Raw genomic sequence first — 144,179 nt, 5'->3', positions numbered from 1 at the left:
GCTACCCAAAACGACAGGCTGTGAGCAGATGTCCGTCAACCCTCCCAGTCCAGTTAATTAAGCAGCATCACAAACAGCAACGAAACACACACACACACACACACACACACACACACACACACGCATGCATGAGCATACTGTACATGCCCACAGCCGGACAGTCCAACGGCTGTTTGTCCTTACTGCAGAGCTAAAGAGAAGAAGCATGGATATCCACATACACATTGTGTTTTTGTTTTTTGCATAAAACATTTTGTCACACAAAAGCTGCAAACAGAGATGTGTCGAAGTCACTGATAATGGTTAAAGCAGGTCTGAGCCATCAGCTGTGCCATGTATACTGCTTTAATGCGTCGGCAGGCACAGTTCAGGGCTTAAAATGTTGATGAGATAGTTGAAGGTTTTATTTGGAAGTTTTTTGACGTTAAATACCAGGAGTGCTAGTGTCTCCTGGGGGAAAGTCCTGGTTTAGTTTGATGTATGACAATGACTGGTGCTTCATTTACTATATGACTTTTTCATGTCATCATGCAACACATTCTAGTGAAAGTAGTTGATGGAAACACTGATGGATACATGTGCAAGTCCTGCATGGCCGTGCATGCTCATGCTCTGTTTGGTTACAAAATTTTAGCAATTTTAGAATTTCATGTAAATGGATGGACAATTTCTTCAAAATACTTTCCTCATAAACTCTCCAGTATATTTACTCAGTTTATGAGAAACTAATGCAGCTGAACAGAAAGTATTTTAGAGAGGTGCTGATTCAACTGTACTTTGAAGGAAGTATTTTGTGGTGCTGTTGAACTATATTACATTACACAGAGGGGTGTTTCTGTTATTTAGTCTGCCCTCATTGATATAAATAAGGTGGACAATATAATAGAAACACAGTTATAATAGCAGACGTCTTGTCCTGTTATCTGCCTACATTTTTTGCTTGCTTATGTCCTTGTAGATTCCTGCCTGCATGTGTTAAACCCTACCATATTATTTGACCAAGTAAACATTGCTTTAACAATATTATGTTTTAAGCGCACACTGCGTTATTGAGCCGTTTCAAGTCTGCAGTGGCATCTGCACTACCAAAAAGGTTTGAATTAACATTAAAATAATCTACCGGCCTGATGTGTTCTTCTCATTAGACACGTTACTCAGACTCGATGTGTGTGCGGGTTGTTGGAGTGTTAGCCTCTGTGGTGGACTGTGGTATCATGTCAGAGCTGTTGAAGGGCCTCAGTGTTTCTCCGCCCCATTGTCATCCCAGCAGGCAGTGGGGTGAAGTGAGGGATTGTGTGATCCAATGAAGCGTGCTGTTATCAGAGACTTCAGCCCTGGTCATGAAGCTGACATCATCCCATTGCCTCAGTTCAGAGCTGCATGATGCACAGCAGGTCACTGGGGACAGGAGGGAGAACCCCGAAATCACTGCAGAGCCTGCGTCGTTAATGATCAGTCTTCTTCTCCTTCTGTGTTTAGGCCTGACTTGCCCAAATGTAATTTCTAAATTACAAATAAAAGAACCTAAACCACTGTTTCATATCAAATTAATAATTTTTGACACTGGAGACTTGATATGAGTCAAACGAACATCACAAAAATTAGAAAAAAAGCATTAAAGTCCAGTCAAGTTTTGACTACAATCCTGGAACAATAGTATATTAAAACAGCAGCAGACCAGCCCTGCATTGACAAACAGCTTGGATATTTATTAATAGCTCTGTGTACTGAAAGCTCGCAGCTGCTGGGGAAAACAAGAAGAAGAAAACAGTCTTAAAACGGCTGTGAAAAAAAAGCGTTGTTTTAATGGCAAACATTCAGAGATTTAAAACACTTGAATCTCACAAATATTTTTATTTAGAAAAAGACATATTTGGTTGAGGGTGTACGTCTTTTTCCTCCCAACATTGATCTTTTTTCATTACATAAAACAACCAAACAGCAAATTATCTCCTGAGCAATGTAGTGCAATAATGTAAAAAGAGGTAGACTAAAGAAATATAGTTTTTAAGAAAAAAAAGATAAGGAAAAATACAGTTTGCAATTATTTACACAATAAAATAGAATGCTTAAACACACAATTATCAATAATAAGGTAATTCTTCTAGCAAATTATTTGGGTGCACAGTTGTGCATGAAGTGCAAACATGATATAAAACACTGCTTGGATAGATTTGGGGGTACACATAATTAGTGAGTGATGTGGGGGTCCCTCCCGAAGACATTTTAGTGACACTTTATTTTCTGCATCATTTAAGGGTGGAAATGTCATTGTATGTCCTGCTTCAATCATGCAGAGCTGCTTCGTCTTCTTTTTATCTCATGACGGATTGAAACAGCAGCTTTTCGACCCAGCAGTGTGACTAAAGTTGTGTGGATTTGAGGAGTGTCTGATAGTCTGGCAGGTTTTTGAGAGTTACATTATTATCATTTTGCAGACACTACTCTCCTGAAAGAAAACTACAGGTGTCTGCCAACGGCAGCGATCTGTGGGGGTTCACATGAAGAAGACTTTGCATCTTCCACATTTCACTCTGAGACCGAAGCTCCCTGTGGTACCTCAAATCTCACTGTATGACACAGAGGAGTAAAACGGTATCACAGCTGCACCGACTTATCTGCTCTGCTCTGCTGGAGAGAAGAAAACAACTCAGAAAAGACAGAAAAAAGTTTTACTGGTGTGATAATGAAGCTGGTTCCTGAAGTAGACCTCTTGTGCCCTCTACTGGTGAAAAGCCACAACTTTTGCTTGTTCTGGTATTGAAAAAAAATCCCCCCAAATGAAAAAGAACTGGATAATAGAGACAGTGTTCAATCTGTAGAACTAATTAATTGATTTATTCCAATTAATTGATAAATTAACCTGTCACCGCTCAGAGGGTTAGCAGGGTAAGGGGGAAAATTGTCTATAGCTTGCAGTTAAACAAAAATGGATCATAACGATTCCATAATCAAAAAAAAGAAAAGAAAGAAATCTCTCTCAAATCAACAACTGCTTTTATAAACTTCAATTTGAGACAATCTTAACTTTGCTATTAAATTTTTTCAATAAATGACCTGCACGAACTCATTTTTTAAGCAGAAATGATCCCTTAAGAGACTTTAATTTTTTAATCAACACAACCCGAGTTGTGTTTAAGGATAGGTAAATATCATTATTCTGCTTTTTCCCCCAAAAGATCTTTGAATAAGTTTAATGTCACCAAGCATTCCCAGAACATCAGAGTGAACAGATCAAGTTTCTAAATCTGTAAAAACTTGCCTTTAGCAGCTTCAACATTAATGCATCAATAATTGTAATCCAGTAATATATTATACATTATTCTGAAACGGGACACTCAGCATTATGTTATTATACTTTCTTTTTGTTACTTTAAGTATAATTTGATGTTTTTACTTTTGAATGCAAGACTTTACTTGTAACATTTCTAAATTGTCAGTTTTACTAAGTACAATAACTGACTCTGGTACAGTAATTAGAGACTACTTTTTATGCCTTTTTTTGCCGTCTTAGCTGTTGTTATCCAGCCTTTTGTTTGCTCCACAAACATATGCCCTTTCACATTTGTTCTGTTCTGGCTGCTCCCAAACTCAACGACTTATGTGAACTTAGTTTTAACTTTACCTGATCTCTGTGTGTTCTCATTTTGTTTCACTGAGCCTTTCATAAAGTGGGACATTCTTACCTGGGATTATACACGGGCCCACTTTATTTCCTAGAGCAGTAGGTAACTAACCGACTGCAAAATGATTTCCTTTACTGCCAGGTGGCTGAATCTGAATCTGGGACATGAACCTCTTGTTACATAAAGTACGTCACCTTTAATCTCTCTTTCAGAAGTTACAATCAAATAATGCATTAAAAACTTTAGTTTTTGTTTTTTTAAGCGAAAGCAGGAATGTATTGAACTGGTTACTGTTTGTCATTTATTCGCCTACACTCCCGGATGATGCCTCGCTGCATCAGAGATGATGGAGAGAGCTTTTGTTGACATTAATGAATAATTCAGCAACACAAAAAGAATGCATTGAGGCACGATGACACATCAGCCGAAAAAGAAGCAGGAGGAAATAGTTACAGAGACAAAAGCAGCAACATGTACATCAACAGTATATGATTTATTCTACATCATCCATATTCATTACGGACCTAGATAGTCCTCTATATGTCTGAGAGAAGTTTCTTGTTGGTTTGCTTTATTTTTGACTGGTTTTGAGTGACAATATGTTTTTTTTAATTATAATTCTTTGATTGTTTAAATAGTTTCAGTACATTGAATTGATATATAATATAAAGTTATACAAGAAATGCAACAAGTTTATTTTCAACGTCATGAACTAATATTGTTAGTCAGTGTGTGCAGTAAGTGTTCATGTGTGCAAGAAATTACAACTGCTTAAGGGGAATCTATTAGATTTTCATCCATCATTGCAGTGTGGGTAGTACTTGCTGAATTTGAGTCTGTTGGAACTATGTTTGGCTTCCATGTTGAATGCACCTGGAAAGCACAAATGAGCGTGAGGACCCAGGTTCTTCTGCAGACCTGCACTACAACGACACAAAGCCAGCTGAAAATAGTAAGTTTCACTTAATTAATTAATCATTTAAAACAATTACAGGTTACAGTTTTAGAGAATTATTATATGAGTACATGAAGGTCATTCCCATTCTCAATTATGCCCCATTAGTTGTTTCAGCAATTTTTGGGTTGATACCAATTTTTACACATATTTGGTGCAAAATTTGACATTATTTTGAACTCTAGGATTGTTAAAAATGGCCAAAATAGCACAATAAGACACAAAGACCTTGAGGAACACCAAAGAAAGACTGCTGCTCTGATTTAGTGTCAAAATCGTAACAAAACAAGTAAAAAAGAAAATCAAAAGTGATAATAAAACAATGTTTTTTTATGGGATAAAACTTGTGGTAATGACTTTGAATTAAGTTGGCTAAGAAGGTGTAACACAATTTTTTTTTTACTTTATGCTCTTTAAACAATTAAACAGGACGATGGATACGTCGATAAGTCGAACTGCCAAAAGGACAATATGAGGGTTAAATGCATAATTTGTTAGACTGTGATTGTGATTCATCTTCAGCTCGACAGTTTTAAAGGTGTAATTTTCTCAGATATCCAGTAGAGGTCTCCCCCGTCAATATAGTAGAATGCTGACTGACCTCCATAGTGAAATATCATGAACAATCTTTATTAAAAACGTATTCTTATAATAAACTGTTTACTTTATAGTTGCGAAGTGAAACAGCAGCATCCAGGAGGTCAGAAAACAAATAAATGTAGTGTTCTGGATATTTTTCTGAATGTGTCTTCTCTCTTTATGTAACTTTGCACAGATGAACTACATTAACGACATCATCCTGTTAAACATCATACTGTAAACGACAAAACCTTTAGTGGGATGTTTATAAGTTATTATGTAAGAAAAAAGTGGTATTTTTGGTATTTATTAGTCTGTGAGAATATGTCAGAATGTGGAGAATCGGCTCACAGGGTGAAAAGGTCATTTCTCATTTCACTGTGAGTTCAACTGTGATCGTGGGACAGTTTGGTGAAACAGAGTTTTAAAGAGCACAGTTTATGTTGTTTGGACAGAAAAACATCATCTCTCCAAGTCAGCTTTCAAACTAATTAAATAAGAAATGAATAATTAAATAAAAAATGTACTAAAATGTAGGCCTATTACTATTAAAGAAACCAAATTAAATGTTCTTTATGTTCTTTATGTGTATTTTCAGCAGAAAAGTCTTAAAAAGTAAATAGAAATAAATTACATGTGCAGGTGAGGTAGAGACCCACTAGTGGCTTATCTTAAATAAATAAAAATAAAATAAAAGTACCTAAAATAGAAAAAAAATACATATATATTTTTGATTAAATTAAAAATGTAATAATATGTGATCATTCAGATTTAAAAAAAAAATCAAAATTTTTAGATATAAAATCATTTAGGTTGGACAGATATCTCTTAAAACCATCACAAGTTATAAATTGTCCTGCAATGTAAAAAGTCCTTATTTTGAGACACTTAAGTCAATTTAAAAAAAATTAAAAAAAATCAAACATTTAAGATCATGACTTGATCAGGCAAAATTAAGAATTATGAGATTTATTGGCTCAAAAAGTTTGTTTGCTTAAATATTGACATTTTATATCACATGTTTTACTCATATTTTGAGTTATTATCTCACATAAATCAACTTTATCAAGTATTTTTTTAAATAACATTTCATCTATTTTTCAAGTTTCGCAGGAAACACAAAAAACTTCACCAAAAGTGTTACATAAAGGATCCATCAAAAGGATGTAACAAAGGATGGCTATTGGCATAGTAATAACACTGTGTGTAAGTTATGTAACTAAAGAGAAATAAATGACTTAGGCAATGTTTTGAACATGCCTTTGTGACTTAAGCAAGATATGGTAACACTTTATTTTGAAGGTGTCTACATAAGAGTCACACAAGCCTGTCAGAAACATGACATGACAAGTATCATGAGCATTAATGTTCATGTTCATGACACGCTCATGTCACTCTTATGTAGACACCTTAGAGTAAAGTGTTACCAATATTAGTGTCAACAATAAAACACTGATAAACTAAACTGATAACTAAACAAGCTCCCTCTAGCTCTTCTTTGCTGGGTTCTTATCCGATGCCTATGAATGTGGCAAAATCAAAGAAGTGATGATCTTAAAGGAGTAAAATCACATGATCTGATCAACTGAGGATGTAGGCGATTTTATTTTTTATTATTGTTGGCCGGCGTTATGAGGAGATGCAAAAAAACAAAAAAAGAATTTTGACAAAAAATGACTTAGGCGATTATTTTAACAGTGTGACGATATCGTGTGTGTGTGTGTGTGTGTGTGTGTGTGAAAGCAGCCTTGCAGAGGATGTCCTTGTAACACTCCTTTAATTTTTTTCTCTCCCTCTCGAACATCCTTTCAGAGAGTGTTGAAGGGAAGCAGAGAGAGCAGCTCCCCTGAGAGAGACTAAGGAGCGACAGAAAACCGACATTCAGGACATTTATTAAAACAATAACTTCACCTTTAACGTGGGGCTGTGGAGGATTGTGGGAGTGGATGCACGTGATTAAAATCCGGTGTCGGTAAAGAGGAGGAGACAGAGATGGGGAGCGTGTCTGTCAGGTAAGTTTTCTGCATTTAAAATTCACTCACGGTGTTTTTAGTGGGAAATAAACGATATTTCTGACTTTAGAGACTTTTTGCGAAGTATTTTCGGTTCTCACTTTGTGTTTTTTTGTTTACAATGGCGACGACCGCTGCGCCTCATTACAGAGGTCAGTTTATACACACATTAGCAGATAGATTATGGGTTTTATTGACTGTGCATGAAGGAAATATGATGCTATTGTTGGTGTTGAAGCAGGCAGGTGGAGGGTTGGCAGCCTGCAGAGGATCACCTGTGGAGCCGGAAAGCGAGACAAATATGAGACCTAATTGGCTGTAATGTTAAAGGAAATGCCACGTAAGGAGAGACTTTATTTAAAAATAGTACCTAGTCGGCTAATAGGTCATGTGGAGTTCGCTTAAAAATGGACATGAAAAAGACCAAAAAACATAAACCCTTTAAGATCTTTATACATTTTATTCAGGTTTTAATTACAAACACTACTTAATATATTATATTTAAGGGAATTTTCTCTTTTTTTCCTTTTTTCTTTTAAAGAAAATGGTGATATTCACTTTAATATGCTGATATTCACTTATATTTTGTGTTATTTTGGGGGGCTTGTACTGTACTGTCTGCACTGGTTGCCTGGCAACATCATTAGACTCCTGCTTGTTTCTTTTATTTTGAAGGAATAGCCTAGCACGTAATAGAATAGCAAGTAACCCATCCTTAATACCACAAATTATCGTTTTTTACATTTCTATTTGCTTATGAGAGGGATTAAATGTAGTGTGTTTATCAGTGAGCTTTAAAGCTGGTTGTGTGTGTGTGTGTGTGTGTGTGTGTGTGTGTGTGTGTGTGTGTGTGTGTGTGTGTTCGTGTGTGTTTTAACTTTTGACAAACTCGTGCTTATCTCTATGAACAGATATCAGCATATGGATAAATTGAGTTACAATGGCACCATATTTTGGTTTCTGAAGTGTTCTGGTTTGCGTTTTTAGTCCAAGTAGTACCAAAAATGCTGAAAGATGGCACTTTTGGCAGAAATTGTACACACTTCCTGTCTCCTAAGTGGGTGTGGTTGCGTTTCCTGCCACTCATGTTTAAGTATTTTGAACGTCAACAATAATTCGTTTATTTTTTCTTTTGCAAACATTAGATATTTACACAGCCCCATATATGGTTTTAACACAGTTTGGCTAATGCTAGCTGTTCTCAGAAGCTCTTTGGTAATGATCGTTACACTATCTATTGCATCATATCATTGGGGTAGTCAACAACACCTTTGCAGTAATATCTGGTCTGCACTCTATAGGAGGCGCACTGTCACAGAACTCCTTGGCTGCATTGCAAAAATGTTATGCTAACATGCTATTTAGTACGCTAAAATCTTTTTTAAAAGATTTTTTTAGTGTGTCCAAAGACATAGTATGAACCCAATAGTACACAAGTTGCGAAGCAGTGAAATTTTACATTATATACACTTACACACTGGGACAGGCATGAAACTTATTACAATACAATAACATTCATAAAAGAATGCTAGCTGGTAACATCATTTTTGTCCTCCTTAGGTGTGTGGTATTGCTTTTAGTTTTATTTTCTCAAAGCTTCATCTGTATGTGCCTGATGTCTTATTTTGATACTTCTGTACTTCGGTTTTTGTACGGATTTAACAACAAAATATATCGATAGTCAGTCAAGTTAACTTTATATGTGTTAGTAGACCTACTGAAACTTTTGTCCTTTCACTAAGTGGGGTAGCGTGGTAGAGAAACATTATATCTCCAACAAGATGTCTCCTGCCTGTGTCTCAGCCACCCATTACCAGATTTCTCATCGGAGTGAGTAAATGTGTCTGGACAAAATCTGGGTCAGACGGAAAAAGTACTGCCTGAGCAGCAGGGTGGCTGAATGAAAGTAGAGATCCATGATTACATGCAGCAGTACGTCATTGCATTCAAAATTTAATTCTATCTGAAATCAGAGTTAGATGGAAACAGACACAAAGTAGCCCGAAGACGTCTAAATAAGTTATTGTCCAAGAAAGCAGAATCTTATGAGGCTATTTAAAAGCTATTACCTCCAAATTAAAGAAGGAGTACGGGGCTTCTTTGGAGGTATATAAATTAAAACGACTTGATCTGTCTTCTGCGCAGACAGCATGTCTGTGTAGTGCTGTAAAGATGCTGCTCCAGGCTGCGGTTTGCTGCAGCAGCATCTTTACAGGCTCCACGCCAGGTTCAGAGGGCTTTGTAAATACCACGAGTAATCACAAGAATGTCGACAACTTCAATGTTTGGTGTCAGCCCTTCAGTGTCCTGCTTTAAAACGACACATCTCCTCATTTTTCAGTTCATTTTCAGTATTTGGCACTTGTTAGCTTTAAGCGTTCAACATGTGTCATCCACCTGTAGGAGGAAATTAAGCTTCCTTTGGTTCCTCTGAATCATTCTGTCACCAGGATATCATACCGCAGATGATATGCACACCACTGAGCTCAATTTCCTCACTTGTTAGCTGACAGTTTAAATATGACATATTCAGTTTAGTGCAGCTGCTGTTTGATTAGGCATTGGCTTGAAAAATTTGAAGCACTCTCATCATCACTGTGTTAACTTTGTCACAGAGGTCTTTGACATTCCCCGTCTGGATTCCTTCAAGGTTTTTTTGCATGGCTTTTTTCATCCATTTCATCAAATGGTAGCATGCAGTCTGAACCTGATTTAATTTACTTTAAGTGTGGACACATTGTGTGTTAAAATAAACACATGGTGGAAATTGCTCACAGCTGATTATACAGTCGGGGAGGAAAACGTGGCAGCTTGTAAAACCAGAAAATTGCATGATTACTGTAATTCCTTGAAAGTATTTTTTCTCTCCTGCTGTTTAATTTCTTTACAGTAATTGTGCAATTTATACTGTAAGTTTTCCGATTCGTCAGCAGCTTTCTAAAGACTGAGATTTATTGACTTGTATTATTTTCTTTTAAAGCAAAATGTCACAGTGGGATTAATATGGCTTGATTGGCTTTTTAAAGTTTCAATAGTAACAGAGAAAATTGAGAAAACATTTTAGAAAATGTATGCAGAAACATCTGAATAAGGTGAAAAACAATATTTCACATATTTCATTTAGTTAAATATAAATGAAAGGTGGCTTTCAATCAAGAAAAATTGCAAAAAAAAGCAGCAAAAATGTATTAATATTTAAAATAATGCAGATAATCGTGATATATCTTAATTTAAGCCACATTTTAAAAATAACTTATTTATATTTTTATTTATCTTTTAGTCGGTTGAATATCTGAAAATGATGAAAAAAGATCATCACAACTGCCAAGAGGATATTTTTAAATTTGTTTTTTTCTGACTAATGGTACAAAACTCAAAGATAGTCAATTAACAATAATATAAATCATAGAAAAATATCTATTTTTGAGAAACTGTTTTTTTAAATTAATAAATGATTGTATAAAATAATAATTGATTATCCAAAGTATATTAATTAAATGTCTCTGGGCACCATCTAAGCAAAATGAAAAAAAAAATCAAAAATCAATGCGGAAAACATAAAAGTAACTTCATGGCTTTCCCCAGGTCGTATAGTTGCAGTTGGTCCCTACTGGACTTCTTTGGCAAGTTTTTTTTCTTTCAGCTTTTTGTGTGTTGTGTATATATATTATTTGCTCTAGCTTCTCCAACTTCTTGTTCACAGAAATAAAGATGGTAACAAATTATGTGAAATTGCATAAATATGTGCAAGTCTTCCAGGAACGTGGGGGAACGTGGGGAAAACATTGTTAAAGTCTTTGTTGGTTAATTAATTGTTTCAGCTCTTGACATTACATTAACTAATTATCTAAAAGTAAATCAGAATGAAATTGAAATAGTCATGCTGTGATAACAACAGCATCTCAGATGATTAAAAAGCAATTTTTCATGACTTGAGCATGCTGTGGCTTCACATGGATGAATCATCTAAAGCTAGAGCTCCAGGTGTAGTGTTGCCCTGTGACTGAACCTTGACCCCAGGTAACCCCTCCCACCTGTCAACTGCTGAATCGCTCACAGCCACATGAGTCCTCCCTCTCTCCTCCCCTCTCCCTGCTCTCCTGTGCATGTCTTGACATGCCGAGAAACACAGAGGGAGGGAGGAGACAAAAAAAAAACCCAAACAGGAAAAACCGGAGAGCATGAGACGGATAGATGGAGAGAGGGAGGTGTGAGGCATGAACGCAGGGTTGTAAAGAGCTCAGGGCGTGAGAAAGGAAAAGGGAATTTCATGCTACAGCTGCTGCTGTTTGGGATCGATGCCTAAAATTGTCAGAGAAGGACAGAAACTGTGGCTGTAATTGGAAGACGGAGAGCGGCTCAGTTAGGGGAGGGGTGAGATACTGTGTCATTATATCTGTGAAAACACGCTGTCAGATCCTCTCTTGACTCATTTTCTTTCCCCTTTTTCCATGATCTCCAGAGGAGGCACGATGAAGGGTGGTAACCACAGATCTTCTTCTTCGCTTTGGTGTTCCAAACCACGCAACAAGAAGATCCTGAGAAATCTGAAGACAGAAAATGAGGAGGTGAACCAGTAGCTGACATAACCTTTTTCTGACTCCTGTTCCTGTCAGCCTTACACCTGCAGGGGAAGGACAGCCGCTGATAATAATCACCTGATGCAACACTTTCAGGAACTGTCAGTGTGAGGAAGCTCTGTCACAAAGCAGAGGTGTCCCCAGCTGCAGCTCTAAACTAAAAGTCTCAAGGATTACATGAAGAGCATGGGACGTGGGGTTCAGAGCAGTGAGTTGTCGCCTGGAAGTAAAAGTCCCAGGAACAAATGAGTAGCAGTGGATTCGGTTGCAGCTCCAGCTTGCTCCAGGGCCGGCGTTTCTACTGCCGGGAATGGGCCCTGGACAAGCTGCGGCGCTGCCTGGACACCCGCTCTGTGCCGGGCCAGCCGCCAGGGCTGCTGGTGATGGGAGGCCCCGGCGCCGGGAAGACCGCCCTGTGCACGGAGGTAGTGTGGCCCACATCGAAGGCAGGGCTGGCGGTGGAGCTGGCACCGCGCTGCCTGGCCTCCCACTTCTGCCAGAGGGAGGACCAGAGGAGCACGGTGCTGTGGAGGTTCGTCCTGGGCCTGGTGGAGCAGCTGAGGGCCTCGCCTCTTCTCTCTCCCGGGTACGAAGAGATCATCAGCAGCCCGTCTGTGTCCCCCGCTCTGGAGCCTCTCACCTGTCAAAAAGACCCTGATGACACCTTCAAGAGGTTTGAAACACATCTTTTCAAAACTTTACTTCAGTTTTTCTTTTTTCTTTTTTTTTTATTGAAGCAGATTTTAGGGAAATTACAAGGTTGCCAAATGAGAGAGAGAGAGGTAAAAAAAAAAAAAGGTGACAACAACAAAAACCCATCCAGGCGCTCAGCATGTATGTGCATGTTCAAGAGAGCTTGGCTCATTCCGAGCAGCAGAATTTATGTGCGGTATCACTTTCTGTAAATGGCGGTTTTATTGTTGGTGAAAGCAGGAGCAGCTGAACTTGGTTACATCTGACACGTGTCAAAGTGGAAACAAGTGGTTCACTGATTTAAAAAAAACAGACTGTGGAAACCTGGGACACAAATTCCTTTTTGTTTTGTAAACGGTCAGTTTTATCATTCGGTTGTGGCGTCCAAAAACATTCAGTGTTTGTCGTTATTTTAGCCATGAGAAAGTAATCTGGTCTGTTGTTTCATGAGGGAGCCATTCTTGGTTTTGCAACATAAAATCTTGATTATCTTAATGAGATACAACATGGATCATATGAATTTGATTTGCTTATTGCTGATGTTTCAACCAGGGCTGTTGGATCCAATCAGAATCACAATAAGGATCCATGGTCACCACAGTTGGGTACTATCAGGGTTCAATGTTAATGTTTGGGGAGTTTTTTGGGTCTGAAATCTGCTTGCCAAAAGTTAATGTTTACTTCCACCTATGCGATTTTTAATTTTTTTTTTTAGCGGTTATCAAATAACAACAAATACTAAAGTTATTTATAATTTAATCTTTAAGTAAGTGAATGAATGGAAGTGAGATGGAAGACTGTTCTCCAGTTCAGGGAAAAACGATGTTTCATTATTTTTTACCACTTTCTCGATCAGACAAGAGATTGCTAGATTTACTAGCCAGAAGTGGCATTTCACTTAACCCCGGCAATCAGGCAATCCTTATTGTTGAGCCCTTAATATGAGTTTATACCATGAGACTAAATACTGTCCTAGATTTGCCTTACCAAGGGTATCCCTACTATTATAAAGCCTAGGTGCAGCACCCAAGTGTATTTGGGAAGCCAAATGAATGTAAAATCAATGTGGAGAGCATCAACACTAACTAAATTACTTTTCTAAGATCCCATTTTTTTTTTAGTTTTCGTCCTTTGCAAGTTTTTTAGGTGTTTATTATCTGCTCCAGCTTTCCAAGTTTTTTTGTCCACAGATATGGTAGTAATAATAATGGTCCAAAATGATGTAAAATTGCACATGCATTTTTCATTGAAAGACGTAAACATTCCCTGGTTAGACATAGAGAAAAACACTGCTTCTTCTACCAGGGTATTGATATTATCTGTATAATCTGCATTAGACCAGTGTGGGCAATATTGCAAATCAATAAGCAACAGTGCTTTTACGATAATAGCAGTATGACTCATATGATTTGAGAATCAAAGCGATGTCATACATTGGTTTTTCTGTTTTTTAAGTATTTGATCCATTAACGAAACACACACAAAAAGACACATTTCTGTGAGGTTAGTTTATCCAAAAAAAGTTTGTCAATCATTATTGTAGAATGTTGCAGAGGATTTTGTATCACCTATCATTACACATACTATAATCCAAATATGTGTGCAAAATCATTTCAAGTGATACTCCATACAGGGAAGCATGTGGCACTCTTTGCTTGTTATACATGTGAATGACAACAAAAAAAACAGGTTTTGTCACTTTTGTCACAGTCTATCTGGCATTGCTAAATCAGACAAGATAGTTTAAACTTAAAATTCTGATTCCACTGTGAGTTGATTAATAATGATTCTGGATTATCAGCTCCTGCTGCAGCGTCACACAGCAACACTGTAATAAAACATAAAAAGCTTCCCACTCAGCCGAGAGAAATGAGAGAGTGAAAGTTGAACGCGATGGCAATTCTTGTTCATGTTGTGGGAAAGGGATCCATGAAAGCTTTTGAGGCTCCACCTTCTCTTGTATAAACAGAGGTGGTTTTCTGCAGGTGTTTACACTGTCAACAGACACAACAGTTAGCAGCAGAGCCTGTTAATGTTAGAACCATGTGGCCATCGCCAAAGCAAAGAGGCCATGACAGTCACAGGAAAAAGACGGCAGCAGCTATTCTCCCTCGTCTTATATTTATTTCTGCTCTCATAATGTGGCCCATTCAGTGCACACACAATGGGCCTCCAGTGTGAATGAATGCTACAGTGTTATTTACGACACAACTTCCTTTCAGAGAGGGGGAAAAAAGAACAAAGAGGTGAAAAATGCCTCCGATACCCCAGTGACCGTCTCAGCACCAGTCAGCGAGGAAGAGGAGGGTGACCTCGCCGATTGGTGCTGTTTGCTTTGCGACGTGTCCGAGCCCTTTTACACTCCTGCTGTGTTTGGTGTGAAGTGCCCAGGCTGGATTCCTCACTGCCCTCACACTGGCTTGCAGCCAGACGCTGTTTGTGTTTGGAGCTCTTGTGAGAGAAAGTGGCTTCGGGCAAAAACATCGCCATGTGAGAACAGCCGTTGACAAACTGTTGAAACACGGGCTGAAATTGGCAGTGAAAGGCCAACACATGGGACGTATGCTTCAAACAAGCTGTAGTCTGCGGGTTATAAACTGTTGGCTGAACTTTAATGTACTGCTGCTCCGTCTGTCTGAAACGTCTGTGAATCAAAGCTGCAGAATCAACTGGATGTGTTGTTGTTTGATAGTTGATAGTGTTTGTTTCACACTTGTCGTTAGGTTCACTTGGTCTAGAAATTATCCATTGTTGCTTCTGAGGTCTGGTGTGTTTGAGGACAGAGGTTTCTCAAAGTGATACTTTTTGTGTCAAAACAGTAGGAATATTGTGGTCTAAAGTGCTCCATTACAAGTGAAAGTATATCAGCGAATTGTAGTAAAAGACACATTATGCAGAATGTCTCCTTTTACAGTGTAAAATGATGATGGAATATTATAATTTGTCTTTATTACATTATGAGAGCAAATCGATTAATAAGTTTGATTAATTCCTTTCATAAAAAGTCATAATTCTCTCATTATAGCTTCTTAAAGGTGAATATTTTCTAGTTGCTTTGCTCCTCTATGACTTGTAACTAATATTTTTATTTATAGACAAAACAAGACATTTGAGGACGACATATTGGGCTTTGAGAAACACTGATTACCATTTAAAAATACATTTAACAAAATTAATAATAGGGTAATAATTGTGTTTGTATAGCACATTAAAAGGGTCTCAATGGCACTTTGCATAATAAAAACAATATCAAAAAACAGTGTAAACCATTTTCTGGCATTTTAGACCAAACAACAAATCAATTAAGTTGAAAAATAATCAACAGCAATTGACAGTGAAGATAATAGTTTGTTGCAGCCCGACTGGGTAGATTAGTGGCATAGTGCTTATCATATCATGCAAGCATAAGCACTCAGTGGTGTCAAAGAAATGTAGCAGAGTAAAATGTATTTTTAAATATACCCCTGAAATTTAGTAGAAGTATAAAGTAACAAAGAATAGAAAGACATTCTGCAGACATTAATTGTAACAAGTGGTTATTTGAGTTACTGTTGCCTTTCTATCATTTCCATCTGGCCATTCTGCTCTGTCCTCAGCCATCAACAAGGCATTTTCTCCCAGAGAACTGCTGCTCACTGGATATTTTCTCTTTTTCGACCATTCTCTGTAAAACCAAGAGATGGTTGCAGTTTGTGAAATACTCAGAGCAACAACCATGCCACGTTGAAAGTCACTTAAATCACCTTTCTTCCCAATTCTGCTCGCTTTGAAGTCCACCAAAGTGGCCGGTGAGTGTATGTATGTCATATGAACTGACACTCATTAATGCAACTGCTTTATTTCAGTAGGAATTATCAGTATTGGTGTCACAAGCTGACTTTATATCACATAAATAAGATAAAAATTTAGAAACAGGGAAAAATGTGTGAGCTGTGATGTCATTAGCAGTATGGTTGCTGTGTGGTTGCTACAATTCGCTCACTTTTAAATGAGAAACTGTCAAAATACAGGCAGGAGGACACAAACTCAACAAACTGCTTCCTGCTGGCATGCATGCATGCATAAATGTTACCATGGTTACCAAATCCTCCGTCATATTTATATACATAAATACACACATATATCCACATTTATATTAATTACACGGCAGCGTCTAGCTGCTAAATTATTCCGGGATTGACCCACTTTGCTTTTAAACCACAAACTTTGATTTTTGTGGTATTTTATTTACTCTGCAGCTCATTGTTTCTGCTGCCTTTTGTAACCCAGAGCCCTTTTTGAAAAATAGATTTTTGGGGTGTTTTTTGTTTGTTTGTTTAAATGAAGCACTCCTGGTCATGCAAAGTTTAAATGAAATGTACTTGGGTGAAATGCACTTAGTTAAACCAGAAGTTTATCTGACAGATGGAGAGCTTTTCTCCGGCAGCTGAAGGCTTAATCAACTTCTTTAGTAAAGGCTTAAATGTAAAATGTGTTCATGTTAGCAGTGTAGTGTTGCTGTTAAAGGAGTTTTAAGACCAAACAGGTCACTACAGACTGAAAATAAAGCCAGTTTTCTAACTGATTTTTAGCTCAGTCGTAAGGCATTATACGCTACATTTCATTACAAGTAAACTTCACATGTTTTATATTCAAATCACATGCATGCAGCAAGAGGTAATCAGAAGAAAGTGAATAAATGTCCATCACAGGTACCTAGATCCTAAGGAGACGTCTTCAGTTGCTTATTTTATGAGACCAACAGTATATTAATAAAATATTAAATATATAACAATATAAAGCAGTGAAACCTAAGCAAATGTTTACCATCTTTGGTTTATTTGCTGAACTGGAGATTAACAATTATCGGGCACTGTGAGAGCACAAATTGTTGTGCTTTTCAAAAATGAAGAATTATTCTTTGAGTAAACAAAGCACATTTTGTATATTAAATAAGTAATCCAGGGGGATGCTAGTTTAGGATCTTTGCTCCTGAACTCAGTTCAGTAGTAAGACATTATACGGTACATTTCATTACAAGTTAACTTAACATGTTTTATCTTCAAATCACATGCATGCAGCAAGAGGTAATCAATAAAAAAAGATCCGAACGTGAATTGTCCATCAATTTTTTTAACATCCATGTTTGTTTCAATAAATGTCATATTTATTTATTTTTCTCAATAGAGCCTGAGAGTCTATCTTAATTATTGTTTCCAGTTGTGTGGTTTTGTCTCACTATTATTTTTTTCCATTGATTAAGAATATTCCAGTTCTAATGTCTAAATATTCATTAGAAATAAAAGTTATCTTCTTTTTTATTCTTTATGCTAATGCTATTAAAGTAATCATAGTGACAATATAAAGCAGAGAAAAGGAGACAATCCTAAAATGTGTATGACATTTTGATTTATTTGCTGAATTGTAAAGTAAAAATTATTGCACTTTAAAAAAAAAGGGTCTTTGAGAAATGCGTTTCTCATGTATTGTAGAGTGAATTAAACACATTTTGTATTTTAATAAGTGAAATGTAACAGATAAGAACAATAGCCACAATAACAAGGAAGGAAGAATAAAAACATCATTAAAGAACCCCACAGACATAAAATATAGACACATTAGTGTGTAGTACAATAACTAAGCCTGAAAAAAATAGTTTTCAATTTGCTCTTCAGCGTGGCCATCAGGCAGTTTGTTCCAGAGAACAAAATCTAATCAGGAAATGTAATTATGGCGCTTAATTATAGTAAAGGGCCGAGCACTTTTTAAATTTTAATTAGAAGAAGAAGATATGATTGTAGTCTGTGAGCAGGTCAAAAAGTCAGAGCAGTGATGTACAGCCGTAATATGTTTGCCTTCAAGGAAATCTGGTTTTGATTATGACACGCTGACCTCCACAAGCTGAATTGAAGCTTGGGGTCAAAAGTCACCCACGGACCTGCATCCAGGACTGTGAGGGCTGAATGCAGCGGAAACACCTTAAGCAACAATAAAAGGATCATTACACTTCCTCCTCCGCAGACCTGAACGTGTGCCCGGTGAGGGAGCAGCACTTTAATCAGATGACTAAAGCAAACATTACTGTGATAAGCTTGTTGGAACCCAGGGCAGGGTTTAAATCTGCTTTTAATGACAGGATATGCTCTGTGATAAAAGTCAAGACTGCCGCGTAAAGAAATGTCTGAACGTAATGATGATTCACACACATTAAGGCTTGTCTGTAAATAAATAATGACAAAGAGACGATTGACCTAAACTTCTCTCACAAAATTCTTGGTGTGGCCAAATTACTGTTCACCCCATAGTCAGGGGTGGAGTGTAATTTAAGGCAAGTAACAGGATGTAAAGTACAAAATAAGAGTAACTATATTCTATTTTAAAATAAATGTAATAAACAATTTTTATACAAAATGTATATAATAAAAAGCCAAATTAATACTGGTGGAAGAAGTAATCAGATTTTTTATTCAGTAAAAGTAGCAATAAGATAGTGTAGAGTAAAGTGCACTTTCAAAATAAAAGCCCCACATTAAAAAAAAGTAATGATTGAGATAATAGTATGAGCTTCAAAATATACTTAAAGTATAAAAAGTAAAAGTGCTCATGAATAATACATTTCAGAATAATTCATATTTTTTTACTTTATTATACATTTTGATAGATTATTGATTCATGAATGTGTCCATCACTTTAATATTGCAGCTGGTTGGGGCAATTTGAAAAACCTTGTATACCTTATCTGCTGAGTAATTTGTGAATTTCCTGCTAGGATCAATAAAGTCTTCACTTATAATTCAACATCATAATTATATATATATTTTATATTTACAACCAATGTTGTAAAAGTAAGTAAAAACTGCAATATTCTCCTATTAAATGTGTTAAAATAGATGTAGGAAGCAGTAAAGTACAATGTAGTAGAATAGTAGTAGTAAATGTTTTTGGTTTCTCTCCAACTCAGAAAATCCACCAAAAAAAAAAAAATACTGCTATAAATTTAACAATTGAAGACGCCTCCTCAGGATCTAGGTACTTGTGATGGACATGTATTCACTTTTATACCATTTGTTATTGATTGAATGAGTAATTGATGGTGAAAATAAGCTTTAGCTGCAGCCTTGAAGAGGTTGTTGAAAAAATTCAGGTGATTACCGCCAGAAATAAATAACAGAGGTCACCACTGCTTTTCTTCCCCTTTAACCTCACGGGGAAACGCGATTCCACACAGCAAATGCCATATATTAGTCTCGTTACTGTTGAGGCGGATTTCTTATCTTCTAACTTATTTATGACGGGTTGAGATGTCAGGTTGTGGGCGACTGAACCTCCTCTGCTGAATAGCTAAACCCTGAATTAATTCACATATTGCAACCAATAAATGATGCTGGTTTATATGTCCATTATATGAAGACAAATGTATTGATTTATAGTTTCAGAATCAGAGAATCCTCACTAATCGAATGCACAGTTTCATGACCGCAGCTCAAACAGAGCAGATTTGTTGGACGCACTTTTTGCCAAAATGTAATTATTATGGATGACTAATTTCTGTGATGTTGAAAATTTCACACCCCACTCCCTACGCATATGTTAATCCTGATACTGATACTTTGTTCTTGACATGAACATGTTCAGTTAACGACCTCGCTTTTAGTCACTAATTCAACTTCACAAGCTTCTCTCTGATAAATTGCCAAGTAAACTGAAATTTTCATGCATCTCTGCCGCAACGACCCCGTTTACAGGTTGAATGATCTCTTCCTGGTGTTTGATAAACACTTCTGGAGCTGCTTCCTTCCTGATTACAGAATATTTTGCTTTTTACAAGACTGGAAACATTGCTCACTTTGCAATTATCAGGCACCAGAAACACACCCACAGACTGTTGGCCATTTGAGGCTGAAAACATACATTTGGTGACTAAAGGTGACCGGACTTTCTGGTCACTGGTAAATATAGACATTAACACTAATGACAGCACACACAAACACACACACCCTGTGTTTGTTGCAGGATAATTGACCTGACTTTAGCCTCTGTGTGACCCACTCATTCCAGACTGCTACCACAAGTTAATCACTGTTAGTCAGCTTTAAAACAAGACCCCTGTCTTTATGTACAGCTCTGTGCAAATCTCCGCTTAGAATTAAATCAGACCTAGTTAAAATATATCCAGGTTATTATTTCTGAAATGTTTACAATGGAGATTCAGTATGCTGCTATATATACAGTGTTGTACAGCTGTTTTGTTTAAAGACAACTTCTTTATAGACACAGCAATTCAGGGATAGATCAGTAAGTCCATGTCTGACCAGGTGAACCTGCTAGCGACTCTGTGAGGCTGTATGACAGTGATTAGATAAACATGCTCACAGCTAGAATACTAACCTGCTGATGTAAAACAAGTTTAACGTAAACCTTATTCACTGTTGTTCAGCATGTTAGGATGCTAATATTTGCTAATTAGATAGTAATTTTGGCGACCTCATGGTGGCGCTAGAGGAAAAGTGAGGGGATCACCAAAAGTCTTTAGGATTCATCCTCTGAGGAACATGAATGTTAATATAAAATTTCATGGCAATCCATCTAATAATTGCTGAGATTTCTGGAGGAAAGTGGTGGACTGACTGGAAGTCTGGTATTGCCATCCCTAGAGCCATGCTGCAAGCATGGCCAAAGATGCAACACTTTAAAAAAATGTATTTGGTCTGTCTGTAGAAACAGGAAAAACTTTGCACATCTCTTTCACAGACCAGTGCGTAGGAGAGTGTGAGTGGATCCAAAATACAAAGAAGACCTTCATGATGATGAAGGTCTAGCGCCTGAAACAGTACAATAAAAATGATGTGCCTTGCAAGTTAGACAGTGTGCCGGAGTCTACTTTGTATATTTGATCTGTCTATTAAAAGTTTAGTGCAGTCCTTGACTAAAGAAATTCTTAGTCGATGAACACTGAGAAGAGTTTTCCAAATAAAACCGTGTTAAATCATGTGTTTACCAGAGATAAGCTCATTAGTTTCTTTGAAATAAGTAATTCAGCATGAAAAAAGACTGATGGACAACATAAATCTTTGTCTACTTAGACCAAAACAACCAGTTAATCGACTGAGAGGAGGCAGCACTAAAAATAGTCAAGCAGCATCATGTCTGACGCTGCTGGAAGATGATCCAGTAATGCAGTAAAAAGTGCCATCCAGCCCTCTGTCAGCACAGTGTAATCACAGGTCTGCCACTGCCTGGCTTTGTTAGGACAGGGTGAACATGGGTTCCTATAATAACTAGTATTACTATACAGTTACTGTACCATAACATAACACTATCATAGGTGTCAGAAAATGGAGTTGTTTTTTGGTCCTTGGCTCAGACATGATTTTGGTGCAGCCACTGTAATCATCTTCAAGCAACAACTTTGTTCTCAGGAGGCTTCACTTCCCACATACAACTTGCAGTTTCATTATGAAGGTTTCATGCTTCAGTTGCTCTAGTACATCACAATAACTGAAGGATTTTATTTCTCCTTTGATAAACTATTTGCCTCAGGTCTCAAGTCTAGATTTTGGAATAAAAGCATAGAGGTCCAAAAAACTTTTGATCTCTGTGCTCCCAGGGACCCAGGAAATTTGTTTTTGTGTTTGGTTATAATATTGTTGCCTCCTCCATGAGGTTATGTTTTGCGCTTTGGTTTGTTTGTTTGTCTACAAGATTACAAAAAAACTACTGGCTTGATTTTCATGAAACTTGGTAGAAAGGTGAAGCATTAGAATCTACAGTCCAAATGAAAAGGTAGAAATACAAAATATTATTCTCTATTTTAAACATTGTGAGATAGAACATGGCCTCGGCAGGGTCTGCGCTCCTCAAGTGCCCTTCTGATTTTCAACCTTTTAAGGTTTGTTAACCACTTTGGGCTGCATCTCTGCTTGAAGGAATTTTGCTGAAATGATTATAATTGCTTTTATGGTCAAGACTAAAAGGTTTCACAGAAGTGTAGGCGAGAAGAAATTAAATCCGAGCTCAGGCATGTTAGCAAAATTGTGTCCTAAGTATGACGAAATTAATATAACAGAATATAAAAGAAGAGGTGCACAATACAGGTGTGCGTGTGCATGTGTGTGTGTGTTCAGGGCACAGCAAGACATTTTTAAGGAGTTCCATTAACCTGAGTCAATATCAGATCACAGCAGGGTGTGGGTGCTGACGGCGTTATTTTAAGGACAGACACTCTGATTCAGGGTTTTTGCCAAGTTTTGCAATCTTTTACTGTTTTATATCCCATTCCTGACATACCGTGTTTTTTGCTCTGCAATGTTTTGAACTGACTGTGTGTCTATAAGCCTGAGAGGTATGCTCTGAATGTTTTTGATATGAATGAAAAGACAGACAAAGGTAAAACAAAATTAAATTGCCTTAAGTCATGGAAAAAAATAGCTGTCTGCATAGTGATGGAGTGGTGTCACTGAGTTTAAAAGGTTTGAACTGCACTCAATAAAAGAAAATCTAATCTCTTCCTTTGTGTGTTCCTCAGAGCAGTGTTGGGACCCCTGTTAGACCGTCCACCTCCTGCCCAGACTCTGCTGCTGCTGGTGGACTCCCTGGACGTCGGGTACGGTACAGGCGAAGGAGGTGGGAAGAGCGGCTCCATTGCTGAGCTGCTGGCCGCTAATCAACACCTGCTGCCCGGCTGGCTGCTGCTCGTCTGCTCCGTCCGCCGCCACAACAAGGCAGTGTGCAAGATGTTCTCAGGTATGAAGAGAGAATAACTTTAAGATGTTATTATGTTGTAAATATGAGCCTGTGAGGTCAGACAGGAACGTGATTTCCCTCAGGTGAGCCTGTGGTGGATATTGTGCAGCCATGGGGAGTGAAATTACTCTTTGAGTGACTGAACGAGCCACATTTAATGACTATTGATTGACCTACAATAAACAAATAGCAATTTTCAAAATTACTACCCAGTCACACAGTGGGTGTGAAATTAGCGTTTGAGAAAACTACTTATAGTTTTCTTTTTTTCTTCTTCTTCTTTCTTAGTTAGTTAGACATCTTACAAGTAATTCAGCAGCCAGTTGTCCATCATCTCCCATTATCATCAGGTATTAACATCCACATTAACAATGCATCCAATGACTGCGTTACTGCAAATAAAAATACAAGTTATTCAATAAGGTAATAAGGTTTTTGTTTAAAAGCAGAATCTAGATTAAGAGTTCTGGTTATGTGCTCCAGTTTCATTTTATTAATACATTTTAAATGAAGGATGCAGGTGTTGCTTTGTAGCAGAGGAATCTGATGACCATACAGAATGTATCTCCTCTTTTCAGATAAAAAAAAAAGTCACAGTTCACTCACTCAGGTCTTCTCAATTATACACACTTGTAAAAATACCACATTTCAAGAGATTAAGGAATACTACAGTGAATTTTTGGTATTTTATACACTGTTCCAAATTTTATTTTTCTTCTTGCTTAAATTTTTAATACTTTTATATTTCTTGTTAATATTTCTTGTTTCTATTAATTATTTTATTGATGCTCTTTCTATTTTTGCTGTACATTTTGCTACACTGGAAATTTACCCATTGTGTGAATAATAGAAAAAAAACACTAGAACGTGTGTTGATTCAATAAAGAGAAGAGCAAGAAAATACCACTAGGTTGTCAATACCTTTACCAGAGAGATGGAGAAATGGATGGAAAGGTAGAAGAAAGACAAGAACTGACCTTATGATGATAATCAGTTTAAGACACATAGAGAGGAGAACCTAAATAACTTATTGTTGGGCTGATGGAGTCCAGACTAAGAGGCAAAACTATATCAAGGTTTAAAAAACTTCACTTTCATTATGTATTTCAGGTTTTCGCCGGCTCTGTCTGGATGATCTCCGCAAGCCCCCTCCAGTCCATGACGTGCAGCAGTACATCCTGTGTCGACTGGACGGAGACGCGACACTTCGCCGTCAGCTCACCCCTGACACGGCTGACATGCTGAACCTGCTACACATTAAGAGCAGCGGCTGCTTTCTGTTCCTCGAGCGTGTGCTGGATGGTGTGGCTGCTGCACTGGTAGGGCTCCGGGAGATCCGGGACATCCCCGGAACCTTAAATGGCCTCTACCTGTGGTTGTGCCAGAGACTGTTCCCCCGGGGACTGTTTGTCTATGTCAGGCCTCTCATCAATGTCCTCTTGGCTGCTCCGAAGCCCCTCACGCCCCAGCAGCTGTTCACTGCTGCCTGGACACATGACAACTTACTCAGCCTGCAGGACTTCCAGAACAAGCTCCAAACCCTTGCACCTCTCCTGATCGACGGCCCTGGAGGTACCAAACTACTTTTTCATGCCAGCTTTGCTGAGTGGCTGACCGATGTTAAGTATTGCACACAGAAGTATCTCTGTAGCAGAACAGAGGGGCACAGCATGCTCGCCATGGCTCTGACTCTGCAGGGATCCCACCTGGACATTGAGGACACTTGCCAGTTAGCAACACATTTAGTTTCCTCAAGTCAACATAAAGATAACCCCTCGTTATTGGCACTGTGGATGCTGTGGACAGGTGTGCCCGCTTTTCCTCCTAGAGACAGTAGTGCCCTTGCCACATCCACACCCCAGCCTCCTGTTCTAGTCAGCCAGCAAGTCCTTCAGCTGTTATTGAGGACTGGGCTTGTTTCTGCAGCCTGTTTTGCAGACCAGAGTGTTGGAGTGCATTGTACAGGCGAGGAGGGACCTAGTTTACGAAAGTCCTTTGAAAGGGAGGTGTCCATAAAGAAGTTGCTCAGCAGTGGGGTTTCTGTAAACCAGCCTGGCTCTATAGATGGACAGACCTTGCTTGCCAGTGCGGCCCATGATGGGTCTACAAATGTAGTCAAACTTCTCCTGACACACGGATCTGATCCACTGGTCAAAGATCAACAGGGTCAAACACCACTGACTCTGGCTTCCAGGCAGGGTCATGTCAAAGTGTTGTCCATGCTCCTGGAATGGGCCAAGTACCAGGAGCCGGAAACTGCAGTGCAGCTGATGGAGCACGTTGACAACGAAGGCTGGACGGCGCTCCGCTCTGCAGCCTGGGGAGGACACAGTGAGGCTGTCCGGCTTCTGCTGGATGCAGGCGCAGATGTGGATGGATGTGATGCTGAGGGCCGGACTGCTTTAAGAGCTGCTGCGTGGGGAGGGCACGAGGAAATTGTCCTGACCCTGTTGGACTACGGGGCACGAGTTGACAAAGCTGACAGCAAGGGCCGCACGCCACTTATTGCGGCCGCCTATATGGGACATCATGAAATTGTGGAGGTATTGCTGGACCACAATGCAGAAGTGAACTTGGCTGATGGAGATGGGCGCTCTGCTCTGTCAGTCGCTGCCCTCTGTGTCCCCACAGCAGCAGGGGTTAAAGGTTATGGTGAAGTAGCGAGTCTGTTACTGGAGCGTGGAGCTGATCCAGGACACAGAGACCACGATGGAATGACGCCTTTGCTTCTTGCAGCCTATGAGGGCCATGACGATGTAGTTGAGCTTCTGTTGGAAGCTGGTGCTGACGTAGATGAGACTGCTGGTCCTAATGGTAACGTCCCTGCTGCAGCAGCTGTCACTCCTCTGCTGGCAGCTGCAGCAATGGGCCACATGAAGACGGTGTCGCGACTGCTTTTCTGGGGAGCAGCTGTGGACGCCATTGATTGCGAAGGCAGGACGGCCCTCTGCCTAGCCGCAGCAAGAGGCAGCGTGGAGGTTGTCCGTGCCCTGCTGGACCGAGGCCTGGACGAGAACCACAAAGACGACCTCGGTTGGACTCCGCTGCACGCTGCTGCCTGTGAAGGCCATCGCAGTGTGTGTGCTGCTCTGACTGAGCGAGGCAGCATGGCGCGTGTCGGAGAGATGGACATTGAAGGTCGCACGCCTCTTATATTGGCAGCGCAGGAAGGTCACTGGAGCACGGTCAGGCTGTTGTTGGACAGACGTTCTCCCATTGATCACAGAGCATACGATGGACACTCTGCCCTGACTGCCGCCCTCCTGGAGGGCCATGCTGAGGTTGCAGAGCTACTCATGAGGCGAGGGGCTGATACCGATGTCCGGGACGCAGAGGGAAGGCCTCTGCTCTACCTCTTGGTGCTAGAGAATCGACTTGAAAAGGTTACTCTCCTCATAGAGAAAGGCGGGGTGCCCCTGGAGTCCCGAGACTCTGAGGGCCGAACAGCGCTTCATGTGGCTTCCTGGCAGGGTTGTGTGGAGATGGTAGACCTTCTGTTACGGCACGGGGCAAATCCCAATGCACAGGATGCAGAAGGAAGACCGCCAATGCATTCAGTGGCTTGGACAGGACATGCTGAAGTAGGACGGCATCTTCTTGAAACCAGTGGTATCAGTATAGACCTCGCTTGTCACCAGAGGGCGACGGCTTTGAGCATCGCCGCCCAGGTGGGACACGCAAATATTGTTGCAATGCTTCTGGAAAGAGGTGCGAATCCCAATCACATTGATAAATACGGCCGCAGTCCCATCAAAGTGGCTGGAAAACATGGGCACTTTAACATCGTCCGGCTCTTGGAGAGCTACGGAGCCAAGCCATATGTAGGCCTGCTGCCTAAATCTAGTACCGTCTCCCCTGCCAAACCCAACAAGATCCTCTCTTCAGGCATCTTGGAGAGTAACGGAGGTGAAGTCACTTCTGCTACCTCCTCCTCTTCTGTATCTTCTCCTGGCTCCACTGCAGAACGATTCCACTCCATGCAGAGCTCCCAAACCTCATCCACCTGCCACTCGCTGGCCACAGTGCAGACCGTCCCAGCTGACAGCCTCAGCTTCATTCAGCAGATCCAACAGCACTCACTGCCCCGAAGTCGTAGTCGTCCCTCCACTCTCCCCCCACCGGGGGGCCCAGGCATGGGCAGCCTCCATGGAAGCAGCCAGAGGCACCCTAAAGGCAGCCCACCTCCCACTGTTTGCACGGTTGCTGCAATGGTGCACAACTGCGAACTGCCTCAGAAAGGCTTGTCGTCCGGACTCGAATATCGCGACAAAATGAACAAACAGAACTCAAACTTAATAAAAGCAGACAGGACTACTTACACGGGTGGCAAATGGCACTCAGTCATGGCTTCCCTCGGGATAATGCCTGGGCAGGACAGCCCTTCAATAGGTGCTAAAAACAGAGAAAGTCCTCCTCTGGGCTACCCGTATAGGCTGCAAAGTCCACTTCAAGGGGACACCTGGGATTCCCAACCCCAGAAAAACTTTTCATCACCTGCTTGCTACACGTTTAGCCCCGTCCCGCCTTGTAGTGCCTTGCCGGAGGATGTTATGACAACCACAGACCCGCAGCTTAATCTGAAACAGGCCATCAAACTGCAGTTTGAGGGTCCCACCAGTGCAGCCTTATACAAGAGAGAAACACCCCTGTGACTGGTGCGCCAGTGTGTGACTAAAGTTAGTGATCGCTCAACTTTATTCACAAGCGCTTGAATTTGTTAAAATTTGTGTAAATTTAAAGTAATTTATGAAGCAAACTGCCAAATCCTTTCCAGCATCTCCAGTTTATTCAGTTTGGTACTTTGATAATTGACATATCATTTGATAATGGAAATATTCTTTTGTTGCAGCCCCAGTTTGGTATCAAAACCTTTTTTGTCCGCTGGTGTACATTTAAGACATTCGCAGACATTTAAATTCTAAAGACATCTTTGTTTTAGGTTGAGTCAGACATTTGTGCAGTTCAAAGAGAAGGCAGTTTTCACTGTGTACATTGACTTTCTGGGTTTATAAGAGAGAGGAAGTGATCTCTCTCTCCACCTCCCTTCAGAAAACCGGAGAAAGAACAAACTGAATGACATCAAAGCTTACATTCCTGCCTTTCCGCCGGCTGTTGTGTGTGTGTTTCGAGCAGGGCTCTCACAGACAAGATCATGCTTTTTCATTTGAAGTGTAAAGCATAACGTTCATGTTCAATGTGGACCTTACTTGTTTGAAATGATTTTCTGCTGGTAAAGATCCTGTTTTAAGCAGTGAACAACCTTGTTTAAGAGCTTTAAGTTTGTGGCCTTGATCTTTATTAAAGCCTTTGATATTTACTATAAACCGGCCTACACCCTCCATAGATCCTTCGCTGATGACCAAAAAACAGTTTGCAGAAAAAGGCAAGCTTACCAAAGCCTGACCCAGCGTGGGGTTTATGATACAAACTATAAAAGACAGCCAAAAGTACTGAACCAACTTGGCTCGCTCGCAGTGTGTGTCTGTGAGCAAGCAGGAAGGAAAGTGAAAATTGGACCATAAAAACTGAGGGTGGATGTGGGAGGATTGTTAATTCTCAAACTTGTGTGTGGCCTAAAGAAATTTCTAGTTCTTTTTCCTTTTTTGCATTGGATTCATATTTAATTACATTCATTCATTAAAGTGACGTAAAACCGTCTACCTCTTCCCTTTCTGCTTGATTTGTGTATCATATTGTATTTCATGCACTGTACTATTTTATGTCACTGAAAGCGTCTGATTTAGTAGCTGTAGCGTCTGTAGTAGTAGATGTAGTAAAAGTCTGGCAGTGGGTTGATGCCGCCACCTGGGACTGTAAAACTAAGCGCTGTTTTGAAACTGGAGCACGGAAGACTCAGCAGAGAGATCCAATTGTGATTTAACCTCCATTTTTTTGCAATATGTGAAATCCTTTTTCAGAACTGCCTTTTCAATGTGCGCTCTCATTAGAAAGGCACCGGCATGATATTTACTCTGATGAAGGTCCGGGGCTTTGATACATTTCTAAGATTTGAATTGAAATGATTGAAACTGCTAGGTCGACCTTCATGTCTTTGAGGCACTTGTGCACAACATAAAAGCGATTTCTGACTATTTGAACAAAAGATTTGGCAAAGGATTTGGTACAATTGTTTCCTACATCTGTGACCTGTTGCTAACTTTTTGGGTTCAGAACAGTAGACTGCAAGTTACAACCTGATTTTCCCAAAACAATAGTCGTAGTAGCCTTCTACGGAGAAAAGCTCATTTATGTGTGGGGGGGATTTAAGTCCTACTACACCCTTAAATATTGTAGTTATTGCTCATTTTATGACATTGATGAGAATCAGGTTGTAGCTTACAGTCTACCTAACTGTTCAGATGGAAAACAATGTTACTGACATGGGAACAACCAATCTGTGAATATCTTTCCAGCGTTACCAAACACAAAAAGTTGACTTTATTCTCGTCATTTCAACTTTTTGCTCAATAAAATAATCCTCCTCTCATATTTTTTTCTCCTCTCTGGACCCAATCATCATTTTTATAACTGTGTCCAGTCATGATTACTTGATGGTCATTGGTCTCCTTCACTAATGAAGGAAACCAATGATCAACCACTTCACTAAAATAGCTCGGAGGAGCATCAAGTGAACCTTCAATTGGCAAGCAGATAAAGACAAAAGCACAACACAGTGTTACAATTTCAGAAAATGGAAGAAGAACAAGGGAATAAACACAGTAAACAGTCAGGAAGAAGAAGATTTAGGCTGCTTTGCAAGAGAAGACATCTGCTGTGAAGTGGATGAGAATCTGGCACTGACTAGAATATTAACCTTTGAGAGATTAAGTACTGAGCAGGTACATTATTGTCTTTTGTTGTTTGTAATAATTGTTTTGAGTGCACTTACTGTTTTGCAAAAGGATGATCCCAGAAATGTGCCAAAGCAACTGAGAAAAACTAAAACTTTGCACCTAAGCATTGTGTCATGACTGCAATGTCATCGCCTAAAAAACAAAAAAATATAGCTTTTTTTCACCAATTTAATTTTAAGGAATACTTGAGCCCAAAAATTATGATTTATATATGAATTATTTAATATTTTGTTAACAGTAATTATTGAAGAAAACCCCATTTATGTCAATTTATCAAGACTTTTATTCATTTTTTAAAATCTTTGTTTTGACCGTGGAGGAATGACAGATAGTTTTCTTCAAGAATTCATGCAGGTAAGATGCAGTACTTGATATACAAATGATAATTTTTGCGGTGAAGTCATGACCAGATATTTTTTGTGAAGGTTAAATCTTATTTTTCACTTCCAACTTTGAGACTTCCTTTGTGCTTCAGTATAGAGAGCCCACGCCGCCCCTCTGCAAAGCCTCTAGCTGTGTTCTTTACTACTTATAATTCACTGCATTTAGTCAGAGGGATTATTTCACCAGCATGTGTCCTTATTCAAAGTTCAATGTGTATATTTGTTATTTTAACTGAGTTGTTTTTTGTTGATATTCAGTCTGCAAACATTTCGTTATTGTTTTTCTGCTAAGGAGTTATTTATTTATTTCCAGTACAGTATTAGATACCAGTTTAGCTTTGAATATGGATAGAAACACCCACGGAAACATTCAGGAAGACTAAAGAAACAACTGAGAAAGCTACATGAGATAACAAAAGATAACCCAGATATGTGGTAGGATATTTACCAAATATGCCAGGGTTTTTCCCCACTTAATCTGACTCATTTTCAGTTGATTTGTTTACATGCAAATGCAGGTAGTTTAGGTATTGTATTGCAAATATTGTTAGACAAATCAGCACAAAATGAGCATTTACATAGAGTTGGAGGGAGAATGTTTCTCTTTGATACACTGATTTCTCAACCATGTCAGTGAAGACTGAAAGCTAATTTTCACCTTTTTATTCTACTGTGAAGAGAAAAAAAATCTGGAAAATGTCACCTTGCTATAGAAGGAAGGCCAACGAGATGGAGAGAAAAAACACTCTGTAATCACTAATTAGTGAAGAAACAGTACAGTCAGCATCCTGCAGAGTGTAGCGTACTGTACTTTTTTAATTCCCATCAACACTGTCTCCAAGGTGACTGGCGAAGAAACTACACTGTGTACATGCTTTGTTTGTATGCGTAGGCCAGTCACAAGCCATGCTGACAGCTTTAATGAGGACGAGCTGAGAAGCCACCCTGCCCCTCTTTAATCTCTGTCAGAAACATCACAGTACATATATGGTAATAAAAGCTTGGAAATGTGTAACATTTAACCTGATTTACAGGTTTCTGAAGGTAAACATCCAGTGCTCACAGCTGGACAGACTCAGAAATACACCAGCGTGACCTGATAATACAGCAAAATTGCTTTTTCCATGACACTATGACAATCTGAACCTATGAACCTTTCATCCTATATAAACGCATGTCAGTATGCAAATAATCTGGTAATTCTGCGTTGGTGTTATATGTGTAGGAGCCCAGTCATTTCCATAATTCTTCCTCCACAGCTCCAGTGTTAAATTAACATCAATGAATAAATTTAGCACCAGGTTATGATGTTCTTATATAAATACATTTAACTGTGCTTGCTCCTAACGGACACACAGACTGAAGTGTTAAGTATACTTGTTTAGTGTATTTACTTTGGTTTGAAGACATCTCACGCAAAGCTCCTATGTGAACACCTTTACACATAATAGACACGGATGATGGGAAATATATAAATATATAAAAAGCCTTCAATGCACTGTTTGCATTAATAGATATCAACTAATAGATATCAACATGAAACCTCTACAGGTGCTTACTTACAGTAAAATTATGTTTTTATGTCAGAAGTTTTTGCTGAAATTGTATTTTTAAATATGCAAATGATGCATTATGTTTGCAAATTTGCATTCATTTACAGAAAGGAAGTCTGAATATTGAATAAAGCAAGGTTCATGTTTTATTTTGTTGACATATTACAGCCAAAGAATGAAAAAAGGGCCACAGACATGGCTCGTTTCTGGCTCAGAATATGGGAAAAATAAATTTTTTCGATAACAGTCCTTTATTGTAAAACTTCAACCATTCGAAAGAGCAATAAAGGTGAATAGGGTAAAAAAAAAAGGAATATATTATTAAAAAATTTCCATAAAACCTCACCCCAGTTGATTGCCTGCATTAAGATAATTTTTTTTTGCATTACTAGTTTTCTAAAATGTTATAATTACATATGTAAATTCATGACCCAAATAGACATAGTGTAGTAAAATAAACAATAAAATGTGTATTTTGGATGTTTTCTGTCCATAAGTCTGAAAGAGCATGTTATGAACGCAAAATAGCTCAAAATTCACCAGTGCATAAAAACCCTTTTTGTTGTTTTTGCCTGTAGCATTAAAATCCATAATTTAGACAGTTTCTTAGTGCGCAAGCATACAAAATATCTACTGTAAATAAAATACAAGAGCTGCCTGCAGAATTGGGCAAGTGAGATAAATAATAGAGGGCCAGTGAACCTGGAGAAAGGGTTATCTGCCTGAGGAACAGGAAAGCTGAATGACAGGATGACCAGCTGGCTCGGAAACAAGAAGTCTGTCTGCCTGGAGAACAATGGTGGAACAGGATAGTTCCTGGGATAGGAAGCAGCTGATAGGAAACAGGTGAACCTGATGACCCGGGGACAGGAAAGTTCACTTTCTGACACTCTTTAGTAACACCTGGTGGCAGTGGCAGTAAAATGCAACAGAGTGTATTCTATCTTGTGTTTCCTCCCCAATAAATGTAAGTTTAAAAGGTTTTGACCTGCACCCTACATCCTGCACTGACGCCTCCACCTGCACAACCTAACTCAGGTGAGGGTTTTTTTCTTCTAAAGACAGCATGGAAAAGTTGTGCATTTAATTTATATAAATTGGCACACCAACTTAGATAACGGTTGGATGTTTGCATACTGTTTATGAGAGCTTTTTGCAGAGATTACATCAACAACAAACATTAGCATGCTATGTTATGTGGCTCATGTTTGCTACTTCACATTGTTATGGGTTGCTTATCCTCAAAAAGTTATGCCAACTAAGTGTTTTGGGGGCGTGAGGTATACAGCAAGTTCAGCAAATACACAGAGCCACAGTTCGTGGAGCCGTTTAGTGTTTAGTTGCCAGGAAATACCCAGCACCCAGGGATGGCGCAGTATTCCCCCTATACCATATACAGTCTATGCCCTATACCCAGGCTAGTATTCCTCTGAAAATAGAGAACCGGGTGAATTGTTTGTCTTCAGAGTTTGAAACTACAAGGTGACTTTTGGGGTTAACCGCTTATATGTTAGGTTTAATATTTCCACTTGCACCCTTTAAAAATGGACTTAGCTCCAGGATCATACTAAGGTTCAGTAATTAGCCCAGTGGCAACCCAGTCTCTACAGTTTTATTTAACTCAGTGTACATTTTTGAATTTTGAGCTCTGTGAAATATATTCTTTTTGTATAAGTAATTTGTCGACTACTTGTGTAAACTAAACACAACTTTAGCTACAGTCAACCACAGAGTGTTTAATAAGGAGTTTTTATTACATTTTATATTGGATTGTGTCAACCATTTCTAGAAATGATAACCGAGAAAAAAAGAATAAATAAGAAATAAAACAACTAAATACATATAAATACTGTGTGTTCTGTCTCAATTGCTGACTATTTAAATAAATAATTAATACAAATAAATAAATAGCTAATGCCATTTCTAAATCACCCCAGGCATTGCTTTATTTATTTTGTAAAAAAAAGTTTTCATATCTGAGCATTTTGGTTAAAAATACACTGATACTGATGAATACAGATATGCCTTTTATAGGTCATTATAGGGCAATAATATATCGATTTATCTATAAGGCTCTCCTTTTTATTTTTTCAATCAATATATTTAAAAATAGATTGGCGAATTATTGCACTCTGTTGTATAAATATGTTTCCCAACTTTTTTTGGATTCAGGGTTTTAGATATGTATGGGAATATTGAAGCATCTTTCAGGAATCTAAAGGTGTGTGGAGCAACAAAAAAAGCTTTAAATTTACCAAATGATTATTATATAATGTTGTTTTGCAGCTCTAATAGCAATTATAAAAACTAGTTTAACTGCTTTGTTGAGACGACGAAGAGACGACATACCTTGTTACCATAAAATCCCCTGTATGCATGATGAAAAAGAACTGAAATTGTTTGAAGTGTAGAGAGGTTGAAATTAACCTCTCAGATGTGCAGGAAATTGACTTAAAATGCAAACAAAGGCCTATGTTACTGTTCACTTGGCAACAGATGTGAGTGGGTGTTAGACCCAAGAGATTCCTCCTTCAGTTCTTTCTGTGTGGAAGTTCATTTTGTGGTTATTAATTTTTCATCTGCATTCAAATTCTAATTGTGGTTGGTGTGCTGCAGAATTTAACTCGTGATTTCCCAATAGTGCAAGACATAACTGACAAGTGATTGTTAATGGCAAACTTTGCTAATGTGATTAAATAATTTGTAGATGCAAGATGTCAGTACTGCAGTGTCTACATTCACAAAAAGTTCAGTATTTAATGTTAATACCAAGATTTATTTATTTATTTTTTTTCATATGAAGCAAAACAGTCCACAGGAGAAAATTTCACACAATCCCAAGCAACATTTCTTTTTTTTTTACTGTCATCACAACAGAATATTTTCCAGGGGATGAATATATGATGAATCTATAATATAATCTCTCTTCCTTTTATAGTCATAAAACAAAAATGATAAACCCAGTTGTTAGGGAAGCACTCTGATCTGTCACTGTAGTAAAAGTTGCAATAACACAATAGAAATAAAATTCCCCCAAAAGTCCATTATATGTAAAGGGCTTGTATTAAAAATTTTGCTTTAGAAAAAGTAAAAAGTACCAACAGTAAAAAAGAACCAAAGTTTAAAAAAAATGGTCTCTGTCACAGTGTTAAAATATTGATGCACGAAACATCTAAGCAGTATTTGAGCTATGTCTGAATTTCCACGACACTGCCAGGGGATTTAAACTGCAGAGACATCTCATATTCTTGTTGTCTGGAGGGGGGGGATAAAAAAACACATCTTAAGTTTTGTTACACTTTTAGATCTGTTGAAGGATTACTTGCTTCTCCAGAGGACTACAAAACTGACAAAAAGCATTTCTGCAACTGATTAAATAATGTCAGAAGTACATTATTCAAGTACAGTTTTTAACTGTCTCATACTAAATGAAAACCTTTAATCTAAAAAGAAATGAGTAACCATAGCTGTCAAATAAATGTAGAGGAGTAAATGGTACAAAATGTCCTCTGAGTTGTAGTGGAGTGAAAACAAAGTATCCCAAAAATAAAATAGCCTTTTAAATACCTATTCCTGCAAATATACCATACTTGTGTGATGTACTTAATAACTTTACAGCATCCCAAATAAGCAATGGTCTGCTGATCTGCTATAAATGGACACATTTCACAGAAAATAATCTGGATGACAGTCTGATTTCTCGGCTGATGATTCACCCACCCTGCACTTTCTGCCATCAATGTATCCACATGTTAAATACAGAATCCATCAGAGAGTGGAGGATATACATGACAGACACTGCTGGTGAAAGAAGGGAGTGGGAGGACTGAATAAAAAGCCGCCAAGCTCATGTAGTTGTCAGTAAAGATCAGTGACAGCATGGAAAATTGTAGAATTTGCTGGAATTATTGAAGAAAATCACAACAAGATTGAAATATTGAAATACCTCTTGTTTGAACACATCAAAATAAAAATGCCACACTGGAAAAGTATATAGTAAGTTCATATTTGTCTTGGATCATTTAATTTATTAAATCCATGCCTGGTTTATACTTTTCAGAGTTGATTTGTCTATAATAATCTCTGCAGACTTGTGATGGGGACATGCAGAAAATTACGGACAGCACACATGGATATATGCAGACAATTAAATTCTAATTTATTATCTAAATTGCGAAAGCAATCAGCAGTTCTATTTGACCCTCAAAAGGAGACTGTTGAGAGTAAACGTATGCTACACTGAGCACTGTGTTTGCTCAGTGAAGCAGAGAATATGTTTGTCTTTATAGCATATTCATAACTTCAGCTTTTGCCTTCATGTTAAATGGAGAGCCTTTGGCTTACAAATCCAGGTGGGCATCTGACTCTGCTGTTAAGATACAGCGAGACCAAACACCAATACATCATTTGTCAGTCTGAGTGCAGCCGGGTTTCAAAAGTGAAATTTAAAGTTTCAGCACAGGAGCTGCAACTGATTGGAGTTGCAGTTCTGCAGCAGAATTACCCGAATTAGATTTATTAAGAATGAAAACACACAAGACTTTTAGCTTGATTGATTGCCTCTAGGATTGGGTACTGTTCACATATGAAACGATATTGGTACCTGGAATTCGGTATCTTTCAGTACCTTTCTTTGGTACTTTTCTCTCTTTATAATAACAAAATAAATGTAGTAGATAAGTTCCCCCATAGTTTTTGTTTCCAATTATTCCGTACCGAATACGATGTATTTCGGTTGGTACCCTTAAAAGTCCAGTTCTGTACCCAAACCTGGTTGGTTCAGCTAACTCTTTCTAGTCCTCGATCGCTTTATACTGGTATATTTTAATGCAATGGTGCATGCTGTCAGACACAGCTAACTGACCCTCAGGTAGCAGGGTCAGTCCACGTGGACTACTCAAGCCCTGGGTCACTATTGGCCACCCCACTCTGTGTGCTGGGTATAACAGGACTCTGTGCTGCTCCCCCCAGTCCGCCACCAGCACAGTACCATCTGTATCTATGGAGATGCCCCAGGGGCAGGCCAGGATGGGTCCCATACCGGCACAAACACCCAGAACTCTCACTGTGTTCCAGCCTGGCTCGAGCACTTTGATGCAAGGCACACGACCTGTCTCATTGCCCCTTTCAGACACAGCTATCATGCCTGAGCTCAAGCAGGCTGCCACTAAGTAGGGCCTGTGGAATCCGGTCACTACTGTGCGCTCAAGACGGGAGCCTGTCTTTGGGTCAAGCTTTAGGGCAATGAGGGTACCTTTGCGGATATCAGCTACCAAGAACTCATCCAGCCTGGTCACAGTCACACCCCTGGGAGCCTCAAGTTCATCTTTTGCAGAGCCCAGCCCTGATCCTCCAAAGGTCTGGAGCAGGCGACCATGCCGGCTGAACACCAGCAGGGCTCGCTCTGCTGCACAGCTTAGTGCAATCAAACCTTTAGCGTTCACAGCGATGTCAAAGTAGTTCCGACATCGTCTGGCAGAGCTATCGGAAGTTGGGGAGGTCACTTGCTGGAGGACATTGCCTCGAGGGTCAGTCACCTGTTTCAAAGTGAGATTCAGTTTTAAGTTTGCGAAAGTACATTATGATATGTTGCAAAAAGATATTCAAAACAACACATACCTGAACACGGGCATTTCCGCAGTCCACTATATAGAGTTGGCCCTGCGGTGTGGCATGGATACCACTTGGCAGGGTAAGATCAGACCGCCCCGAACCTTGCTTCCCAAACTGCCTGATCAGATCGACTCCTCTAGGGCTAAATGCTATCATGGATACATCTCCCTCCTCTTCCAACTCCACCAGGGCTGGTTCTCCCCTCTCTCTTTTGCCTCTCTTTAGCTCCTGAGGCGAACCATCTATGACGGACATAGATAAAGACCGAGCCACAAGGGGTTGTTTTGAGCCAGCCACTGGGACTTTTTTCTGTGGCTGTTGCAGAATATTGTGACCTCTATATGTAGGGTATGATAATGTCTGTCTCATGTCAGAGTCTCTAGCCCCCCTACTGAGAGGTGGCGAGGTTGTGCTTGACATGGATTTTAAGTTGCTACACTTCACGCCCCATATCCCTACCTCCTCATTCCTCCCACCGCTGATCATTGGGCGAGTCTTGTGTGTCAAGTCCACTGCAGATTTTGACAGACGGCAATTGTAGTTCAAAGAGCCTCTGTTCATGCTGTAGTCATGAGGGGGGCTAACGATGAAAGTGTAGCTGGAGTCGAGGCTGTCTGTAGGGGATGGTGCTCGACCAGAGTCACCATGGGTCCCTAGAGAGTGTTCATCAGATGACTGGCTGAGGCAAGAATGGGGTCGACCCCTGGAGGTGAGGTCTAGGCAACTTTGGCTGGTCAGAGGCTCTCTTGGAGTCATCCTGGGAGATGTTAGAGAACTGACGCCATACCTTGAAAGTCTACTATTGGAATCTTGACTCACTTTTCCTTTATCTCCACCCTGGCTGTCTAAACTCAAGCAGTGACTCAGCTTTGCATGCTCACGTCTTCTTTCAGGTGACGGGGACAAGTTTCTACCAGAGGCCAAACTAATCGCATTCCTCTGATTCTTGGGAGAGTAGTGATTACCATTACTGCTCATCTTGTAAACCTGTTCTTTGCCTTCAGTATCCATGTTTTTAAGGACAGTAGGGACAGCCAGAAATATGTCCTCCCCTTGTTGCTGAAAGGAGGCTGACTCCATTTCATCATCATGGGAGGACTCCCAGTCAGGCTGCTCACACTTTGGAAGCCAACGACTTATCTTTGTTGAGGAGATGTTTTGGTCCTCCTCTGATTCCAGATCACTCCGGGTAGAGAGGCTGATCTTTCTGACAACTCTGCCGGTTGGTGAGGTCCATCCCTGTCCCAGGGGGCTTTTCTCTCCTCCAGCACCTTGATGGTTTGTGTCTTCACACTGCATCTCATGTAAATGGAGAGCACACATTTGCCCCTGTGGCCCACAACCTCCAACATGCAGGCATAGGCTTTGTTCTTGCACACGAATATCTCCGAAGGTGACCGCATTGGGTTGGGGGCTGGGTTTGAAGTTCACTTTCTTTAGGGAAACTGAGACTTCCCAGGGTTGTAGGAACTCAGTGATGTCCTTCAGCAGCTGGTTTGGCCCTTTCTCCTCCATACCCGACTGCTGACCAGCCTCTTGAATCCACTGCTGAAGTTGAGTCAGTTTACAGAGTCTTTGCTCCAACAGGGACTGGCTGACCCGGGCTGCCGCCATATTCTCCCTCTTGACCTGCTCCAGATGCTGCTGAGTATCCCGATGGTCCTGCTCCACCCTCTCTAGCAGGCGTCGCTCCTCTCTACGTGCTCCCAGAATGGCCCGTTCTAAACCCCGCTTTACAGATTCAGTCTCGGTTGCATGTCGCTCTTGTAGGCAGCGCAGCTCTGCCTCTGCCTGGGCAAGGTCACACCGGGCCTGTGCTGCCCAGCAAGGAGGGGACTGAGGCAGGAGAGCAGGGGGAGGACCGTCTGAGTGACGATCAGGACTGGGGCTGAGAGTTAGAATAGGGGAGGAGGAATTGCTACCCAGAGGTGTTCCCACAAACATGATGGATGGATGGATGGATGAATCTGATGAATTCAATTGGAGTTCTACAGAAAGACACAAGAAGGGGAAAGGGAAGATAAACAAAAAAAATCAACAAAAATCATGAACATAACGGATGCCTAATGAACCATAGCATGGAAGCATGGGAGATGCATTCCTCTAAAACTTTGTTTTGGCTGTAAGTGTAGTAAATGTGTAGTAAATTTATTTAAGTTGTTTCAGACCAATGCAGTATGAATCTTCCATACATTATGTCACTATATCTGAGCCTTTATGCACTATTTTCAAAATATTAAAATGTATAATGATCAGTTATCTGTGTCGGCCATGAGCAGCAGGAAATTATCGTGTTGGCTGAAAAAAAGCCATGTAAATAAATCATGAGGATGTTAGTTTTAGCAATGTGGCAGTATATTGAGCCTGTACCTGTGCTAACAATTGTGGAAGTTACCTCCTAAATTAAAATTTTGTACAACAATAAAAATGACTAAAATAAGACTTGATGTTCTTGGTAGTGCAATGTGTGATAGACACATAATCAAAGAATGCAGACTGAATCTGACACACTACTTCGGCCTGTCAAAGGTGACTGAGCAACCACTTATTAACTCTGTGCACCAGATAGATGTTTTATTAGAGCCATTTCCATGCTGCCGAGTGAACAGATGCTTTTGGAAAGGTGATACTGCTGTCACGGAAGGCCGTAAGAGAGAAAAATCTGCAGGCAGAGAGAACTAGCATGGAGGAAGAAGAAAGTTTTACACAGAGAAATCTATTAGCATTTCAATTCGAGTCAGACAGCCAAAAGCATCCAGAGTAAGGGCGAGAGTGGGAGGTAAAGAGACAGCCCAAGTGTCAATACAACAATACTGCTCAGCTCCCCAGTTCTGCAAACAGACCCTGCTTTGATATTTTATTCATGAGAAGAACAAAGTGATGTAGAGAGACAGCAGTGAAAGATGTCTGTCCTCCGTGTGATGTATTGTGGTAATACTGGAACCCCAGGAAGCCATCCACAAAATTGCATTGTTATCAGGAATACATTAGGAAGTTTATGGCCCCAGACTGTTTTTCATGTAAAGGAATGGGTAAGGTTGCTAATCCTGTGCATGAATACTATGAGGCTTTTTTGCTCATCATCATCCTTCGACTGTTGTCGAGATCCTAGATGCCACGTCTTTCCATCGGGTCCTGTCGGCCATTGCTTCTCCCAGTTCCTGGAATGTAAGTCCTGTGTCCCTGGAGATTGTTTCAGGATGTGTATGAGGCGCCGCCATAGCAGGATGTCGGATATTACTTGGTCCTTGGCACGATAGCAGTGACCAGCAGAGATCGCTCTTCGACGTGCTACAGTTGTTGTTATAGGCGGCAGTTCACCATAGATCTGCTCTTTGGTTGGATGAGTTTTCCAGGAGATGTTTCTGACACACATGAGGAGTCTTGTATATGTGCCATCAAGCCGGTCTTGTAGTTCCTTCTTCATAGTCCAGGTCTCAGCACCATATAGCAGGATGCTTTCAACACAGGCCCTGAAAGAGGCCGGTCAGATATTTCTCGCTGTGCAACAAGATCTTCTTCCAACCATGAGGCCGTGGTCTCTGATGTTGATTGCCGCTGAGCATAGTCGAACAAGAAAGGTGCAAGCCTGTCACCTTGGAGAATTCCTGCTGTAGTTGAGAATTCTTTTGTTGGGCCATCGTGGCTCTTAAAGAAGCTGGTGGGGTTTTCATACATATGGCTATCGCTTTAACGATCCGCTCAGGGATTCCATAATTATGGAGGATGTGCATCATGGCTGCTCTGTTCACACTGTCAAAAGCCTTTGAGAAGTCTACAAATATGATGGTGCCTCTCCTCTTTGAGACCTTGAGTTCCTCAATAATTCACCTTATTGCTATGATCTGTGGGAGGGTGGATCTTTTTCTCCGGAACCCATTTTGGTACCCTTTTTTGCTACTTCTGGATAATCTTGAAAATAATTTCCAAAATAGGGAAAAAACAATCTACTTCAATAAATGTTATAAGACGACTTCATCAGTAATAAATGCAGCTTTGAAATTAACAAAAGTATGACTCAAATTGCAAAACATCTATTTGAGTATGCAGTGGCAACTTTTGATACAAATTTTTTCAATTATCACACACACTTCCTTACAAAAGTATTGATTTCCCTCTGCTGAGGGCTTATGTTTAAGCTCAATAAGTGATTTCAACATACAGTTTCAACAACAGTACTGAAAACTAAATAACAAACTAAAGATATAATACAGTCACTGCTAATGCTGATTGTGGAGTCAGTGAAGTGTAAAGAGTGTAAAGTTAGTATGCAGCAGTGCTTACTATTTTTGAGTTATAACCAGCTCAAAGTGACATTCAGGAGCCTAGCGGGAGGAGGATGCTAGAGAAGAAAAGGAAGGAAGATGCCATTATTTTCTTTATATTTTAAAATGCCATAAATTATGGATTTAAAGAAAACATGCAATCGAGCTGTAACACTGTGTCCTGAAAATGATGTGAGCAACCAGCAGCAACACAATCGGCTTGATTGCATTGTTTCCTGCTTCCCCCTTCTCAGGGGTTCTGTATGCTTGCCCCTTCATGAAATAATAATTCAAAATTCATATTTTCCCTCTTAATCCAACCTTAACCCCAATCTAAATGTTAAGGCACCATAATGTTTTCTTTGGTTTTATGTTTTGCACTTCTATTGACCCCACATTTTATAAATCTAATAAATGTTTATATGTGTGTGATGGTTAATATTTAATGATTACATTTGAATTAGTGTGGCATTTGTATCAGGGTTATGAATAGTTTAAGGAGCTGACTGTAAAGTCTACTTGATGGTGTAAGTTACTCAACATATTATTAATTAGTAATTCTTCTATTCTTCATCCTCTATTCCTCTTCTGAGCTGCTGACAGAAGCCCTGATGCAACAGAGGTAAAATTCTGCAGATCCATTATCTAAGTTTGATCTAAACTGTTGGAAAAAAAAGGTTTTGCCAAGAAAATCTTTCTAAATGTCTTCAAAAAAATAAAAATTTTAAGGATAATTTTGTATTTTTTTCCTCTGAAAATGGATGAAAAAAATGTATGGCAGCTGTTTTTTGTTTTTATCAGGATCATTTTTAGTGATGTCTGTGTCGTAATACTCATTTAGACCACAAGGGGCTCTGCTATGTTGTAAATAGGACTTGGTGTTCTCGTTTTCTCCCAGGTGAGTTTTAATTTCTCCATGCCATTTAAACACAAGGTAAATATATTGGGTTTTAACAAATTATGTAGCATTACTTTTATGTTTTCAATTTGGCTAGAAATGTATTTTAATCCGCACTGAAGGCTGTTAGAGTTGCTATACAATCACTAAACTAAAACACACCCCAAAAATGTAAAAAGAAAGAAAAAAAATGTTCACCTGTTCAGCTCACAAAACTAAAATAATGATCCTGGCAAAGCTTTTTTGCTTAAAACCTTTTTCCACTTGTTCTTAGAGGTGCTTCTGGGAAAAGATAGTTGATTGTTGAGTCTCATTCCCAGGTCCTCAAATACAGATGGTACACCAGCCCAAAGTTTCTGTATTTAAAGACCAGGGAGTCTCTAGAATCGCATACTGTAACTTTAGTTCAACACAAGAAATAAAACCGTTTAGCTCAGAATAAGAAATTGGATCACCAGAATTTTCACTTTTCTCAGGGATGTTGTAGTTCTGATACAGAGAACATTTTTGTCGTTTTTACTTGCAGATGATTGGTTCATTTTCATTGTGATTTGGCTTCCTGTATTTATAGAATGGATAGTGAAGTTATTTATGTCGGAGGCATGTGACAGGTGTGTCTCAGGCACTGTGCCAGTCCCATCCCCGTGTCACGGAGCAGGTTTCCACTCATGTTACCGACCTGCATTATAGATGAGGAGGTCCGGTTGCTCATCTTGTGAGTGCTCTCTGATAACTGAGGCACGCTTGGAAATCAATGAGCAAACTTAAGACAGTCTGTCTCATGAAAATAAGACTGAACTTCAGAAATGCTCAAAAGATACTGTAATATTTGTTTAAAAATAAAAAAAGCATCTTTTATGTTTGCATTTAAAAAAAAAAAGAGATGAAATCAAGGCTTACTAAATCAAATTTTCCTTTATATTACAGACCATTTAAATGGTTTTGTGGAATGATAAAAACACAAATCTATCACTGTGTCTTACCTGCACTCAGGTGCCAGCGCTGCTACGACCCCATGCTCTGCTCTCCTTCACCACGTCTCCCCACTTCCCTCACTTTATCCGTCAGCCTGTGGCCCTCCCTCTGCGCTCTTGTTGGCTGTTGCTTGGAGACTGCCAAGCCGACTCCAGTTTCCTCTGTATGCAAACTCAGTGTGCATCCACAAGTGATATTTTTCTTGCTCTTGAAGCTTTGGACTTTATGGGTTTCTTGGAATCCTGTTGTGTTTAAGAAGATTCAGAGTGTGGAGCAAACTTATAAATAACACAAACACCTCAGCTTTTGTGTCAAAGTGCTGCATGATGAAATTGTGTGGAAGTGTTCCTGTCACGGTTGATTGTAGGGCTTTACTTGGCCATCTGCAAACATCGATTTCTAGGGTCGCTTGGCATGGTATTTTAGTGTTTGGCACACATTTAGTTCAGGGTTTTAGTCGGTTCTCTCTGAATGAACTTTAAAACTTTAATATGATCTCAGCTGTGATGTTCTGGTGACTAGTATGGAGGACAGAAGACAGAATATAAAAAACAAAGGATATGAATAAAAGTAAATACATTTGAGAAAAAAATAATTAAAAATAAATGCAAAAATAAATTAATTCAATCATTAATAAAAATAGGAAAGTAATAAAAAAAATAAATAGGGATAATTAAAAAATAAAATTGGATAAAAAGCGAATTAAAACAGAAATACCAATTCATGACACATTTTTAATTTTCAATTAATTGAATGCCATTTCATTTATCTAGTCATTTATTTATCATTTTGGCAGCTTCCGTCTTCTGTAGAATGTCTTTCATGCTTCATCCATAAGATGTGAGCAAATAAAAAAGTATATATAAAAACAGTATAATTAAATTGTAATAAGTATAATTAAATTATTTAAAAAAAAAATAACTCATCACTTAACTAATACCAAAATGGTTGCTGATTAATTTTTTGTTAATTAGCTGCTTAATTATTATTATTAACAGTTCAAGGTGTCTTGCTGCGGATGTTTCTTTTATAATTATTTACAATAATTTTATTTTTAGTCTTAATTGTAATATTCCTGTATACATTGGGCCTCATTCACCAATATCTTCTTAAGAATCTTCTTAGATTCTTTCTTAAGTCCTTCTTAAGAAGATTTCTAAGAAGACCCTACGTCAGATTCATCAACGTGTTCTTAAGCCGCTGAATTGTTCGCAGCCGTGTCGTAAATTGAGCGGGTGTGCCAGGTGAGTCTAATTAACATAGGATTAGCATAGGTAACCGCCCATTAATGCCCATAAAAGGGCCCATAAAAAGGACTGCAGGGCTGTGTGTAGATGCCTCAAAGAGGAAACGGCAACAGAATGCCTAAAGCAAAGCGTAAATCCATTGGAAAATTAAATTTAGCAGCCTTAGTGCAGGTTGCAACAACACAAACAATTTATTTTCTGGAATAACACATGTAGTATTTATGTAGTATTGGACTGAGGGGATGCAAGCTTGGCTTGATTTTATTTTTAAAAAAATTTTTTATCACAGATGAAGTCCCGCAGAGCCAACTTGCAACAGAACCAGAACAGACAGAGCCCTCCTGCAGCAGCAATATATATGCCATTGTTTTGTAGGCCATGGATGGAGAAATGCCACCAATAAATAGGGTGGTATCACTAATGGACGGCATGATTTCCAATTTACTTGATTCATGTTAAAGCGTTGGCACATTTAATTTAATTAAAATGAAAAAAAAAATGAAATGAATAAATAAATACATAAATATGACGGAAATTTCACTGTAATGTATTTTATTGAACTTAACAAAAGAAGGCAACACAACCATGCCAACATGTCAGCACTGAAATGTGCTTAAGAGTACTCCTGAGTGTTCTTAGGATTTGTTCTTACCCAAGAAAAATCCTGGATAAGAAAAAAATTCATGAATGCCACAATCTTTGTAAAATCGTCGTAAGGACTTAAGAACAAATTTGTTCTTAAGAACGGTTCGTGAATGAGGCCCATTGTTCTTACATTATAAAGGCTGCAGCTAATGATTATTATTATTAATTCATGTAGTAATTATCATATTTTTTATCAAATTGCTTGTTTTTTCAGACCGACAGTACAATTAAAACATATTAAATATATAATATCATAAAACAAGGAAACGCAGAAAATTATGAAGCTGGAATTTCTTTTTAAAGTTGCCTTTTAAACTACTGATGATAATATAGCTGCAGATTATTTCTAATTGACTACTCCACTTTAACAGATTAAGCTGTAAGCATTATCCGGATTTCTCATGACATTTGTATCAGTGCAGGTATGTCTTTGACTCCTCAACATCCAACATGTCTCGTCATTTCTGTGCATAACTTCCTCTCAGCAGTTGAGGATAAACCCACTTTGGTTGACGGTTGCCTGGACACTGCTGCGCTCATCACTCTTCTGTTTTTCTCTCCGTCTCTTCACCAGTAACCAGAGATGAGAACGAGAGTGACGTGAGTTCTTAATTTACCCCACGCATTACCGGTGCAAAAACGTCATCAATTAGTGGTTATTATTATACACTGTATTTATCTTCTACACAGCTGTAGTTGAAGATTTGCTGCTTACATGGCAGACAAACATCAGAAACCTGGTTATTGTGTTATATAGCACAGACAGTGTCTTTATTTCTACTAGAGCAGACCAGTTCCTCATACCTGGGCTACTGACATTCTGAATCCATGATGTGTAAATGTTTAAACATGATACTACAAAAACCTGAAATTGAGATACTCAGCATGTTTACTTGCAGGTCCCACCCCCACCCTCAAGCGTATTAATAATAAATGAACATTGCTTTGAGTTTGTGCAGTGAGCATGTGAACATATAAGTTTGAAGTGTTTTCAATGCTTTAAACACAGTGGATCCAAACAGATACTTATATTAGACACATTAATGTATGTTTCTTTGACATTTATTTTCTAGTTTCTTCATATTAAATACTGGCAGATCTCCACCCATAAAACTGCTGTATAGGTTGTATGTGCAAGCAGGTTCTGTACACACAACACCCCTCCTCCGCTCCCTGCACTGGCTACCTGTGGCTGCTCGGATACGCTTCAAGACTCTAGCTCTGGCGTACTCTGCTGCTAATGGTTCAGGTCCTACTTACAGTACATCCAGGACCTTGTCAAACTCGACACCCCTGCCCGTCCTCTCCGCTCTGCATCAGCCAAACAGCTGGCGACTCCCACCCTCCGTGGGTCAACTCGCCTCAAAACCTCTTCCAGACTTTTCTCTATCTTGGCTCCCAAATGGTGGAACGAGCTCCCCACCGACATCAGGACCTCAGACAGCCTGTACATCTTCCGCCGCAGGCTGAAGACCTATCTCTTCCAACAATACCTCGGTTAAGCCATGGTCACCTAACACATATATATATTTAAAAAAAAAAAAAAAAAAAAAAAAAAAATTGCTCTTCTTCTTCTTCTTCTTCTTTTCTATTCTTTTCTTCTTTAGCATATAGCACTCCTGTAGCAATGACAGTTAGCTCTTAAAGTTATGTACTTACTTGATTCCTGTGGTCTATGTCTAGTACCATCAGGTTGAATGCACTTATTGTAAGTCGCTTCGGACAAAAGCGTCTGCTAAATGACATGTAATGTAATGTAATGTTCTTGCGATCCATAGTTATTTTTATTGTTTTTGTTAAGTCACAAACTCTAGTGGGTGTAGTAATTATGACAGGATCAATGGAAGAAGTCAGGTGACGTAGTATACAAGGGAATAAAGTCTGTGTATGGAGCAGGTTGGGGTGGTTGAATGGGTCAAATAAACAGGATCTTCCTCCAGGAGATCGTTTGTGTCCTGTGACACAACTTAAACTGCGACCATTTTACAACGTTGAAAAGAAATGTCACATTTAATTTGGTTATGAGGATTATTATTATGTTGATACTGGAACTCACTCTTAGGCCTCGCAAAGTCATTCAAATTAAACAAATCAAGAAGGGAAATCCCTCTTTGGTTGAGCTTCTGTCCACAGTAAAGCTCTACCACACACTGTATAAACGAAGTGGATGTAGTCACCAGTGGTGGAAAAGTAATCAAATCCTTTACTTAAGTAAAAGCACTAATACAAAACTGTGAAATTACTCCACTACAAGTAAAAGTCCTGCATTGAAAACTTTACTTTAGTAAAAGTACCAAAGTATCAGCATCAAAATGTACTTCAATTATCAGCAGTAAAATTACTCATCATGCAGAAACATATACTGCAAATATATTATTGGATTTAATTTACTTATGTAAGCATTTTACTGTTGTCAACTTAGGAGTTATTTTAACTACTTATACTGTTTTGTGGTCTAATTCATAAAAATCTTAATTTTAAAGTACAGTGTTACATATATGGAAAATACTCAAAGTACCCCAAAATGTAACTTCGGTACAGTGCTTGAGTAAATGTGCTTTGTTACGTTACAGTTGTCATTCATTGGTTTATGGACTACTGCTCTGAAGCTTTAGCATTTTGGCCCTCCAGATGTTGTTTTCTTGGAGCAAGAAGTGGCTATATTCAGACATAAAGTTGGATCTGACTGAGAACCAGAGGACACTAACCACGCTATACTGGCAGCCTGACTGCACCTGGCTCCTAGCAACGTCGTACAACGTTGCTGCTAATTAGGTTAGATCCCATAATTGAATCAACAAGTTCACAGCTTTTTAAAAGTACAGAGTGCCATGGATACACATTGCTACGTCTCTATCCCGATTGACAGGATGGTATTAACGGTATAAAGCATACCCTGCTTTAGCATCTATTTACTCTAAATGAGGCCATAATTTACATACAACAGTTTGTATTGAAGACGGGCTGAAACTAGTCTTTGAGGCCATAAACTCGTTAGATACTTTGGCAAGAAATGAGAGTTAGTCTTTTTATGTACAATCTGAGTTCTTTTTGAGTCCAGTGGAGTCGTCCCCTGCTGGCCATTAGAAAGAATGCAGGTTTAAGGCTCTTCTTTTTTGTCCAGTTTCTATGAAGCTATACATAATCTGTGATAAGAGTTTACAAAGTGGATATTACTTATTGCACAAAATGTTTTTGAACCACTGTTTTATCATTGTTAGACATGTTTAAATGGATTTAAGTTCATACAATCACAAGACCACAAAGAAAGGACACCAGGACAAATGCGATATTGCTAGGCAAAGAATTTATAAATTAATAAAAACATTCCCTTTGTAGTGTTCTTCTGACAGCTTTTTCCCACTGTATTTTGTCCTTTTTTTCTAATGATTTCAAAATATAGAAAAATATTTCTGACAACATTCATCATTACATTATTTTTAGCATTATTTTCATTCTGTTCTGTTGGTTATTTCACATACCTCTGCATTTTTGACCCATTGCTTTTTACAGTATTTACACATTTAAATCAGTCATCATCATCACCATCTTTCAGCCTTAAACTGGGGACACCAGAGCATTTTTTGCATAGATCACAGGGGAGAAATCCTTCAGGGGGAAAAGTCGAAGCTTTTCAAAGAAAAGTGAGAAGATACTGTACATCCCGTGATAAGCAATATGTCAACACAAGAAAAATCAATTTCAAACATGTACGTTTTAAGAAATCAGCTGTGAAAACAGAGTCTAAGTGGCAACCGAGTCCTTTCAGATGAACTGTATATATTTTCACTTAAATAGTCAAAACCTTTTCTGTTAGAATCACTTGCAGGAATAAACTGTCATCGTTTTTGCATTTGTAACTGAAACATGTTGCAAAATTAAAGTGAAAACCTTGTTGGGGAGCAATGGAACAGCCAATCAGTACCCACCCTGAAACAAAAGAGTCCAATTCAAATAAAAGTTAGTTGAAAACTTTGGCTTGCTTTGCACGCTGTGTTTGCATTTACTCATGATTGTAAAAACCACAACATTCTCTGAATTTAATCACAACGAAACAACTGAATTTGAAGGATCTGAATAAAAAAATCTATTTTAAACTCATTGACAGATCAAATGTAGTGTTCAAATACATCTAAAACACAGTTAGCAGAAAAAAAAACAATCTTACATGACAACATTTTCTGGAGCTTAGCTTTGGGTTCAGCACTCCCCACCATCTTTGTCAGTTCACACAATCAAAATTTGATCAAGCAAATAAAAGAAGTTGGAGTCTTGAGTAGAGCTGAGATTTAACACAAACATAAGACTTTTACTGTTTAAATATTTTCAAAAGAGGTAATTCATTTAGGTTTCTCTTGTTACCTGATTACAGTAATATGAGTTTATGGTGGCCATTTAAAGAACTGCAGTTAGACATTACTGCATATTCAAAAACTCAAATCCCTTTCCCAAATGTAAATTTAAATCCGTATTTGTGTTTCTGTGATTTTAACAGGCTGTCCCCCTGTCAATGATCCCCCTTGAAGCCTGAACAGTTGGAGGGCTCACTTTTCTACCAGCAGAGGAAGCTTTTTGCTGCCATTCATTCTTGGAGTGTAAAAAAAACAAAACAACTTCCATAAAGCGAGGTAATCCATCCCAGTAACCACACAGCCTCAGTGATATTTGTCAAACCCCCTGTTTTATTTCACTATGAGTGCTGCACTAAATTAAGCTCTGCTTACAGTCTGTCATCTGACAACTCCAGTCCAACTCCCTGGTAGGAAATAACGCCTAGTAAAAAAACAAAAAAACACCCCAATGGTAAACTTTGCCGCATCTAAGTCCGTCTTTGTATTCATCAAAATCAAATATAAGTACATATTGGAAAAAAGAATACAAACAATAAGCAGTGAAAATGACTGCAGGAAGTGTGGTGAGGTTTATATGGACTACAATCTGAAATAAAATAAAATGGAAGATTCAGTCACATAAGACCAATGCCAAAAATTTAAGTTTTGCACCTTAGATATAGTGAGCAGCTCCCTTTTTTTGTTTCAAAACACACCAGCCATGTCCAATAAGCTTCACCTGGTAAATATCTCCTTTTTAGGAATAAATCAACTTTATTACAGCTTTGGTCTTTTTTTTTTTTTTTTTTTTTTTTTTAACGGGTTAGGGCATTGGTTCTTCTGACAATGTTGTTGCACCAATAATTTTTACAATTGTATCATAATGCTTTAAACATTTTCCCTGTATTTAACTTTTACAGTAAGTGTATTGTGTTAGGCATTGGAACATTTTTATGGGGTTATTAGAAAGCACTTTTAACACTAAAAAAGTGCTACAAGATTACAAATTTCAATTTGTATGCAGGGAAACTGCCTGCTTAAAGAGTTACAGTGGGAGTTTTAGTATTGTCAGAAAGAGATTGTCTTTGGTGTCCACAGAAATATGACAGAAGTACAGATAGCTGACTGAAACTATTTTAAATGTGACCAAGGAAGTAATAGTAGCGAGATCAGAACAGTTTGTAAAAAATGTAGTTATAAAACACAATCTTGAGTGTAAAAGGAGGAACCTGTCAAGGAACGTGACTCTCCGGCCTTTCTCTCTGTGGGAGGGAAACATTAATCCTGGCTAGGTGAACAGATGGGTGGACGGATGGCAGTGGGTAAAATACAAAGTGATTTCTCTACCAATTTAATTAACCGTGAGCAAACATTCAGCGTGAAATGTGTTCTTTGCCATCGCTGATCTCAGGCACCGGGATGACGCACTAACCACTAAAACCTACTGCTGTGAAGCTAATTTAAGCTCTGCACTATCGCACAAACCAAAGAAAACTTACTCTACACTACTTAATTTTTATTTCCTTATAACCTGGCCTTAATTGGCATGCAGAAACTCTTAACGGTATTAAAACTGTGGGGTGTTTTTTACGAAATGTGTCTAGAAATTCCATAGAAAAGTGAGTTACAGCAGTAATGAAGTACTAACATTTACAAACATGACAACCATGGATATGGCTTTGACAAAAGTGATGTCTGTTTTTTTTATTTTTTAAGATTAAGACTTTGCAGGATGGCAGGCACTTTTAGCAGCTTCTCTACTGCTAAAAGTTGAGAGTGGCTAGTATGTGCAGAAAACCAAATTAATTCATAAAAAGCTCATTCATAGTTAGATGAACTTCACAAAGCAGTCATACAGATAATGCTTATTTTACAGGCCCTTTACTTCATAAAAACATTCTGAACCAAGTTTACAAATTATCAAGAGTTTTACATTATTAAGAAAATTATTAAGAAATTCCAGACCTGTAAAATAAGAATTACCATCTTCTTACAAAAAACTACTGGCACACAACAATTTAAAGCCTTAAAGGTTACTGGAGGTTGAGGAAAAGAGAAAAATATTGAAAGAGAATTTCGTCTTGGCAAATGCTTTTAACACTGTGTGGCTGCGACTTCATTCAGACACAAGAAAATAAATTAAATGCCAATCACAACACTGGCACAGACTCTGGCACATCCTCACATGCACATTTATACTTGGTACCTCACAATGAAATGAAGAGTAGCAGTTACACTAAAAAAAGGGTGTTAGTGTTAAAAAATAGCAGCATGTTAAGTTTCAAGATGTATGTTCAGTTTGGCCTGTCTCATCCAAAAGACAATATTTTGAGGCTAACAAACAAAAACGGATAAATTGCAACTGAGATTGCTTCTTACAAGCTTCATTTTAGCTCACAAACAAAGAAATGTTTAAAGAAAAGTCAGTTAATGCCTCATGAGGACCTTTTTTTTTTAAATGTCAGTAAATGGAAATCATGCCAACGCACCCTAGAAAAAAAATCCTTCCCTTCTCGGCTTTTTCTGGCAGACTGTTAGGTCTTTTAAAAAGACTAAATGACACATAAAAGGTATGAATTGTAAAGCAGTGCTGCCTCATCAATCCCACAGCCTCTTTTATGGCAACAGGTGAATGGCTTACTGCCTGAAGAGTTGGCGTCACCTTTTAGAAAGGAGTCATTTGTTAAAATAAATCTCACACACAACGACAGACACACCTGCTCCCACACAATTGCTGCTGATATGTCTAGAAAATGGTGCAAATGCAAAAGACAAACATTTTAAACAAAATGTTTAAAAAATGGTTTTCATTACCCAAAGGTTTCCAGTACAGTTGTGTTGGCCGTGCTGATTCACAGGAGAGAAAGTGGCACTCTTCCCTCCCGTGTGTTCCAGTTCTCATCTCGTTCATAGATGGCTAGTCTTTGCAGCTTTTAAAAAAACAAAATGGACAATTGAGATGCTCTGAGGAACACTTACTGTTGCTCTGTGAGCTCTCTCTATCGGCCAGTCCTTGATATAGGAAGAAAGAAAAGATGTCGTACAGAGATGGCAAAAGCCGATTTGATGACTTTGTCGTTGATTGACGAGCCTACACTTCCAATGTTTTCCTGCCCAACTATTTTTGGTGTTTGTTATAACTGTGTTGAGGACAAAACCTGCTTCTCCTCTGTGCTGCCTGAAAGCACCCTTTCACCTTAAAACATAAAGAGACTAGCACCAATATGTGCACCTATTTCTTTTATCTGTGGCTTTACTGTGTCACATTATACCATGGTATGGTATGTGTATGTACAAGCTCCTATTCTCAAGAATTTACTGAGATTTTCTGTGTATAGAATGTAAATATAATACATGATATGCACAATATTGTAAGTTTACAGATAAGGAAAATTCTTCCAGTCATATAGGTATCTTTTAACGATTTTGGTACAAAAATGCCTCTGTTTTCATCCTGCTTTTTGTCTGTATCGTTGCAGACAACCCACTTCAGTGGCAGAAAAGTCTTCTGGTGACGGGAGAATCCTATATAACTCTTTTTATAGCCTAATCAAAAAGAAATGGAGGCTTAGAGCTAGATTTGAGGAGTTCACTGTCTATTCCTCTGCCTCCTGGCTGTGAGGAAAAGGCAGAGAGACAGCATGCTCCTGAGCCAGGGCAGCCAGCTCCTTGAGGAACTCACAGAAGATAACGGCGCAGTAGACGGCGTTCTTCACCCGTAGTGCCTCGGCTTGCTTCTCCAGGCCGGATCCCCCTCCGCCTCCACCGCCTCTGAACAGAGCGCTGTGCAGGGATTGGCCACCGTCCCGCACGTGTGCGAGGGCCAGCTGGGCGGCGTGTCGAGCACGGGTCGGGCTGTTGGTGTGGCGAAGGATCAGGTCTCCGAGAGATGGCTTACGACTTTTCACTGGAACAAGAAAACAGTGGGTTTACTACGGATTTATGATGAGAGAAACTTGAGATCAAATTAGTTTGCACATTTTGCACATCCCCGTCCCAATGCCCACAGACCCCACCCACACAGTACTTATTAGATCAAAGAAGCACTCTGCTACAGAAGCAACTTTTGTTTTGGATTTCAGTGCAGCATGTTTACTCAGGTGCTGTTGCTGCAAACCTATAAGTGCATGTAGCTTGCTTGGCCTGCCATGTCTTCAGCAAAAATGAGGAGACTCTTTTCTCTGGAGGAGGCTAGGACTGCTGTCCTGCAGTCCTCTGAAGATGCGGAGGGGATGATCAGCAGGACTGACACAGGCAGTGAGGAGACAATTTGAACAAGATGAATCTTCCAGCTCCAGCTCAAGGGAAGACATGGAGGAGGAGGAGGCCGTTGCTGATGTGGGCTCCCACCCCTGAAGAGACTGTAGTTGTGTGTCATTCATGAATGTTTCATTCACTTTGAACTAATTTTTAATATAACTGGGGAGTAATGAGAAGTCTCAGTGAGTAATTTGGTCATTTTCACGCAGTACGTTCCCACGTCCCCTGACAGCAGCATCAGCTCAGTCAGGACAGGAAACAAAAATGATTAGTTTGCGACTCAACTATGCGTCTTCAAGTTTGAATCTCATTCATTTGTCACGTGACAGCTACCTAGTCACTGTAGAGGATCTAAATGATTTGTTCACAATACATAACAATGCTGCGCCGACAAGCATCCCAGTGGTCCTAGTACTGTACAATACCTGGTTTTCACATGGTTTGAATTGGTTGTGACATTTGTGTATTATACTTTGTCAACTGAAGCAACAGTGTTGCCTTCAGTGATTGAGAACCACGCTCTTTTCTTACATTGGTCTCAAGAGGGCTACCGCGCTGCACTAGTTAAAATGAACAAAATGACTTGAAAAAAGATTAGTTCAGTATACCGTCCGAGAGTCAGTGATCTGAGCCCAGCGCATCAACAGAGAGAAGGGATGGCTGCCATCCAGGGTTTGAAGGATTTGTGGAGCACCCGCCTCCCCCTCCTTTTCAATCCCAATCCCTAGATGCCTCAATGATGGCCTGAAGAGACAGCACACCATGTACACCAGCAGCAGCCACACTGATGACACAAGTCCAAGGCCAAGAAACAGAGAAAAAGACCCCACACTGGGTCCTGACCACTGGTCCTGACCACTGGGTTCAGACCTTTCGCTGTTGTGTGCAAAATGTGCATTGCTTGCACCTCTTCAAGGGCCCGCTACTGGCAAGAGGCAAAATGCCAAATGCAGCAAGTATTCATGCAAAGTACATATGAAAATGATCTGCAGCTCTAGCTCCACTTAACCCTGTCACTGACACAGACGCAAATTGTTTCATATTTTGTGTTTTTATCATTTAAAACATGTGGGTTAACATTCCTAAAAAGGGCATTAAAGGGTTAAAAAAATTTAAGAAATACATGTCAATTTTATAGTTATGATCAGGACTAATGTTAGTCAAAATATTTAATGCTCTGAAAGTGAAAAAAATATATACAATATTTTATAGCACTTTTTAAGAAGTGAACATTTTTTGCACCAAGAATAATACATTAACATTTTCTGAAGGGGTGCACAAGGGTTAAAGAAAATATTTCAACTTTAATTATATAGAAATAACTTACGCAAGTTTTTTTGTGTGGAGGTAAAGACAGCAGCTTAGCAATCTCACATTTATAGGATAGGGAAGTCATGAAAAGGCAGTCTGTACATACCAGAAAAATGCAAAACACACACACATACACACTGTTTTATATGCAGCCTTCCTGTTTCCATGCTCACCTAGGGAATCAGAGCGCCTCAGGGTAGGAACTCCCGCAGGACAGTCAGCCCAGTCCACTTTGCCTCGGGCCACCAGGTACTGCTGGGCTTTCTTCAGCATGGCCGGGAAGTCTTCGTGAGAGGCTGCAAACGCCTCGATACGGTTCTTCACAGAACCGAGAACCTGAGGTGAGGTGAGGGAAAAAAAGTTTTGATTAATTTTCATAAGAACCTGCATTGTTTTACTTGATTACACTATTTGGTCAGGAAATTTTACTCAAGACTCATCACAGTACCCAAACTAGAGTGATTTTTTTTTTACTGTCCAATGCAGTATTAGTCATCCATTGACAGTATCTTCGGATATGGACAGAAATGGAGTATGGAAATTAAACTATGCAAATGCATTGTGGGCCTGATGCTTTTGGAACAGAGCATAGCACAGACGTGAGGTGGGCTGGAAGTGGACAAATATGCCTACAAGCAGGACACTAAAATCTGTCATCACTTCAAGTAAAAATACAGAAACTTTTCTCCAGTTTGTGACAAGAACAAGGTTTGGAAATGTACTGTAGTTAAGTTCAATAGAGAGCATGGAGAGTGTCCTCAAACTATTATATCACAATATACCTGGATCAGTGACTTGACGCTGGGCTGGAAGACCATGTTGGTGTTGAGCAGGAAGGAGCGTAGGAGCGGCTGAGGATAGCAGGCCAGCTGGGCCACGATGCCCGTGAGCAGGATGTTGACGTACAGCGAGTTCTGGAGCATGTTCTCCAGCTTGGCAAACAGAACCACCATGAACGGACCTGCAGAGGAGAAGACTGATGGATTAATAAAAGGAAAGATGGAACAACTTTACCAGAGGCATAAAAATAAAAACAATTAAGTCATCAATCTTTAACACTGCTGTAAATAGGTCAAAATAACACATGCAGTAACAGGTAAACATTAACTCGAGTCTCACCTGTGTACGGCTGAGAGGCAGGCTGATTGAGTGGTCTAGCAGGACTGCAGAGGCCGATCACAGGGCCGTCTCCCTTTGTGTCACCCGTCGGCTTCACCTCGAGGGCCGAGGACGGCTGTTGCTCCTCCTCCTGCCGCTCAGAGGACAGGGACTCTCTGGCAGTTTCCTCCTGCTGACAAGCTGCTCGGCTGCGCTCCTTCACCCGGTCCTCCAGCTCCCTCAGCTCCTGCGTGAAGGCCTCTATGCTGATGCCCTGACCGTTGGAGTCTCCGGGGAGCTGTGGCTCTCCTGGCGCCTGCTCTAGCAGCTCCTTGATAAGACTCTCTACAGATTGTTGCGTCTGGTTGGCTTCTGGAAGATCTGAGGATGCACTGTGTGTGTTTGAGGTGTCACTGGTCAGCAGTTTGGTGTCAGATGTCGGCTGGGTGACGGGGCTCTGAGAGGCAATCTGGTTAGTGCAAAGTGATTCTGCATCACTCATTTCACTGTTGCTAAAAATGGACTGTGGGAGAGCGGTGCAGCTTTGGGAGGGGCAGGTGACAAGAGATCCATTTTGATTTGCATTTTCATCCAAATACTGCTGCTGCTCCCCTAAGTCTCTCTTCACCTTCTTTACCTCCAGTCCTCTGTCGCGATTGTCTGAGCACCCGTCCCCCTGCCCCGTGGTTCCGTTATACATGGCCTGGTAGCTAACAGCGATGGCAGAGGTGGGATTATGAGGCGCTGGGGACGACGTGGGGTGGGAAGTTGACAAAGGGGTGGCTGAAGACAAAGAGGAAGAAGAGGGGACCAGTTGAGGTACAGGCTTTGGCAGGAGCTCCTCTCTCTGCAGGCTGCGTTTCTTCGACCGCGGTGTAAGGCTGATGCAGTTGTTTTTGCCGATCGTAACGTCCCACTCGCCACTGTCCCGCTCTGAGCTGCTCCACTCGGATCGTGCTGCAGCTACAATGGCCGCCCTCTGCTGGCCTGGAGGGGTGTTACTGCTTCCTCCCTGCTGCAAAGAAAAGTGCTCAGGGAACATAGCCATGGAGGGGTTGGAGGTAGGGGGAGGCGGGGGTGGAGGTGCCGAGTTCGGGGAGGGGTTTTCTCCATCATAGGGCGCCGACCAGTTTCGGCAGGCCCAGGAGCAAATCTCGATGCCCCGCCGGGCGTCTTTGAGGTACTCCAGGTAACCCGAATCCCAGTCCAGACACTCTGTGTTAGTCTGCTGCTGGTGCATCGGGCTGTCAGGGGACAGAGGGTGGGAACTGGAAGGACCCGACTGCAGCGGCTCCATGCTGGTGGGGGTAGAGGGACCCCCTCCTCCTGATCCACCCCCACTGCTCGATTGGCGGATGAAAAAGGCTAAGCGGGATGGAGTGCTGGGTCTGGGAGGAGCTGGAGACTCTGTGGTGGGACTGTTCAATACTGCAGGAGGACACAAAACAGATGCAAACAGTTAAGAGTCTAACCACTGACAAATTCACATCATATAAAGATTTATGTCTTGATTTGACATAATTATGTGTAGAAATTTGGTCCTGCACTTAAATTAATATTAATAAACTTGAATTACTTAATTTGCCATCCTTTTCACACAGGTGTGTGTTGCTCACCTTTGCCCCAGAATGCACTGTCCTCGTCCCGCTCAGCAGAGGATGATGCATTCATCCGGCAGCACTCGGGGATCAGCGACAGGAACTTATTTGCAGACTTTCCGTACAGGTCAGTCTCCCTGATAGCACGACGCTGACTCAGCATTACATGTGTACAGGGCAGTAGATACCTGGCAGCACAACACAAACATATGCACAAACCATTTGTCAATTTAGGCATTTTCGACCCCACATTTTCTTTGGAAATGTTTGCATTGATATCTTGCTGTGAAAGCTGGTTAACATGATTTTTCTGTTTTACAGAAGGAACTTGAATTGTATAATCTTATTCTTGTTGGGGAATTTAAGTCATATTGTCTGTTTCTATTTTGTAACAATGTTCATGCTCGCTTCTTAGCCCCGCCCAGATTTTAATGTCAATGAGACTATAACCTGGTTAAAATATAATATATATAAAGATTCTCAATCATCCTGGTGATAAAATATCTAGAAGTCTAAAGTCAAATGCAACCACATGTGCAGTTTTGTTTAATTTTTTACATTCTGAAAGAAGGACAAACATCTCAGTGACAGTGTGTTGCTTTGCCAATATGCAAATGTATTTCTCAGTAAAATAAGTGTTCGTTAAAGGGCCAGGTAGTACAAATAAAAATAGATGCTGAAGGGACAGAAATACTAAAATGAGAGACAGAGAGACTTTGTGACACATAAATTTATCTTCAGTAATCTGAACAGTGTGGAGAAAAAAGATGTACAACCATATGTTTTGCACATTAAATAAAACATTATAACACTTTGCTTCCAAAGTGTTGTGATATGTGCAGACTTACCTGAGAACGAGCTGCAGCATGACGTCTTCACAGTTCAGTGACAGAAGAGTCCTAAAGAGGCTCAATGATACCATGCAGAGCTGCAACACACAGTTGAGTAGTTAGAACATGGTTATTATCTGTAGAGATAATGTATATTAATGCCAATTTGCATATGATATGGTCAAAAATATGTTAATTTGGGGGTCTTCATTTTGTATTTTTTATATTTTCCAGGTAATTTCAACAATTTTCTGAGACGTACATTCAGTCAAATAAAAATGTTATCATGGGAGTGAACAGAACTACAAAATAAAACTGAAGCAGTCAAAATCAAAAGTTTTTCTTCTTCCCATTGATGCCCTCTAAAACAAAAACAAAGTTTAAGATTATTTTCACGTTCTGCTGTGGAATTTTTTTTACCAAATACAAACAATGTGGAATAAAACAGCCGATAGACGTGGCAGGCTTTATGACACATACTCTTTATGTTTGTTCTGAAAAACAGATACTTCAGTATTCTGCCGAATTCACTTTCAATCAATTCTTGTTCTCAGCCCACGCAGCACCCACACAACTGAGTTCATATAAGGGCCTCAAGGCTCTATCACACACACACACACACATATATATATTTATACCCTTGAATTGCTGCTTATGCGTGTGAGCAGTGTTTCCAGGATTGTGTCGTTGTCGTGGCGATGCAGCAGGATGAAGCGCAGGAAGGTTTTAAGGAGGGATGTCTCCGACACACTGCGCAGGAAAAGGTCCAGGTAGGCGGTGCTGGCAATCATCTCGTCCACCGACGACTACAAACACACACACACACACAAATTTGTATCAAAGAGGGCAACACGACTAATAAGATGAAGGCTTAGATTTAAAACCAGCAATGAGACAATTTAAAAAAAAATTATAAAGTCATAGTTTGCTTTGACTCACGCTCTGACTCATCTGCTAAAGAAAGGCCAGCAAAAAGTTCACACAGCTGTCCTGCTAATTCACTTAAAATACATGATAAATAAAGCCATAAAAAGGGTCAATTTTCATCTGTGTGGTCCACCATACATAAGATTTTACTTACAAGTAACCATGATCCTCCTTCCATCTCCCTCCCCTTTCCTACCTTGTGCAGTGCAGGGCCCATGACAGGTACAAGGAAGCCGTTATGGAGGTAGTCCAGGAGCTGGGAGCGGACCAAGGGATGAGCGACCTGCACCACAGCGTTGCAGAACTCCAGAGAGTTCATGAACAACACAAGCGATGACACAACCATCCAGTCCTCCCGCCGCAGGGCATGCCAGTCGTCTCCTCGCACCTCAATCTTTCTGGGCAGGGAGGAGTAGAGAGCACTGAGGCCCGTAGCCAACACCTGATAGAGAGACAGAGAGGCTAGAGGTAAGACAGCTGTGGGTCAGAAGGTGACTGAGGTGTCGGAGAGCCCTCAGGTAAAAATATGTGTGTTGTGGGTTGTTTCTACAGATTTTCACAAAAGATACTTGATTTTTAACAATGGAAACAAAAACAAAAAAAATTAAATTGAAAAAAATCAGGTCAATGTAATATATTCATACTATGCAGCAATTGTCACTTGCTGTTTGTAAACACAAAATTCAAACTTAGCCCCTCCTTGGCTCAACAAAGGTGAAAGCAAATCCCATATTTCCTTCTTTTAGAACAAGCCTTGTCTGAGCTTTTACCTCACTGTATTAGTGTTTTTTGCACTGTTTATGCTATTTTTATACTTCCTACCCAAAGGGTGATGCCTATAAATCTCCTGAACACAGCAAAATGAAAATACGAGTAAATATAAGCAGAAGACAGAATCTCTGCAGATACAGACACCACCACAGAATTTGACCAGACAATCACTGAAATAATTTTTCGAGCTAAATATTTTGGGGTTTTTTCAAGATGTCACAGTGGGCTTTCAGTAATTGAGAGTGATAATTTCTTACCATTTTGTGACATTTTATACACTAAATGATAAATAAATTAATCAAGAAAATAATAAGCAGGTTAATGTAATAGTATGTTGTAGCCCTATAATAAGTCCTGCCTGAAAACAGACAATACCACTGCCTTACTCTCTCTGTTTTAATCACAGAGAGGCATATTTATAATGTACATAGCACATGGCAGTGTTCTCTTGGCTGAAACACATTTTGTTTTCATAACACCACTGATGAACCTATGGATATCTACAACAGCTCTTTTACCTGCAGCAGGAGTTTAATAAGCGGAATCACCACCAAGTATGTACAAATGCCCTTATGTAACTTAATGTTATGACAACAGCAGGTGACATTTGCTTGCTGGAACAGCGGAAATGTATATTGGGGAAACTTAAACCTGTGAATTCAACTAAGGAAATGCAAATAATTCATTGATCAAAACTCATCAAAAAAGAGCTTGTACCGAGATTGAAGGAGGGGAAAAGAGGAGTGTGTTTGTGATAAAATAAGGGGGGTGTTTGCTATTTGTAGCAGGGTCTATGACAACTGTAACCAAGTGGCAGAAAATAATGCGACTCAGGCAGAGAGGAGCATGCGGTCCTTGATGCCACCTCCACTGGTCCTTGTATCCTGTAAGTAGGTCAGACTGCTGGAACGAGGACGAGCAGAAAATAGCTGAGCCAGCTCTTTAACACCAGAGTGAACAGGCAGAGGAAAAGATAACAGTACTGACCACAGCATTTAAATCTGGTGAACAGACATAATCATCACGCTACACCATTCACTCTCCCAGTGCAGTTTTGGAGCTAAAATGGTGAGCAATGGTGATGGTGTAAAATTATGCACAAACAAACCGTAACCTCACACAGAGCCACTATCAAAATTATTTCCAGACAGTAAGTACAGTCTTATTTAGTAGAAATATATTTGAGTGCAATCAGCATAAAATGGCTCTTTAGTAACACCTAGTGGCAGCTGGAAGAAACTACAACAACACAAAGCAACCAGGCTTCTTTCTGATCATTTACAGACTAAATGAATACCACAACAGATAAGTGGTTTCAGTGTTTTCTCTAAAAATAAAATTTCATTAATTAAAATCAAGATCACTAATTAATGAAAGACATTTTTTGTTTTGTATCTGTATCGTTAATTTTGGTTAACTATCATTGGTGGTTGGTTTGGTTTGGTTTGATGTGTATAAAGCAGTATTAAGGAGACGTGTGATACAAAGGATTTTCAATTTATCCGTTTGTTTTAAACATTGAAGACATGTGATGTTGGATGAGCTGGTTATTTTTTAAGACGTCTACAGGAAGCCCTCTAACTTGTGGCAGAGCTGATAGGATGTAGATTAGGATGAATGTCCATCAGAGTGCAAAGTCACATCCTTCCGCTTCCATTATCACACACCATCACTGATGCATTACAATTACACAGCACACGCACCCACACACACACATAGCCCTTAAAGGAGTGTTGACACTAAGCCAGTATTCTACATTATAAGCTGTCCCCAACTATCACATCACTAAAGAGTCATATTCATATTCATGTGTATAAATGTCTGATGGCCCTTTTCTGCAAGAGCTAAGCTATAAATAATAGAGTTGAGTTTGACATAATATTTTTACATTGATTTACATTTTAAAATGTTTCCCTTAGTGGGATGTTTTACTTCGTAAACGGAAAACTTGATAATTAATAAACTGTCAAACCCAAATAATTGGATATCTGCCCTACTTTGTGATCTATTAACAATTCAACAAGTTAATTAATGAATGAATGTTTGATTAAAGACACTCTACCATGCTGGCTTTGAAGAGCTTTTGATTATGCTTGATTTTCCCCCTGTAGCTTCAGCTTTCCAAAGCATGCCAAATTATCCAAACCACATTAAAAAAATCAAGCAGCAATAATATATCATTTAACTTTACTTTAATACATTTAGAAACTGGTCCTGATGGATTAGCTGTGTAACCTGCCTATTAATAATTTGCCATTACCTTTGTTGTTAAACACTTTGTGTACTTGTAAATAAGGATGTTGGCAAATTTGTGCAATATTATCTTGTCTTTCTTTACCATATTTCTAATGTTTCTCCTTTTCCTAATAGATTAAAACATAGACTGGAGAATATCCTGAACAAGCCTCTCTGCAGTGTGTTTGCACCTCTATCACATTTCCTTATTGTCTTTAAGGAATATATTTATCTGTACACATAAAATGAAAAACAGAAAACTTGTAATACAAAGTATACAACTTAGTTCTTGGAAATAATTATGGTCCAGTGCAGTCTTTGTAGGGTAATATTATTCACAATTTGTAAACAGTCGTCCACACAAAAACAGTTCATTGCTCAAGATCTCTTAGAGGAAAAGTGACAAACTGCCCCCAAAGACCACGAACATTAAAAAATATGTAAGAAACCTCAGGAAAGGAAGAGAAGCTGCATCAACGGAGATAGAGTAGATAAAAAAGATGCACCTTCTGTAACCACATCCTCTACTAAAGCCTGAGGTAGCGTGACACGTTCCATAACAACATATTTTACATGAGCACCCTCACTCACCGGGCAGAAGTAAGAGTTTTCAGCAATGTAACGTGCCACGGCCTCGTGGTTGGCTGAGGTCGCCATGACGAGTAGCAGTGCATCTCTGGCCTGCTGTCCGATGGCTCCGTCCCGGTGGATAAACGGCACGAGGAGGGAGAAGATGAGCAGGTTGGTGGAGCCCTGCTGAGCCGGTGCTGCTCGGAACAACATCTCTAGAACAACCGGCTGCCGGGCCATGGACACACAGATCTGATGGGGATTTACAGATATTTACAATCAAAAACAGAACTGTACTCAAGTCCAAAACACAGGAGAGAGTATAGTTACATTTTTCAATACTTTCTCCTGCCGGATTTCTAAAAGTTAGATCAAAGACTTTTTTTTAAATGCTGGTCTTAAATAAAACAAAGGCCATATATATTATATATACTATGAAAAAAAACATTTTTATATATATAAAAAAAACATCAGTGACATCATGCAATCAAACTGGCATTTAAAGGGTTAAAATCCTCAAACTCTTTCAATGTTTTATAGTTTTGAGCAGGGCGGAAGTTTTTATTGCGTTTTTTTAGTTGGACACCTAATAATTTATAGTTATTTGGCTGTCACATCTGATGATTCCAAGTTGCTGTGTCTATTTCAGTCTGTGTGAGATGGATTTGTCAGTGAGATAAAACCGTAGTGTGTGGTGTTTAATCATTCCAATAGTTTTTTTTCTGATCCAGTGACTACTTTCATCCTCATAAAAATTACTTTAAAAACAGATAGATTTTTTGGTCTGGGACAGCGACAGTCATCTTTACGCAACACTAACTAAAAAGGAAAGTCTGTTAAACAGTGCAGTGAATAAGAATTATTCTATTATTCAGTTCATGAGATTTTAGTGCAGAGCCCATATAAAATTCACAACTAATCCACCATTTCATCCAAATTTTACATTTTCTTTCCTTTTAACATTTATATGCATACAAATTGCAGTTGAATTAGCAAGGTAAACTTAGCTAGAAGGCCAACAATGAACAACTTTTTATGAAGATACTAGGGTGTGACTAGATCTTGTGACACGAGATCTCGCAAGATTAAAATTGACGATATTTAATCCCTCTGGGGGATTTTATTTTTTTATTTATCTTATTTTAACATTTATACATTTTAGTTTTAGTTTCAATTTGTGGAAGTTTATTAAAAGTGCATGCTTACATTATGCATGTAAAGAGTTATAATAAAACATTTCAAAATGCATGTGCAACTCTGTTAAATAAAAGTCTGTTGGTCCAGTCATATATTTTGTCATTTTGTCAAAATCTCATCTCGTCTCGTTCTTGTGAACCCAATATCATGTCTCGTCTAGAAGACACCTCTGTGCACATTAGAGAAGTTCATATATAGACTGTAGGTGAATGTACCTGGTTGAGCAGGAGTACCAGGCTGTTTTCAAGGGCTGGAGGACAACCGAGTTCTGGATCAGCGCAGGCTCCCAGCAGCCTCAGCAGGGGGTGGAGGACGGCTGTGTGCTGCAGCAGAGGCTGCTGGGACTGACCGATGAGCATCTCAAACAGCTTAAGCAGCGCCCCCTGGCTGTCGGGGTCCAGGCCGCGGCGGAGGTGCCACTGAACCAGGTGCTCTAGAATATTCTCAGTGACCACCAGCTCCAGTATGGGGCCCATAGGTGCCACACCGACGCTTCCCTCTGGGCTCTCAGCAGGCCGCTCCTCTGCAAGCAGACACAACATCTGGTCGGTGTGATTCCTCACTGCGGTCAGATCATCGCTGGAGGAAGAGGGTTCCTGCTGCTCCAACACCCAAGATACCTAAAAAAAAAAGGTACAGTGTTTTAGTGTAATGTGTAACTTTGCTGTCCTTGTACGAGGAGTTAACAAATAACAAAAGTCTGATCTCAAACATATTTCAATGCAGTTCTGAACAAGTTGGAAATTCAGACTGCACACGGCAGCTGGGTCGAACTGGTTAAGTTCTTTAATCTGGACATTTTGACATCACAGGAGGAAAAGTGGAGATGTAAATAAAGACAGTAATGATCACTGAATTCCAACTAGCTGCTTTAGTTTTACAGCATCATCTGTGGCTGTGTCCAAACCACTATATTTACTATCTGCAATTCTATTGAAGTCTCAAGTGTCTGAGTGTGACATCTATACTCTGTGTAGTGGCCTTGCAAATCCAAAGAGTGGAAGGAAAAGAGATCAATGTGCATGGTATGTAAAACTTTCAGCTAACAGCCCCATAATGCAATGTGGAGCATTCATAATTATATATATATATATATATATATATATATATATATATATATATATATATATAGCAACACTAAAGATGTCAGTGATGACGAAAATGATTCATAAGTGTCCGAAATCTCACTGCTCACTGAAGAGTACACTAATAACTGTTTGGGAGGTATTTTGTAAACAGCAAATGTCATTGCATACTGGGACTCTTTATTAGAATGTAGACCTAATGAATGTCATCAGTAACGACTGTGCTTTGCCTTTTGTCACGGGTGAAAGATAGGACTGTATAGACTGAAGTCGTAAAAAATCTTTTGCCCCCTTTGATGTGTTCAAAAATATGCTGGCTGCATTTTCTACTATCAAAAATATAACAAGAAATGTATTTTATTTATGGAGGCTTACTTTCAATTTCTACAAAACACTTTTTTTCCTACGGATAAAACTTTGCAAAATTTTGTGACCATAGTTTAAAAGAACAAACTGAGAAATGAGAGGTTTTGCAACATTTATCATGAGGTCTACCAGTCAGCGTGACTATAGCAATGATGATTTGCAGAGCTGCAAGCAGCTCAGACGGATAAGAAATGTACTTCTTTGTGCTTAAGCAGTGTCAAGTTTGTGGTTGGTTAATGTGTGAGCTGGAGGCTAGAACCAATGTGGTGTATGTTACACAACACATATGTATTTGTAAAACACACCACTACCACTAAACCACTTGTTAAATTTGTTATTTTCTCATACCCACTTACATCTTAATGAATCCTCAACATACATCTATCTACCAGTCTCTTACAAACTATGAAAAAAATGGAGAATTGACATTTCAAAACAGGGTGCACCAGTTTCCCTCCACCCCTGACATGCATGTTAGGTACAGTACTAGGAATCATGTAGCAGTATGTCTGATGTTCCAATTCAGTTGCAACATATCCAGACTACTTTCTGCTTCTTCTATAATGAATTTGTACTTAAAAGCTTCCATGCAAAATGTAAGGCATGAAAAGAGTACACTTGCAAAGCTCACACGCACGCACACATGCATGCACGCATACTCTCCATGAGCCTCCCATAACAAGCCAATAAGTATTGCTCAGATGTCTAATATTGCCTCTGAGAAAATTCAACAGTCAGGCAGTGGCAAGGCTCTGTAACCTATAAAACGTTCAGTCAGTGATTGGATAGATGCCAGTCACACAGTTTAAGTGGACTGACCACTCTCATCAGCACTGACAGAGCCAAGTCAATGTGTGAACATCCACACTTAGTGTCTAGATACATAATCATTCACTAAGACAAAGAATGAGCCTTAAAACTCTCACTGGTCTCACTTTTATTTGAAAAAAAAAAAAAAACGGCAAAAGTGAACATAAACATTAACAGCTTCGACTCAACAGCTTCAATGAAAATGTTGTTTTTTGGGTTCTATCTTAACCCGTCCCTGTTAACCCGTAAATATTAACTCTAAATTCTGAATTTTATACATTCTTTTTTAAAACTGACATGTTACACATTTGCTAAGCTCAGTGCGGATTTTCTGCCATTTTATGTTTGACCTAATTGTTAACTGAATATCTTTCGAGAGAGCAGCCATTTACTCGGAGCTTGGGGACATTTTTCAATGTTTTCTTATATTAAATAGATGAACGATTAGACAAAACGAGAAAATAATTGAAAATCCCTGCTTAAACTTGTTTAGGTTGGCAACTAACAAAGTTTAGTGGGCCACCTCTGACAAATGTCAGTGAGTGAACATGAGCCCACTTATATTTTGTTTACATTTTGGCACCATTAATCATTAATCACCAAATATCACTGGATTATTTAAAAGAAAACTTGATGATTCATGCAAGTTCAGGAGGAGCACCTCTTTTCTATGATTCTAGGTGGATTTTTAGACATTTCTTTGTCAAGACATCATGATATCCACGGAAAATGTAAGTCACGCTGAATCTTAAATGTGTGTATCTTGTCTTCAGATGTGACTGACTTATGACTCAGAGAGGGAGGAGTGAGAAGTGGACAACTCAGACAAGGGAGGTAGCCTTTCAGAATGAAAAAATCTCTGGGTGAAACGGTTATTCTGCTTCGTTATAACCTGTGTCTTAATTTTGTTCTTTTGGTCATTACTTCCAACACTAAGGAAAAAAATCACTCAATTCACTCGAGGGAAACCACTAAACTACTTAAGCAGTTTTAAATATGTAGTTTGGATAAGATGGTAACTGCTGACTGATGTTTTAAAACTCTTCTGATGGACCTGTGGTACTTGTAAAAAGATGAAAGGTTGAGACCAGAAAGCACAATATGTTATGATCCAAGCAGAATATGTAATTTCATCAGAATTTAAGAAAATAGGTGTGTCTCCAGTTCACCTGTCTCCAGTGGTTCTCAAAAACCATGAGGCAGGTCTCTGGGTCAGCAGTGCAGGGGCTGGAGGGGACGGCGCTCCTGCCGGACCGACTCCCAGGGCCCCGCGGGTTCAACCTGCTCAGCCAGCTCATACTGGACCCAGTGAGAGGCAGGTCAAAGGTTACAAGAACTCAAAGACAAGAGAAGGAGTACCAGTAAAAAGGAGAAAGAAAAGGGCAGAATATAAAAGCAACAGAAGCCAAAAAGAAATTAAGGGAAGAAAAGGAAAAGATGTGGAAAGGAGGAGGAGGAGGGAGATGGGGAGAAGAGGGGGAGAAGGGGAGGGGAAAGCGTATCCGAAGAGAGATAAAGAGGGGAAGGAGGTCTGCTGCAAACGCGCTGTCACTTCCAGTCAGTGCACATCTAGTAAGAGCGTTCTGCTGCTTTAGAATCTGTGTGACCCTGTCCGCCCTGTAGACACTGTCATCCAGTCTGAAGCCAACACCACTCCATAGCCAGTCAGGACGGCCACTCTGTTGGGGAAACAAACACAAAACATATCAGCATTTAAAGTGTACACAACAACAATAATACAAACCTTCTTAAAACTTGCAAAATATAAATATGTATTGTGCCTTTTCCAAGTATTTATTACTTTAATACTTATCTGTATTGTCATTAATGTGGCTCTGAAAATGTAAAGTAACAGCCAGCCTTTATATTTATGGTAGCTGCGGTGCATTTTGAGCTTACAGTTGGTAACAGGGTTAGGGAATGGTAAGGCTAAAACTGATCAGAATCTGGATTAGTCTGAGCTAGTTCAGTGTGTCAGCCTGAAATTATAAGATACATGTCTGCAAACTATACACTGTGAAAACATTTTCTCAAAACTTTACAGGGAACATTTTGTAGGTAAAATATCCAGATATCCGTTTTGTCTAATCCAGTGAATTTAACATCAAGTATATGTCTATAAAACCAAGATACTTAATCCCATAGATGCAAAGAAAATTTGAATCTAGTCTTTCCAAAAAGCAGTCCTGCTCATACAGTTGCATCAAAGCATAAAATGGTTTCATACAGCCAGACATATGGAAGTGACAGCAAGTGCAAAATGCATACAAAACACCAATCATATCATTTGTGGTAAGGAACGTCTGTTTTTCCTAAACAAACACACAAGTCAGCCTCTACAGTATGTTGTTACCAGGGAAACCATTCAGTCCGTCTGTGAAAGAGCTACATCCAGTCCACCTTCGACTCAACATGGAAATAACTGTCAGTCCTGTATTATTGACGGCAAATGTCAAGCATCCTCCTTGCGTCAAAGTTAACCACAGATAATAATTAAAGATTTAAAAAATCCAAAATGAATGCAAGATTTCCTTAAACGATTTTTGCCAAACAACCATAGTAACTTCAATATTTGGATAGAAAAATATTTCCGCCCACTCAAAATTGCAGCTCCTGCTTCAAACAACCTTTCTTCAACAAACTGGCCAAAAAATAAGGGAGGTTAGACAAAGCATTTCTGCACAATTTAAAGGTTCCACTGCCCCAACAAATGCTGATAACAAGTAAAAGCACAAAATGGGCTTCGCAGAGCAGATCTTCATCCTTTTTTTTTTTTTAGAATATTAATTCACATGGCCAGAGCTACTTTCTATGCAAAGTGTGTTCTCTTTAATTCCGTTAACATCTGGTTGATCAGCTTTGCATGTTATTGCAAGGGAGCAAAGATAAAAGAGCCACATTGAACTGATGAAAGGTTTCAGTTTGGGCCACAAGACTCAATTTTATCAGTAACACATTTGCAGTCATACTGATGACAAGGCATCACAAATCTCTTATTTCAGTGCTCTCACAATTCATTAATAGAAAGGAGTGTCTCTTGTTAACATGGATTTAAGCGTTACTGTCGACTTTCTGCATTAACCAAATTACTTAATCATGGAAATATGCTGTCAAATCGAGTATCAAATACTCTAATACTGTAATGGTTTATGATTCATAGTTTTTCCATGATATGGCTAAATACATTCCTCCCGCTATCACATCCTAATAGCTCCAAAAATATCTGCCGGAAGTAGTGTATTTGGTGATTTATTGTGAGGATTATTTGAAAAAGGACTGAACAGATGGATCAACAGTGGAGAAGTGGATTATGCTGCAGGAGTGGTTTTAATGTTTGATGCCTTTTTATAGTATTGTGACCCAACATCTGCGACCCACCTTTAAGGCCAACAAATACTCCTTTGGTTAGTACAGATAGATTTCTGCAGGAGAAACCTGATATTACTGTAATACATTGCATCATTTGAGTGAAAGATCATTCATAAGATTTCTGATTCAATATGTTAATTCAATATCAGAGTTCAATATCACACTGCTATTAATAAAGTATAGATAAATACCATTCAAACAGATTTTCTTTTTCCATTTATGGCCACATGCTCAACAGTATACGAGTATGAAGTCATATGACTTGAACTTAGGCTGGACACGAGTAACAGACTTGATGACGAATGAATCAATAACGCTGCATACTTTCTTTATTGAATTCCTCAGCAGCTAGTATTGAGTATTGACGCAGCACTGAAAAAGGCAGGTAAAATGTAACGTCCAATTTAATAATTCAGTTCTAGTTCGCAGCAGGTGAGTCAAAGTATATGATACTCAGGATCTAATGTTTTCTGTAAATTGCATTTAATGAATCCATTACCAAGATGCAAAAGCAGAAAGAAACTCAACTAAGAAAGAATCAAAGCAGAGACATCTACAGCAAAATTACTATTAATGCTATTTTACGATGATAACCGTAAATGCAATTACCTTAATAGCACGTCAGCCAGACTGCCTCAGCATTAAAGACGAAACTTTCTGACCCACATAAGGAAATTCAAAATGTTTTTTATTTCCATGTCACACACACACAGAGTGACATAAAAAACACTCATAAAATGAGTTCAAAGTACACCTACAGATTCCACTAAGGGGAGGTTGCTTTCATAAAGACAAGAGAGGCAAAGGTTAGTGATTAAACACACTTATACCACAGCTCGCTTCGACTGTTCTAAACACACCTCAGTGGCTGACGGCCAAGACTCTCTCACAAGTTCAGACAGACAATGTAAAGTAGAAGTTTTTGTGACTTCCCACAGTGGAAAAAACTGACAGCCACGCCTGCTTTCTGCAGGAATTGTCCAGGTGTGCACAGGTGTGAAAACAGGCAGAGCTCCAAGGTCTCTGTCCCTCACAATTTTACTTCTGCCCCGTCTTTTTTTACTGTCTGTATCAACTCATATCTGTTGCAGCTGCCACTGTGCATGCTCACTGCGTCTGCCAATGCAAACACAGATGTGATTAGTGAAGTTGCACTTAATGTGCACTTCTAAGTCTGTAAGCTGATCTAAAAACACACCAGAAAATGTGGCTGTGCCTGTGTGCTCCTTGTAAATGCAATAATTTCCTGCCGCCAACTTACTGATCTCTTGTACCAACAAATACCTCAGCTCTGCAACCCTAACCCCTCACTATGATGAAAACCAGCTTCTCAACCTACCTTCAAAAACTCTCTTGCTTTTTGATATGGTACACAGCATAATCCAAACGTATTCTGAGAGACAAGTTTTCAGCCTTAAAAGTGAACTGATCAGGCACTACACTATAAAACAGACAGCTACACTACACTCTAAACACTTTTAAAAATATATATTGTCATTCTCTATTTGGGTGGGTATTTTCAATGAGGTACGTCAGTGAATGTTCACAAGTACAAGAAATGACTTTACTTGCATCAGTTTGCCATTTTTATCTTATAACTCAGCAGCTGTATAACAACTCTATCTGTAGAAAAATGCAGTAACTGACAATTCCTTTCATTATCAATTAATATGAGAAGAAACCCAACAAAAGGTAATTTTGGAGAAGCTAAAAACAGTGTTTTGTCAAATGTGTTGCCGATTCATTTTCGGTCTATCAAAAGTTGGGGGAAAGGACTTTGGATTGTGCTCGTCAAAACAAAACAGCAAAATTATGATTTGAAAATGGGGGAAACATGTGATCAAAGACTAAATTTAGAAAAACGTCTGACCATCAGCATTTGTTGCCTCAAGTACTTGAAAGTTTTCAATACTACAGACACATTTCAGTCAATACTCAGAGTATTGATATTCAATACGTCTACACTTGAGTGAATCCATACGTCTAACATTACCATAATCTGTCAAAGTGTTGAGCACTTGATTAGAGTGAAACTTCAGCAGTTTGTCTTTTGTCAAAAAACAGATCTACTCAATTTTAGTAGAGTTTAGACTGCAGATTATTGAAGGATGAAGTGCTTTTGCCACTGTTGAGGGTACAGATGACTGCCAAAGCCAAGTTTAAAGAAAAACAGTACCCACTAAATTGATTATGCATTCACAGATTGTATCATACCAAGTCAGCCATCAATCACTGCAGTGCTCTGGGTCATGTGTCCCCTCCAGTCTGACAGCCTGTTCTTAGCACTCAACCATCAAACAGGACGACCTTGCTTTTCAAACTGGTTGAGTAACGCTATCTTAAGAGCATTTGGGCTTTATACCTGATCCCGTAGTCATCATCCTGCGCCAGATCTCATATTAGCCAACCCAAGCGGCTTACGTTCGGCTCCGCCGGAAAAACAACAACCAATGCATTTCAATACCGAGATGATAGCAGGGCTAGTTGCAAAAATAATTAGCTTGCTTGAAATGTCAACCACTTACGCTTTTAATTCATCAAGCGTTTGTGCGCTGAAAGAGAAGGGAATAAAATAGTTGCTCACCTTTTGATATTTGTAGGAGTCTCAACTGTTGTTGTGAGGTCCTGATTTCAACGGTAACCTGCTAGCTGATTGCTAGTGAGTTAGCGCTGGTCGGCTGCTAACGGCTAGCCGCTAATGAATTCCACAATGTCAGAGCAGTAAACGGCTGAACAGCGAGCAGATAACCTGGAGACAACTGGCGAGCTAGACCATGTTGAGCCGGGCAAGCTAACAAAATAACCACTCCTTCATTCGGGCTGCTGCGCATCCTGTTAGAGACAGATAAACATCCCATTTGATGATTTCTCAAACACTCTTCCCTTTCCCGCAGCCATCTTACTTTAACTCCTCCCACACGACTTCTCTGACTCACACCCACAGCGACGCTGCTCCTCGCTGCTCCTGATTGCTCCTCTTTGCTCCTCTTTGCTCCCCTCTCCTCCTCTTTGCTCTTCGCTGCTCCTCATTGCCCCTCTTTGCTCCCCTCTCCCCCTCTCTGCTCCTCTCTGCTCTTTTTTGCTTTATGAAGAGTTTAAAGTGCCAAAATGAAGGTGCAAACGCTATGACCCACTTCGACGAACATTGATAGATGCACATGGTCACACTGTTAAAATAATCGCCTAAGTCAATTGTTGTCAAAATTGTTTGTTTTTTGCTTAAATCATCTCATGAGGACATGATGAGGCAAATGAGATGCAGGCCAGCTATGGTAAAATCGCCTACACCCTCAGTTGATCAGATCATGTGATTTTACCCCTTTAAGATCATCACTTCTTTGATTTTGTCACATTCATAGGCATCAGATAAGAACCCAGCAAAGAAGAGCTAGAGGGAGATTGTTTAGATATCAGTTTAGTTTATCAGTGTTTTATTGTTGACACTAATTTGGTAACACTTTACTCTAAGGTGTCTACATAAGAGTGACATGAGCGTGTCATAAACATGACATGGGATGTGTCATGAACATTAATGACACTTTGAATTAACATTAATGCTCATGATACTTGTCATGTCATGTTTCTGACGTTTCTGACCGGCTTGTGTGACTCTTATGTAGACCTCTTCAAAATAAAGTGTTATATATATACATATATTGCTTAAGTCACAAAGGCATGTTCAAAACAATTGCCTAAGTCATTTATTTATCTTAAGTTACATATTTCATACATAGTGTTATTACTATGTCAATAGCCATCCTTTGTTATTGTTTGTTGTCTCTCACAGAGATGTGCAAAGCAAGACCACTTTGGTTTTCTAGGCGAAGGAAGAATTCCCAGAGGACACATTATATCTGTTGTGGCTTTCTCCCATGGAGACCTGCATCACCAGGCAGTGCTCAGCCACACCTGTTTTGTTGTTAGGTGAACCACTTACAACCCTGATGCAAGTCAGCAAGGGCTGTTGTGCAAGGACGTGCAACACTCATGCAGGAGGGAAAAAGACCAAGAGCAAAGGCCATGCTCAGAAAAGTATTTAATCTTGTGTTCATCTAAGGCTTCATTTTGGACAATGGATAAAACAGAGGATGTTAGTATTAGAAGTAACCATTGGCAGAGACTGCTCAGGTGGCAACGGGGGCAGAAGGTGTCTGTGGAAGGAGAAGATGGAATCAAGGATGAAGCGAAACATAAACCTAAACTGGATCTGAAGCTGAAACTTAAGTAAGTAATTAATTAATCCTAATTATGTGAGAATATTTATTCAGACTTCAACACTGTGTTGGTGAAGAACTAAAACATTTTTTTGTGATTGCATATTCTTGTTTTTGCATCTTATTTTGTTCAGGGATTTTATAAAGCACCTACCAAATCACAGTTTAAAATGACATTAAGATGTTCAAATATAACTATGTTATAAAAAAGTATTTAAGACATCATGCTTTGACAGATTTTGACAGCATTTTTTAAATTTAGATGTAACAACCATAAACCAAAATCTATCTGATAATCCTCCAAATGTCTCATCATCCGACATCATGGTGACTGATCATTCATATTTCCCTCTCCCTTCTCTTCATCATCATTTCCCTCTCAGCTGGAAAGAGTGGGTGTTAGATCCGGCAGATCAGTTTTATTACGTCTGGCTACAGGTCATGATCCTTCCCATCGTCTACAACTGGGTGATCATCATTTTGAGGTAAAAACATGGATCATGATGAATATAAATACTATCCCTGCATCTTAGCATACAACCTGTAATCATTTGACATCCAATGTCTTATTGGTAATGTTTTCTCAGGACATGCTTTGATACAATTGCACTGAGCTACCTCCCTGTGTGGCTTACACTGGACTATGTGGCAGACCTCATGTATGTAGCTGACATGATCATCACTGTTCACACAGGTAAATATTTTTTATTGTTGAAACTCTGAAATTAACATTTATTTGTAACACGTATATACACATCATATAAAATTTAAAGGAACACGCAGATAAAAAGTAATGAAGAACTTACTCTACAGAAAATATTTAAGTAATGTACTTACAGCTTTCTGGCAAGAAAGTCTGATAGTCTACTAGAATTGATGATTTTCATAACCTCATGTCACCTTTTCTAGGATACTTTTTCTGTCCTACATGAATTTAAAATTATTATTCTTTGAGTCTAAAATGTGGGCAGAAGATATTTCGAAGTTAACACATGGTATGAACTTGCGGGCATGGCAAATGGGAGAAACACTACTGTACATATTCACCGGTCTGCACAAAGCAGAAGGAAACCATGAGGCTAGTAACCTGTTTTGGTGTATGTGCCAGACAAGCAGCCAGTTCTTATAATGCATCCATGTTAAAAGTCCTGTACATGTTAGACCCATTGACCCACCTCAACCAGCTAACAATAAACATAAATATAGGTGATAATAATCTGTTTGTACCAAGAACTTAAGGTTATGTTGTTTGGGGGAGGACAGTCTTGAATAGTTAGTTTGACTAGATTATTGCACTGCTGTATGAAGTGTATTCTGGCCTTTAACAAACCTTGTTCTTCCCTCTCCAGGTCACTTGGAGCAGGGTATCCTGATCAGGGACCTAGCTCAGCTGAAGAAGCGCTACCTGCACTCTAAACAATTTTTACGTGACTTAGTTTCCTTGCTGCCCACCGACCTTCTCTACTTTGTCATTGGCATCCAAACGCCGCTGGTGCGGGTCAACCGCCTTCTGCGAATACCCCGACTCAGCGAGGCCCTGGACCGCATGGAGACGAGAACCTCCTACCCCAACACCTTCCGCATCTCCAAGCTCATGATCTACATCTTTGTGTTGATCCACTGGAACGCCTGTCTCTACTTTTCACTGTCCAACTACATTGGCTTTGGAACCGATCATTGGGTTTACCCCAACATCTCCCTCCCAGAGTACGCCTCCATGCGTCGACAGTACTTTCACTCCTTCTGGTTCTCCGCACAGATTTTCACCACTGTAGGAGACACCCCGCTGCCAAGAAGAGAAGAGCAGTACTTGTTTATGATTACAGACCTGCTCATTGCTGTGCTGGTCTTTGCATCGATTGTTGGCAATGTTGGCAATGTCATCACAAGCCTAAGAGATCGTGATAATGTCTTTTTCCCTAACCACGAGCTGGTAAGTTGATCGACCCTTGTTTCAGGAAGGAGTTTTCCTCCTGACAGTTTTTGTAATATATGTTGTTCAGGTAATATGTTAATGTAATATATTAATGTTTCAGGTGAAGGCTTACCTGCGCAGCCATCATATTAGCAAGGAGCTTCGTCAGCGAATCGACAACTGGTACCAGCATCTTCACATCAACAAGAAGATCATGAGAGAGAATGAAATCCTGCAGCAGCTGCCCTTACACTTGAGGACAGAGATTGCTGTCAGCGTTCACCTTCCCACACTCTCCAAAGTCACCATCTTCCAGAGCTGTGAGAAAAGTCTGCTGGAGGAGCTGGTGCTTAAACTAACACCTCAGGTCAGGAGGGAAAAGGGATGGCTGTTAAAGGGTCCAGGTGGCTTAAGTCAAGTCAAGTGAAGTCAATTTTATTTATATAGCCCAAAATCACAAATCACAGATTTGCCTCAAAGGGCTTTACAGACTGTACATGGTACGACACCCTCTGTCCTTAGACCCTCACAGCGGCCAGGGAAAAACTCCTCAAAAAAAAAACCCTTTTAGCAGGGGAAAAAGAAGAAACCTCAGGGAGAGCGACAGAGGAGGGATCCATCTCCCAGGACGGACAGACATGCAATAGATGTCGTTGTACAGGGCAAATCAACAGAGTAGAATAGAGTAGATAGAGGTTGAAGGGGGAGAGGGAGGGAGGATAGAGAGACGGTTGAGAGACAGAGAGGAGCAGGAGTTCTGGGAGGGGCACAGCAGCAGGTGATGAAGCGCCACCATTGGCCAGTAGTGATGGTGAGTGGACCAGGAGAGGAACATTCCCATCTGGGGCCGAACCAGATCCATGGCAGTGAGACCAGCAGGAGTGATGCCGAGCAGGACAACAGCTCGACACCCTGTGAAAGAGAGAGCAAAGAAAAGTGCGAGTGCCCTGGGAATACATACGTTAATACACAGGACAAGATGTTACTATCCGTTGTGCCATAATCCAAGGGAGTGGAATCACCCTTGTACACACCACTGCAAGCACCAAGCGGCCCTCCCCAACGACTAAGGCTGTGTCGAGCCTCACTGGCGCCATTAATGTGCGCTCAGTGTCGTTGGTTCCACATGGCATTCTTAGCTAAAACATTAGAACCAAGCGGCCCTCCCCAACGACTAAGGCATGTCGAGCCTCACTGGCACCGTTAATACACACTCAGTGCCGTTGGTTCTGCATGGTTTCACACGGCATTCTTAGCTAAAACATGACAAGTTAGCAAAAACATCAGAAGCCCAGCCCTAACTATAGGCTTTGTCAAAGAGGAAAGTTTTAAGTTTACTCTTAAATATAGCGAGGGTGTCTGCCTCCCGTACTGAGACTGGGAGGTGATTCCACAGGATAGAAGCTTGATAACTGAAGGCTCTGGCTCCCAATCTACTTTTAAGGACTTTCAGAACCACAAGTAACCTAGAATTTTGCGAGCATAGTGCTCAAGAAGGGTAATATGGCATTATGAGGTCTTTAAGATATGACGGTGCCTGACCATTTAGAGCTTTGTAAGTAAGAAGAAGGATTTTAAACTCAATTCTGGATTTTACAGGGAGCCAGTGCTAGAACAGGAGAAATATGATCTCTTTTCTTGGTTCTTGTCAGTACACAAGCCGCAGCATTCTGGACTAACTGAAGAGTTTTAAGGGACTTATTGGAGCAGCCTGACAGTAAGGAATTACAGTTATCTAACCTTGAAGTAACAAAAGCATGAACTCATTTTTCTGCATCCTTTTGGGACAGGAGTTAAGGCAGACATTGGGGTTGTTGTATGCATTCAGATCAAAAATAGCACTGCATTCAAGAAATACAAGGGGCTGCAGTGGCGAGGGTATACAGCCATGTACTTAGTAATGTGCTGCCCACTCCTCCTAGCATGATGTGTGTTCACTGGTGTGTAAAGGATGGGTTAAATGAAGAGGTTGAAAACGTCCCCATTGTGGGACCAATAATGGAATATCTTAATCTTAATGATATGAGGATACATTGAAACTTCAAATCAATTAAACTCGGTTTCTTTGCCTAGGTTAATATCCAATAAATCTGAAATGCTTTCAGAAAATAATTCTTTATGGGTAAAAAACGTTTCTCATGCCTATTGTCTCGCAGGTGTTCAGTCCAGGAGAGTACGTCTGCAGAAAAGGAGATGTAGGCCATGAAATGTACATAATCAAAGAGGGGAAACTTGCAGTTGTGGCAGATGACGGGGTCACACAGTTTGCTGTGCTGACTGAATCAAATTTCTTTGGGGAAATTAGTATCCTCAATATTAAAGGTATGTCAAGTACTTTACACATGTTTATAAAGAATGTATTACAATATTTCATTTAAATTTTACTTACAAGCACCTGTCAATACTGAAGCCACTTTTTCAAAACATACAGTCTGCATTACAAACATGCATTTTTGCCAAACAGTCACCTGGGGGCATTACATAAATGTGGGTGTTTATTTCACTGCACTTAATATATTTGCATCTGTAGATTTCTAAATTCATGAAAAGGTACCAACAGATAATATAAACTTTCAGAAAATGTTTAATACAGAAGATTGTTGTTTTTTCATATAAATAATTTACATGTTAATAATCATGGTGATATCTTTTATTTATTTATTACATTATTCACTTGGAGAGTTTCAGTGTATTGTTTTCAGCAAACATGAATGTTTCATTTTCTCCTTAAAGGAATTACAATCTGTTTCTTCAGGTAACAAGTCAGGCAATCGCCGAACTGCCAACATCCGAAGCATTGGCTACTCCGACCTGTTCAGCTTGTCCAAAGAAGACCTGACAGATGTGCTGTCAGAGTTCCCTGCCGCCAAACGTCACCTGGAGGAGAAAGGCAGACAGATCCTCACTAAGATGGGCATGTTGGAGGAAAGTGGGGAGGCAGAGGAGGGGGAGGCAGAGAAAGTCGAAACCAAGATACAGAGGCTGGAGAGCAACTTGGAAGTCCTGCAAACGAAGCTAGCTCGTCTAATGGTGGAATTAGAGTCGAGCAACCGCAAGATGCAGGCCAGGGTGGAGCAGCTGGAGTGTGAGGTGGCAGCACTGGAGACTCAGCTGCCAGATGATGGGGAGGAAGGAGAAATAGGTGAGGGAAGAGGTGAAGGGGTGGGAGGAGAGGTTGGATGGGAGAGAGAAGAGGCAGAGGGAGAGGAAGAGGAGGGCTCAGATGGAAAGGTAAAAAAACAAGGACAGGGAGAAGATGGTAATGATGTGACCAAAGAGGGAGATGGAGAGAGCACTAAAAGTACAAAGGAAGACATTGAAAGGATGATGGGGGGAGATAAATCTGGGCAGAAAGACCCAGACGACCGAGAAAAGAAAAAAGAAGATGATGGGGAGAAAAACAAAGACAAGACAGGAGATGACCGGCCTGGTAAAGGAGATGGAGCTGAGATTGAACCTGAAGATGAGAAAAGTGGAGAGAGAGGATCTAAAGAAGAAAATGAAAAGACTGATGAAGGCTCAGAAAATATAGAAAATGAGCAGAAAGAGGAGGAACAGAAAAAAATGAATGAAAAGGCAAAATAAATGAAAAAGAAAACTATTTAAAAAAATATAAAAGTATGTATTTTGTCTGTAGATGTTTGTCTGTTTTATATTAATAAAAAAATTAAAACCTCAACATCTCGACACTTTCTGCAGTACAACGTTGTACCCCTAGATGGCAGCATTGTATCTGTCACTAGATAAATGTGTATCATGCAAAATAGTTGAACTGTTCATCTCAAATAGTATTACGATTTTTCATTTAAATGTTTGATTTGTTTTTAATTATTTATTTCTTTATTCTTAATTCAATCAAATCAAATTGTTTTTGGAATTATTTGAATGAACAAATCGTATGATTGTTTTTTGCATGTATATTAATTTGGGACACTTTTTACATTTCAAATTTTCTGCTGTTTCAATGATGTTAAAAAAAAGCGTTTTAGTTATTCTAAGATAAGATTTGGGAGGTTTATGATTATTGTTAATGTTTTTATGTCATGTTATTGTTATATTACATTAATTTAATTGTCTGGTTTAATTTGCCTCGTTGCACTCAGAAAAACAGAAAAACACACCTGTAATAGATTTCATAAGAAAGCGCAGGTCGGCCCTTTAATGACGCACAGTTTACGCACTTCCCGGAAGTGCAGAGGGGACACAGGCCCCATCGATTCAACACAACTGCATACATAAGCATTTACTAATAATAAAGCTCGGTTTGTATATAATTTTAATGGAGTACCACCGCTAACACATATGGAGTGTCAAGAGGAAAAGCCGATCATCTATACTATGGAAAACAAGCCGATTGTGACATGTGAGTGTTTATTAAAAGGAGACGTTCAGTCATTTTTCTGGTCTTGACAGTTAGCCTGCTAGCTATAGTCATTAGCTCGTTTTAGCTAAGCTAGCAGGTATAATAACCAGCTTGTAGACGTGTGTGTGTGTGGCGACGTGTGGCTTAGTTTGTACTTGTCACTGCTATAATAGCTTCACACTTTCACACTGCACTGCTGTCTTTGCTGAAATGTTCGCATAGGGGACGGTAGCTCTCTCAGCTAGCTGGTAGCTACATTGATTAACAGGCCCAGCTAACGATATAACGTCACGGCTGGTTGCTGCAGGTTTTTCGGAAGGATATCACCTTGTTCCCTAACGGACAGCCACAGTTACCCCCCGCTAGTCATTCAGACTGTAGTCGACACACGATGTTGGCCATTCATAAATCCCTCTGGAATCTTATGGGTGCTTCTCGGAGGGGTTATTTTGGGAGCCGGCTCTGGTGGTGGGTGCCAGCTTCATTGCACACCGCAGAGCTGCTCCATTTTTGGTACACAGTGGTTGAAAGGTGCCCCAGGACAGGAGGCACTGGGAAGGTGGAAGGAAAGCACAGGTTAACTACTGAGGTTTCTATGTGCATCTACAATCTAAATTACAGGTTGCCCTAATTTGAATCCAGGGAGCACGTTGGTTTCCTGAGGGGTTATCAGGTGTCCTAAGTCATGTGTACGAGTCTGAAATCAGCCTGGTTACATTTGATGCGTTAGTATTAATGATTAGATTCAGACATAGACAACGTAGTCAAATGAACTGCATGTAAACCATGCACATTGCATAACAAACTTTGGTAATTTAGCACATCCATATTCCACACAGAGCCTGTGATTTTAAGAGTTTATGAAAAAAGAAAGCCATATCATTGAACAAATATTTATTTTTAAAATGATTAGGGTTGAAGTCTTAAATAACCTACATATAGTAAGGTTTGCCAGGTTTTTCAAACTGTGGTGAATTTGTAAGATTTCAGTGTAATTATTAAAATGATTCATACAAAAATAATAACATGGGAGACTCAATCTAGGGCTGAGGTAGAAAAGGGCACCTGCTAGTCGGAATATGTAAATAATGTATTGGCATGTTGTTAATCATTAATTTAAATTACCTGCGGACTATACTGTGTGTCTCACACAGAGGGCGGTTTTATCAAAGAAAAAGTATCATGTGCAAAAACATTAATTTACAGTTTTAGGAATAAAAGGCTTGCATGTTAGTTATGATTATGCAAGCCTGTGATCCTTCTGCTTTTACTGGTGTGCCCTGTAAGCTGAACAGTGTTGTACTTTCACTATTATTTGACACCGTTTGCAAAAATGGACTCACATGTTCACAGGGATTATACTGGTGTTTGCTTCACTGGGTTGTATATGATAATGGTTTTTGATAGCCTTTGTGAACATTCAAAGTTCAGTTTTATCCACACTATACTGAAGGTTTAATACCCAGGAAAGATTTATACAACACACATAGATGCATGACGCACTGGTTAATTCTGAAATTACATTAAGAAAAGGTCACCAAATTGTTTGTGTTTGCTGGCAGCCATGAACTGTAAAAGTGACATATTTTCTTCCTGTGTTAATTGGACATGCAGATTATTCTCATCAACAGTTGCGTCATATGCCACGCAGCAAAAAGCCACATCAGTGCTATCTTGTATTAGTCCAGGTGTAAGGCAGTGGGCAGCAAGGCTAATTGATTTACAATGTAGTCAAACTGTCAGCACAGGGAAATTGTTTTGGCCCAAATCCAGCACGCTCGCTTCAAATAGAACTCACTGAGGTGTAAGTGCTAAAGTTCCTCTTGCAGGATGCTTCAAGGTGTTTACATTAACACTGGATGGATGGATAGTGTAGGACTAATAGTCTTTCTTAGGGGGTATTTTTAAAAAGGGCTTTTTACGTGGTTCATTGGCTGTGGCCCAGTTCCAGTGTAGCTTGAACAATTACCTCAGGCCCAATGAGTCACTCTGTATCAAAAGATGCACAGCTACCATGAATGAATGACAGTTTGAGCTTCTCTGCAGTGTGACACTGGTGGTGACATTGAAGTCTCTTTATAATAGGGCTGGACTGGGGATTCTCCCTGTGGTGAAGGCCTGGCCCACAGGCCTGGTGTTTATTTTGAACTGCACAGCTTAGGAGCCAAATGTTAGACAAGACTGTGACTTATTCACACAAACTCTCCAGCTGATGCAGTGCAATGTAAAACCCCTCAAATTGAAGTTTAACATCAGCACCTTTAAAATGCAATTAACTTGACTTGCAGCGCCACAACAAATCTTTTGCACTACTCAATGTCCGCTCTCCATGTTGAGAAGTATAAGATGATGTGAGGTGTGGAAGTTTGTAGTGTGCAATTTATGTTCTTGCAAGGCTTCATTATATGATAGGCTAAAAGTCTTTGCTCTTCTATGACATAGTGATGAAACAACGTCTAAGGATAGAGCGTGTTGTAAGCTGTGCAGATTGTCAAGCCCTCTTGGATAAACTATGACAACTCAATTGTTTTAAACATTTGTGAAGAAAACTATGTTTGTCAGGTCAGCCACAAAGTTTCAACGTAAAGCTCCCTGAAGCACAATATAAGTTTCAAGTATACAGCAGCAAATGTGCACAGACATATGAATCAAATGCAATACAGAGATGATGTCCAAAGCTTTTAACAGCAGAAAAGACAGTTTAAGTAGTGAATAAATAATCAGTTATACAGAAAAATCTCAGAGAAATATTATATCCGTGTCTTGTAAGAGTGTTATGTCTTTTCACTTGATTGAAATGGTTCCTTTAAATGTGTCCAGCTTTCAGTGCTTCCAAACTGAAAGTTGGGGATAGTTTAACTTTTGGTGATGAATTGCGGCCATGAAATAAGATAATAAATAAGAGTCCTGTGACTCCTGTGATGGGTTCACCTATTTTTAAAGGATTTCTTCCTGGCTTGAACACATGAACACACCAGGCTGCAGAAAATTAGGATTTTTGTGTTGCTGCACTTCATTGTTGCTTTGGCATTCATTTTACAAAATTGCCTACAAGTCAGTTCCCAGTTAACAAAGTTTGAGAGAAAATCCTGAACTAGACCTCCATCAGTGGTAGAAGAAGTTTACTGTAGAGCCATGGGGTTGTTAAACTGGAGAGAGTAGATGAAGACAGACAGAGAGCACGACATGATGTTGACCTCTTCACGGTCTGATGGACTCTGGGCTTGGGAAGAGAGAGCAGCCAGTCAGACTGTCCTGGCAAAACCTCAACATTCCTTACTACATTCTTAGAAAGGAAAATCAGATTTCAACCTCATATTGTTTGCTGGATGTGTTTCCTGGTTTGTGCTGTATGAATGCATATCGACTACCCTGCCATCAGTTGTTTGTGGAGTAATCATTTACATCAGTTTGTTCTTGAGAAGGCTGCACAACAGATACACTACCTGAAACAGTTCCCCCCTGTAATGCCTCACAATCCCGTCATTTCTTCCAGGCTCACTGTTCTTGTGTTGGGTGTGAAAAAAGGAGGAGAGCAAAACAAGACTTCTGACGTCTGTTCTGCATGTTGCTCCTCAATGTTTAATTATTCCAGTCAGTTTAATATTCTCTTTAGTGTTTGTGCCATTTTCATGTTGTACCTCAGTTTTTAAGTATATTATTTGTATTTATGTCAGTATAAGAAGTTAAAAGAATATTTATATACAGCTGTCTGAAAAATCAGCGCATTAACCAAATTTATGTAGCACTTTAAAAAAAGAAAATCATAATGAAAAACTAGCTGTTTTATTAAAGGGAAATAAACCCTGATTAAAATGCATGCAGTAATCACCAACTTGTGCCAACAAGAGTCCTACAAAAGCGTCTTATTATTAGTGCATTTATATGTAAACAGAGCATGTAGGACACGGAAATGGGAATACATTGATTGAATAAAAAAATAAATAAAATGATGGCTTAATTTAGGATTTGAATATTAACTGGTAAATAAATAAAACATGCATATATTATTTTATCAAAATCTTTTATTCTGAGATTTCTTGGGGCATTTTTCTCCTTTATCCCCAATAATTGCATATGCAGAATTTACATTATTATTATTATTACTATTATTATTATTATTATTATTATTGCAAATGAGCTTTTCAATTATATATCAACTTAATTTTGCTCCAAAAAAATCCTCCCTGTTTTATGATGTCATAAGACTGGGTAGATTTCAGGGTTTTTTTGCCATTTGATTTATTATTTCTTATAACTTATTTTTAAATGCTTTGTTCCTTGTCTTTAATCTCAGGTGCTGGAGACCAGGGCTTGTTTACGTCTCTCTATACTTCATTGGCCCAACAACTTCCCAGGGAGCCAATGGAGTGGAGGAGGTGAGTACAAAAATCATAGTTATTCATATACATACTGAGCTTTTGGTTTTTATTGCCACTGTCTCTGAGAGGATGTAGCTGATTGGATCATCTTATATATTTGTCCACTCCATGTATGCTTTTAATATAGGTAGTGTAACATTTAACATCAGTACACCAAGCATTGTTATTTTCATACACAGCAATAATGACCAGAAATCATCACACACATGAAACACTCACAGTAAAAGACATGATATGAAGCAGTGAGTGCAGGATGTACATAAATATAATAATCTTAGAATAGTGGTGGCTGTGAGCAGGAAATCATGACGTCCTCACAGGGTTTGCAGAGCAGAGGCTCACTGGCTTTATTATTGTTTTTACTTTCTGACAGAGATGTTTAACAAGGGGATGAGAGTGCTGGTGTTTTTGTATGACTCATGAATAATGTGCAGGGGTTTAATGCAGGTCAGGCAGTCCAGACTACAATAATACACTCCTGTGATGTAACAGTGCTTTCTACTATGGCTGAGTGGAAGCGGAGGAGTAGAAATTGTCTCACCTTGACTTTTATGAGCTGAAATGAGTAAAGTGTTTGGGCTTTTTAATATCATGTCTGTGTTGATATGCCACTTGAGGTTATTGCTTGTTAGTGCAGTAAGAAACTTGAATGGGGCATTGAAGGATATCAGAGATGAGTATCAGAGTTTTGGTAAGTGAGATCAGGTTGTTGTTGTTGTTGTTCGTGGTGGAGGTGGTGGTGGTATTTGAAGAGATTAACAGCAGTGATTGAACACAGCTTCAGGGGTTCTAGGGAAGGATGAAAAATATGCCCCAAGAAATCTCAGAATACAACATCAGACATCAAACATCTCTATCATAATATTATACATGCAGGGACTTATGATCATAGTTTTCTGGACACACCAAAGTAAATATAGGCATTGTTCTCTCTTCAGGTGAGGTTTTATTGAGCACAGTATTTGAAAAAAAAACAACCCCAAAAAAACTGAAAAATAAACTGATTTTCTTTTAAACACTTAACCCTCTGAACCCCATAAAGCGCAGAGGTTTGTTTCACCTATTATCCCTATAAAATTGGCAGTTTCAAAATTAAACATGGCCAGAAACTGTAAAAGAGAAATTATTGTCCCATGATCGATATTTCTTCTAAAAAAAAAAAAAAAAAAAAAAAATTTTACATGAACCAGATCCAGTCAAAAACATTAAATACTGTGATTGTCAGTGCAGTTAGAAAGCCATAAATGACTCGGCTGAGACAGTCACATGACAAGAAATGTAATGAAACTTCAAATGAACTGCAGGCTATTTACACGGGTTAGAAAAGAAAAAGCGAGAGGTTGTACGTAGAGGGACATGCATTTTTTTTTTAAACTTGTGGGCGCTTGGAAAAAAGATGCAAATATAAAGTCCCTTTTTTCTGATTTCTTTTAAAATTATTTCGTTTTCTTTTTGTATGATTAATGGCATTATAACTGTGTTATATTGCACAAAAATAAATGATTGGGGCCTCCCTACGCGTGTTTGAGTTTTTTCCATAGAAGTGGAGGATATATTGCATTTGGAAATGAGGCCACAGTGAGTAAAATGCCTTGAAACTGCCTGGCGTTCAAATGGTTAAACACTTCTAAACTAAGCTTCTGAGAAAGTTAAGTGACATATACAGAGGTCAGCGTTCAGGTTTGACCGTGTTAATGGGCCTCAATGTAAAAAATAGTGTTGAGGAACAAAACCCTATTGGCCCTATTTTCACAGCACACAAACACAATATTCATTGTAAACAGCATGTAATTGATCCTGTAAAACTCTGCTTTCCTTCCTTTACAGGACTTACGGCCGTGCACCAAAAATGATCCACCTTGAAGCTAATTTTGTCCAGTTTAAAGAGGAGCTCCTCCCCAAGGAGGGCAACAAGGCTCTCCTCACCTTCCCTTTCCTCCACATCTATTGGACCGACTGCTGTGTGAGTAGCTTCAGACACGCACGCACACACTGTACAACAACCTGAATCATTCAATCTCTCTGTGATTTAACACAACAATACTGGGAAACATTCATTATTTCATTGTGCATTATCAGACTACACTGAGATAGAAAGGAGGCTTGTTTTAGACACTTCCTTCTCCAGTAGGACTGTTCTAATAAATTCTGTTCAATTCTACTGTATCCTGTTGGCAGATTTCGTGCAAAGCCTCAATGCTTTAACGTAATAAATCTCTGTGAAGTCTTTTGTGTTTCAATTTAGTCGAACACTCAGTGTAGATGATGTTATTGTGATAGTTTTCTGTTGTTGTGCGCACAAATAATAGCTTGATTTGTGGTCGTAACAGCTTCCTGTCAGCTAAGGCTAATAAAAAATATGCTTCAGCAGTGAGAGGATTAAATTACTGTTTTATGGCAGTTATTATTGAGCTGTCTGACACCATAAATATAAAGACACATCAGTGAGGGCTTTTATTGTGAGATCAGTTACCTTCATGTTCAAACTGATTATTTATAGAGTGCCGTGTCTGCAACACAAACGGCTTTACAACATTGTTATCTAAATTGTTTTGTATAGGAGCTCACCAATTCTTGATAAATGTTTATGCCATGTGTTCTGGAGGATAGGAGTCTGCAAGTCTAACCTCTAAGAATAGATGGTGGGCATCTTATCTGGGAAAAAGTAGGTCACAGACGGCTCTGTATGCAAGATATGCAAACTCATAGTGTGAGATATATAAGATATGCAAGTTCACTCAGTTAAGATCAGTTTGGATGACTCCATGTTTTTGAAGGTCAACAGGTTTTGAAAAGAGTTTCCCTTTCCACACCCTGAAAATCAAAAGGTTTGTGGAGTGATTAAGATCAGCTTTGCATGGATGGAAGAAGAATATGTCGTCAAATGTATCTGCACATGACTTTACTTGATACACTTTAAGAGTCTGCAGTCAATAGCCTAAACTGAACTTGACATGTTGTTTCCAAGACTTCTTAGGGAAAGCAGTCAGGAGAAAAACAAGAAGGGAAGCAGGTCTTGCTGCCTCTGCTGCTGACTGAGCAGCTGGTTAGTTTAAGGAAGTGCTGTCATCAGCGCGTGACTCATGACATTTCCTAAGGACTATGCCTCCACTGTGGGAGGACTGAGTCTGCGTATGTGTATGCAGTGTTGACACAGTAACACTATCACCTGTGCAGTGTTACAATTTAGTACAATAGACCTTCAGTGAAGGCTGTCTTTGAGAAATTTACACTGTTAAATATTTGAGACTGTGTCAGCGGTAATCACCACTTTCCTGACAAACAGTTACCTCAGTTTTTCCATATTTTTATATTCAGTATGCACCAGTTTACAAAGCCAAAACACACAAAAAAGGAAAAGTATTTTAGTGCAGATAAGTGAGCAATCTAATCTGTCTGATCTGTGCACAAACGCATTATTTTTAAAATCCCAAACCCCAAAACACAAACACATACTCCCTGTGCCTATAGGTAGTCAATCACAGTTAAACACTACACATGCCCACACACACCGCACCATAGACGCAGGCTGAATGTGGCAGAAAATTAGGACTGCAGCTTCCCCCTTATTTTGCTACAAAAATCAGCAATTTGTATGCACAAAGGCTGACTGTATTGCAGATGGTGAGACAGGTGGGCTGTGCGGTAAACAAACTGAGCTGTGATGTGGGCAGGCTATAACGCCACGCTGCACCAACTAGTCACATCTGTATTTTTATGTAAATAAAGTAAAATACAGAAAATGAGTTGACTGCTAAAATAAAGAAGAAATTCCCATGCAACTTCTGCACAAACATGTTTAACTTGTGAATGCAAAGTGAAGCAACCAAGGAAGGAAGCAGTAAAAACATTCAGCTGACAGAGGCAGCCAGGTCAGTCAGATGTGTGGGTCTTTTTTATGGGTGTGAACAGCCTTCAACAAAGTTAGGTTACACAAAAATCAATCAAGTGGAACAGTTGCACAAGGTATTCAAAGGAAAAATACCCAAGTTGTTGATGGCTACTATGTAATTTCTATTAACAAGTAATTGCACGTGCAGCATCATTCGGCTGGTCACAAGGTTCACAACTCGGAAATGATCCGACAAACTGTAACTAGTTCACTTCCAAGATCTTGTGACACACCAGGGCTCCAGTTCCTCTCTCTGCCACTGGACACTGTTACATAATAACTGAATTATCATATTATATCCCACGTCTACTCAGTTCCAGCCAATTTAAAGCAAACCGGTTGGAACTGAGTAGAGCTGCAGCTTCACTGTCTAAATCCCAGTCACATCCCAGTTTTTCTTTGTAAATATGTTTTTATCGAATTTTAGACGCATAATGAACAAAACAACTTAAACAATATTGACACAAAAAATGAAATAAAGTAAATTAAAAAAATATTCATTTCCTGGTTATAGATTTCCTGCAGGCTACCAAAAGTATTCTCAATATATATTCATCATTCTTCCTCCATTTTAGATCTTTCAGTTCAATCAGGTACATCAACTACAACATCTACTAAAAGTATTACCCTGTTTTTCATGTGAAAACATATTTTTTTATGGAGTTCATGTGAGGCAGTTCGAGTGAGAGGATAATGTCTGTCAACTTCCTGCTGTAAAGAATGTTTTTTTTTATATGACTTATATTATTTTACTTCACGTGCAGGACACAGAGGTTTATAAGACCACGGTGAAGGAGGACATGATGCGCTGGCAGAATAGCTTGCGGACTCATGGCTCAGCGGACTGGGTCATCATCGTGGTGGAGACCAATGATACGAAGAAGAAGAACAAGACCAACATCCTGCCTCGGTCATCCATCGTGGACAAAATTCGCAGTGACTTTTGCAACAAGCAGAATGACCGGTGAGGACACTCCTCAGCAGGAGACGTTGAGAATGAGTCTTTTAATATGTTCTCACAGCAGGAAACATAATCAATACACGCTGAGTATGAGGAACCATGTTGATTCAACCTTCCCTGAGTATTTAAAGGTTATTTCCCTTTGACGCAGGTGTGTCGTGCTGTCAGATCCTCTGAAGGACTCATCCCGTTCTCAGGAATCCTGGAATTCCTTGCTGCTCAAGCTGCGAACTCTCCTCCTCATGTCCTTCACCAAGAATCTGGGACGCTTCGAAGATGACATGCGTACGCTCCGAGAGAAACGCACACAGCCTGGATGGAGCTTCTGTGAATACTTTATGGTCCAGGTAAACAAAAAAAGAACAACAGGCACCACAAATAGAGAAGTATGTCATGACTGAAACTGACTGGACTAAAAGGATTACGGTGCCTGTCTCATGTGTGTGTGCTGTGTGTTTGCAGGAGGAGCTGGCCTTTGTTTTTGAGATGCTGCAGCAGTTTGAAGATGCCTTGGTCCAGTATGATGAACTAGATGCTCTTTTTACCCAGTATGTCCTTAACTTTGGAGCTGGGGGTAAGTCATTCGTGTGAATGCATTTTTTGTTTCCAAGATTAAAGATTTTAGTTTTGGTTTTGGGCTGACTACTCTGTTTCTCTCCACAGATACAGCGAACTGGCTCGGCTCGTTCTGTGCCCCAGTGCGCAGCTGGAATGGCTTGCTGCTTCGGCGGCCCATCGACATGGAGAAGAGGGATGGGATCCAGCGCGGGGAGGCCAGCCTGTTGGATCTGAGGAGCTACCTTTTCTCCCGCCAGTGCACCTTACTCATCTTCCTCCTGAGGCCCTGGGAGGTCACACAAAGAGCCCTGGAGCTGCTGCACAACTGTGTCCAGGAGCTACGCCTGCTGGAGGTTAACACTGACATTTTGTAATGTATTTAATCCTAAATCTACCTGTAATTTTTTGCATGTTGAATACCAAACTGTGAGCTCTTCAAACTATACTTAGTTTAGTTAATTGGAGAAAAAAGCTCAATAAAAATGGGTAATTTTTGGATTGAAATATAGACTCTACAGCCTAAATCTTCCTAAACAATCATGCATTGAAATTCGTCTGAACTGAATGTGCCACTCGTCATAATGCTGCTTGTTGTTTCTGTTGTTGTGTAGGTGTCTGTGCTGGAGGGGGCACTTGACTGCTGGGTGTTTCTCAGCTGCTTGGAGGTTCTGCACAGAATCGAGGGCTGTTGTGATCAGGCCCAGTTAGCTGCAAACTGCTCCCATACAGTCGGGCTGTGGGCGTACGCGACTGACAAGGTAACAAACGTTACTGAATCCTGTAGCTTTGACTTTAAACACTTTTGTAACCTCAAGTGGACAAGGACTCTGTTCATCATATAGCAGGTTTACAGTTAAAAAGAGGACTTTATTTGCCTATTCTGTTACTGATTGGTTTAAATAGGGAGCAGTCTATATCTGTTAATAAAATTATAAATTCTTGTTCCTGTTGGCCATTTTCAGCTGAAGTCTTTGGGGGAACTCTGTGGCCTGGTGTCAGAGAAGGGACCCACATCTGAGGACCTGAACAGGACTGTGGATCTGCTGGCCGGACTGGGGGATGAGAGGCCCGAAACCGGTGAGTTTTCCCAACTGAAATTAAACTTTGGTAGGTGATAATGAGGAGCTAATTTCACTTTTGCAGGCATTTCTGACCCTCTAACTAATGACAGATTGTGATTGAGGGCCCTGACACACAAGTTAACAGTCAGGCATCTTTAAGCTGTGTCGTCGTCTGTCGTTTTTGCAATGTGATTGGCCCATCAGCAGCAGATTTTTTTACTGGCTATCCAGCCTGATTGATCTGTAATTTCACCCATTTAGTCCACTTTCTCCTTATTTTTCTGTTCGCTTTTTCTGTTTTTCGTTCTCAAGCAGACAACCAGTGACTGAAATTAACAGCATAAGAAAACTGTCCAGCACTATTTCCAACTTACTTACATTTACTTTATAATCTTAATTTGTACTTTGTAGGGTTTTTATTACGAATAAAAGTTTCATTATTGTTCTGTAGCTGCTCTGTTTTGTTTTTCCTGCAGTGTTTTTTGGATTACAATTACATACAGCTGCAGTGTGTCTGTGCCCTCAGCTGTAGTCTGCTGTGTGAAGTGCAAGTGCAGCTTTTAAGCCAGGCCTCTGTTGGTCTATCTTGGCACATGTGCTTTTATGTCAGCTTGGCCTTCAGGGTTGGAATTTCCTTTTCACTGACAGAAAGGTGTAATAAAGACTCAGATTTGAAAGGCAGCGAGATAAACTCTCTGTGCCTTGTTTTGATCTTCCTTTGTCTTCCTCCACAGTCAGCAGTTTGCAGAGCCCTTACAAAAAGCTGAAAGAAGCCTTGTCGTCCGTGGAGGCTTTTGAAAGGCACTATCTTGTAAGTTAATGTCTTGCCACAGCTTGGTGTCATATTTCAGTAGTTGACAAAGCAGGAAGTTAACACACATTCTCTGAATTCCTGTCCCAAAACTTAAATAAATTTTTTTTTCTGATGTAATCGACTGGAAACCCCAGTGGAAACATTTGATTAAATTTTTCCTCTCTCCTTCTCTCCTCTAACACCTTGTTGGCCACATCTTGCATCAGGAACTCTCTCATGCTGCTATGGAGATGTACAGGGCCATCGGCCGTCTGAGGTCTGCCCGACTGGTGGGGAAAAGCCTCGCTGAATTCTACATGTAAGAAAACCTGCTAGTTCGCTTTGGATACACGTGGGTTTAAAAAAACATCCACACGCTTGTTTTAAGTTATTCTGGCTGATCAGGCCTCCTCTCCAGAACTGTCAGTCAGTTGCTGCTTGTAAACACCCACACACTCCTGAGCAGAGCTTTACTTAGAAAGAGTAAATGAAAACACTAATGTGGTCTGATGGCTGTGATGGGGTTTTAAAATACATGTGAAGCATTTCAAACACATCATGCAGTGACGGTTCTTTTTGCTGTGTTTTGATTAAGTGTAGATTAAAAGAATAATCACTCCATTAACCCAAATGTGATTTACAGTAAATGGTCAAGAAAAAAATCAGCCAACTCGGGCTGCAAGAGGTAGTGAACGGGCCCTCGCACCCAACGCGTGTCGGGGAGCTGGCCAGTTGAGCTCAGGAAAAAATGTAGGGGGCGCTTCAGAGCCAATTTGCCACGCCCATTCCTGAAACCCATATCAGATCACAATTTCCGCCAAGCCCGACAACTGTGCCAAATTTAATTTGTTTTTGAGTAGCCCAAGCACCTCATTTTTTCCTCCAAAGTGATAAAATAAGAAAAAGAATCCTTGTGGATACAATAGGTCCCTCACTGACTGAGTCAGTGCTCGGGCCCTAATAACTGGTCAATAATTCATCATTCTGCATTCATGTTCAACATATTCCAGTCAGTAACTCTGAAAATTGGCTAGAGCCGACTGCTATAAAGGCAACGATGTGCTGGATTTTTAACACGAGACAAAATGAGAGCATCATTGTCAAACATAATAGGGTCCAATAATTGCTTTATCTCAATCATATTGTTTAAAATAATTGTAATTATTCACCCATCCCTAATGCCTTTACAAAGATAAAAAAAAAATAGTTTGCTCTTTAAATTAGAGTTTATTTCACTTCTGAGTGGCATTATAAAGACGGTGGATGCGCACACATTCTGTCAGTAATCTATGTGTTATTATTTATTATAGCTATGAGAAAGAAGGTGATGTATTTCTGTGTTTGTGTGTATTTATTAGGAGGAAAGGTGATCCTGAGCGGGCAGAAACCTTCTTACAGGAAGCTCTGAAGTCGTATGTATCAGAGGGATGGAGCCTCCCTGTCACTCACACCAGGAAACAGATTGCCGAGTGTCAGAAACTGCTGGGCAGAACTGAAGAGTATCCTTTAAAACACCAACACCAGGAATAGCCATAACACTTAATTAAAGGCCATCTTTTTAGTCACAAGTAGGCTGGCACATTTGTGACCTTGTCTGTTCGGGTATTTGAAGGTTAAAGAGTTCTTGTGTTGACCTGATGGACGTGGTGCCCTGGCACCTCTACACTGTAGTGTGTTTGCCTCCTTTACAACCCGCTGCAGCTACTTGCAAACCAGTGCCTTGTTGGCTGGTGACGTGAATCTGACCACGGAGGAGAGAAAGCACTTTTGTCAAGAAATTCTCAGCTTTGCCGGCAAGTCTGAAGACCAGTGTGAGTGATCATGTTCATTATTAAAGCGAAAAAAACAACTAAACTTACCACTTAAACTACCACATCTATTTTTACTTGAGTTGATTCCTGAGATTTCCCACTAGGCTTTTAGACAACCTCAATAGAAAAGGGTCTATTTTGCTTTCATTCAACAATAAACACGTCATATGAAGCAAACCTAACCAAATAATATTTCTATATTGGGGTAATTTCTGTCTGTTTAACCACATTTCTAAACTAATGTGTGAGGTAAGTTAAACTGCAGGTTGCTATAGCAACAATACCTACATATCCTTCGTGTTATGTTACCAGTTAAATCTGTTTTCTTGAAAAGGAAATAAAAAATGTCAGATTTTGAAAATACAGCCCTCAGTTTGTGTCTTTCGCTCCAGCCATGTCCAGTTTTCTTATATCAGCACACTTGATCATGCATTATCACTTAAATACTCATTCCTCAGCTGCAAACATCCAACGTAATCTTCTTGAGGTCGTAAACTGCAAAAAACTGTACTGCATTAACACCAAATGTAATTTTCTTTCTCCCCAGCTCCCAAAGTGACCCTCAGCATGGCTGTTTTTTCTCAGCTCACACGGCTACACTTCCGTCCAGCCACAGCCTCAGTGCACTCTGGAGCCGTCCTGCAAGTGGAGCTCACGCTGCGATGTTTGATGCCAGTGTCAGTGCACATACAGCAACTGGCTGCTAGCATTCACTTTGACCTGGAGCGTGGAGGGACGAACGGAAGGTCTAAGGGAGCTCAGAGACAAACAAACCCAGGGACAGTAGAGTTTAATCAGGGTAGCTCGTCGGCGGGTCCCCCCTCCTCCTCGGCTGCTGGTCCCCCTTTAGAGCTAGAGGAGATTCAGGACAGGAGTCCGTCGGACAATTCTCTCAACTCTACAGGAGTGGTGTGTAAAAACACTCATCTGATCATGCGCCGTCATGACAGCAACTCACCGCCGGACACGCCCAACTGCGTCAGCCCTCCTGCTGTTACCGTGAAGGAAGGAGCACAGATGCTTAAAGTTCAGGATGTAACGCTACAGCCTGGGAATAACAGCATCGTATTCACAGCACCAGTAAGAGACACTTTGCTTCTGCCACAAATGAAAAAAAAAACGACCTTTTGAAATGGTGAACTAGTCCGTTTGTTTTTTGATGAGTGTTTTGCCCTTTCTCTCAACCTTTGCCGTTCTGTTCAATAAAACTTCCCTCTTATTTTCTTACTTTCAATCTTTTTGCTCTATCGCTCTTGTCTTTTCTCTGATTCTCTCCGTAGAGTGGACAGCCAGGCACTTACACACTGCGTCAGCTGTACGCCACGGTGGGTCAGGTGCAGTTTGTGCTGCCTCATATCTACCCATCAGTCCAGTATGAAGTTTATTCTCAGGAGCCCCAACTCACTGTGGAGCCTCTCTCAGGTCTGAATGATTTTTTTTACGATTTAAGCACTTTGACATGAATGCTTAATATCTGAACTTGTGGTAATAGTTGCAGTTTTGTTTGCTTGTATATCATAAAGTTAATTTCATGAAAGCTTTGTTTTTACTCAAGTACATGGATTTCTCTTGACAATTAGACAATTTAGAAATGTGCTCCAATATATAACCAGCAACTCATTACATCATATAATTTCACTGTTTCTGTACAAGCCTGTTGCTTGTGTTATGCATTTACATAATTATGCAGGGCTGAATCACCGGTCATATAAATGTTTGTCACTTTCAAAAGCTATGAGATTAAAATGATGTGACGTGTTTACTAATTAGTGCATACAATCAGTCGATTTATATTTCACAGTTGATTTAAAATGAAAAATAAATGTTAGGCCTTTTATTTTAATAACAAGTCATACTGGGCATTACATCACATTACATTTACATCTAGTCATTTAGCAGACGCTTTTGTCCAAAGAGACTTACAGGAAAAAAAGGGAAACAATCAAGGTATAGTGCAATAAGAGCCATTAGTGCAGCAATAAGTGCTAGTGGCGATTCTTTAAGGAGTAGAGTTGTCGTGTGGTGCTAGGAGAGAAGGTGCTGTCTGAAGAGCTGGGTCTGCCTATAATGTGCTCAAAATTACTGTATGTGTAGCCCCCAGCCACAGCCTGCAGGGTGATGGCTGCACTCTTATAAGAACGTAGCAACCAGGTGTAAGGTCGTAAGTATGCATCCAGGGAGGAAGCTATGAAAATCGTTCTTAAAGCTCCTAAAAAATGCAAATTTAGCAAGGCGAAACGCCAAACCGAATCTGTTGTTGGCTTCTACCTGCTGACAAGCACTTCATTTTTGTTTAGTCTGGGAAAAGGAGCCAACTTTGAATGCTGTTTTCCAAACCGCAACAGAAAAAATCCTACTTGTGTCTTTTCATAAATCACATGAAGGTTTCACCTAAGCCTGCATCAGACATGTGTTTCTACTGCTCTGATTACCACCACATCACACTGATGATTGTCTATAAACCACAGTGCAGCATATGTATGTGTGTGGGCGTTCGGTCTCACTGTAGTTGTGTTTGTGCTTTCAGAGCCTCTGTTGGCTGGTCTGCCTCAGATGGTGAAGTTCACTCTGTTGACGGGTCACTACGCTGTGAAGAAAGGAGACGCTCTGCAGCTCAGCAACACAGACACCATGCCCATCCTGCCCTCCCCCAGCTGCACCGCCCGCATCAGTAACCCCACAGAAGGTCAGTCCACTTGAAAGGCATTATTTGAATCTACAACTTGCATTTAAATAGAGATAATTCAAATATTTCAATAGCTTTTTTTTTTTAAATCCGTTGTGGTACTTTTCTTTCCTGACAATCTTTCTGCTGTCATTCTGTCTGAAATGTTTGTTGTGCACATGACCACATATAAAATCCATGTTTAAAATCTTCATGGCCAATAAATCCAATTCCTCCAGCCTAAATCTACCTTTTTTTAAATTGTTTTTTCTCTTAATAACCTACATGAAGCCATGTTCCTTATACACGTAATGCTTATAAAAACTGGTTTACTGTAGAAAGCTGACAGCAACCAGGTATTTGTGTGCCTATAAAAATGCTTTAAGGCTCTTGTGTCCCCTCTCTGTGTTCAGAGTTGGTCGGTGAAAACACTCTGTCCATCCAGTCGTCTGAGAAGGTGACCAGCATCAGCTTGCCGGCCACCCCTCCCTACCACACTCTGGAGTTCCAGCTCGAGGTTCTGTGCATCATCCCGTCTGGCTCGGACCGGCCCGCCAACGAGAGGCTGACCAATGGGGAAGTCCGCCACCGACCACGCAGCTACAGTCATCCTGACACGCCCATGACCGCCATCGATCAGAGGGTGAGGCACCGAAACAAATCTGTACTTTTAGAGTTTAAGATTACTTTTGTGGGTGAAATGGAGATGGAAGGAACATTTATGTTGCTGCAGCTCATGAGGCATAAGTAAATCATGATTTAAAGGCCTGGGTAGTATCCATATGGTCATCTAGAGTGGTTACAATTAGCTGATATATTTATAAATCAATCAAAAGAAATTAATCTGCAACTATATTGATATTTGATTAATCTTTTGTCATTTCTCAAGCAAATATAGAGCAAATATATTTATTTTGAGGTTCTCAAACGTCAAAATTTGCTGCTTTTCTTGGTCTTGCATTGTAGTAAACTGAATATTTTGGGTTTGGGAATGTTATTCGGACAAAACATGATGTTTTATAGATTTTTCAGTTTTCTAATGTTTCATAGACCAAATGATTAATCTCTTCATTCAGAAAATCATCTGCAGACTAATCTTGATGAAAATGTTCACATGTTGCTTGTTGTAATTAGGGTATTTAGCTGTTTTGTCACAAGATACTTAAAGAGATTTGATAGTAAAGTTTTGTTGCTGTCTGATAACAGATGTCTATCGACTGTCCGTGGTCCATCTACTCCACGCTGCTTGCTCTCACCTTCTACATCCCCTTCAAGACCAAACATTCACTGCTTTCTGCTGGTAACAGGTGAGCCTCTATGTGCCATTTTTGTATCGTTAAACCAACAATGTTTATCCATAGAAATCCTTAGGAAATGAGCTCTTTCACAGACAATCCTAAAAATGCAAGAACCTTTGTTTTACTTGTTCAGTATTGATGTAGCATTTTTCATTCTTCTCACCCTAACATGTTTGGCCTGTGACCTTTGACCTGACCCCCACAGGAAGTACATCCAGGTGTGTGTACAGAATATGTCGGATGCGAACTTCACGCTGGCAGAAGTGAAGCTGACGGAGAAGCAGCATGCATCGCTGGAGCTGCAGTCTCTCAACACTAAAACTCAACAGGTGAGCAGGAAAAAAATGTCAGTTACTACAGGATAGAGTCCAGTACACTTTTTTAATTATGGGGAAATATTAGAAAATTAGACACATGCATCATCATATATACATTATAAGACACACTTTTCCCTTTAGTTTCAGGCTTTCATCAAGAGGGAGCTGAGCCTGATAATGCAGCTTTTTATTTACCAGTTGATTTCAGTTGCAGGCGTCATTCAGGATCATGAGACATGACAATTTCTAAAATAATAATTGTGCTAACAAGCAGCCAAAATTAGTTTCTTTAGCACCGTTGATAGGTATGTACAAGTATAATGTGTTTTTGAACACTAAAGCATGTAAACATATTCTACTAGAAACCCAAAATACAAGTTTGAAAATTGGCATAATATGTCCCCTTTTAAAAAACAGCAAAACGACATCTGTTAATTCATATTTATGTCTGGTGTGTGTTTTTTGTGTAGCTTTTGTGCAGTAAGCACAGTGTGTTCTGCTTGTGGGAGGTGAGGTGGAAGGACGACCTGCCCTCCTGTCTCCAGTGTGTTTTCTCTGCCAACTTCTGTCCAGTCAACCAAGACGTCTCTGCCTTCAAACCGTTCCACTACCAGTTCCAGCTGGAGAGAGTCACTGTAAGTCCACTTAAATATTTATTTTGTTCCTAAGAGTTTGATAAGTGAAGCACAATATCTACATGTAATCGAAACATCTGGACAAGCAAATCAAACATTTCTGACAAGGCACCACCGTCTGTTATGCTCCTGGTTTAAATAGGTAGCTAATGTTGTATGAACATATGTACTGTACACGTTGTGCAGTGAGCTCTAGATTAAATAAAGGCTCTCCTACCACAATAAGAGACTTCCCCACCATAAATTCCTGCTGTCTGTTGTTGTCAGACTGTCTACAGTGTGAGAGCTGAGATCTTGCCTCCTGCTGGTGAGCAACACTGTCGCTCCGGGTTGCTCTGTGGGCTCGAGGTGTGTATAACACGACTGACTGAACCTGCAGAGGGAGAGATAGCAGAGGACAGCAAGACTGACACGGACGGCCTCAAGACCACCAAACTCATGTATGAAGGTAAGTCAGGAGGACGGATAAGTAAAAGCATAGGAATGGTGGTTATTGTAGCATTTAAAGGTAATTATCAATTGGTTAAGTCTAATCTTGTCTATTTAAGTCAAGGTTAATAAGTAAGCATTTAAACATTAGCAATGGACCTGTGTCAAGGCCTAAATGTATGTCATTGTCAGGATTTTTCTTTTCCTGGACTCTAAAATCAAAGTAATAACCCTTATAGTTTAGAGGTATTTCTTAATTTATAAGGGCCACATGTATTATTCTTCCTGTGAATATAATCCAATCAAGGTAATTTACATAAGAAGTTTACTTATAAATTAGTATGTTAATATATTATAACAGTGAATGTGGCTCATGTGTCTGTGTTTGTCTTTGTGTGTGTCCACAGTGGCTGACAGCAGCAGTAACTGGGCGGTGTGTGGGAAGAGTTCAGGGATGGTGTCCATGCCCGTGTCTGCGAACGCCACCCACAAGGTGCAGATCGAGGTTATGCCTCTCTTTGCAGGACACCTGCCCTTCCCCAAAATCAAAGTGCTGAAGTACCTGCCTCACACTGCAGCTGTGGCCATACAACCTGACCCTGGTAAGTCCTCCCCCCACACACAGATGGCTGTAAACATTTATTCCATTACATACTTAGACTTTGCAGTACTGCAGTGAAGAAGATCCACCATCATGTAGGCTTTTCCTTTTTGGTGGCATAATGCCCTAATGTGTAATTTTAGATACCGTGCCGTTATTCTTAGTGCAAGAGATGTATGACATTTAACACAACAGCATGGCGTCTAGTTTATATCTGTGCTTGACGTCCCGCTGCCCTTTTTACACAGACTTGGAATCAGATCTGTTACCACAGACTTAGCAGCTGAAAAACTATTACCCCCAATTCTGTTTTTGTACCTTTTTATACGAAACGGTGAGGGGGAATAACGGTGCACCATTCCCCCCTTGAACAGGCTATGTAAAGAAGCTGCAAAAATATTGAATCTGTCAGCTGATGATCCAACAGGTAGTGAAGGAAAAGCTGTGAGAATGCTGCTTATTGAGGAAGAGTTCTAAGGAGTACTAAGATGTCCTACATAATGGGCAGCTGAGTATTAGGTCAACAACACATAAACCTTGTTAAATCTTTTAGGCAACTGTGAGGACAAACTTTAATTTTATCTTCGGACAACTTAGAAAAAACACAGTTGGAAATAGCACTCTGTCACAAAGCAGCAACGTGTTTTCAGTATTGTGAAAAAGCGGAAGATGATGTTGCAGTCATGACCTCACAATTTCACGTTCTAGCTTTCAAATAGAATTAACAGCTGTGGTCAAATCTATTTGTCTATTGAAATGATCATCAATGCAGCCCCAAATTTTAGCAATGAAGTTAATGAGTAAAATGTAGTTGTAACTGAAAAATCTAAGATTTAAACCTAAGATCTAAAAACAACAACAGATATTTCCTCTATTACAGACTTCTGCTGATCTTCTTGACCTTCTTTCATATGCTGTGGACGTTCAGTAATTTCTCTCTTCCTTGCCGTCCTCAGACAGCTGCGTGGAGAACGACAGCCTGTCTCTGCTGGACAAGACGCTGGACGACCAGGCGGACACGGCGAGCATCCGCAGCCGGGGCAGCGTGCACTCTGTGGGCAGCGGCGACCAGCAGCAGAAGGGCGTGGCCATGCCGCGCTTGGAGCCCTTCAGCCCCGGACAGGTGTTCAATCACAGCCACACACGGCAGGTCCTGGTGCTGCCCGCCACCGACGACCACATCATGGAGGTCAACGCTACATGACCCTGGTGGCAGGACTGCCCGCCCCCTTCTTCTAGAACTGAACCCAGGCCCTGGATAGACTCTGCTGAGCTTTCGCTCTGGGGCAGATCGGGTCCATGAGTCCATGTCAAAGACGGCTGCAGGCTGCCGGCATGGACTCACCCCTAAGCATGAAACGTTCACATCACTGGAGACATTACGGACTAGACGCAGTGACGAGCCAATGACATCTGCTGATAAAATTTAAATAAAGATTTTTCTTTGCCATACTTTGTACATAGCTCATTGGATGGATTTATAGTTATAAATATATAAATATATATATGGACTGATCGATCAGATCGGTGCCCGTCGTGCTCCTTGGAACTGAAGAACAGAACGGTCCTGATTGTCCCATGATGCACCAAAGCCCTAGATGTGTGTACGCCTCAGTCAAAGTTCTAGTACTTGAGTAGCTGATGGAGTGTGTCCAGCTGTGAAAGCTGTTCCTGTGCCTCTCAAGGAGTCATCACTTTTACATTTGAGACTTTCGCCTTCTATCATATTCGAATAGGGCTGGGCAGTATGAGGGAAAATTAAATATCATGACATTTTTTTAAATTTTGTTGGTGTTTTCACAAAATACTTATGAGAATTTAAAAAAAGAATCTTCAGTAATGTGGATATAATGACAAAGAGAGTTAAAGGTGATTATTATAACAGCTAAAAGTCTGGTAAATTAAGAACATTTAAATAACTTAAAAACATGGAAAAGACAGCACTTATTAGAATATTAAAAAATATCCTAAATCTAACATCTCACATAATATTGATATATTTCCCAGCCCTACTTTGAAGTTGATTAAATATTACAGAAGTCAAAATGAGGAAGGTTAACAAATGCATCTTTGGAGACAAATCCATAATCCTGTCCTGCTGGTATAAAAAAAAAAAGATCCCTCTGCTGTATATTGAAGTACAATATTAATTCTTGGATGAAACTACTTTGTAACAGCCTGATAATGGTCCTGAAATTATCACAATCTCAGCATTTAGATAGTTTTAATGTTGTCATGTGAAATTGATAAAATGGAAACTCGGCCACATTTTAAACTAATATTGTTGTGTTTTAACAAATTTAAATGCTTATAGGTAGATTTATCAATTAAATATCCAACATTTATTCAGTAAGTAATCACTGCATTTTATTTGCATTTTCTGTTTTACAAAAAAGGACAGAAATTAACTAGTTTATTTCTAAAATGAAGTTGCGGCTGTTTCTTTCAACAAGGATAACATGTTAAAAATTCCACAAACTGAATTCTAAATTTCAGTTTTATTTCAAGATAACAGCAAAGAATTATTTTTTCTACGTGCAGGATAGGACAGTCTTTAATGATTGTGAAAATATCTTCAATCTTCAGTAAGATTTATTTATTTTTAACAAAAACAGTGACGTATATTCTCTGCAAACATCAGCACAAAGTTCTCAAATGTAAAACCGATGACGACATGAGACATGTTTCAGACTGATTCTAGCACTGTGTGTTGTGTGTATCTGTTCAGCTGTAGTTGTGTGAATGTGTGAGGCTCCATGTGTATGTGTCTGTACGATTGTGTGTGTGTGTGATATCAGGTGAGATCAGCCAGTGCACATTATTGTCTATCTATTGTCTTACCTTTTCAGTGGATTGTTCATATACAGTGTGTGTATATTTATTCTGTGCGTGGGTAGTGAGTGAGTGAGTGTGTGTGTTGGTGTGTGTGTGTGTGTGTGTGTGTGGGTGCGTGTTTGTCGCCACATCCTTGTCTGAGCTATGCACACATACTGTTTGGTGTCGAGTAGATGAATGACATTTATTGGATTAATTCATTCATTTATTTGAGAGGATGAATGTCAGCTACTCCCCTCCCCTCCCTCCTCCTGTCCTACCACACACACACACACACACTCACACTCACACACACACACACACACACACACAGACAGTGTAACTACAGCCTCCTGTTCCTCTTTGACCACTGTACATACTGATCTGTAAATAATGATTCAAATCAAAATCATCTTTGATTGCCAACTATATTAAAAAATCATTGGAACTGACTTGATGTATTTATAAGAACTTTGTTGTTAAAGATGTAACTCCAACTCCATGTGCATTAATCTGCTTTCATTCTTGTGGGTGCCTGGACACTCAAACAGATAAAAAGTTTTGTTTTCACTACTTATTGAAGGTAAGGGTCTGTAGAACAAATTTGGTTTGAGTATCAAGCACTCAGATGAATAATTGGCCTTTAGGTGGTGTCAAAAATATGTCATAACTTTTGATTGAATTACCTGATCTGAACATATGAGCTATGTATGGGTCCAAGATGAGGAGTAGCCACTGGTATTTCAAGCATATTGCCCCTAGGAGCAATATTTCTTCTGTTTTTTGCACATATCTACAAAAATAGACATCAACTTTAAACTTCAGTTGTCACAAGCCAAAAATGTTAAATCAATAAATATCGGTGAAAAAACTGAACACACTCTGGATCAGCTGTCAGTTACATCTGAGAAGTAAAGTAAGGAAGTCCCCATAATGGACACAAGGTGGCGTAATAAACACTGTTGCTAAAAAGCTGGCAGTCCTGTTCATTAATGCCTCTATTACTCTGCAGATTTCACAGGTTGGATAGAAATATTGCAGAAAAAAATTATGCATCAGTTACCGTCCTGCTTTTTTTTTCTTCGGTGTGTGTATTTCTAGCTATTTGTGGATCGACACCAGACAGATGCTGCTAATTAATAGTGTGCAGTGGGTCTGCAACTGTCATTTTTTATTCTACCACTAGGTGGGGGGCCAAAGTCTGTTTTCCTATTGACTTTATATTTAGCATATCTTTATATGCTAAATACATGGTTTTGCAGGGTTAGAATAAAATAGCCAAGATAAACAAGTTGATTGAAAGTTGAAAACACATTTAATTAAAAAAGAATGTGGTAAAAAAGCACAGAAAGAAACTGTTTACATTTTAGTCTTAGGGTTATCCCGAGCAACCACAACCATGTATTATATTGGTCAGTGGTGGAAGAAGTTTTCAGATCTCTTACTTAAGTAAAAGTTCTAATACCAGAATGCAGAATTACTCCAATACAAGTAAAAGTCCTGCATTCAAAAATGATACAAAAGTATCAGCATCAAAATGTACTTAAAGTATCAATAGAGGTACTAAACTATGCTCATTATGCAGAATGGGCTCACTCAGATTGTTTTATATATTCCATATATATTATTGTATTATTATTTATGCATTTATGCAAACAGCATTCTACTGTTGTCCAGGTAGGGCTCATTTTAACTACTTAATATACTTTTTTGTGGTTGAACTTATAAACACAGGTAATAATTTTTAAATGTATCATATTTTTTTATGTTAAATCTCAACCTGAAAAGTAACTAAAGCTGTCAGCAAATTTAGTGGAGTAAAAAGTACAATACTTACCTCTAAAATGTAGTGGATTATAGGTATAATGTTCCATATGTGGGAAATACTCAAGTAAAGTACCTCAAAATTGTACTTAAGTCCAGTTCTTGAGTAATGTACTTATGATACTTACTTGTACTAACAATAAAAGTGAATTCATGTCCAGTTTGGGGTAACTCAAGACTTTGTGGCATACATCTCAAAAACCTCAGCAGACAAAAATGTATTTTTACAATGTATTTTTTAGAATTACAAGCTCTCAAAATCAAAGCAATTTCTACATAAAACAAAATAAAAAATAAGTTAAAAGTAGAGTCTTAACAATAGAAATAGAATAAATAGAATAAATAAGAACAATAGAATAAAAAAAAACAATAACATATGAATATAAATATTGCACAGCCAGGTATGATGTATTTCAAGTGTTTTTTCAGGTGTGTAATTGTATTTTTTTTATATTCTTCATTGAATTATTTGGGTGGTCCTTTAACCAAATAAACAACTTTCAATTTTAAGTTTTGATCTTAAACTCTTTTAAGATTGGTGATAAAACTCACATTAATATGGTTAAATATACTGATTATTAATGAATGGAAGATAAACTTTTGGGATAGCCTACATCACATCCCAGTTATCCTTTAAGAATAACTGGGTCTATTCTATAAGTGGACCACATAGAACACATTTTTGATGTTTGAAAAAACAAATAAAAAAAACTAGACACATTTTCTGCTTACAGAGACACACATTTGCCTTTTTATCTGCATCTCCATAACATTTATCAAAAGTGTGACATTAATAGTGCTGTTTAACAATAAATAATTTTTCTGATTAGTTTTTAAGTAACAAAATAATAAATTAGTAATAAATAAAAACAAATAACCATTTGCCTTTTTGTTTGCATCTCCATAACATATATCAAAATTGTGACTTTAATTTGTTTAGGAAATATGGTCAGAACAAGTTACAGGACATCCAGTTACAGATTAGAATTGTTAAATGGGTTTAAACTTAGCCTCATAACAAAAAATAAGCTTTTTGAAATTGGCTACTTTTTCACATTTCTGTTTCCAGTCACACACATATTTTGGAGAAGTCACTTCTTGTTAAAGTCACATGACCACCACACCAGGGTGTTGAGTATACGTCGCTTAGGGATTTAAGGAGTTAAGGTGAAGCATTAAGCTGAATATGGGAGATTCTAGGAGATTTAAAGTGTTTGTTACACGGGTGTCACCATGGGTTCTTATGGGTTAAAATGGCAACAACAAAAAAACTATTTTTTCTGAGGACCTGACCTGGGATGTCAGCTCTTCCCGCCCCCTCACCTTATCTCTGCCTGTCTGTCTATCATCATTATCGTGATGATGCAGCTGCACACCGGGAGGTTTCACTGGTTAAAACAAACGTCCCCTCTGTGTTTGGAGCGTTTACAGGTGAGCAGCCTGCAGAGCTGAGGACAAGCCAACATGAGGCCTGACGGGGCTTCTCTGCTGCTGCTGCTGGCGGTGTGTTTCCTCGGTGTGTGTGCTCTCTCACATGTGGAGGAGATGAAGAGTCAGGAGCGGCTCTTCCTCAACTCTCTGGGGCTCTCCGGGCGGCCTCGGCCCGCGGGGAGCCACCAGCCCCGGCGCCACGTCCCCTCCGCGCTCTGGAGGATGTTCCGGAGGTCAGAGAACGTCCAGGCCGGGGAGAGCGACCCCTGCACGGTGTCCGAGTACGGAGTCCGCGGCAACATCATCCGATACGTGCAAGACCAAGGTAGGCCTTCATGTTCACTGTGCACTGTTGATTGGCTTTAAAGGAACAATGTGTAAGACCAGCAATCATGTTGTCATGTGATGTTTAGTTTCTCCTGCATGGCCAGAACATGCATGAAACACATCCAATTTTACTTCAGATTAATGGTCTCCTTGCCCTCACCCCTTAAAGTCACGTTATTAACTTTGCTTTCTTATGCAAGTCATCTTTAGATAATAGATGTGATTAATTAATTTAGATAAAATCAGGTTTCCTATTTCTTTATAGAGCTTACACGGCAACAACATCTAGGTCAAATCTTTCTTTCTTTCTTTCTTTCTTTCTTTCTTTCTTTCTTTCAATATAGTGTGACAAATGTGTAGACATTATTTAGTACATCAAACTATATTTAATTTTGCTTTTGAAAAAAGAAATTTAGCTTTAAAAAAATGTTTGCAACAGCATTAGAGCGTCATACATGTAGTATGAGGATACAGACAGTGTCTAAATACATTATTAAAGAAGTAAATTACTTGTGAAGTCTATAAAAGATTATTTAAATTTCATCAATGGTGAAAAGTAACAAAGTTAACTACTGTAGCCTTTGGTACAAATTTGAGTTACTTGTACTTTACTTGAGTATTTTAATCTTGTGCAGCTTTTTATAGAAATAGAAATATTGCACTTTTAACTCCACTACAATTTTTTTTAAATAACTTAAAAGTTAGTTAAAGTTCATAGTTACCATATTAAGATCTCTGCACACAAAATATATGAAAATTTACATGTGAAATAATTACTCTATTGGTTGATAAACAGATAACTTTTTATCTAATGCAAAAACATTTCATGGTTCCGGCTTCTCTAATATGAGGATTTACATTCAGTATTTTTATAGTTAATACTTTACTTACATAAGATTAAGCTTAAGTTCCATTTTCAATGCAGGACTTAAAGCCCTACATATAACAGAGTATTGTTTAACTTAAGTTAAGGAGAATGCTTCCTCTACTGCTCATTCTCATTTAAGAACAAAGCACTAATATTCTTTTCCATTTGGCCAATAACAATAAAAGGGACATTTTTTTAAATCAATTTTGTTTTAATAATGATATATCTGCAAGTGTAAACATGTTAACTGGCCCTAAAGTAGACAAAATGTGGCTTGCTTCTGCAAAGACTGGCACATCTGTTCTTAAAAATGCAGCTTCAATCAAGAATTGGGTTTGAGTGATAATAAACACTGTTATTTATTGATCAGTGTTATTCAGTAACAAGGCAGAACAATTTTAAATTATTTGAGGTGTTTGAAGTAATTCAAACTTCAAATGGGCTCCAGTAAAACCTGCTTAAAATGTACAGTGAGTACAATCATTGTCTGTGATAAATTATTCCTCTCCATGACTCAGGTTATCATGCACCCCATCTCCACTTAACTAAAAAAAGCCTTAAATAAACCCCCTGCTGTTAAATGCTCCTCTCCCTGCTGATGTGTTGCAGGCAGGCTGCTGTCTGGCTGGAGCAGCAGCTGTCAGGCCTGTCTGGAGAAGCAGCTTTTCTTCAACATGTCTGTCCTGCAGCCTGTGGAGCTGCTGTCTCTGGCTCAGCTGGAGATCAAGTTCCACTGGAAGCCCTTCAGACCTGCGGAGCTCCTGCAGACACCCGGGGCCCTCAGCGTGTCTCTGTATAAAGTGATTCGAGCCACACTGAGGGGAGCCAATCCCCAGGCAAACCGCAGACTCCTGCTGTCCCAGTCGGTGCAGCTGCAGCCCGAGCCCTCCTCCATCACCATGGACCTCACCCCGCTGGCTGAAAGCTGGCGCAAACCGGGACGCAACTACGGTTTGGTGTTAGAGCTGCTGCCTTTCAACGCAGATCCAGAAGAGCTGCTCTCTTTCCACCCTGGGAACTCCCTCCCTTTGGAGCCAGCCTTCAGCCTGCCTCTGGTCCAGGCCTCGCTGGTGGCTGTGTCCCTCAACCCCCACCAGTGTCGCTCCAGACAGAGAAGAAGCGCTGTCCACCTCCCCGTGACGCCCAGCAACGTGTGCAAGGCCCGCCGCCTCTACATCGACTTTAAAGACGTGGGCTGGCAGGACTGGATCATCGCCCCGCAGGGCTACATGGCTAACTATTGCCACGGCGAGTGCCCGTTCCCGCTCAGTGAGAGTCTGAACGGCACCAATCACGCCATCCTGCAGACTCTAGTGCACTCTCTGGACCCGCACGGCACGCCACAACCCTGCTGCGTCCCCATTCGCCTCTCCCCGATCTCCATGCTCTACTACGACAACAACGACAACGTGGTGCTGCGACATTACCAGGACATGGTGGTGGATGAGTGCGGCTGTCGATGACAACTGACAATCAAGTATCCACAGGTTAAGCTTCTTGGAGTTTGTTTCTTAATGTGACTTAATGCTGTTTGTCAGATGACGTCTTTAATGTTAAGTGCTTAAGTCAATTATTTTAAAGAATTCATCATTTGTATTTGTTTGTTCTTAGAGAAATGTGGACATATTTTTTAATAGGAATGTTAATAAAAATTGCAATAAAGCTACACTGGAGGACTGAATTTCAAAGGGAGGTTTTATTCAATCGGTAATCCAGTCACCAGGGGGCCACTGGCCAGGTTCCTATGGGCAACTCATATACTTTCTGGATAAAATTCCAGTATTTTTTTTTTTTCTTCAATATTTTAAACTACACACAGTCTCTGAGCACTGTGCTGTTGAGCAGCAATTGGTGGTCAACCAATATGAGTTTAGTGGCTGATATGTAGATGGTAGGGGGGCAAATGGCACCTCATAAAATGTATCTCATAATATACAACTATTTTAATGCATTTTCCAAAATTATTTAACTTAAATGAGCATTTATTTAACACTGTTATTGTCTGCATTAGCCCTGTTTGCTTAAAAAGATCTGCGCTGTCTACAGAAAGATTTTTTAATATATATATAAAAATTATAGTATAAAGAACACACCACAATATGCATTAAAATAAAAAATAAGAAATACTTTTTTATACAAATTAGAATAGTGGGATTTGCATAAAGTCATGTATGTGTATGTCATGTATATGTTCTGCTATCATTTAATATCATAGTGTTACTTTTTGTCCATATTCTGTTAAACTTTAGATGTTAACTATTAATAAAAAAAAATGAGAGCTTTTTTTAAGAGTATTTCAAAAGATATGATACTCAAATTATCAATATATTAATTCACCCATACTGCTTAGAGTTGATTGTTGCATAAAAAGTGAAAATCAGTATTAATAGAAATATTCTCATTAGTCTGCTTTCATGTGTCATCTTCCTGTGGTTTCACTGTTTCACTGACAGAGACCAGCTACTCTTTTATCTACTAAAAAGAAAAATGAACTCTCTTATCTCACCTCTCCGCCTGATAACACCCTCACCGAGCCAGACAGACCACTGGGGTTGCCATGACAACCGCCCGGTCGCCACAGCAACCGGGGGAGGCTGACAGGTTGTAGTAATTAGTGAGCGAGAGACGGAGAGAGTTTGGGGTGTGAAGGAGAGAAGTGGAGATTCGGAGAGCAGTTTTTAAGCTGCCAGTATGTTCCTCTAACGCTCCCACAGCGATCGACGAAGTATTCAGATCCTTTCCTTAAGTAAAATACCACACTGTGAAAATGACTCCACTACAAGTAAAAGTCCTACATTCAAAACTTACTAAAGTAAAAGTACAGTATCAAAAGTAAAAGTGCTGATTATACAGAATGAACCAACTCAGATTGTTTTATACATTCTAAATATATTATTAGATTATTTGTTGATGTATTTACGTAGCGTTTTTATTTAGCAAAGATTGGTATTGGTATTTTGATATACTGTTATGAGGCTTATTTTTTAAAAAAAAGTAATAACTTTTAATTTATGTTTTTCATTTAAATCTCAACCTGAAAAGTAACTTAAGCTGGCAGCTAAATGTAAAAAGTACAATATTTGCCTAAAAATGTGGTCGAAGCAAAGTATGAAGTTACATATGTGGGAATACTGAAGTAAAGTACAAGAACCTCAATAATGTACTTTAATACAGTCCAGTATTTCGCAATTAAATGTTTTTATCAACACCACTCACCTTGCCCAGCGCTGCCTCTGTCTGCTCATCAGTCAGCTACCTGAGGCTGCTGCTACCCGTCAGCTGTGGTTATTTTGAGCAGAAGTGAACTCCAACAGAAGGGGGTCGGCGTTATTTTGCTTTGTGTCTTAGTGCATCTAGCAGCAACACTCAAACTGCAGCTCGTACTTGTGTTGCATAACAGTTTTCAGGTGACACATTCCAGAAACAAAAGATGCATCACATGAATCCAGCATAACTCAAAGCACCTGTAATTGTATATTTGCATAAACTGACCTTTATGTGTATAAGGAGTGCCCCTTTAAACACGGTTTGCTTGGTGTTTACATGTGTAAATGGAAGATATTTTTTTTTGCATTTAAATTGCAATATTTCAACATGTAGTTTAGACCTCACAGTGAAATATAGTCCACTAAATGACATACTGTGGCTTTTACTTTAGTATTAGTTGGATTTAAATGTGACTGCCATGTACTTGCATTTTTAATTCTTCATTTAATCAGGACTGTCTCAAACTGGAAGCTGCCCAAACAACCAGTGACCACAGACTAAAATCAATCCAAACCTCTCTAATTCTGAAAAGACATTTGATCTGAAAGCACTGAAGCATTTCTGCACCATTATGGGTTTTTTCTTGCATCTCTTCCTGTTTATTGCTCTGCCAGTTTTCTTAATCATACTGTTTTCTTATTTTCCTCTCATGTGTAACATAACTGAACCGAAACAGAAGATGAATGAAAGAGAGAGAGGGCACCGAGCAGCAGAGAGACAGACGGGAAAAGGAAGAAGCCTCGGGCTGTTCAACAGCACTTTGCTGTCAAAGACAAAGTCATTTCCACTTTACCCTCTGGGGCCTACAATACACACTCTATCTCTAACCGTCAGACTCACAGAAGTGTTTTCTTCCTGTCTCCAAAACTAAAACACTCGCTCGCTCTCCTCCTCCCAAATGAATCTTCACTCAGTTACAGACGAGCCACAGAGTCAAATTATCTTTAAGCTTTACGTCAGTGGGACCAGGCCTGGGAAGGCTCCCAGCTCCGTCAGCACTCTCAGAAAATAAGATACAAAGTTGAACCTTTTGTTTCTGGGTCTGGGACAAAGGGTACAATTCTGTTTTTAGCTGCGCTAGCAGCTCAGCTCTGCAGTCCGACCATTTGGCACAACTTGTCATGAGATGAGACAATCACGTTTATTACAGGATGAATTCTAATGACTTTGGTGAGTTTTTCTCTTGCACCATGTTTTTGTTTTTGAGTAAAATGTCTCAGCTGTTGTATAACTATGAGATTTTGACACTTACGTTTAGGATTAACTTTCCCTTTACTGTTGACTGTCAAATTCACCCCATAGGTTATTCGTACGCAAAGTAAAATACGACCCATAGTTTAGTTGTCCTCCACCGCCCTCTAGCGGGGCGTAATAATTATGAATGACGATGATGCAGAATATACATTTGCACTCCGGGAGGATGGATGGATCGAACAAACATTGGACTTTCATTGGCTTCACTTCCACTATTTACAAACATTTTTTAACTTTTAAACTGTCTTTTACCTTACCAGGAACATTTTTGCACTTAACCTAGATCAGTGATTAAACCTAAATTAAAAAAAAAAAAAAACAACCAATCACGAGCAGCTACAGCTGTGAATTGTGACATTAGGGCCTGTTTCATAGGATCAAATAACTACTTAAAATCAGTCTTGAACCATCTTTGGGAGAAATGTATTTGACCTCTACTTTGAGTTTTTTGTTTGGCTCATTTCCCATCCACTAACATGGAGGGGACAGGATTTGTGACCTGTATGGCAGCAGTTTTGGCCTCAGTTGTGAGCTGTCATGTCGTCCATCTTTATACATTCTATAGGAAAACTTTGTACTTCAACATGTTGGCATCATCACAAACAGTCGTTAAAAAAGGTGTAATACCATAAAAATAGTGACTCTAACTAGAAATGATCCTAGTAACTAAAATATAATCTATAAAGCTGGCTACTGACTGGGTACTCGTAGATAACAGAGCTAAGAGCTGGTGGATTTTAGATTTAGGATGATGATAAATAATCCAAATTACAAGATTCATAAATAAAGACTTTTGTAAATCAGTGCTCTGATTGACTGGCGTCAGGACCAGAGTTCAGATGTTATCAGACAAAACGGATATAAGCTTTCTTTCTCTCTCCCTTCCTCTGCAGTTTCACTCTCTTGTGTACAAGTCAATGAGAAATGAATAATCAATACCAGTCGAGTTGGAGCCTGTGGAGCCATCCTGACTGGATGTGGCTCAGTCTCCAGTCTCCAGTCCCTTCATCCACTTCTGTCTTCTGGGGAAGGGAAGTAGTTGTCTTTCAACTTTGTGGGAACAGTTTAAGGAAAGGCCTGTCTGACCTCATCTACCCTCTTTGTGATGAACTCGAATAGCCTGAAACTAGTAGAGTGGAGACTGCTGTAGTAGCAGATAAATGGTTATGGTTTGAGAATAACATATTTAGTATTAATATATGGACGTGATGTTCAATTGTCTGCAAAGCCTTGGCCATGTTCTCACTCCTCTAGTTATTATTGTTGTTTGGGTAAAAAAAATCAGACAATGTACACCTTCTGAATTTTTAATTTGTCCTTATTTGTCATCACAAAGTTGCTTTTTTACCCGCTTGTCAATTCATCCTAAAGAACTGAATCTGAAGACACATCAGACTTTTGGAGAGACTGGGATCTGCTGCTGCTCTGACTCCCCATAAAACCAGCAAACAGGGAATTATTAAATTTATTTTTTTTACCTTCACCATTAAGTTTTTGTTTGCAGTTTGGTTTCCTGGTTTTATATTACTGTTGTTGTTGTTGTTGTTGTTGTTGTTGTTGTTGTTGTTGTTGTTGTTGTTGTTGTTGTTGTTGTTGTTGTTGTTGTTGTTTTGCCGTATTACAGAAACCAACTGGGCTGATTTTCATAAAATTTGGTGAAAGGGTGCAGCAAGGGCCAAGGAAGGGCCAAGGAAGACGAGATGGTCGAGACTGTATTTACATTTTCCAGCGTTTTGTCTGACCGGGATGTTCAGCTGTGTTCAGCAGGAGAGAGGCTGATGCTGCAGGAGAGAGGATATGACCATCAGGGACCCTCCAGAACCAGGACTGCAGAGAGCAAACACAGACGACTGTGTCACAAGTCTGCTGCAATTAATGTCAGTGTGAGCAGTTCTTGTTGGAGGCTGTCACAGATGGAGAATGTGTGTTACTGTGCATAAAAGTTTTACTTCTCACATGGAAAGAGGTGTACTCAAGACCATTTTCAGAATCCCGAAGATAAACTGGAAAAGACAAAACCATCAGGGTGATTTTTGAACAATTCTGTCATTGCATTTTTTATTTATTTATTGGTCTGCCTCTGATGGAAGAGAGAGATCCACTAACGAGCTCTACAGACAGCTGATTAATGAGCAGCTGGCAGGAACAGAGACAACAGAAAAACGGCACATGGAACCAGTATATTTTCACATCTCACTCTGAGAATTAAGGATTTATTTCGACCAAACCAGAGTTGGTAGATGTTGGAACTGTGGAACGACTACCAAAAATGATTTTGGTGAGTTTTATTCTGTTTCTGCCCAAAAATTAAGTTTGTTTTGCAGAGTAACTGAGTTAACAAGTTAATTAAAGTAGTTTTAGTTAGGTGAAAGAGAGAAACTTGTACTTGAATGGTTGTTTTATTACATTTAGGTGCACAAATATTTAGTTTCTTGACATTTTGTAAGAATATTATGTGTGCTTCTCACGTGCAATGCATCCTGGTACATGTAGGCACAGCCACCACATCCCCATCAGCAGAATTTTCCCTTCAATGAAGCAGACATACAAAAAAAGGATAAAATAACAAGAAATCAAGAAACAGTGTAAAGAACTAGCATTCACTCAATCACTGTACTTAAACTGAACTGAACTGGTCCTCATGGTATAGTATTTCATTATATTTATTGCACATTTTTACTTAAACTTCACAACATTTTAGAAGAGGATACTGCACTTGAAAAACAAACAAAAAAAATACATGTGAATAGCTACTGTTACTTTAGTAAAGTATCTAAATAGTTGTTCTGAAACTGAGAGTTGATGTTCTTCTGTCAACCAGCAGGGGGCAATGTGGCTTCAGCTCAGAGTCCAGAGCTGACTGGCTAGTGTGTGTGTGTGTGTGTGTGTGTGTGTGTGCGTGTGTGTGTGCGTGTGTGTGTGTGTGTGTGTGTGTGCGTGTGTGTGTGTGTGTGTGTGTGTGTGTGTGTGTGTGTGAATACTCTCAGCATGAGGTAGCTGGTTAGCAGTGGGTAGCAGCTGAGCTGACCACTGCAGAGCCCATCAGTAGTGAATCTTAGAGTTAGGATCAGTTCTGTGCTCAGGGTTTATGAAAATGTTTTTCAGGAGTCAAACCTTTTATGTGATCAATGACCAGCGTTGCTGCCTTGTCATTGAAAATCACAGGAGCAGCCTGCCATCATTTCCACATTGATTGACAGGTCTTTAAATACAGACTTATATGCATAAAAGTCATAATTAATGTTGGTGGTGCTTTCCATATGTATACCAGAATGTGAACACATACAGTATTTTAAATCAACATTATGCACAGAACATGTTCAATCGAACTCTTCAGTTATGTTAATTGTGGCTAAAATGTTTGTGGGAAAATATAAAAAAATACAGATTGTGCTTTTAATAAACAATATTTATTCACAAAACAAGCACGGCCACTTCATATTTCAATATATTTGCATATTAGTATATGAAAAAGGCCAAAGGTAACTGAATTAAATGTGGCAGATATTTTAAACTTTTATTAAACTATTTTACACGATAAAGATTAGTTGAAGTCAAGATGTATTATTACTTTATTTAACCCTTATTAAACCAGAATTGAAACAAAAAATGTATATACAATAGAAAAATTAATTTAAAAAAAGTTTCTTACCGTCAACGCAACATTTACTTTTGTCCGCCATGGTTGTGCTTCAACTTGAACAGGCGTTAATTTTCCCATTCGGGTACTCATTTTTCTGATCATTGCGACAGCACAATAATAGGCAATAAGCATGAAGGCAACATGGTATCCTGTAAATGTATTCTGCAATCAATGGTAGTAATACAAAGTTCAGGGGATCCAAACACTGATCGGTGAATCTGTCTTCATGTTTTGCATGTTTTTGATGAATGTTTGTTTGTTTTTGGGCTCTTTTGTTGTTGGCGAAGGGTAAAATCATCAGATGCTTTAAGATACAGAAGTGTTGGTAGAATTGAGTGCGTAGTAACATTAATATCTGTGAAATCCCCAGTGAGGAATATTGTGTGTCAGTGTTGTTATAGCGAGTTTCCAGCTGCCACTAGACATGGTCACATTTGCCAGCACCTTTAATGTGAGGAGATGATCATATGAGTGTCAAAGATGACAGCAAGGCACTTATTCTCTCTCAAACACACACACACAGACTCATCGTTCCATTGACCTCCATAGTGAGTACAGTAATACCCCGTCTGATAGGACAAGCACTCTGACTAATGTTCTGTCACCACACACAACACACACACACACACACACACACACACGCACACACTCTTCTTGGCTCCTATATTTCTAATCCTTTTACAGTGTATGTCACACCGACATGCATTTGGCACACACTCGCTGTCACCTAATCAATGATAATGGAATCACTGTGTATCCTGCCTAGTAACACGAGCCGCACAGTCATTAACATGCTAACCTACACTTTTGGTCACGCACATACACATGTTTGCATGTCGGGAACATGTATGTACTATCAACAGCACACTAAACCAGAGCTTACACAGCATCTCATGCCATTATGAAAATCCCAAAAGGGTTTGATGAGAATTTCACACATTTAAAGCTACAGAAATGTAGATTTTTATGTCAAATGACAGAGTAGCATAACATTTTGTCCCTTGTATGATACATTGACTGTATAATTAGTTCTCATCACTGGTATCACCCTTTAATCCTGTAGCATCACATAGTTCAGCAAAAAACAGACAAGTTTTCTAGTAGATGTTGATGAAAGTGGAACATTTAGCAGCTAAAGAGCCAGATATGTTTCTCACTAGTTACTGCAGTGCATGAATGAATTTCCCTTTGTTGCTTTCTGGTGTGACTGGGCAGTCTGCTGAGCATCCACAACACTTTGGGAAATGCCCACAAGGTCTTTTTTGGTCCAAAATTGTGGACCAGTTGCGAATTGGCCCGTATAAAAACCTACCTAAACCTGACGCTTTATCTATTTATTAAAAAAAAAAAAACTTGATCTGAAAGAGATATCATCATGATGAACAGCTGCAGTACATTTCATTTTGTCTGCACACCAAAATTCACACACATTCAGACTGGATCCTATTTGACCAAATTAGATTGATTAATGTGACGAGTCCTCCTCTGTGGCGGTCGTCAGCGAGCTGGGGTTCAACTGGGCTGCTGTTCTGGGAAGCCGGCTAGTTTTCCTTGTTTTTCTTTCTTCTGAAATCATATTGCTAGCTACTTTGTCCCAAAACACAAACAAGATCAAGTATGCTTTTAACCATGCAATGGGGCAGTGTTGTGCATGTTCACTCATCACGAGAGCTATACCTCAAAATACAGTACACACAGATTCAAATGAGTTCACAGTCCCAAAATAAGAACTATGACTTTTTTTAATTTTTTTTTAATGCAAAAACTTGATGCGTTGCTTCAAATTTTTTGTCGATGTGGCTGCAGATTTTCTGACTTGTTTTTTCAGACCCAGCAGGTATAATTTGCATAAAGATGTAAGATTGAGTGACCCTGTTAACTGGCTACTTTAAGCCCAAAAGGGTCGGCAGTTGCTTTCAATAACTTACATTTATGGTTGGCTTTGGAGTATGCATTTCAAATTGATTAATGTAAAATGTAAGACTTTTACAAGGACATTTACATGTTTTGTTCTTGTTTTTTTAACAGTTGCTATCACTGAGTCACCAGTTAACAGGGTCACTCGTTAAACTGCAACACTGGCCATCGTTTTAACAGGAGGAAACAATAAGAGAAAAACATTATTCGACAGGAGAACAAACTCCGAGAATCACATCATTAGCATTATTAACTGTTGCAAAAGTTAACGTTCACGTTCATTAGATGCAAAATTATGCATTTAGTTCACTGTTCACCACAAATATGAATGCATTAATTCTCAACATTGTAAGGGAGTTGGATTTTCTACAGTCACATTTGATTGAATACGCAGTGTAAATGCCAATGAGTGTCATATTTAACTTTTTACAGGAAGTGAAAAGAGTGGCACTGATATTTAAATCCCTTTGACACATTTTAGAGAGCAGAAGGATAAAAACATAGAAAAACTATTTTTTTTATTGCTCTGTCTTTAATAGTTTCCTCCACTCCTCAGTAAAAGTTGCTCCCAGCAGCTTTGTGAATGGGTCTTAAGAGGAAAAACTCTGAGCTAAGAACTTTTTCGTGCCATTTAGAAGAACTCCTGGTGGTAAAATAAAATACTGTGTGAATACGGCCCCTGGATGTCAGCGTGAGCGGTGGCCGGCGGTGTCCTGTAATGAGGTGACAGCAGGCTCCACCAACACACACTTTAGTGCATCACCTGGACACACACACAGAGGTGACACCATTACCCCTGACCCTACAGCCTGCATCTGTGTGTCCAGGAGTGAATGCGTGTGTTTCTGCAGTTGGAGTATTTAATTATAAACCATACGGCTGAGCTGCTGCTTCATGCTGTTACAGTTCAACAAGTTCACATTAATTCTTACACAAATCTGATTTTAATGAGCCTCTAATAACAGCGTCAGATAGTCAGACACAGGTCACCGACCCTCTACAGGTTAATGCGACCTTTTGCCATATTTATGAAGAACGGTTTCTGTTCAGTGAGACAGTTCCATGGGTCTGTCTTCACCTCAATTTATATAATTGCTGGAAGATGTATTGGCTCAGTTGATCATAAGTTTCTATTAACTCATTTTGCAAATCAGTTAAGAAAGCAACCTGTGTTGTGACTCTATGCTGTTTATTCTGTTCTGTAGGGCATTGTGTACGTTTAGTTATTCATTTTGTTTTATTTACAGTATAAAGATGTGCAAGAAGTATCCAGATATTTGGTGCTTGCAGGCAATTGTTCAGTAAGAAACACTAGTGAGGTTTTCATCCAAACATTTTAAGGAAAAATTTTAGGCAAAGTTCCTTTTCTCACCCCCAAAAACAGTAGAATGTAGTATGAAACCACTGTTCATTTCACAATGTTGAGTTATTTAAACTTACATGTGTAACTTGGTTAGTATTTAACCGCATCTCGCAATACATCACATGTATAACTAGGTCACAGAGTTACATACTGAAGTACTTATTTTAACTCGCTCGTACATGTCGTTTCCATTCTCAAAAGTTATGTAAACGTTAGGATTTGAGAACTGCAGTTGGTGGTGCCATTAAACCATTGCAGAAGAGGAACTCCACATGGATCAGATGTTTTTGTCATTTTGGTAGAAGCTACAGTACAGTCACATGCTTCATGTAAGTATTATTTAACGCTAAAAATAAGTAAATATAAGGTGTAAATCAGGTGTTTACTTCTGGTAAGAAGTTAAAAAACCATGTCAATAAAACAAGTAAAAATGGACTTGTTAAGATGTCTCAAATAGGAGGTTAAGTATAATATATATCATATTTTGACTAGAAATGAGACAAGTACTTGGTAAGATTATGTGTGGTTACTGACAGTTTAACATTTTCAGGCTGAATAGTTATTACATTCATGAATAAGTCACAGGTTTGAGCTATAGGTTTCCATTTTGTCTTGAATTACCAGACTCTTGAAATGTGTTTGGCCTCTGTCGTCCATCACAGTGATGAACAATGAAAATGCAGCTCTGACGAACAAAGAATGCACGTTTGGATTACACAACTTACACTGTCAGGTTTCATGCGTTTACTGCATTATGGAAAACAATGGCTGCCATGCAAAAATGCACCACAAACAGCAGTGATTTTTGGTAAGAAGGCTACAAAATGCAAAATCACAGCTGATACTTCGGGAGGGACCCAGAAAAAAATACTGTATATATTTAGCATATTTTGAGGTCTAATCACTCCTGGAACAAGGTGAGAGTATCACACACACATGTGCTCCGGACAGGATTAAAATCAGTGATCAGCACATGCAATATTAAATCACAACCTCCCCTGGAGAAATAAATCCTGTCTGAATGAGGCTTTAGTCCGTCTGAGTCTGAGGTGACTGAGGAGAGCTGCTGCCAGGAAACCTTTTCAGATCCACACACACACACACACACACACAAATGACCTGAACCAGAGAGACAACAGATATAGAAGACGGGAAGACCTATATATAGATCTGGTAGCGGCTGAACTTTGCAGATGTGTGTGTGTGTGTGTGATGGTGAACGCACTGCTTCAGTGTTTTTTCCCCCCGCTGGGACTCTCAGACCAGCATGAGTAAGCACCCAGTCGGATTTACAGCATATTGATTAAATTAGCATTCGTTCCACAACCTGAATATTAACTCGTCCAACACACACACACGCACACACACACACACACACACACACACACACACACACACACACACACACACACACACACATTTACATGTATTAGAGACACACCCTTGTGTTATGAAAGTGTGCACACAGGCTATTATGAATTCACACACACACACACACACACAAGCATACAGTAGGCGTTCACACCAAGAAGTGATTAATTTCTCTTCAGAGAAAGAAAATTGACTCTACGAGGCCCGAGGTGTGTCTGGTTTGTACGTCAGTGAAAAATGGCAGCAGGCGATGATCACCTGTCCACTCCCTGAGGAAGAAAAGGATCTTTTTATTTATTTTTTTATTTCTCCAGGGAATACAGACAAAGCTGATTAACAGAAACACCCTGCACCATGTTTATGCCAGAGGGCTGTCCACTCTTCTTCTAATACTGGAATACACACAAATGCACTTATTTTTACCAAAAACCATACAATTTTACTTGGGCTGGCTATCAGTACTTGATACCTTTGAGGACTCAAACTAAATGCCATTACAAAATACTTCTCCAGTCAAACGATAACCGTGTTTCATCTTTTTTGTACCCAGTTGTAGAAAAATGTGACTATAAAGGGTGACCATTTTGCTACAAACTATTCTGTTTGTGGTGTGGTAAAGTGATGCATGGTGTTTGCAGTTTCACACACGGAGTGAGCCCAGAGCCCAGTTACCTGCCTTTCCTTTGTCTCTGCAGCAGCAATTACAAAACTTTCCATCCACTTAATTTGTTGACCAATTAGGCAGAAAAACAAGGAACTACTGGCCTGTTCTCTTGTCCTTTATTTCCTCTTTCCACTTTACTCAATAAGCTCTCCTCTGGAAGAAATGCTCACATCAATACAAGTAATGCTTCCACCACCTTGTAAGATGCAGTTTTATGTGTTAGAGTTAAAAAAAATAATAAGGCTCACTATTTGACAGAGTTGAGAATAAAAAAATAATGAGGAATGTCAGAAAATGTACGAGGTCCAGTGAGGAAGGTGAGAGAAACTCCTGTATTTTGAGCCAGAAAAAACAGAACAGTTTTATCCAAAATAAGATCTCAAGGGTGCATTGAGATTATAAGTTACTGAAGCAGCTTGTGACTGTGTTTACTGTGTTTTTGCAGATATTGTTTGTTTTCTAATTTGACAATTTCAGCAAAAAGCGGTCTAATAGCTCTAGCCTTTTTGATTAATTTAAACACATGCTGAACACAATACCAGTGGCTCAAAGTTTCTTCTATACATATATACAGTAAGATAGTCCATAAAGAGAACTCAAAATGTCATTTTTACTACACTCTCTGTTAAACTCCTGAAACAATCTCATTAACATTCATGAAATACCTTTATATACCAGCATGGCAGGGAGCTAATGATGTGCTCTAATGAGGCTTTCAGGATCATTTGCTTTGAAACTTCCTTGTTCCCACTCTCTTTGCTCCTTTCCCCCGTCGACACTTTTCATTCATAAATCTCCTGTATCTGTCATTTATGATTTCCAATGCTGTCAACCACAATTTTATCACATTTTTACACCATGATTCTCCATTTTTAATGAGTAACTAAACATGAAGTCATTGAGTGTATACTGATCTTTAGAGCAGTATTTTGTTTTCTTTTTGCCACATGGGGACAGTAGGACAAGATGTACGCAACATTGATATAGTTTCGTTAATTTGTTATTGAATAGTTCTTTATACCTCCAGAAGACAATGTGCAACATAAGCACAACTTTTGAGTAATTTCCCGGTCCACCTGGTAAATCTTAGTCCAATACCCACTCTTTATTGCTCTGTTTTGGTCTCCACATTCTAAGGAAATAGTCATACATTCATCAACTAGTCACTCACTGTGTCTGTCTGCAGTTGGAGCTGTGCAGGTAGTGCACAGTGAATTTATCAGAGCTTGATATGAATGAAAACAAAGGGCTAAATGACTCCAAAAAGCGCTGGCCATGTTGCTGTAGCCATTAATCGATCTACTTTTTCATAATGATTAACAGGCAGAAAATCTTTGTTGTGCAGTGTGTGTCCTGTTTTCATAGCTCTGTGAAAAACAGTGCTGGATCCAGTTGTTTTTGTGGCAGCTGCACCAACAATACAACATATCCTCATGAATGAAATATGAGTGTTCTATCTACCATGAAATAATTAATACCTGGTTATTATTTCCACACAGAACTACTTGGTTTGGTGTAGGCGACAAAATCACTGGGTCAGATTTAGAAAAATAGACGGACTTTCTCCGTCATTATACCATGCCACCTCACCTACTTCATTCCTGTCATAGTTACAAAGGCCACTGGGCCATATAGGCCATAATAAGCTGCTCTTCTTTGCACACGATTATGTGGGTTAGCTTTGAATTATAGTGCATTACTTTTAGCAGAACAGTGGATGAGAACAGCCTGAACAAAATACAACGTTCATTTATTTTAATCCTACTTTAAGTGAAAAAGAGGTCAGTATCATTGAGCAAGCTAGTGAAGTGTATGACTGACAGTGACATGCATGCATTTTCAGATTGCCAACAAGTTCTCCAACCTGAACGAAAGAATAGGTTATGTGTCAGTACCACCCATTATGACACATATGTACGTATTGCACCTCCCGTTTCTCATACATGTAAGGTCTGGGTTGGAAAAAAGGCAGCAGTTTCTGTGGATTTATGTTATAAAACCACTGACCTAGGTTTAGGGCAAAAAACTTCCTGCTAAGGCATTATAAAAGACAGTTTAAACAGTAAATAAATGTACGTAAATGCCGGAAGTGAAGTAGTTACAAGGGTCACTTGACTACCGCAAGTTACGAAAAAAACTCAAGTTACATTCAAAAACATGATTCACATAACTTACGTAAACAATGTAACTTAAGTAAACAATGATTTAGATGATAAAAATGTGTTTTAAAAAAAATGTGTACGTTTGATTTCACACTGGACAGAACCCCATTCTCTATGGGTGAAAGTCTGCCGTTTGTTCGACCCATACACCACCCCACCAACCTCCTACCAAGGGTGGAGATTTTTCACTTCGCCGTCAATCACGATGACGTCAGCAAGATGGTGGCGGATGCATTGCAGTGCACGGTGTAATACGTCAATATAGCTCGTTTTTGGCTGCCTGTACACACTACCTATATTAATGTTTTTGAGGGGAGAACAGGCTGCAGTTGAAGGTGTCTTCTCCTGAAAGTAAAACTCACGTCCCACTTTTGCCAAACAAATGGATCATTTGCACCTGTTCCCTTGTTTTTTCTTCCTTCTGCTAGGATAACAGTGTACATCCCCATCACCATTAATTATATCCCACAATCACTCTGAACTTGTATCGAATGCAGACTGATGATTTAACTTCACTGACTGCACCGGTGGGACTGACACCACTGAGACTCTCACTTTATCCACATGCACGGCGTGTAAAAAACATTTTCTCGGTTACTTTTCTGGGATTGCTTGAATTTTCCCAAGGCATCGTGAAAGTTCAAGCAGTCTATCTTGAAATCAGTTATCCCTGCCCATCTGCTACTCCTGGCAGGTTTAAAGCAAACAATCAAACTGAACATGATTGTTTGTGAAACCTGTGAAGCCATATGCCACAGAGAACCGGATGATTTCAGAGAACAGCACAGCTTCAACAAGAGAGGGCGGAATTAATCAGTTGTCTCACCTCGAGTGAGATTCAAATAGTTCAACACTTCTGTCTGAGCTGGTAGATTGGAATTACTTTTCTTGTTGTTCTCGTAGTTTCTCCAGTTTAGTGTGTTTGCTCTTTGACAAACCAGAGAGCACAGCAGCTGACAGACAGCAGCATGGACAGTAAGGGGAGAGACAAATCTGAATTGAAGTAAAAGTAGTATAAACTGAATGTAAAACACGTTTTAAAGCTGGTGCAATTGCATGCAGAGTCAGTGATAAGATGCAAGTGGACAGACACAGATTTGCTCCTGGTGGGACGAACTGTGGAGATGTTTGAGTATAATGTTTCCACTTAAAACTTGAAAACCTCTTTCAAAATCCCACTGACATTTGAAGCATGAAGCAACAGTAAAAAAAAAAAAAAAAGTCCAGCCTCAACAGTGTGTTGTGTGACTCCCTTTATATGTTTAGGTAAGAATGGTGTCTATTCTTAGACTTTAGCAGGCTAAAAGTCAGGACTCAATAAAGAGGCAAGTGAAAGGACTACGGTTAGATCAGTCATATCTGCAGCTACGGCAAGACAGACGTCTTTGGACAGCAGAAAGTATGGGTGCTGCTCCGACTGATTATCATGTGAGTTACAGTATATAAGTCAAATTGATCTCTATAAGCAGATGATTATTGTAACCAAAAGCCATACAGTAAAGATTTTTTTTTTTTTTTGCAGTTTGTCATAAGCTTTGTGGGGACTTTGCATTCACTGAGTTTTAAATGTGCATGCAGCTGCAAATTAAAGTGAGTAATGCTAAAAAGAAAAGAAAAGAAAGAATTAGAAACATAGATTTAAATTATTTTTTCCATGTGTCAAGAGTGAATAGACCAAAAAAGAGAGAATACACAGAGTTCCATACAGACTGGCCTCTTCTGTAAAGGTTGTCAGTGCAAGCAGCTTATAACGATTATTGTTTGTTTTTGTTGTGATGCTGTGAGCTCTAGTTGCTGTTGAAATTATGACGGGTGCAAAGGAGGAAGTCAACAGAGTGTCAAAAGAGACAATGTCTGTGTAGGGAGGAGGCCGGGAAGTTACGGTGGGTCAAAAAAACACATGGTTTTGACTCAGGAGACCACTGTATGTGTACCAACGTGAAACAAAAACGTTTTTTAAGCCTTACATGTAACTTTGTTGATACATCACAACATCATGTATTACACCATGTACATAACTATGTCATGTACCTAACAAAAAAATATTATTTTTTTAAACCAAACCATGATATTTTTCTCAACCTAACCAAGTAGCTCAATTTCACAATGTTAAGCCTGTGTTTAAAACTGCAACCGTCTCACATTAAATAGAACTGTCACATGTTGTTTAGGGAGTCATTGGCAAACAACCTTTTCCATCATTTAGGTATGAGGACATGTTGGTTACAGGAGCCTGTGGAACAGACGCCAGCTCAGACATGGCGTCATGACTTTGGCTCTCCAGACCCTCCAGGTTCTGTGATTGTAATGGATGACACAGGGCCTATAACAAGTGAATTCCACTTTGGGGAAATCAAGAGAGGGCAGCACTGGGAGGAATATATTTGATGTGGTAGTGAATGCAGCCTTGTTTTACTGTCTGTCATACACTGATCAGTCTTTGTTGCTGAATTCTATCTATCTATCTGTAAACTTTCTGTAAAATCTATAATTGTTTGATATGTCTGCAACACTTGTTCATTATCTTTAGGTGTATGTGTGAGTATGTATGAGTTACAATATGCTAATAAGTTAATTGACATAGGTCTATCGTGTGGATTTTTATACTCCATATTTTCCATACGAGCCTTTACTTGTCTCTCATGTGCATGTTGTGCTGAAACTGAATCTCTTCCTCCTCCTCACAGCTCTCCTCGCTGCTGTTCGATGTGACATAATGCAGTTATCACCATGGAAATCGCTCGGAGATGGACCCTCTCTGGACAATGTCAAGTCTCGCTCTCTCTCTGTAGATTTGATTCCAGGCTCGAGAGTGAAAGCGCCTACACAGTGTGAGAAGTCAAATTCAAGGGCAGGATTTTCTCCTGAGTAAGAAACAGTGTGAATGCTAAATGACAAAGCTTACATAAACATCAGCTCAGCAGCTTTGTGTTACCTAAAAAGACTTTTGATAGAGGAGCATTATTTAAAGAAGAAAGAGGACTACTTACAGTAAAGCTGCAACATGCAACCTTTTCAAATTAATTAAAGTAAAAAGCTGGAGGCAGCAGTGACTCATGCTTATCAAGTGTGCAGACTTTATTCCTTCCAGAACAAAGCGCAGGAACGAGTAATGAACACAAAACACAGCAAAGCTAATCCCGTTCGGCTAATGTAAGCTTGATAATATAAGCAACCTTGTGGGCTTTGATATACTCAAAAAGTGCTTTCCATATTAAGAGGTGAGTGCATTTATGTTTCTTTTGGTTAAGACTTAAAGCTTAAGGATGGTTTCTTTTCTTGGCTGCAGTTTGAACTTGTTTGTTGTGCTAAGTTTGAGACAGCACACCATGGAATGTGTTTTTAATTTGCTCAAAGGACTCAGGAATTAACTAGCTGATAAAAATGAAACTCAGCAGTACTTCTGTGTTTTGACATTATATAGACAGTATTCTTTAGAAGTTATTATCCGGCAGAATTATGACTTCAACAGCAACCAACATTTTCTAACTGTATATTCTTACTTTTACTGTTTTAAGCAGATAAGTTAGTAAGCTTGCTAACTTTGTTGCTGGTTATATAGCTAATGAGCTAACATTAGTATGTTTAATTGAAACAAAACACATTAAATTCTTCATGAAATATAGTAAAATGCTTATAGTGTCTGTATGGGTGAAATTGATCACTTTAAGTGGATGGTTGTACCGACATTTCTCTTTATGACTCCTGCAGTTTACCATCTTATTGACCTTTGTATATTTATTATATAATATAAAGTAATGAAAAAGTTAAGAAAAAGAAAGTAGAATAATTACCAAAGTCTTAAATGTTTTGGGGTTTTTTTTACGTGTGAAAAGCAATGGTGGAATGTAGCTAATTACATTTCCATATATGTAACTTCACACTTCTATTCCACTACATTTAGCTTAATTGGTAGTTATTTGTTAGTTACTTTTCAGGTCAAGATTTAACATGAAAAATAAGATACATTTTAAGCGATTAGCCATGTTTATAAATTAAACCACATAACAGTATATTAAGTAGTCAAAATTAGCTCTACCTGGACAAGAGTAAAATGCTGCTTACATAAATGCCTCAAAAATAATATATTTTGAATATATATAACAACTCCCTTCTCTTTGCTGCATGTCTTAGTAACATCTTTGTTTGGGTTAAAGTAACTACTGTACATTAATGTTTGTCATCATGGTTACAATACTAACCAGGTGGTCAGGGAACAATCGTGGTTGTGACAGAAAAGGGACAGCAGTACCTGATATATATATATATTAATCTTACCTTGACTGTTATTTTGTTTATCGCTCTTCTCATTTTCTTGTGTTCCATTTTACTTAATTTAAGTTGTACGAATGGGATATTCACTTTGATTAGTTCGGCTCCTTTTAATAGTCTACTGTAATAAAGTATTATTAAATTAAATTAAAGTCTATTAATGGTCCTCTGCGAGATAATAGAGCCGAGAGTCAGGGTTAAAACATCTGTGAGCATGTTCTTGTAGCTCGGGGAGAACAGAGATGGAGACAGAGATTGAAAGAGAGAGGAGAATGAGAAGGAAATAAGGTCCAGTGCGTCCTAGAATAGAAAAAGAAAATCCATTTATTCTGAGAGGCCTGTGGGGCTGGAGGTAGCAGGAGTCCACTGTTACTCTACACACACACACACACACACACACACACACACACACACACACACACACACACACACACACTCAAACCTCTCATCCTACTGGATAAAATGAATTCTTTTCCTCCTTTCCCTCTTTTTTCCCCCCTTTACCTTTTTGCCTCAGTCAGCGCAACCACCATAACACCAACCTGGGCACAAATCCCATCACGTACACACACACACACACACACACACACACACACACACACACACACACACACACAGAGTCACTCACCTGGTCACCTGCCTGAGGGGTTGTGATGCTGTTTCACTCTTTGCAGGGGTCTCTGTTTCCTGTCTGCCCGGCCACAGAGAATAGGAGGCCATCAATAATCCTGCTGAGAGGAAAGGAGAGGAGAGGAGAGGAGAGGAGAGGAGAGGAGAGGAGAGGAGAGGAGAGGAGAGGAGAGGAGAGGAGAGGAGAGGCCAAGTGAAAAGGAGAGAAAAAGGGGGGGAAATATAGAGGAGAAAAGGGGGGGAAATCAAAGAGGAAATCAAAAACTAGGCTAAAGAGAAAACAGAAGCACTACCAAGAAGAAGAGAGGAGAGGGGAGGAAGCAATGAGGGGATACAAGTTAACAAAAGGAGAGCGGAGAGGAAACATAATGCGGGAGGAGAAGAAGAAATAAAAGCGGAAAAGGGAAGAGGAAAGAAGGAGTGGAAAAAAGGGAAAGAAGCAAGATAAAATTGGTAACCCAACTTAGGTACAGATTAGAATAAAGAGGAGGGAAGGGAGAAAAATGAGTTAAGATGAAAACAGGAGAGAATATAGTAAGAGAGAGAAAGAAAGAAGAAAGAGGAAATAAGAAATGCAGCTGGGAAAAGAGAAAAGAATGGGAAAAAATGAGTTCAGAGTATGACAGAGGAAACAAGGAAGGATTATGAAAGGAAAAGAGGAAAAGAAAGGAGAGACAAAGAGTGGAGCGAGGAAACCAGGGGTGAAAGGGAGAAAAAATGGGAAAGTAGAAAACAAGGCTAAGGGAAAGACAAAAGAAGAGATAAGAGAGGCGAAGAGGGGACACAAGTTTACGGAAAGAAGAGGAGTGAATAGAGTACAAAACAGAAAGAAAAAGGAAGAACAGGAAAGAGGATGAAAGGAGAGAAAGGTAAGCAAATAAGGCTGAAGATGGGAGGAAAACAACAAGTGGATACAAGTTAACAAAAGGAGAGGAGAAGAAAAGGGGAAGCAAAGATAGGGGTGAAGACTAAATAAAAGCCTGAAAGGAAGAGGACAGAAGGAGCGGGAAAAATAGATAGAAAAAATAATGTGAAATAGAGGAGGGAAGAGGACAAGAAATATTAAGAAATCAGGAGAAAAGAGAAGAAATAAGATAATTGGCTGAGAAGAAGAGAAAAAACATGAAAAAAACAAGAGTTTTTCAGGGAAGGAGTGAGGAAACAAGGCTAGGGGAAGACAGAAGAACAAAGAAGAAATACGAGTGGACAGGAAGTATTGAGGGGACACATGAAAGAAGAGGAGAAGAGAAGGGAGACAAAACAGAAGAAAAGGAAAAAAGGAAGCACACAGGGAAGAGGATAAAAGGAGAGAAAGCTAAGGAAACGGGGCTGCAGATAGGAGGAAAACAGGTGACTTGAAGAAGAGAGGAGAGGGATGAAGGCCTCCAGTGATAGAAAGGACAGCTTTGTCCCCTAAAAATGACATTGTGATCTTTTAAAATAATAGTTTTGTTGCCTAAACCAAACCAAAATGTGACAGTTTCACAATGTTAATAATATGATTAAACTTTAGATTTAACCACTTGTTTAAAATAGAGACTGTAATAGGGAGGAAAATATGTTTCCCTTGAAATGTAAATGAGAGTGCAGCTTCTTGACAGAGAACGACAAAAAGGAGAGGAGGGGAGGAAGGACAGCGGGAATGTTGTCCTTAATGTCCTTAATCTCAAGGTATAACATTTAAGCTGCTCCTCACACAGATAGACAGCACACATACACACACACACACACACACGCACACACACACACACACACACACACACACACACACACACACACACACTCCCAGGGGAATTATTAAGGAGACAAAAGTTAAATATCAGCTTCTTCATTACGCTCCGTGCTGAGTTGATTCTCCTTCCTCCCCATTTCACCTCAAATCCATCTGCTTCTCTCACCCAAACTAAATCTTTTTCCTCTTCTTCCCCCTTCCTCCATCCACCCATCCCTTCTGTCCCCGTCAACCTATTTCCTTCTTCTCTAATCCGCCAACCTTCAAACCTCCTCTAAACCTTCCTCCAAAGTCCAGAAATACCTTCTGTTCTCCTCCACCCGCTGAAATATCACCTGTCAACACTGATACCTGAAACTCACACCAGAAAAAGTCACGTCTTCGTCACATCTTCGTATGTCTTCCATCCACTTTAATGCACAATTTAACTTTAAGCTTAAAAAAAGAGTGGAAATAGCAGACATTTGAGAACAGGCTGAAACATCATGAGAGGTTTTGTGCTTGGCTTCAAAAAAACAGGACTGTCAGCAGTCAGGAGGGTGATGGGTATAATATAAAACAGTCTAAAACTGTCATTTCAACATCTGGTTTGTTTTCAGCAGAACATTTTAAAACGACTGACTGTAAAACTTTAATCCTATAGTTGCATCTTAAAACATGTTACTGCAGTTTTAAATGCTCTCTCTCAATGAAAACAATGAGTGTCGGTGTGTGCATTTAACTTGATCCCTTCCATCATGTTTATTGGCCTACATGTTTCAGAGCACCTTTAGGCCAAGTTTTTATTGCTGACCACACGGTTTGCCATCTGCCACATACCAACGCAGTGTGACTGCAGCCTGAGACTGATCATTTCATTTCTTTTTAGTCCCTTCTGGCTTTTGCTTCTGATGGAATCCTTTTGAAGGGCACTTTGGAAATAATTACCCATCTGAAAGGAGAAGTTTTGAGAGGATGAATGGTGTTTCTGCGACCTCTGAAGGTCCGACAGGTATATAAACATGTCACAGACACTCTCACATGACCGGCTGTACCGTTCAGGTGCAGTATTGTAAGGCTTACATTATCCTTTGTGAAGCTTTTGTTCATAATGTGCTGTAATAATTCTGTCCATGTCATGATGGATGGACTACATCTACCTGCATATTTAAGCCTTTAAAATGTCTATATTGCTGGTAATGGTAAACTGCACTTGTATAGCACTTTTCTACTCAAAATACTTTTACACATCATTCACACACATTTAAACACTGTTGGCCAAGAAGACGTCAACATTTTCATGCAGAGTAAAAGGACAAAGTTTGTGTCCTTTGTGATGCCAGATGAACGTCATTTCACGTCCTTCAGGCCATCTGCAGTGGCGTCCTGTTTCTTTGAAAAAAAAGTTATTTCTTTACATTTTAATTTTCTTATATCATTGTTGTAGGCCCAAAGCAATTTGTATACTTCAACTGTGAAAATGTTTATATAGCTTATATATGGCATTAAAAAAATGTTTTTGACATTTTAGTCAACTAAAATGTGCATCATAGCTTACGAATGTCTGCGGCCTTAACCTCAATTTTGGTTCAAGTCGTGGTTTTGAGTTTCCCTAGCGAGGATTCAAATCTCAAAGATATTTATTCAGTGCCCAGCTTCTCATTTGCACTTGGGTCCTGGCTGCATTCTGACAAAATCATGTTAATAGAAAATGCTCATTTTGATGTCCTCGTAATGTTGGTAGGCTAATTTAGACTTAGTAGGCCATTTTATCTTCATTGTAAGGCTCAAAATTTGGTTTGTGACTCCATTATGACATTTTTTATGTTTTTTTTTCTGGCCCACAATGGCTCTGATGTAATCACCATGTTTTTTACAACATGGTCTCACAGGAATCCGTGAAATAGCCACGAATTTGCTTGACTCAAAATCCATGGAATAGCCACGGAATAACTCAAATTTCCGTGAAACTGACACGGATTTCGCTACAATGCAAGTTAATGACAGTCATATCCCGTGGCTATTCCATTGATATTTTTTCCTATTGGTTTGTTCCAAGTCACGTGACTTTCAAGGTTCCGGCGGTCAGAACAAAAAACATGGCAAACAGTTTTCTCATTTTTAGTGAAAAAAATCAATATTTTGAGTTAGTTTCTGCATAAAAATGGATTTTGAGTTAAGCAAATCCATGGCTATTTCACGGATTCCTGCGAGACCAGGTTGTTTTTTTAATTATTTAAAACCATGATCTTTTCCCAAACCTAGCCAAGTAGTTTTGGTGCCAAAACAGCCTAATACAGTATTTACTTCTCACAAAAATAACCACATGTTTAAAACTGTGACTGTTACACACATTAAATAAAACTCTCGTAAGCATGTGTTGTTTTTGTCCCTGTAGTATGTTTCTGAAATGATCCTGTAGTTGTGTAATATGTTCTTGTTGCTATATTCGGTTTTTGCCAATTAAGTAAAAAAGAAAAGAAAAAAAGAGAGTTTCCACTTCACCTGAGCTGCATGTTTGTCTGATTAACTGATGATTACTTGTTAATTAAAATGAACAGTCTAATTAACTAGACTCACATATGCAGTCTCAGAAGTGCAATAAAAGTCATCACATGAGAACACGACTATTATCAGCTCGGCTTCATCAGCGGCTCTGTGCAGGGGGGCGCTAATAGGTGAGTGAAGGCCCACATCCAGCTCTGGGCCTCCGGGGCTGGCAGTATTTACTGTTTCGGAGCCCCGGATGAGCAGTTTCTGTGGGACCAGAGTTTCTAACAATGCCCCTGCTCCAATATATTGGTCTAAGCGCGTGATGGAAATAGATTCTTATCAGTGACTAACACGAGGGGTAAATTTGGCTTCGGACCCAAAGCAGGGCGGTGAAGTTTAGGAGGAGATTCATAATAAATCTTCATCTTGTGAGGAATCATAATGACCTCTTGAAAATGGCTGAAGTTGTCCCTTTTATCATGCTGCTAAACTGCAGCGCTGGTGCAATAATTTTCAGTCAAAGTGGAAGAGATATATATTGTCATCATTTCAGACACACACGCTGTTTCTGAACTCCTCCAGAGAGGGGAAAAGAAGAAGAGGCGATTAGGGAAATAAGTGAAGGGCGATTTGTCTTATTACATCAGCGGTGTGAGATAATGTGAGATAGTGTTTTTGAAATTATTAACCATAAAACAAAGACTTAGTCCAGATTAGAGGGAGGGAGACAGACTACATTGGGGCCACTATATCCTGGACCTACTGACACATTGGAGACGGGGAGGAATTAGGTCAGGACTCGAATGTAGAAGGTAATAGATGGCTACAGCGGAGATTTATGTGCGACACCCTCTCTCTAGAGAGAAATAGAGAGGGAGAGACAGAGAGAGAGAAAGAGAGATGGGAGGTTGGTATTGGAACTAAATCAGACTGTCAGTTGGTGCTGAATTCTTCCTGAGGCGACAGAGAGGGGAGGGAGGGAGGCAGAGGGGAGTGCAGCAACGCAGAGAGAACTGGGACATGGTTGGAGAGGGAGAAGAATAATGATGGAGGAGGCAAAGAGGCTGAAAGAAAGATCAGGGTGGTGGAGTTCATGGGGCAGAAAACAGCACAGCCAGAGAGGGAGGACACAGCAGAGATCAGGAAGGTTTTAGATGATGTAACTTACTGTGTGGCGGCAAAGGAAGAGGAGCAGGGGGGAGTTATTTCAGGTGTCCACAAGTAAAAGTCCCTTTTTATTTTCTACATAGACATTGTTATGTAACTGGAGCACTCCCAAGGCGTAGATGAACACTCCTGGCTGGATCCTCAAAGTGTGTGTTTCCTGATGAAAGTCAGTCCCAATACCTGCATTTTTATCTAGATATGATAAAACTTGTTTACATTTACACCTGGTGTCTCCAGTGTCCGTCCAGCTTTAACAGCCGGACATCGCTCTCTTCTTTACCATGTCTTCCTGCTGCAGATGCTGGTTGTTTTAGAGATGAGGAGACTATCTGTCTGGCTGCACTGCTGCATGAAGAAGGGATAGACATGCTGCTTTCAGAAAACCTTCAGAATATATATAAGAAGTGGAAAGTCCGGTGAATGAAAGTGGAGATTTCTGGCTCAGCGTGTGGGTGAATAAAACACATCCTAAAATTATTTATTGCTTAATTTAAAGACACTAAAGGTGAAAAGTATCAAAATTTGAGAAATAAAATTGGAGTCATAACCATTAAACTTACCCAGTTGGTTACTACTTTTGATTAATTTAAGTGAAATCTACTGACACAATTAGAGAAATTATAATAAAATAAACACCTAAATGTGTACTTTGGATATTTTCTTTCCACCAGTGAAAGAAAACTTAGTTAGTTACTTGTTATACATACAATTTTGAGGTACTTGTACTTACTAAGTGTAACTTTATATTTCTGCTAAATATATTGTACTTTTTACTCCATTACATTTAGCTGACATCTTTAGTTACTCAGGTCAAGGTTGAACATGATAAAATATAATCAATTTAAAGTGATTTGCATGTTTATAAATTAAACCACACCACTGTATATTAGGTAGTTAAAATGAGCCCTACCTGGCCAGCAGTAAAATGCTGCTTACATAAATGCACCAAAAATAATATTATAATAATATATTTAGAATATATGAAACAATCTGAGTGGATCCATTACCGTACATCTGTATATTTTGATGCTGTTACTTTTGTACTTTAACTTCAGTAAGTTTTGAATGCAGGGCTTTTACTTGTAGTGGATTTCACAGTGTGGTATTAGTTATTTTATTAGTAAGGGACCTGAATACTTCTTCCACCACTGCCAAACGCTCAAAATCGACCCTGTTGTAATGTCATGGCTGTGATCAGGTCATTGTTATACATACTTTGATTTCTTTAGTGGTCTTTTAATGATGGAAGTTATTTAGACATTTCTACAATAGAGTTCAGTTGGCTCAGTGCCACGTCTATCCAATCCAATCCACTTTATGTATATAGCATGTATAGCATGTTTATAGCAAACACAAGGTTTCCAAAGTGCTGCACAAAAGGATAAACACAATAAATAGATAGCACAATAAAAAGGTTAAGTAGACAACAAAATGATAAAATACAATAACATCAAATAAAAAAGAATAAAATAAAATAAATATAATGCACTGCCTTTACAAAATATATTGTACACATAAAATCGTAAAATTAACACTCTATAAGGTGTCAAAAGCCAAAGAGAAGAGATGGCTTTTAAGAAGAGATTTTAAATGAGACAGTGAGGAGGCCTGTCTAATGTGCAGCAGCAATTCATCCCAAAGTTTTGGAGCTGCAATGGCAAATGCTCGTTCCCCTCTGAGCTTGGGTGTAGCCAGTAGCAGCTGGTCAGCTGACCTGAGAGACCGGTTGGGAGTGTAGGAGTGCAGCAGCTCAGAGAGGTAAGGTGGGGCAAGGCCATTCAAGGCTTTAAAAGCAGATAAAATAATTTTAAAATGACTTCTCTATTTTGATGATGATAAAACATTAATGCATTGTGAGTGGAACATAATAAAAATGGTCTTCCATGTAAAACCACTCAAGAATTGATCAGTTTTACAGTATCCTTTATACGTAATCCAATGTGCTGCATTCCACCCACCTAAACATAACCTTAACATTAAACACTGACTGCTCTCTCACTGGACAGATGCACCATTCATGGTCTACCTCTGATTTTAAACCAGAAAAGCTTTATCATTATTTCAATGGATGGATTATTTCAATGAAAACTGGTACAATTTGGTAGACAACCGTCATGTTTCCATCAATGCATTTTGAAGATTCAGATGACAAAAGCTTGATGGAAACATAAATTCGATAAAACTTTCAAAAAATGTGCATAAAAGTTTTTGTGCTCCCTGGAGGTGTTTTTTTTGTTGTCTATTTTGAAAAATATTTAATGCGCTAAATGGGAGATAGAAAAGCTTTTTCCGAGTAAGTTCTGTCACAGCGAACATTTAACTCACATGACTGATCAGCTGTTTCTGCATTAAAGAACAATTATTAGTTCCCCAATGAATCTAATTCCTGAAGATTTCTTTCCATTTTCTCTTGATTATCAACCTCTTCTTTGTTGTTTTTTCTCTCTCCTGCAATCTCTTCTTCTTCTACTGTTTATTGACAGATTAGCCTACACTGATACATTACACTGCTGTATTCTGATGAAGGTACGTTCATGTAGGTTTGTTTATTCGCTCTAAACTAGTTGATGGAAACATCCCTAATTCACATTTTCTTTAATTAATCTTTGTGACATTTCGAAATTTCGCTTCAAAATTTGCTTCAGCTTCAATGGAAATACAGCTATAGTTGACAACCAGGACAGTTTAGTGTTTTACAGATATTTGTCAGAACACCTAGCTTGAAACCGGAAATCCAAAACAAACTTAGACGTCTGATCAATGTGTGGGTAGTACACACTTTTGCACAAAGCAACAGAAAAGGCGGATTGTTTAAATTGTTTTCATGCAATTTTCATGTCTCATTGTGAGAAGGGAACGGGCGAGCTCATGTTTTATTTGCTCTGGCAGATACATCTGGTCACTCTCCTATTCAGACAGATTTTCTCTTGAGGAGGCCTCCATTGGGACAATAGCAACCTTTTATGTCAAATAAGGTGGGTTTGAGAGGATGACTGACGCCCAGCGCAACTCATAAAACTCAGATCAGTCCTGATTAAAAATATGAATTGCTGCTGGCTTTGGTTGGGAGTCACGTTTTGTTGCTCTGATTGGTTGTAGGTCTATCCAGAGGCATTTTGGTCTTTGCTCATCGATCACACCGCCTCAAAAATTAAAATGAGAAGTTCCAGACTAATATGCATTTGTAAATTACTCTGATGATGCCAGGCGAGCAAAACTTAGCTAGGCTTGTAAATGTTTTCAAATACATCTGCATTACTTTCATACACCAACATGCAGACAAACCCATGTGCTCTGAGTGCTTTTTCACACACACACACAGTCATTTTGTTCCTTTTCACACTGTTACTGAAGCACACACACGCACACACACACACACACACACACACACACACACACACACACACACACTAATCAGTGTTACACTTGCTGCCAGTGACCCTTATTGAAGTCTGTGTTAATGATGACTTAAACAAACAGTGTGTCTTTAGCTCCAGTCAATAGCTCTAAACAGCCACGAGTCACATCACCCATTACAATTAGGGTAGAAATATTAGAACTGCTGCTGGTGCACACACTGTCATTATGTGTGTGTGTGTGTGTGTGTGTGTGTCTGTGCCTGTGTCTGTGTGCTAATGATGGTATTGAAATTGTCATTAATGTGTGTGATGACTCAACACTAGGAGAGCAATTGGGTTTATGAAAGGCTCATTGCTTTCCATATTTCAGCCTTAAGCAATATAAATGTTTATGTGTTTTCTCATTGACAAGTCCATTTAAAGCAGCTTCCAAAGGCCTGACAGGCCATAACTAATGCTCTGAAGCAGCCGGCCCACCAGGGATACACTGACACACTGGGCTCCTCATATAATGGTCCTGGTTTTCCCTTTTGTCTGAAATAGATTCAGCGCAGTCGATGTCATGCACCCTTGATACACTGCCATGCCTCATTCCCAAAACATGGACATTAACATGCTGCTCCACTCTCCTGGTTTCAACCTTTCCACCAGATTTTGGAGCCCGGCTGCATGAATTTGCTCCCATTCAGCCTCAAGAGCTTTTGTGAAGTTTATTTTGTCTCTCTCTTCTACCCGCTATCCACATTTCAACTTCCCCAAACCTGTTCATTACTATTGTTTTCCTGGTGCCAGCTGCCCTCAGACAAACAGTCCCAGTCACCTGTCCTCCCCCATCCACCTGCTCACCTGTTTCCACTTTCCCTCATCAGCCCTGCAATATATAAGCAGCCCATTTGCACTCATCCCCTGCCAGATCGTCAAAGTTTCCATGTTGCTCATGCAGTGTTGATCTCAATGTGTTCACATTTTCACGATTAGTAATCTGATGCAGTTGTGTAACTAATGACTGACTGGTCTATGCAGCAAAGGGAGAGCTAATTACACAGATAAAATCTCTAAAAACGTGTTGTTCAATGGAGCCAGGGTGTTGTTGTTTTTTTGTGAGCTGGCTCTACAATGTCTAAAGAGCCAATCCAAGCTAACGGGTACCATAATAATGGTTATCAACTTGCTCTGTCATCCCAGGCTTTCTTCTACAGACTTTATGTTTGGCATATGACTCAAATACCAGACCAACAAATCACATTCTGTCTAATTATATGAAGAATGTGCAAATATAACAAAAAGAAGAGACACAGTTGCTACAAATAAGGCAGAAGAGGAATGCCAACCGGCCAACAGTTTTCCAGGCTTGTGGTAGCAATGTGTACTAAAAAGGTCAGAGGGAGAAAAACACCTATTTTATACAGTATGAAAAGGTTGCAAATATCGCAACTCTGAGTTTTTAAAGAAGGTGGTTGAAGGAATGAAAGAGAGAGGAACAAGTCCGAAAACTTCAACAGCCGGACATTGCTCTTCTTTACCGCGTTCTCCTGCTGCAGATGCTGGTTGTTTTAGAAATGAGGAGACTATCTGTCTGGCTGCACTGCTGCAGGAAGAAGGGATAGACATGCTGCTTTCAGAAAACCTTCAGAATATAGATAAGAAGTGGGAAGTCTGGTGAATGAAAGTGGAGATTTCTGGCTCAGCTTGAGTGAATAAAACACACTAAAAGTGAAAAGTGTCAAAATTTGAGATATAAAATTTGAGTTGTAACTATTAAACTTTTTGAGTTGGTTACTAATGCTAACTTTTGATTAATTTAAGTGAAATCTACAGACACGATTAGAGAAAGCTAATGAATAAACATCGAAATGTCTACTTTGGATATTGTCTTTCCACCAGTGAAAGAAAATTTGTCCACATTTTAAACATGTTTTTCAACTGCACAGCTGTATGCAATCAGGAATGCTAGTATTAATTTTCAAGTAAACAGCTTTTTTGGAAAAAGGTAAAAAGAGATCTGAATATGTTGTGCACGTAAGTGTTGTCACTGATACTTATGCACCTGATCTGTTCCTGACCGAGTCACATTTTGTGCTCCTCTTGCATGTGTTTTTTTTTATTTCAATCCTGCTGCAATCCCATATCTATTCTCCAACCCTTACCTGTGCATGCATACCTGCTTGTACACTAATTTATTTTCACTTCATCAATAAACCTTTGAACAGTTTCTTGTTGCTGGACACAATGTTCCTAATTTAATCTTTTGGTATCTTGCCATGTAGATAATTTGGTTTTATTGGACAATGTTTTGTCATATCTGCCACTGAATGGAATTTTTAAAATGTAAAACTCAACATCAGCCTATGATTTCAGTGATGATGTTCCATTTGTTCTGATAAAGTTTTGCAGCGACGTCTGTGGATTGCTCTGAATGACTGGGACTTACTTTTGAACAGAGACATTGCTGTCAAGTTTTAAATGTCATTTTGAATGATTTGAGAGCTAGAAATGAAATTCCATTTTGCTTTACTGTATCAGGGAAGCGGCAGAAGTCTCGGAGACGGTTATCTGAAAACCTTAAACTGCGAATAAAAACTGAAAGTATCTGCATGACTGGTAACTGCTGAGGCTAAGTGGGAAAATATGTTTTTGGCGTTATTCGAGAAGCCCTTAAAGGAAATCTCTACATCTGTGTGTGTGGATGTGATAAAGCTGCAGAGTTGGAATGGTCTCAGTGCACTCAGTGTACTTGGCCTCCATTATCTTTTATTTGTAGGCTGATAGCGTCTCTTGGCAGGGAATAAACGGGCTGTAAATCAGAAATGTGTTTGTGCATGGGTATGAGGGAATTTAGACGTGCACAAACACAAGCATAAATATGCAGGTGAAAAACACAAATTCATGCAAGCTTCCTCCGTTTTATTTTATTGTGAAAATCTGGGGGAAAAAATGCTGGAAACAATGAGCCTGATGCATCCATTAGCTGTGCAGAACATGAACACAAACCCACTGTGTGAATATGCACATTAGAGAATCAGCCATGGCAAGCTTCACTCCTCAGCCCATTTGAATATGCAAATGTTTCCCCGCACAAAAAGCCTTGACAAGCTGTTATTACATGATTCCTGTGGGTGCAGACACAACGGCCTGAAAATATATTATAGGAGGCAGAACAAGAGAGAGGAGAGTAGCCCGAGACAGTTGCTGGGGAGATGTGTGCACGTTGGTTGCATGCATGTGTTTCTGGGTGCTTGTTTGTGTGTTTTCACAGAGGGATGTAATAATGCCAGAGCTGTGTCTTCACCGCTCACCAGAATATGAGATGTGCTAGGTCATGGTTATGAAGGGGTTGGTCACAGAGGGCATCAAAACATTCATGGGAATAAATTCTGATCACAACTCAAAACATCAGGCGACTACGACTCTCTAGTCTCCACGGTGGCTCTGCCCAAGCAGCATCAGCTATTTTTATACATCTCAGCACGCATACTTTGATTATATGATGATTTAGGGTAATTAAGGTTGTAAAAGAATTACAATTATATAACGACTTTAAAGGACAATACCCGATAGATACAATCCGTGGTTCCTTAATGTTACATGTCGAAACACATTTTCCAATCTGTCTGGATCTACTGAAGGATCCGGTGACTACTTTGTGTGGGCCCAGCTACTGTATGATCTGTATTAAAAACTTCTGGGACAGCTGCCTTCAATACAGACAGACATTCACACCCAGGCCTGTCCTGCTGATAAACACCATGTTAGCAGTTTTAGTGGATGAGCTGAAGAAGACTGGGCTCCCAGCTGCTCCTGCTGATCTCTGCTGCTGGACCTGAAGATGTGGTCTGTAATGTCTGCACTGGGAGAAAACTGAAAGCCCTCAAGTCCTGTCTCACCTGTCTGGTCTCTTACTGTAAGAAACACTTTCAGCCACATTATGAATCACCTATTTTTGCAAAACACAAGCTGGTGGAGCCCTCCAAGATGCTCCAGGAGAACGTCTGCTCTCGTCACGATGAAGTGATAAAGATGTTCTGCCGTACCGATCAGAAGACTATCTGTTATCTCTGCTCTGATGATGAACATAAAGGCTATGACAGGGTCTCAGCTGCAGCAGAATGGACGGAGAAGCAGAAAGAGCTCGAGGTGAGTTGACAAAACATCCAGCAGAGAATCCAGGACAAAGAGAAATATGTGAAGCTGCTTCAACAGGAGGTGCAGAACATCAATCGCTCTGCTGATAAAACAGTGGAGGACAGCGAGAAGATCTTAACTGAGCTGATCCGTCTTTTGGAGAAAAAACACTCAGAGTTGAAGCAGCAGGTCAGATCCCAGCAGGACACTGAAGAGAATCGAGTCAAAGAGCTTGAGGAGAAGCTGCAGCAGGAGACCGCTGAGTTGAAGAGGAAAGACGCTGAGCTGAAGAAACTCTCACACACTGAGGATCACAACCAGTTTCTGCACAGCTACCTCTCACTGCCAGCACTCAGTGAGTCTACATCCAGCCTTGATATCCGTCCTCTGCGCTACTTTGAGGACGTGACAAGGGCTGTGTCAGAAGTCAGAGACAAACTGCAGGACGTCCTGAGAGAGGAATGGACAAAGCTCTCCCTGACACTGACTGAAGTGGATGTTTTACTGTCAGATTCACAATCAGAGCCCACGACCAGAGCTGGATTCTTAAAATATTCATGTGAAATCACACTGGATCCAAACACAGCATAAACACAGCTGTTATTATCTGAGGGGAACAGAAAAGCAACAGCAACGAGTAAACAACTGTACTATCCAAGTCACCCAGACAGATTCACTAGGTGGTGGCAGGTCCTGAGTAGAGGGAGTCTGACTGGACGTTGTTACTGGGAGGTGGAGTGGAGAGAGGGTGGAGTTGATGTAGCAGTTTCATACAAGAATATTAGCAGACATTTTGTTATCACAATATCCAAACTCTCGTCTCAGGTCCTCGGTCCTCCAGAGTCGGAGTATACCTAGAGCAGGTATTCTGTCCTTTCACAGCGTCTCTGAAACCATGACCCTCCTCCACAGAGTCCACACCACATTCACTCAGCCTCTATATGCTGGACTTATGCCTTGTAATTATGGAGTCACTGCTGAGTTCTATAAACTCAAATAACCAAAGTAATTAAGTAAGTAAGTAAAGGGACAGCTGGTTAAAATGTATTTTAACTCTTAAAGCTCCCATATTGTTCACCTTTGTTTATTTTAAGTTTTGACATGTGAAAGAAGATAAATTTGTAGTTTTACGTGCTAACACTGATGCCTCCATGTTCTCAGACTTCACATGTTAGAACTGGAGTCAGACCCTGAATCCCAGATGTTGCTTCCCTCTGACTGAAACATGAAATATATTACTAGTTCACTTATGGGTTGCAGATTTAGAGTCGGACACGATAATGTAGAGACGGCTGTATCCTATATTTGCAGCTTCTTTGAGTGACGGCTTTTTATTGTGCATGATTTAGGGAGCAGTCAACTTGTAAAGAGTCAGACAGACAGCTGAATTCTGACTAAATTTCTGATATTTGAAAGTACATTGCTTACCTTCCGTGCTGATACTAAGTCCTTTAACTATCCCTTTAAATCCCAGGGCAGATATCAAAATGGACTTTTTGATTTGTGCACGGCAGTCTGTTTTCCCCTGGAGAAGTCAGGTGTTTTTTCTTCTGTTGAAATGCAACAAAGTCCATTGAGTATACACAACCATCACGTCACGCATTTCCAGTGTGTAAACTGGGCATCTTCCTTTGTGTTTGTTCAGAGATCATTTAGGATTTAAAGAGCAACCACACCCGGCTGATAATCCTGCTTGTTCTGCCATTTCACAGTTGCCTTTTGCTCCTTCCACACCCACTCTGCAAGTAAAGAAACAACCAGAGCCCCACAGTGCAATCATACATCACAGATGAGTGCTGTTACAAGTACAAAATACCACACCCAACAGTCCTCATTAAAGTAAACAAATACAGTTCAGGTTAAAGTCTAGCTCAGCTAAAAAATAGGTACAAATGCCACCGTATTAATAATATACTCATAAAGCAATAACTACTCTATAAAAAGCCTTTATTTTTTAACATCAAGACATTTTATTTTATTTTATATCAAGTCCAGTCTTTCAACTTTACGTGTGTTGACTGCACTTGGCATCCTTGCCGAGCTGTGGCGAGGAAATCGGACAGCAGTGAAGGTCAAATGATAATTTGGAGGAAGAAGCAACAATGAGAGAAGGGAAATGAATACACCTCCCATTTCCTGGTCATTTTGTAAAGGTCAGGGGGAAATGTTAAAAATCTACAGGGAATGAGAAACCGCAAATTGCAGCAGTAGGAGAAAAAAGAGAGAGAGAGAAAGACAGAGAAAGCATTCGGAGAGGTGGTTTTATGCCAGAGCTCTAACTTCTTTTGTTTAACTGTTGGCCTTCGCTTTAAGGGTTGTTAAACTATTTTCCAAGGTCAAGTCACTTAAGCTCAGCATTAATATAACAATCGGATAGATAGATAGATCAGTTCTCATCAAGTGCCAGGCACATGTTGTTCATTTGGCAAAGGTACAAAGTTAACAATCTCCGAACTGATTTCGGTTGTAGTTTGGATTAATGAGCAACAAATGTGTCTACTGGGTGTTTATCCATTTACCAGAAATATTAAACCTCAGATCATTTTTATTTTAATAATTTCCAACTGACTGACTGTTTTTTGCTCCAGATACTGTCTCTAAAAGATCACAAATTAAAGCTCCAGCTTGAGTTTGATAACTGATGTTGAGGAGTTTGTGTAAGCGGCTGAGACTTATCACAGAATTTGTTGTACTTTCTAAATAAAAAGGAAGGACAGACAACCTTGACAGCTGTTCAGTGGATCCACTTCACACTTGGGTGTATTGTTGAGCATCCACGCAAGTGCAATGTCGAGTGTGAGCTCTTGAGATCTTCGGGACATATTTATTAGTAGTGTACACTGTGTAGTGTATTGAGAGGGGACCACTATTAACTGTTAACATCGAACCACATGTTCAGTGTAGCTCTCTCTTTATAGCTCGCTAGAGTCCATTCAAGAACAGGTGAAAAAAGAAACACTTAAAGCATCGGCAATGGAACTTTTGAAAATGAACTCTTCTGTTCCCGGGTGTAGTCTGATCCCACATTGCTCAGGGATGCAAGTCTTTGTGGCCGGTGCTTTGCTGCAACCAGTTCACCTTCTCAACTCGTCATATATAGACGCTTGGACAGGACCACTTGGCATCCCTTTTTATAGCCTTAGTGTCAAAATATTAGGCTTTCACTACTGTCACAGTTTTAAACAGATGAAGCATTTGGTTAACATTGTGAATTCAAACAACTTTGTTAACTTTAGGAAAAAGATCATGATTTGAGTTTAAATCATA

The 144,179-nt window shown here is 39.5% G+C and overlaps 5 protein-coding genes and 2 long non-coding RNA genes across 8 annotated transcripts; 6 read left to right on the top strand and 1 right to left on the bottom strand.

Moving 5' to 3' along the window:
- The first annotated feature begins 6,976 nt into the window (after window positions 1–6,976).
- On the top strand, window positions 6,977–29,500 carry ankrd50l (ankyrin repeat domain 50-like). 2 transcript variants are annotated; one of them, XM_059343393.1, is made up of 4 exons: window positions 6,977–7,172; window positions 11,635–12,425; window positions 22,950–23,167; window positions 24,278–29,500. In XM_059343393.1, exons 2-4 carry the CDS (start codon window positions 11,998–12,000, stop codon window positions 27,817–27,819), a joined length of 4,188 nt encoding a protein of 1,395 aa, XP_059199376.1. In that variant the 5' UTR covers window positions 6,977–7,172; window positions 11,635–11,997; the 3' UTR covers window positions 27,820–29,500. The 2 variants fall into 2 exon arrangements, with proteins under 2 accessions (XP_059199376.1, XP_059199377.1); XM_059343394.1 differs by lacking the exon at window positions 6,977–7,172 and adding an exon at window positions 7,211–7,324.
- A 3,333-nt stretch (window positions 29,501–32,833) lies between these two features.
- On the top strand, window positions 32,834–50,721 carry LOC131978768 (uncharacterized). The gene is made up of 2 exons (XR_009395003.1): window positions 32,834–32,995; window positions 50,096–50,721. It is a non-coding gene; the product is annotated as an uncharacterized LOC131978768 (long non-coding RNA).
- A 2,461-nt stretch (window positions 50,722–53,182) lies between these two features.
- On the bottom strand, window positions 53,183–73,351 carry fhip1b (FHF complex subunit HOOK interacting protein 1B). Its single transcript, XM_059342521.1, has 13 exons — window positions 73,295–73,351; window positions 72,943–73,190; window positions 68,159–68,668; window positions 64,944–65,348; window positions 63,553–63,783; window positions 60,152–60,397; window positions 59,667–59,834; window positions 59,047–59,126; window positions 58,217–58,386; window positions 56,622–58,028; window positions 56,285–56,463; window positions 55,676–55,838; window positions 53,183–53,838 (listed from the first exon to the last, which is right to left on the bottom strand). The coding sequence occupies exons 3-13, from the start codon at window positions 68,285–68,287 to the stop codon at window positions 53,528–53,530; spliced, it is 3,489 nt and encodes a 1,162-aa protein (XP_059198504.1). The 5' UTR covers window positions 68,288–68,668; window positions 72,943–73,190; window positions 73,295–73,351; the 3' UTR covers window positions 53,183–53,527.
- A 1,079-nt stretch (window positions 73,352–74,430) lies between these two features.
- Window positions 74,431–80,150, top strand: cnga4 (cyclic nucleotide gated channel subunit alpha 4). Its single transcript, XM_059342522.1, has 7 exons — window positions 74,431–74,582; window positions 74,956–75,057; window positions 75,160–75,266; window positions 75,922–76,505; window positions 76,609–76,854; window positions 78,644–78,809; window positions 79,243–80,150. Exons 1-7 carry the CDS (start codon window positions 74,431–74,433, stop codon window positions 80,070–80,072), a joined length of 2,187 nt encoding a protein of 728 aa, XP_059198505.1. The 3' UTR covers window positions 80,073–80,150.
- A 531-nt stretch (window positions 80,151–80,681) lies between these two features.
- Window positions 80,682–104,017, top strand: trappc10 (trafficking protein particle complex subunit 10). The gene is made up of 23 exons (XM_059343084.1): window positions 80,682–80,850; window positions 85,148–85,229; window positions 87,060–87,195; window positions 89,889–90,088; window positions 90,237–90,432; window positions 90,548–90,659; window positions 90,749–90,996; window positions 91,255–91,401; window positions 91,606–91,720; window positions 92,439–92,515; window positions 92,725–92,816; window positions 93,856–93,996; window positions 94,199–94,308; window positions 94,856–95,388; window positions 95,589–95,730; window positions 96,836–96,994; window positions 97,387–97,616; window positions 98,180–98,280; window positions 98,477–98,600; window positions 99,059–99,223; window positions 99,491–99,671; window positions 100,060–100,254; window positions 101,210–104,017. The coding sequence occupies exons 1-23, from the start codon at window positions 80,790–80,792 to the stop codon at window positions 101,455–101,457; spliced, it is 3,795 nt and encodes a 1,264-aa protein (XP_059199067.1). The 5' UTR covers window positions 80,682–80,789; the 3' UTR covers window positions 101,458–104,017.
- Window positions 104,018–106,340: 2,323 nt separating this feature from the next.
- Window positions 106,341–109,205, top strand: gdf3 (growth differentiation factor 3). The gene is made up of 2 exons (XM_059343143.1): window positions 106,341–106,647; window positions 108,127–109,205. Exons 1-2 carry the CDS (start codon window positions 106,356–106,358, stop codon window positions 108,978–108,980), a joined length of 1,146 nt encoding a protein of 381 aa, XP_059199126.1. The 5' UTR covers window positions 106,341–106,355; the 3' UTR covers window positions 108,981–109,205.
- Window positions 109,206–114,206: 5,001 nt separating this feature from the next.
- On the top strand, window positions 114,207–130,897 carry LOC131979374 (uncharacterized). The gene is made up of 3 exons (XR_009395046.1): window positions 114,207–114,316; window positions 125,846–126,026; window positions 130,661–130,897. It is a non-coding gene; the product is annotated as an uncharacterized LOC131979374 (long non-coding RNA).
- Window positions 130,898–144,179: the final 13,282 nt, after the last annotated feature.

This window comes from Centropristis striata, chromosome 10 (genome assembly GCF_030273125.1).
Source record: "Centropristis striata isolate RG_2023a ecotype Rhode Island chromosome 10, C.striata_1.0, whole genome shotgun sequence".
Classification (NCBI taxonomy): Eukaryota; Metazoa; Chordata; class Actinopteri; order Perciformes; family Serranidae; genus Centropristis; species Centropristis striata.
The sequence above is the reverse complement of the archived record's forward strand: the minus strand, read 5'-3'. Positions and strand labels throughout refer to the sequence as shown.

Coding starts and splice junctions, on each gene's coding strand:
- ankrd50l (XM_059343393.1), top strand. CDS start 11,998: ATGAGTAGCAGTGGATTCGGTTGCAGCTCCAGCTTGCTCCAGGGCCGG. Junction 12,426..22,949: donor CCTGATGACACCTTCAAGAG/GTTTGAAACACA, acceptor TGTGTTCCTCAG/AGCAGTGTTGGGACCCCTGT. Junction 23,168..24,277: donor AGTGTGCAAGATGTTCTCAG/GTATGAAGAGAG, acceptor TATGTATTTCAG/GTTTTCGCCGGCTCTGTCTG.
- fhip1b (XM_059342521.1), bottom strand. CDS start 68,287: ATGAGCTGGCTGAGCAGGTTGAACCCGCGGGGCCCTGGGAGTCGGTCC. Junction 65,349..68,158: donor TTGAGAACCACTGGAGACAG/GTGAACTGGAGA, acceptor TTTTTTTTTTAG/GTATCTTGGGTGTTGGAGCA. Junction 53,839..55,675: donor GAGGCGCTCTGATTCCCTAG/GTGAGCATGGAA, acceptor TTCTTGTTCCAG/TGAAAAGTCGTAAGCCATCT.
- cnga4 (XM_059342522.1), top strand. CDS start 74,431: ATGGATAAAACAGAGGATGTTAGTATTAGAAGTAACCATTGGCAGAGA. Junction 76,506..76,608: donor TTTTCCCTAACCACGAGCTG/GTAAGTTGATCG, acceptor TTAATGTTTCAG/GTGAAGGCTTACCTGCGCAG. Junction 76,855..78,643: donor TGCTTAAACTAACACCTCAG/GTCAGGAGGGAA, acceptor ATTGTCTCGCAG/GTGTTCAGTCCAGGAGAGTA.
- trappc10 (XM_059343084.1), top strand. CDS start 80,790: ATGGAGTGTCAAGAGGAAAAGCCGATCATCTATACTATGGAAAACAAG. Junction 91,721..92,438: donor GGATGAGAGGCCCGAAACCG/GTGAGTTTTCCC, acceptor CTTCCTCCACAG/TCAGCAGTTTGCAGAGCCCT. Junction 92,516..92,724: donor CTTTTGAAAGGCACTATCTT/GTAAGTTAATGT, acceptor ATCTTGCATCAG/GAACTCTCTCATGCTGCTAT.
- gdf3 (XM_059343143.1), top strand. CDS start 106,356: ATGAGGCCTGACGGGGCTTCTCTGCTGCTGCTGCTGGCGGTGTGTTTC. Junction 106,648..108,126: donor CCGATACGTGCAAGACCAAG/GTAGGCCTTCAT, acceptor GATGTGTTGCAG/GCAGGCTGCTGTCTGGCTGG.